Source organism: Salmo salar, chromosome 12, assembly GCF_965601325.2.
Source record: "Salmo salar chromosome 12, fSalSal1, whole genome shotgun sequence".
In the NCBI taxonomy this organism is placed as follows: Eukaryota; Metazoa; Chordata; class Actinopteri; order Salmoniformes; family Salmonidae; genus Salmo; species Salmo salar.
In genome coordinates, this window is record NC_138302.1 from 47,272,900 (window position 1) to 47,394,795 (window position 121,896).

The 121,896-nt window shown below is 42.1% G+C and overlaps 1 protein-coding gene across 2 annotated transcripts; it reads left to right on the forward strand.

The window, feature by feature from the left end:
- Window positions 1–45,294: 45,294 nt before the first annotated feature.
- Window positions 45,295–119,635, forward strand: LOC106565282 (protein phosphatase EYA2). Of its 2 annotated transcripts, XM_014132221.3 has the most exons (16): window positions 45,295–45,692; window positions 94,051–94,119; window positions 96,912–96,952; window positions 98,137–98,261; window positions 98,565–98,678; window positions 104,643–104,719; window positions 105,031–105,211; window positions 105,348–105,487; window positions 105,930–106,013; window positions 110,701–110,790; window positions 112,676–112,734; window positions 113,701–113,861; window positions 114,139–114,253; window positions 114,615–114,736; window positions 115,105–115,205; window positions 115,616–119,635. In XM_014132221.3, the coding sequence occupies exons 4-16, from the start codon at window positions 98,159–98,161 to the stop codon at window positions 115,694–115,696; spliced, it is 1,428 nt and encodes a 475-aa protein (XP_013987696.1). In that variant the 5' UTR covers window positions 45,295–45,692; window positions 94,051–94,119; window positions 96,912–96,952; window positions 98,137–98,158; the 3' UTR covers window positions 115,697–119,635. The 2 variants fall into 2 exon arrangements, with proteins under 2 accessions (XP_013987696.1, XP_013987697.1); XM_014132222.3 differs by lacking the exons at window positions 45,295–45,692; window positions 94,051–94,119; window positions 96,912–96,952; window positions 98,137–98,261; window positions 98,565–98,678 and adding an exon at window positions 98,710–99,108.
- Window positions 119,636–121,896: the final 2,261 nt, after the last annotated feature.

The following is a 121,896-nucleotide window of genomic DNA, read 5'->3' on the forward strand; positions in this document are numbered from 1 at the left end:
TGATGTGTGCCGACACGATGTTACTGAGATATACATTCATGAAATGACTAAAGTCTGTCTGTATAGGTGCTTCAATACTCTTAATCTATAGGACACGGTTTAGCCCCATGATAATATACCTTGTCATTTTTATAATGTGGTTTACTCTGTTGATTTGCTCTGGTCACCTCTCATTTGCAATTAATGAGTTGCAAAGTATGAGGTAGAAATACTCAGGATCTGTGTTTTCTCTCCCTTAGGGGATGAAGAGACATAAGTTTATGTTGACTGATTCTTATAGTAGGCAATGCTTAACAGCAATACTCCTCCATGTATTCAAAATGGCACAATATTCCCTATATGCCCTAATGACCCAGGTCAAATTTCAGATGCACCCCTATAGTAACAGTCTCGACTCAACTCATTTCATTTCAGCTTATTTCTTCCATTCACCAAGTCATTTGCGATAAACCACTTCAGAAAGGCCTCAGATCCTTCCAAGGCAAGCCTGTGGTGACAGACAGTGGCCCAGGGAACCACTTTTACTGCACCTGCCCACACTTATTATGCAAAGTCCCAATTTTACATGATCTTTTCCACAGTCACATATCAAGACTCTACCACTCAGCCCAGCTAGCCAGTTTATGCTGAAACCGAAAGGGGAAAATCTCCATATATCAGTCTAAGTTGTGTGTGTGTGTGTGTGAACGCATTATAATGGAGCAATCCCCCAAGTCGCTGGCTGCTCAGCTATGGTCAAATCTCGTTAGCATGCGAAGAAAGCTTGAGAGGTTCTGACAGCTGGTTGGCCAGCCTAGGGTTTGCCGACGGGACATAACTGTGGCCGTCCCAGTGTACTCTGTGGGCACGTGGCAGAAATCACACACAGAGGTTGGTGGCCATTTTGGAGCCGACATGTCCCAGTTCCCAACCGCCGCCTCACTGTACACCTTTGTAATAGCACACTGCTACATGCTGGGGGAATGCAAATTAGCCACACTTTCCATTTTTTTAGCTTAGCCTCAGAAATACATGAGAGAAATGGCAAAATGGTGATTCCACAGACTGCTACGGACGATGAGCTCAGTGCTAACTTTGAATCAGACGCAGAAAGCCAAATATACATGTACGTGGATATTGTGATTATTCTGTGAGTTTCAATGTACACACTGGGAGCCTGGCGACCAGGTCTTCCGAGTCACATCCACTTGGCCTTGTTTATTTCTTTACGTGCACCACGGCCAGATGAAACCCACCACCGCTTTTTCCTTTCTGATGCTCTTACCAGTTCCACACAGCTCTCCACACAACTCTCCAATGAACTGCTGCAGCCCCCCTTTGAGTAGTAGAAGTCCCCGCTGGGACCTTTGGGTATGGGGCTGTGGAGGAACACGTGTTTTTTATAAGGGTCTGCGCGTCTGGCCTTGCATAAATGTTTTGCTATACCAAGGAGCCTAATCAGCTGTAAATTCTGTTTTAAAAAGGAAAGGGGAGGCAGGGAAGGAGTTAATCTCCCATTCTGACCTGCATGGCCCGTTGGTTGCACAATAACTCTCACCGAAGGGAAGACAAAAAGAAAAGAGAGAAGAAAATCTTGGGGCTTTGACAAATGATCTAATAAACCGGGAAGGAGATTACAGCCTTGGTGCCTGTGGGGAGAGGAAGTGGAGCAGTAAAATGTTTAAAGGCTGTCAATAAATTTGCAGTGTTGAGTTGAGAGGGGAGTCCAGGGGCTGCAGCACCACTCAGCTCCACCCCTAGTCCAGCTCAGTGGCAGACTCCTTTACACTGGCTAGAGAGACTTGTACAGTACCATACCCATGATGCACTGTTCTCACTCACACATGATAGTAGTGACTGATGCTGTGTGTATAGAGTAGGAGCAACCAAAGGGATGCCTACTATTCCAGTTACATTAAGGCTAGTGAAGAGTGACTAGGACTGTGTTTTGCTTACAGCTTATGTAAAGTGAAGGGACTGTTGGGCACATGCACATATCATATATGGTAAAGAGACTGGTATCTGGTGGAAACAAAGTAGGATACCCACTAGTATTGTACACAGGATAGACACGGTAGCAATAAAATGGAGTGAGTACTACTGCACATGTCTTGCAGCAGGTAAATGTTTGAAATGTTAATAATGTTGCTGAAATTATTATTAATAGTTTAATATTTTGATTAGTTGAATGTTCATTGAGTATGGCTTCTATAGAGTTCTGCCCATCAAACCTTGTTTCTACATAATATTCATTACGGAGGATCATTTACGATATTTCCCTCTGGCCCAGAGTCATTTATACCACAAAAAGACAACCTGGCTAACTTTCCCACACCTTTCACACAGGCTTGTGAGTCACCTGTATGTCTATTAGCAAACATGCCCTGGGGGCGATGCTTTCCTCTTGGTGACCCAGGAGAAATGATTGATAGGATGATGAGATAATGACGGACAGCCATAGGACCCACCTGCGGGTTCTTGTTCTGACACCCAGAGAGTGATTGTCTAATTACTGAGATAAGGGAAAGTGTAATGAAAAAAGGTCACACAGGAAGTAGTCTAACTACACAGAAATACTATTTTATACTTTGCCCCTAAGGACTACCATACTTTTATGAGAAGTATCAGCAAGGAAGAGGCAAATCCCAAATCTTTCCAAAATAAGCCTAATGCGTTTCTATGGACTTATTTTGGACCTCAGCTTGTCGCCTGCCTTCCCGCCTTAGGGACAACCATTACCATTGTTTGGGCAGAAACATGAGCATCTCGTCATTATATACAGATCTCTGGTAGTACGGTCGCTTAAGCTAAGGTTGCACCCAAACGTATTATTATTTTCCTGTTGACATTTTTTACATCAAAATTCATTTTCATGCTGATACAGTCATCTCTTTTGCTATCACAAAACCCTATTTCTGTTTCAAAGAGGTTGTGATGGTGTTTTTGCCTTTCTTGATGGTGATATACATCACTTAAGTTTTTACTTTGACAAGCCTATCATACTCTGTCAGCAAGTCATGTTGTAGTGGATGTAATGCTGCAAATCTGGGTGGGAAGCAAAACCGAATTACTGCACAGGACATTAACTCAATTGCATTGTGCTTGCTGATATAAGAAATCAAGTAAATTGGATTTCCAGGACCTCCCACTTCTCTGGCTACAACATGAGGATATAAGTGAGTTAATTCTCTGCTACTCCCACTCCCACTAGGGCACATTCACAGTACATTAGATCTGTACAGATCTAGCATGCATCACAAATGGCACCCTATTCCCTACATAGTACACTAAAGTAATGCACTATACCAGGAATAGGCTGCGATTTGGGACAAACTCCCTAATCTGGAAAATAAAAGTGTTTGTCAGATAATTGGTTAAAGCATAGGCATGTGTAGTCTTAACATTCTGTATACTCCCCTTGTTCTAAAGGGTCAAAAATGGCCCGCCTTCTCTAAACCCCTAAAATAAAGCAGCTTAATTGAATTTTAAACCCCAAATCTATTTTGCATGAAGAAACAACCTGTCATTCATCACAAACTTTGTGAATATCTGGGTTTTCCCTCTTCACAATGCAGAAAGACTGCATTTAATCAGTGGACACCACTCGTTTTTATTACAACACACCTGTCATAATTGTTTTCTTTACTAAAGTAGAGGTTTATTATTATTATTATTATTATTATTATTGCTAAAGGTACTGCATAGGTGTAAACAACATATTTTTTCTGCAAGAGATAGCACTTGTATAGCCTAAGAAAGTAGCAGAAATGTGCAAAAAGTAGTTTTGAATGCATTTTATTGAAGGGGAACAATAACAGTCTTGAACTTTTTGGCAACATATTGATATATTCTTATATACTGTACAATGAGGAATTGAACTACAAAATACTAGTCTCTCCCATTTTTTTAACCATTTCCCCCACCCACAAGCTGTATAAACAACAACAATAAATAAGAATAAAATAAGATAATAGATACTAAACAAAAACGTGAAGAACATAAATCTATCAACTCTAATAAGCACATGTAGGACAGTATGCAAGTGTGTGCATGAACATTGCAGATGTATTTCTCACAAGTGCAGCACATAGTATTTGTTTTACAGTCCTTATTTGGGGGGTATAATTGGTATCTCCTCCTCTTGCCTGCCCCAGCTGCAGCCTCAGGTGGATCAGGATGAGATTCAGCCCTCTGAACAGCTTTCACAAGCGCTGCGGAGGCTGCTGTGCAGGCAAGGCGCGGGGAGGCGACTCCGGGATGCTGGCCTTCTAGGCAGAGTTCGCAAAGAAAAAGCTCTATCTCAGACTGGCCAATAAATAGAAAAGATTAAGATGGGCAAAAGAACACAGACACTGGACAGAGGAACTCTGCCTGGAAGGCCCGCATCCCGGAGTCGCCTCTTCACTGTTGACATTGAGACTGGTCTTTTGCAGGTACTATTTAATGAAGCTGCCAGTTTAGGATTTGTGAGGAGTCTGTTTCTCAAACTAGACACTCTAATGTACTTGTCCTCTTGCTCAGTTGTGCACCGGGGCCTCCCACTCCTCTTTCTATTCTGGTTAGAGCCAGTTTGCCCTGTTCTGTGAAGGGAGTACGTTGTACGAGATCTTCAGTTTCTTGGCAATTTCTCACATGGAATAGCTTTCATTTCTCAGAACAAAAATACACTGAGAAGTTTCAGAAGAAAGTTTTTAGTTTTTGGCCATTTTGAGTCAACCCCACAAATGCTGATGCTCCAGATACTCAACTAGTCTAAAGAAGGACAGTTTTATTGCTTCTTTAATCAGAACAAAAGTTTTCAGCTGTGCTAAAATAATTGCAAAAAGTTTTTGTAATGATCAGTTAGCCTTTTAAAATGATCCACTTAGATTAGCTAACACAACATACCATTGGAACACAGGAGTGATGGTTGCTGATAATGGGCCTCTGTACGCCTATGTAGATATTCCATAAAAAAATCTGCCGTTTCCAGCTACAGTAGTCATTTACAACATTAACAATGTCTACACTGCATTTCTGATCAATTTGATGTTATTTTAAATGGGCAAAATGTTTTACTTTTCTTTCAAAAACAAGGACATTTCTAAGTGACCCCAAACTTTTGAACGGTAGCGTATATAGAGTGCTTTAGAAAAGTATTCACACCCCTTTACTTTTTCCACATTTTTACGTTAAATCCTCATCAATCTACACACAATACCCCATAATGACAAAGTGAAAACAGGTTGCTAGACATAGTTGCAAATGAAAAAATTATAATTAAAACAAATCCCTTATTTACATAAGAATTCAGAACTTTTTCTATGGAACTCGAAATTGAGCTCAGCTGCATCCTTTTTCCACTGATCATCCTTGAGATGTTTCTACAACTTGATTGGAGTCCACCTGTGGTAAATTCAACTGATTTTACATGATTTGGAAAGGCACACACCTGTCTATATAAGGTCCCACAGTTGACAGCGCATGTCAGAGCAACATTCAAGCCATGAATGTAGAGCTCCGAGACAGGATTGTGTCGAGGCACAGATTTAGGAAAGGGTAACAACAAATTTCTGCAGCATTGAAGGTCCTCAAGAACACAGTGGCCTCCATCATTCTTAAATGGAATAAGTTTGGAACCACCAAGACTCTTCCTAGAGCTGGCCGCCCGGCCAAACAGGAGAGAAGGGACTTGGTCACAGAGAAGACCAAGAACCTGATGGTCACTCAGACAGAGCTCCAGAGTTCCTCTGTGAAGATGGGAGAACATTCCAGAAGGACAACCATCCCTGCAGTACTCCATCAATTAGGCCTTTATGGTAGAGTGGCCAGACGGAAGCCACTCCTCAGTAAAAGGCACATGACAGACCACTTGGAGTTTGCCAAAAGGCACCTAAAGACTCTCAGACCATAAGAAACAGGATTCTCTGGTATGATGAAACCAATATTGAACTCTTTGGCCTGAATGCCAAGCGTCACGTCTGGAGGAAACCTGGCACCATCCCTACGGTGAAGCATGGTGGTGGCAGTATCATGTTTTTGGGGATGTTTTTCAGTGGCAGGGACAGGGAGACTTGTCAGGGTTGAGGGAAATAGCAATGAGCAAAGTACAGAGAGATCCTTGATGAAAACCTGCTCCAGAGTGCTCAGGACCTCAGACTGGGGCGTAGGTTCACCTTCCAACCTTCCAACGACCCTAAGCACACAGCCAAGACAACGCAGGAGTGGCTTCGGGACAAGTCTCTGAATGTCCTTGAGTGGCCCAGCCAGATCCCGGACTTGAACCCGATCGAATATCTCTGGAGAGACCTGAAAATAGGTGCACAGCGACGCTCCCCATCGAACCTGACAGAGTTTGAGAGTATCTGCAGAAAATTATGCGATAAACTTTCCAAATACAGCTTGAAGCATCCTACCCAAGAAGACTCAATGCTATAATTGCTGCCAAAGGTGCTTCAACAAAGTACTTAGTAAAGAGTCAGAAAACGTATGTAAATGTAATATTTTAGTTTTTTACTTTTAATACATTTGCAAAAAATGTAAAACTGTTTTTGCTTTGTCATTATGGGGTATTGTGTGTAGATTGATGAGGGGGGAAAACAATTTAATAAATTTTAGAATAAGGCTGTAATGTAACAAAATGAGGAAAAAGTCAAGGGGTCTGAATACTTCCCAAATGCACTATATATATATATATATATATATATATATATATATATATATATATATATATATATATATATATATATATATATATATATATATATATATATATATATATATATATAAATTAATTACAGTTGAAGTCGAAAGTTTACATACACCTTAGCCAAATACATTTAAACTCAGTTTTTCACAATTCCTGACATGTAATCCTAGTAAAAAATTCCCTGTCTTAGGTCAGTTAGGATCCCAACTTTAAGAATGTGAAATGTCAGAATAATAGAATGAAGCATTTCAGCTTTTATTTCTTTCATCAAATTCCCAGTGGGTCAGAAGTATACATACACTCAATTAGTATTTGGTAGCATTGCCTTTAAATTGTTTAACTTGGGTCAAACATTTTGGGTAGCCTTCCACAAGCTTCCACAATAAGTTGGGTGAATTTTGGCCCATTCCTCCGGGCAGAGCTGGTGTTACTGAGTAAGGTTTGTAGGCCTCCTTGCTCGCACACGCTTTTTAAGTTCTGACCACAAATGTTCTATGGGATTGAGGTCAGGGCTTTGTGATGGCCACTCCAATACCTTGCCTTTGTTGTCCTTAAGCCATTTTGCCACAACTTTGGAAGTATGCTTGGGGTCATTGTCCATTTGGAAGACCCATTTGCGACCAAGCTTTAACTTCCTGACTGATGTCTTGAGATGTTGCTTCAATATATCCACATCATTTTCCTACATCATGATGCCATGTATTTTGTGAAGTGCACCAGTCCCTTCTGCAGCAAAGCAACCCCACAACATGATGCTGCCATCCCCATGCTTCACAGTTGGGATGGTGTTCTTCAGCTTGCAAGCCTCCTCCTTTTTCCTCCAAACAAAATGATGGTCATTATGGCCAAACAGTTATATATTTTTTTTCATCAGACCAGAGGACATTTCTCCAAAAAGTACGATCTTTGTCCCCATGTGCAGTTGCAAACCATAGTCTGGCTTTTTTATGGCGGTTTTGGAGCAGTGGATTCTTCCTTGCTGAGCTGCTTTTCAGGTTATGTCAATATAGGACTCGTTTTACAGTGGATATAGATACTTTTGTACCTGTTTCCTCCAGTATCTTCACAAGGTCCTTTGCTGTTGTTCTGGGATTGATTCGCACTTTTCGCACCAAAGTACGTTAATCTCTCTAGGAGACAGAACGGGTCTCCTTCCTGAGCGGTATGACGGCTGCATGGTCCCATGGTGTTTATACTTGCGTACTATTGTTTGTACAGATGAACGTGGTACCTTCAGGCGTTTGGAAATTGCTACCAAGGATGAACCAGTTGTGGAAGAGTGTGCAAAGCTGTCATCAAGGCAAATGGTCGCTATTTGAAGAATCTCAAATATATAATATATTTTGATTTGTTTAACACTTTTTTGGTTACTACATGATTCCATATGTGTTATTTCATAGTCTGATGGCTGTGAAGTCCAATCCGCTAGAGGCAGACCTGGCTGCAGTTGTCACATTTGTAGGCGCAACCAGATTTTGTAGATGTTGTGGTGGTGTCCTAATGTACTATCGGTGTTGAGCCAGGGTTGTTTTGTTTATCAGCAGCCCGCTGCAAAGTGCCTGCTATCAGTGAAGACGGTCCTGGGCGGCATCTTCCCAGATGTCAGTGTTGATGGCGAAGGACTTGAGGTCTTGCTTGCAGACATCTTTGCAGCACAGCTGTGGGCGGCAAGTTGGTCTCTTTCCAGAGTACAGTTTTGCGTATAGAATGTCCTAACGGGATTCGCCCGTTAGGCCCAGCCAGCGAAGACGTTGCTGCCTCAGGAGAAAGTAAACACTGGGTAGCTGTGCTCTCTCCAGGACTGCTGTATTTGTAATCTTGTCCTTCCAGGTGATTCCCAGTATTCGCCTCAGGCAGCGCTGGTGGAAGCTGTTTAGCCTCTGCTCTTGGTTTGAGTATGGTGTCCAGGCTTCGCTGCCATACAGGAGCGTGCTAGTGACACTGGCCTGTTTGGTGCCCTGTCCCATTATTTTTATTTTCTTCAGGCTGAAGTCCTGACATGCTTGCGTGAACCAGTCCATAAGGGTTTGTAGGTGCTCCTGGGTGTCTGCTGCGTCATCTGCAAACAGGAAGTCGTGTATGAGGAGTGGTCGCACCTTTGCAAGGTTAAATAGTTTTCCATCTGATCATGCGTGAAGGTATACTCCCTCAGTGGATGTCCCAAAGGCTTGCCGTAGGAGGAGTAAAAATAATATCCCGAACAAGGTGGGCACGAGCACACATTCTCCACTGAAGGATCCGCACCTTTTTTCACCTTATGATATCCAGTGGAACAACCACTTACAATAGTACATCTATATCTTTTTTGGGGGGGGGGGGGGGTTAGAAGGATTACTTTATCCTATCCCAGGTATTCCTTAAAGAGGTGGGGTTTCAGGTGTCTACGGAAGGTGGTGATTGACTCCGCTGTCCTGGCGTCGTGAGGGAGCTTGTTCAACCATTGGGGTGCCAGAGCAGCGAACAGTTTTGACTGGGCTGAGCGGGAACTGTGCTTCCGCAGAGGTAGGGGGGCCAGCAGGCCAGAGGTGGATGAATGCAGTGCCCTTGTTTGGGTGTAGGGCCTGATCAGAGCCTGAAGTTACGGAGGTGCCGTTCCCCTCACAGCTCCGTAGACAAGCACCATGGTCTTGTAGCAGATCCGAGCTTCAACTGGAAGCCAGTGGAGTGTGCGGAGGAGCGGGGTGACGTGAGAGAACTTGGGAAGGTTGAACACCAGACGGGCTGCGGCGTTCTGGATGAGTTGTAGGGGTTTAATGGCACAGGCAGGGAGCCCCACCAGCAGCGAATTGCAGTAATCTAGACGGGAGATGACAAGTGCCTGGATTAGGACCTGCGCCGCTTCCTGTGTAAGGCAGGGTCGTACTCTGCGAATGTTGTATAGCATGAACCTACAGGATCGGGTCACCGCCTTGATGTTAGTGGAGAACGACAGGGTGTTGTCCAGGGTCACGCCGAGGCTCTTAGCACTCTGGGAGGAGGACACAATGGAGTTGTCCACCGTGATGGCGAGATCATGGAAAGGGCAGTCCTTCCCCAGGAGGAAGAGCAGCTCCGTCTTGCCGAGGTTCAGCTTGAGGTGGTGATCCGTCATCCACACTGATATGTCTGCCAGACATGCAGAGATGCGATTCGCCACCTGGTTATCAGAAGGGGGAAAGGAGAAGATTAATTGTGTGCCGTCTGCGTAGCAATAATAGGAGAGACCATGTGAGGATATGACAGAGCCAAGGGATTTGGTGTATAGCGAGAATAGGAGAGGGCCTAGAACTGAGCCCTGGGGGACACCAGTGGTGAGAGCACATGGTGCGGAGACGGATTCTCGCCACGCCACCTGGTAGGAGCGACCTGTCAGGTAGGACGCAATCCAAGAGTGAGCCGCGCCGGAGATACCCAACTCGGAGAGGGTGGAGAGGAGGATCTGATGGTTCACAGTATCAAAGGCAGCAGATTGGTCTAGAAGGATGAGAGCAGAGGAGAGAGAGTTAGCTTTAGCAGTGCGGAATGCCTTCGTGACACAGAGAAGAGCAGTCTCAGTTGAATGACCAGCCTTGAAACCTGACTGATTTGGATCAAGAAGGTCATTCTGAGAGAGATAGCAGGAGAGCTGGCCAAGAGTTTTGGAGAGAAAAGAAAGAAGGGATACTGGTCTGTAGTTGTTGACATCGGAGGGATCGAGTGTAGGTTTTTTGAGAAGAGGTGCAACTCTCGCTCTCTTGAAGACAGAAGGGACATAGCCAGCGGTCAGGGATGAGTTGATGAGCGAGGTGAGGTAAGGGAGAAGGTCTCCGGAAATGGTCTGGAGAAGAGAGGAGGGAATAGGGTCAAGCGGGCAGGTTGTTGGGCGGCTGGCCGTCACAAGACGCAAGATTTCATCTGGAGAGAGAGGGGAGAAAGAGGTCAAAGCATAGGGTAGGGCAATGTGAGCAGGACCAGCGGTGTCGTTTGACTTAACAAACGAGGATCGGATGTTGTCAACCTTCTTTTCAAAATAGTTGACGAAGTCATCCGCAGAGAGGGAGGAGGGGGGAGGGGGAGGAGGATTCAGGAGGGAGGAGAAGGTGGCAAAGAGCTTCCTAGGGTTAGAGGCAGATGCTTGGAAGTTAGAGTGGTAGAAAGTGGCTTCAGCAGCAGAAACAGAGGAGGAAAATGTAAAGAGGAGGGAGTGAAAAGATGCCAGGTCCGCAGGGAGGCTAGTTTTCCTCCATTTCCGCTTGGCTGCCCGGAGCCCTGTTCTGTGAGCTCGCAATGAGTCGTCAAGCCACGGAGCAGGAGGGGAGGACCGAGCCGGTCGGGAGGATAGGGGACATAGAGAGTCAAAGGATGCAGAAAGGGAGGAGAGGAGGGTTGAGGAGGCAGAATCAGGAGATTGGTTGGAGAAGGATTGAGCAGAGGGAAGAGATGATAGGATGGAAGAGGAGAGAGTAGCAGGAGAGAGAGAGCGAAGGTTGTGACAGCGCAATACCATCTGAGTAGGGGCAGAGTGAGTAGTGTTGGAGGAGAGCGAGAGGGAAAAGGATACAAGGTAGTGATCGGCGACTTGGAGGGGAGTTGCAGTGAGATTAGTCGAAGAACAGCATCTAGTGAAGATGAGGTCAAGCGTATTGCCTGCCTTGTGAGTACGGTGAGAGGGTGAGGGGGACGGTGAGAGGGTGAGGTCAAAAGAGGAGAGGAGTGGAAAGAAGGAGGCAGAGAGAAATGAGTCAAAGGTAGATGTAGGGAGGTTAAAGTCACCCAGAACTGTGAGGGGTGAGCCATCCTCAGGGAAGGAACTTATCAAGGCGTCAAGCTCATTGATGAACTCTCCAAGGGAACCTGGAGGGCGATAAATGGTAAGGATGTTAAGCTTGAATGGGCTAGTGATTGTGACAGCATGGAATTCAAAGGAGGAGATAGACAGATGGGTCAGGGGAGAAAGAGAGAATGTCCACTTGGGAGAGATGAGGATTCCAGTGCCACCACCCCGCTGACCAGATGCTCTCGGGGTGTGCGAGAACACGTGGTCAGACGAGGAGAGAGCAGTAGGAGTAGCAGTGTTTTCTGTGGTAATCCATGTTTCCGTCAGCGCCAAGAAGTCGATGGACTGGAGGGTAGCATAGGCTGAGATGAACTTTGCCTTGTTGGCCGCAGACCATCAGTTCCAGAGGCTGCCGGAGACCTGTAACTCCTTGTGGGTCGTGCGCGCTGGGACCACCAGGTTAGAGTGGCAGCGGCCACGCGATGTGAAGCGTTTGTATGGCCTGTGCAGAGAGGAGAGAACAGGGATAGACCGACACATAGTTGATAGGCTACAGGAGAGGCTATGCTAATGCAAGGGAGATTGGCATGAAAATTAACTAAACAACTGGGGAAGCGAGAGAGCAGGGCCTCCCTCTAACAATTCACTGAAATGCTAAAATATAACTTTTCTAGCTACCACTAGAAATTAAAATTGATGTAAACTACTGTGGTTCAATGTTTCAGGAATAGGCTCAAACTTAGTTTATTCCGCTAGATAACTTGGTACAGTATTCTTCCGTGAAAACCCACCTAGTGCACCGTGTCCTATGATGCCGTAGCTAACTAGCTAACTAGCATGCGAGCATCCTATAACACACGGTAAAATCAAATCAAATTTATTTATATAGCCCTTCTTACATCAGCTGATATCTCAAAGTGCTGTACAGAATCCCAGCCTAAAACCCCAAACAGCAAGCAATGCAGGTGTAGAAGCACGGTGGCTAGGAAAAACTCCCTAGAAAGGCCAAAACCTAGGAAGAAACCTAGAGAGGAACCAGGCTATGAGGGGTGGCCAGTCCTCTTCTGGCTGTGCCGGGTGGAGATTATAACAGCACATGGCCTAGATGTTCAAATGTTCATAAATGACCAGCATTGTCAAATAATAATAATCATAGTAGTTGTCGAGGGTGCAACAAGTCAGTAACACAAGAGTAAGTGTCAGTTGGCTTTTTCATAGCCGATCTTTGAGAGTATCTCTACCGCTCCTGCTGTCTCTAGAGAGTTGAAAACAGCTGGTCTGGGACAGGTACCACGTCCGGTGAATAGGTCAGGGTTCCAGCAGGTCTGGGACAACAGGTCTGGGACAGGTAGCACGTCCGGTGAACAGGTCAGGGTTCCATAGCTGCAGGCAGAACAGTTGGAACTGGAGCAGCAGCACGGCCAGGTGACCTGGGGACAGCACGGAGTCATCAAGCCAGGTAGTCCTGAGGCATGGTCCTAGGGCTCAGGTCCTCCAAGAGAGAAAGAAAGAAAGAGAAAGAGAGAATTAGAGAGAGCATATTTAAATTCACACAGGACACCGGAAAAGACAAGAGAAATACTCCAGATGTGACAGACTGACCCTAGCCCCCCGACACATAAACTACTGCAGCATAAATACTGGAGGCTGAGACAGGAGGGGTCAGGAGACACTGTGGCCCTATCCGATGAAACCCCCGGACAGGGCCAAACAGGTAGGATATAACCCCACCCACTTTGCCAAAACACAGCCTCCACACCACTGGAGGGATATCTCCAACCACCAACATACCATCCCGGAACAAGGCCGAGTATAGCCCACAAAGATCTCCGCCACGGCACAGCCCAAGGGGGGGGGGGGGGCACCAACCCAGACAGGAAGACCACGTCAGTGACTCAACCCACTCAAGTGACGCACCCCTCCCAGGGACGGCATGGAAGAACACCAGTAAGCCAGTGACTCAGCCCCCGTAATAGGGGTAGAGGTAGAGAATCCCAGTGGAGAGAGGGGAACCGGCCAGGCACAGACAGCAAGGGCGGTTCGTTGCTCCAGCCTTTCCGTTCACCTTCACACCCCTGGGCCAGACTACACTTAATCATAGGACCTACTGAAGAGATGTGTCTTCAGTAAAGACTTAAAGGTTGAGACTGAGTCTGCATCTCTCACATGGGTAGGCAGACTATTCCATAAAAATTGAGCTCTATAGGAGAAAGCCCTGCCTCCAGCTGTTTGCTTAGAAATTCTAGGAACAATTAGGAGGCCCGCGTCTTGTGACCGTAGCGTACGTGTAGGTATGTACGGCAGGACCAAATCGGAAAGATAGGTAGGAGCAAGCCCATGTAATGCTTTGTAGGTTAGCAGTAAAACCTTGAAATCAGCCCTTGCCTTAACAGGAGGCCAGTGTAGGGAGGCTAGCACTGGAGTAATATGATCAATTTTTTTGGTTCTAGTCAGGATTCTAGCAGCCGTATTTAGCACTAACTGAAGTTTATTTAGTGCTTTATCCGGGTAGCCAGAAAGTAGAGCATTGCAGTAGTCCAACCTAGAAGTAACAAAGGCATGGATTAATTTTTGTGCGTCATTTTTGGACAGAAAGTTTCTGATTTTTGCAATGTTACGTAGATGGAAAAAAGCTGTCCTTGAAACAGTCTTGATATGTTCTTCAAAAGAGAGATCAGGGTTAGCACCAATACTTGGTAACAACAAGCTACCAATGGATCATTCGTGTCCGTGTCCGTGTCTAGTTCATAACGCAGAAGTATTTAAACGTTGGCTAGCTAACACAAAGTCAGTCCTGCTAGCTACACAAGTGGACTACACTTCTCGAATGTTCAGAAAGTTAAGCTTACGTTGCAAAAATCTTATTGACTAAATATGATACAGCTAGCTGGTGGGGTTAGCTAGCTAGCAGTGGGCGCGTTGTTGACTATGTTAGAGAATGTAGCTGGCTAGCTAACCTCGATAGTTACTCTGTACTACGCCTTTATCTTGATACAAAGACAACTATGTAGCTAGCTAACATTACGCTAGTCAAATCGTTCCGTTGTAATGTATATAGTTTCTACAGTACTGCTAATTGGTAAAGTTGGCTAGCTAGCTGTGGTGTTATGGTGTTGACGCCATTTCGAAAACGTCGCGAACAAATGAATACAGCTGGCTAGCTAACCTTGTTAGTTCCTCAGAGCTACACCTTTATCCTTGATAGAAAGACAGCAGAGACAACTATGTAGCTAGCTAACAATACACTAATGAAATCGTTCCAATGTAATGTAATGAAATGTAATATTACCCGCAGAGCTAGGTGCCGCACGACTACTCACTCCACATCCTTCTCAGCCCATGCCTAAAGGTGGTCCTAGATGGCGTTCTGATCTTCTTCAACAATTTCCACCACATCAGGTGGAGTTTCAGTGATCTGAAAGTATGTTATACAAAAATAGCAATAGTCAAACAACAACACTAAGTCAATCACACATTTTAAAGACTACAGTATATGCAATAATTGTAGGTACAATTGCATTGTTTACCTCAGTCAACAGCTGCGGGTCCCGTCCGTACAGTAGGCGTTAGGGCGAGTACTTAGTGAAGGCCTGGAAGCTGCTGTTGTGTGCAAAGAGTATTACCTTCAAATAAAATGTTATTGGTCACATACACATGGTTAGCAGATGTTAATGCGAGTGTAGCGAAATGCTTGTGCTTCTAGTTCCGACCATGCAGTAATATCTAACAAGTAATCTAACAATTTCACAACAACTACCTTTTACACACAAGTGTCCTCCCACCGTTCCTGGTACCCATCAAGGGACTTGCCCATGGCAGCCTTGAGGGTCTGGTTGGTCCGTCCATCCAAACCTGGAGGAAGGGGTAGGAAGGGTATATCTATTAACAATTTAAGATATAGAAATATGTCTGATTATGTACCATGGAAAAACAAAAACAAATAGTAAAAAAATAACTTTAAAAAAACATTGGTGACAGAATATAACCTAGAACATCCATACCTTGATCCAGAGTTCACAACCTCTGTCACTCAAGATGACCTCAAGAGAACCGCGGGTGTTGAAGATGTCCATCATCGCATTGGAGGTGGCCTCGCCAGTCTTGTCCTTGATGGGTATCATACAAAACAAAAATACATTTTTGGTTCCAAGCATCCTTTTTAATGGGTTACAAAATGGAATTTAGAGTTAAGCACGTACTCTTCCTTTACCGACCTTAATGGTATTGCCCCCACCCACTTGGGTAAAGTAATTAGTCACCGTCAGACACCAGCTGTTGACATTCCTGGATTTTGTGAAGGGTCCGATGAGGTCCACTCATAACATTTAAAGTGTTAGAGAGAAAATTACTAAATTCTTACCCGTATCTGTCATACAGTATGCAGAATTTCATATTTGTAAGGATACTGACACACATACACACACACTCTATAATATTGAACTCTGCTGTGGTCAAATAAAGTAATCAATAAAAAACTACTTATCATGCAAAAAAATAATTTCAGATATAATACAATGTGATTGATAAAGAAAAGGTTATTTCACTTGTGTTTTCAGACACCGGTAGTTTGTGGGTGCTTTATATGTGCTACAGTCAATTATGATTGCATGTCTACTTATTAACTATATAATTATTAATATACGCCTACTGTATGATAGCTAGAAAATTAATTAGCTAACTAACATTAGCCTGTCTAGCTGGAACTTCTGAAGAAGGAAACATTTGTATTTCTACAATTTCCAAAAGCTAACCAAACAAAAACATCATTACTTTTATGAGACGTGTTTGTGCTTTAGTAGCACAATTTCAAACTTATTTAAATTCGTTTTTACTTACACTTGTATGTTGACTTCATATTGACGTTGAGGTTTTAAGTTTTGGCGGACTTTTCTTAGCGGATGTACAATCATCGTGAATTGAATTATGGGGTGTTTAAGGCCCCGGAGTGAACATAATTGTACACTCGCAAACGCCATTAAAAACGAGGGCTGAGGGGCTTACGTTGCAAACTTCCCTTGCTTGGCTAATCATTTGGACCGACAACAAATATGGCTGTGGGGATTCCCCCAAGGGCATACGGCGAGGGTAAGTGGACGAGGGTGTCTTTTATGAGATTGAAACACAGCCAGTGTTTCATTGACCACCTGGTGGTAACTGCGGTTGAAGATGCGGTGTCTGGCCAGAATGTTGGGTCTTACAGAATGAAAGAAAACAGGATAACAAGCTCAACTCTATTAGGAGCACTTATAGTTTATTTTAAAGCCTATTTCAGCAGATATGTACCCAGTGTTTACGGAGAAATTATATGGTAACTAACAACATTTACTTATTATTGAAAATGATTTAAGATGATTGGTAACTACCTGGCACTTGCCCTGGAATGGTGCTTGTTTGAATGACTCAAAGAATTTACAATTTAATTATTAAATATGCACTATGCAGAAATCGCACCACCATTTCCTGGTTGCTAAAATTCTAATAGTTCGCCTAATTTCAGTTTATGTGACAAAACAAGCAATTACAGTGTAGAGAGTCATTGTATCAAAATCAAATCAAATTGTATTAGTCACATGCGCCGAATACAACAGGTGTAGACCTTACAGTGGAATGCTTAGTTACAAGCCCCTAACCAACAATGCAGAAATAAAATGAACAAGTAATTAAAGAGCAGCAGTAAAATAATAATAGCCAGACTATATACAGGGTACCATCTAAACCTCTGTGAAATATATATTTCAGCTGTTTGACGCTGGCGTACAAAACCAAAATTAAAATATGCAAAAATAAAACTTAAGAGGGGGGAAGTATTGAAGCACTGCACATAGAACATATCTACTGCTTCTTAGACTTCCTTCCAATGACAATGACAGATCTATAACACACATTTATATGTGAATTTGGTCGCGTCACCCAAAAAGTTGCCCAACATATTGCAGATTTAAATCAATATTCTGAAATAATAATTTTGCAATGTAATACAGGCAAGAAGTTGGTTGACTGTTAAATAAAGCATACCCAAGTTATGCAAGCTCTAGACTTTCACCTTTGTACCAATTTCCCACTGGGCACAGACTTCAATTCGATGTCTATTCCACATTGGTTCAATGTAATTTCATTGAAATGATATGGAAACAACGTTGATTCAACCAGTGTATGTCCAGTGGTTTGTGCGTATCTGGAAAGGTATGGACTGACAAAAATTACAGTGAAAATGATGATACCGTTGATGATGATGATGATAATACCACTGCCTTCAATAATGGCAATGATGATGATGCTAGTCGCTATCATCATAGTGCAATATTCACCTCCTCACCCAATCCCAATGCATTCAATTCAGCTACCATACTCTCTTGGGGCCTAGACTCCTGTTGGAGCTGCTGCTACCAAATACACATCACTACTAATTATCATCAGAGCCTCTGAGCGCTGAGAGAGCAGCCCTGCTCTAAATCTAGAGTTTCAGCTCCGCAGCCACGCTTCCCAAAAGTCCAGCAGCTTTCCCTCCAAACTCCCCCTCTCTCATCTCCTGGAACCTCCTGGAATGTTTGCCATTTCCCTCTAACGAGATGGAAATTGTGAGAAAATTGGAAAACATATGAAAAACATGTCAGGATAATAAAAAGAGGTGCGTGTATGATTAGCAAACTTTCTTGATGGCCTATTTACTCTGGTGGCTGTTGGGTGTTTGCCAATGAGGGGTAGGCCTCAAGTAGGCCTCAAGCTCTATTCTCTGCTATGATTTGTACTGTGCTGAGATTTGCTTGGCAACTCCTGACGCTGATGGTTTGTAAATGTGACCGACCGCCTTGATTCAGTCTTATGTAGCAAAATTTGAAATGGTGTTTTTTACGTTGGATAAAAGCAGAGACACAGAGCTACAAAATGGTATATCATACACTGCATTATTTGTATTTATGTTTTACCCCTTTTTCGCCACAATTTCATGGAATCCAATTGGTAGTTACAGTCTTGTCTCATCGCTGCAACTCCCGTACGGACTCGGGAGAGGCAAAGGTCGAGAGCTGTGCGTCCTCCGAAACACAATCCAACCAAGCCGCACTGCTTCTTGACACAATGCCCACTTAACCCGGAAGCCAGCCGCACCAATGTGTCAGAGGAAACAACGTGACCTGGCAACCGTGTCAGCGTGCACTGCGCCCGGCCCGCCACAGGAGTCGCTAGTGCACGATGGGACAAGGACATCCCTGTCGGCCAAACCATCCCTTCCGACGCTGGGCCAATTGTGCGTCGCCCCATGGGTCTCCCGGTCGCGGCCGGCTGCGAGAGAGCCTGGACTCAAACCCAGAATCTCTAGTAGCACAGCTAGCACTGCAATGCAGTGCCTAAGACCATTGTGCCACTCGGGAGATCATACACTGCATTTGAGGAACAATGGCTAAGTAATTCTGCTTTGAAAGTTGATAAACTTGTAACCTCACTTTTGAGATAATGGCTTTTGAATGTTTTGGTACGTACTGGAGAGCTCTTTGTCTACACCCATTCAGTATCGTTCACACCCTCTTAAGCTTTAGCTCCACCAATCTCTTTAAGGGTTGATTCAAGCGTGCTGTCCTAACAACAGCAGTCAAGCACCCAAGCTAACTGGCTAACAGTTGTCAAAGTGACATTCTATTAAAATGGACACTTGCATAGTGGAGTATTTTGTTAAGACATGTAGCTAGCTAGCTAAGCAATGAACAATAATCCGAACTCATGACATTACTACCCTGCATGAATCTGCAAGTAGCTAACCAACGTCTATTAACAGTTGTTGCAGTGACATTCTATTGAAATGGACACTTGCATAGTGACGTTTTTTGTTAAGACATGTAGCTAGCTAGCTAGCTAAGCAATGAACAATAATCCCAACTCATGACATTACTACGCTGCATGAATCTGCAGGTAGCTAACCAACCAGGTTCAATGTTAGCTAGCTAACACTAGGCTATAACTAGCCAAGCAAATGGCTCAGAGATACGAATAATAAGATCATATGTTAGCTAGCGTGCCAGCCAGCTAACGTTAGCTAGCTAGTTAAAAGTACACTTTAACTTGAAATGAAAAGACTTTATGTCAAAATTAGAAAAGTTTAATATCTGAAAATGTAGCTAGCTAGACTATCTTACCCGTATACATCATGGTTGGATGCTTCTCCCTGTCACGGATGCCATGGTTGCCCTTAGTTTGAAGATGTAACCCAGAGACAGGTGTTTTCTCCATCTCCTTAGCTATCATACTCTAATTCCACTGATTTCAAAACTCTGTCCTCCAGAAAGTGGAGAGCAACACTTACCAGTTCTACTAAGCAAAACATTTTTTTAAGCCGCCTTGGACAGGATTACCTACACATACTAACCAGCTCAAAAAGACAGAAGTGTGCTATATGGCAGACCAATCCGAACTCATCTCTCGGCATGTCCAGGCCACTCATTATCTCAGCCAATCATGGCTAGCGGGAAGGTTGCGTACTTTTTCTGTGGCTAAACCAACTAGGTTCGTAATTTAACAATTTTATTCATATTTACAGATGGCATACAAGTTTGTTCTTAAGGCACATGAAAGTTCACATGTTCCAGAAGGCATTTCTGCAACAAAAAAACGCATTTTGATAAAAAAAAAAAGATTACATTCAAATGGCTCTCGTGTGAAGTAGCGACCCACGACATACACCTAGTTTCCTGAAAAGGGTCACAAATGAGGCTGTCCTGTCGTGACATGAACACCATGCAAAATGGCTGAAGAGAGTCACTTCTCCTTCAGCACTGTACCTAAATGTCTCATATGTTTGTTCCATTCCTATTTTTTTGTTTTGTAGTTTCAGAGAGAAGAAGAGACTGGGTACCGAAACGTTGGTTTAACAATAAATAACCGGGAAGATTATAGAATGTGCAAAAGTTTAGTCTGCACCTTGTCAACTTTTCAGGAAGATCATTATAAATTTGTACAGCTATAGCACAGCTTCAAATGCTCTCATCTAATCAGATTGCATGGCTGGAACTATCTTACATGGCTGGAACTATTTTATATTATTGCTTATTGGATGTTTGGATCAGAACTGGGTCACAAACCGGCAGACAACTGATAAACTGTCGCTCACCTTTAATGAGCTTGCAGCCCCAGACCAAACGTAAACAGGTTGGATTCTGAAAGGAGAAATTACCATTTGCATGTATTGTTTCCTGACCCTTGAACCCTGTGCCTCCTGTACTCATTGTGTATGCGCCCCATGTTCATCAATTAACAACCCACTTGCTATTCAAAAACAAACAACGGCAACTTCCCCAGGAATCCCAGTCAAAACAAGCACAGCCTAGCGTGTCCACAGCACCCCTCCAAATCAAATCCAGATGTCCTCCTCTTAACCATTTAACCTCTCTTTCCTAAACCACTCCCCCTTTCCATTCCTCCTCTCTTTTTCCCCCCTTTTTCCTGTCTGAGATTCCACATGTCAAGTGGACTGGACTGGTCCTCGGCGGTCGTGATTTGGCCGCCCGCGCTCTCTCTCTCTCGCCGAGAATTGGCTTCCTGTCGAGGAAGCACGAACCTCCGACCGACCTCCCTGAACAGTCACAATCATTCGAGGTGAAAAATTAGGCCTACATGGGCGAGTCACTCAAGAAAAACAGAAATACAACGTTTGACTAAATAAGCACCTCCAAATGTGATAGTCCTCTTTGAGTTTGTGCCACGGACCATCCGTCTTGGTGTGGACTGAGTTGTGTTTCTATGTTCACTATAGCCCCATCTAAGACCAGTGCAACTCTGTGGCTGTCAGACCATTCCATTTGTTGCCAGAGCCAGGGGGAAAGCTAATTTACTTTTCCACCTCAGTGCTGAGAAAAAACACTGGGTCTAGAGTAACTAAACAATGTGGGCATACCTTGTGTGCTAACGGTCCTATAGGGAGAGCAAGTCCTCACCTAGATATCTAGGAAGGGGTCTTTAATCTCAAGGCAAATAGCTCCCAGTGTTGTCTTAAGAGCTCAGGCACAACTCAGGCTTGCCGAATGGGTCCTGTGAGAGTAGCAACAAAAAAGCATGAGTCAGTGCATTTGAAGTCTAGCTCTTGATGGGCAGTCATTTACGGCTTCTTTCCCCATTTTTCCTCATTCAACCATAATTGAGTCTGTCTCTGCGTTGCCAACTACAATGGTATAGCCAGAATGTCTCTTTCTTTTTCAACTGTTGACGGAAATTCAACGGTTGAGTTGAACTCTGAAGCGCTTTACTATCCTACGCATGGAACTGATAAAGTGTTGTAGAGAACAGCCACTTTTCATTTCATCTCATTTCATCAACTGCCTGTCTATCTATATCTCTAACTATGTATCTAACTTTAGAAAGTTGATATACAACTACAACATTAACCATTCCACATGAGGTATTTCACAAAGTTCACTTTCCAGACTCTTTGGTGTATTCACTGTAACACTTCTCCATGATGTCAATATGATGTCTATCATTCTGTTTACCAACCAGCACTCCCAACCTACCCAATGCACCCCCATGCACCCTCAGTGGGGCTCAACAGCCCACCACTGAGGCAAAGGACTGAAGGTTGTGGTGATGGTGGTGGTAGTGGTGGTGGCGGGGGGAGACTTGAAGGGGACACTTGTGGGAAGGAAAATATATCATTGCGAGAGATCAGCTTGTGTAAACATTCAGGTTAATGAAGCTCAGTGCACCTAATCCTCCCCTCGTCCTCCATAATCCCCCCGGAGGACCCAGCCCTGCCAATCAGACTGCCTCATGGGGAGGCCCGGTGGACGGGAGCGGCGGGTATGGGGGTTGGGAGGTTGAAGGGGGAGATGGGTGGGATCAAGGGAGATTTTCAGCATGGGCTTGTACAACAAACCATATGAAGGGAGAAGGGGTGGTGGTGGAAGCCCTTGGTCTGGAGTCTCAGGACAGACTTGGAGGTAATGAACAACACATGATTGTGAGGATGTTTGGGGTTTTCTGGGCGAAAGCTCAGTAAACACTGCCATCACAGAGCACACACGGAATATCAAATGTGAGACGCATAGGTGGAAGTTATGTTGAATAGGGGCGGGAGGCCTGTTACACTAAATTACAGACATAGTAACAACAACGTTAAATATTATATTAGTACAGTAAATATAACTTAAGTTAAGTATTATCTGGTCTTAGGTTTTACCTTCGTATTTATTTTCACAAATTTTAATATTACCTCAATTCATCAACTGATCCTGCGAGTTGTCAATACAAAATGTTTTCACACTGTGAATAGTTTTACTCTTTTCAACAGCATGAATTTAGCTGTTCTATATGATAGAGAAAAAATAAGCTAGACAGATTTGAATATATTACAGTAAGTGCCCCATCAACTTTAAAATACAGCAGTATAGGTTGTGCAGTATTTCCTAGTGCAGAAATGACCACCGCCCTTGCCAGTTACCCTGCAGATGAACAGGAGTATGCCTCCTCTTCCCCCTGAAGTGTTTACAAATCAGTCGTCTACTTAAACTTTAAAGGATCCTTGAAAGTATACTGTAGCTCAGCTATGGGCTAAATGTAAACCCAGTGAGATTGTAGCATTTACTTCCTCCTCAACCGACTCCTTTTGCAACAACAACAACAACAGTCCCCTTCAGGGCAACCTGAGGTGACCATTCTCGAATGTTGCCATATCAATTCCGTCTCAATGGCGGAGTGGTCTTTCTTTGTAGCGGCTCACAGAACATATACAGTACTCCCTTGCCATTATGTTATACCCAGGAAATACATGGCTACTACAGTAAAGCCTTTTATAGTTTTGTAACCTTTGTAAGGTATTCGCACAACTAGAAATGAGGGTTAAGGTTGTAATTCAACAAAGAGAACAGGTAAGTAGGTACACACAGTTCTACCAGACTATGCCATCATTTCTAGCTGGGGAAATAAGGGTCATTTTCTAGGCCATCGAAGGCATGACTAATTTTACCGGGTTTGGTTTACTGGACATATCTGTCCTCTTCTCTGTTCTCACACTTCTCCCTTTTCTGTCGACTTCACGGTTTTCCCCCTTTCTCCTCTCTCTCCCTCACTTCTTTGCGCATGAAAGGTTGAGCTGGTGTTTTATTATAGCGTCGTTATTGTGATGATGGTGATTTATGTTCTAAAAGTCTCCCCTCTGTTTTTTATTCCTGTTCCCTGGGATACTATAAATCACAGGGAAATAGTGAGCTTGGCTTCATGCCACTCATGCCACAGACATACCTCGGGGGAATTACAGAGGCCAAAAGCACAAGGTGCTATTTCAGTGTCTATTCATGCCCATGTTGATAGACTTTGTGACAATGGCCGATGGGCTGATGTTACTTGTTCTTTTTCCTTTCCCTATGATCATGTACCATTTCTCTACAAATTATGAAATCTTCAACTATTTATTGCCTCCTTATTTCTTGGCAGAGAGATATTGGCCCCAGTGATTCGGCGTTGAAATTTTGGGGGGAATAAAATAAGCCCTCTTAACACCACAGAGACCCATATGACTGGGGTTGTCTGAGCGCTTCTGTCAGATGTCTGTTTACTGGAGCCAGATGGCAGAGAGAGCAAGAGAGAGAGAGGTGCATCTTAGTGTGAGTGCTAGAGAGAGGGAGGGAGAGAGCGAGGGTTATCCCTGGCATCCTGGATGTCTTGACACTAGGGTTAAGGAACCCCTCCTTTTTCTCCGCACACACGTGTACAGATGCTGAAGCATTCAGGATCGTTCGGGGCTCAGCGGTTGCTGCTGATGCCATGCCAATGTCAACATGGCAGAGCCTACCTCCACGTGTGGCACCATAGAGGGACGGGGCGGTGAGGGTATGATATCCCAGGCTCCCCCTCTGTGGTGGACGCTGTGGAGAGGGGTGCAGCAGTGACAGGGGAGTCTGGGATGCTGGAGGCCCTTCACTCACTGAATTATCTCACCAGGGGCCTTTTATTATGAGCTCTGCCAGTTATTATTTTTATTAAAGGCCTGTATTTTCATCCCAAATGCCAACGTTCATTGCACACAGCTGTTTCTCCTCAGACCCAATGTTTTCTTAACTTAAGAGGTGCTTTGCAAAATGCCGTTCCGATATTTTTCTTTGGCATCCCCCCTCCTCGCTGTCTATCTTCACTTTCTTTTGTTTGATTCTTTTTCTTCTTGCGATTACGCCAAGTCTAACAATCATGTCTCACTGCTGGAGAGACTGGGGAGTACTAGTTCTTAATACAAAAGCAAGATAATCATTACATTCATATCAAAGAGCCAACATCTAGTCTCAGTCCAAAGTTACGGAGATAAGTGAAGTGAGTATATATATACAGTACCAGTCAAAAGTTTGGACACACCTACTCATTCAAGGGTTTTTCTTTATTTTTGCTATTTTCTACATTGTAGAATAATAGTGAAGACATCAAAACTATGAAATTACACATATGGAATCATGTAGTGACCAAAAAAGTGTTTAACAAATCCAAATATATTTTAGATTCTTCAAACTAGCCACCCAGCTTTGCAAACTCTTGGCATTCTCTCGAACAACTTCACCTGGAATGCTTTTCCAACAGTCTTGAAGGAGTTCCCACATATGCTGAGCACTTGTTGGCTGCTTTTCCTTCACTCCGCGGTCCAACTCATCCCAAACCATCTCAATTGTGTTGAGGTCGGGGGATTGTGGAGGCCAGGTCATCTGATGCAGCACTCCATTTTTCCTTCTTGGTCAAATAGCCCTTACACAGCCTGAAAGTGTGTTGGGTCATTGTCCTGTTGAAAAACAAATAATAGTCCCTCTAAGCAAAAACCAGATTGGATGGCGTATCGCTGCAAAATGTTGTGGTAGCCATGCTGGTTAAGTGTGCCTTGAATTCTAAATAAATTACTGACAGTACCACCAGCAAAGCACCCCCACACCATCACACCTCCTTCTCCATGCTTCACGGTGGGAACCACACATGCGGAGATCATCCGTTCACCTACTCCACGTCTCACAAAGACACAGCGTTTGGAACCAAAAATCTCACATTTGGACTCATCAGACCAATGAACAGATTTCCACTGGTCTAATGTCCATTGCTGGTGTTTCTTGGCCCAAGCAAGTCTCTTCTTCTTATTGGTGTCCTTTAGTAGTGGTTTCTTTGCAGCAATTCAACAATAAAGACCTGATTCACATAGTCTCCTCTGAACAGTTGATGTTGAGATGTGTCTCTTGAACTCTGTGAAGCATTTATTTGGGCTGCAATTTCTCAGGCTAGTAACTCTAATGAATTTATCCTCAGCAGCAGAGGTAACTCTGGGTCTTCCTTTACTGTGGCGGTCCTCATGAGAGATGGTTTTGCGACTGCACATAAAGAAACTGTCAAAGTTCTTGAAATGTTCCGTATTGGCTGACCTTCGTGTCTTAAAGTAATGATGGACTGTCATTTCTCTTTGCTTATTTGAGCTGTTCTTGCCATAATATGGACTTGGTCTTTTACCAAATAGGGCTATATTCTGTATGCCACCACTACCTTGTCACAACACAACTTATTGTCTCAAACGCATTAAGAAGAAAAGAAATTCCACAAATTAACTTTTATCAAGGCACACCTGTTAATTGAAATTCATTCCAGGTGACTACCTCATGAAGCTGGTTGAGAGAATGCCAAGAGTGTGCAAAGCTGTCATCAAGGCAAAGGGTGGCTACTTTGAAGAATCTCAAATATAAAATATATTTTGATTTGTTTAACACTTTTTTGGTTACTACATTATTCTACAATGTAGAAAATAGTCAAAATAAAGAAAAACCTGTAGTCGGTGTGTCCAAATTTTTGACTGGTACTGTATATATATATTAATCTTCTTTCTGCTTATTTTATCAATGATCAGTTTGGCAGGAATATTATGTACACAAGTAAACATTAAGTTAAACAAAAACAATGTCCATGCAGAAAGTCAGAGACTTAAAGCAAGTGGTCAAGTGGTGATTCAATAAGTACATTTAGAGAAAATCTATGTTTTCTCAGAGGGCACACATTGTCTCCTCTCTCTCCTCTTCTCTCGAAGGTAAAGTCCGTCTCTCCTTTCAACATTGTCTAGTATCCACCACCAGCTCTCTTAGGCAGGACACCAAGTGTGGAATGGAGCTAATGACCCTAGGTCCAATCAATAAGGCTGCTCAGGTTTCCCAGCCTCAAATGGGGGCCAGAGCAGCAGCCTGTGTTTAAGGAGACTTGAGGTGAGTGCTGTGATCTGGGTCGAAGGAAGTGATGATAGTGGACGGAGGAGTGGGGGGAGGAGAGGGGGGGAGGAGAGGGGGGGAGGGCCCCTCTGGATTCACTTCAAATGGAACGCTCTGGGGGGAAAAACTCTGACATCGATATGTGAACTCTTCTCCAAATTCGAAACCATAGCCTCCGCTCGTAGCTCAATCTTTGGGGCTAGAAGGAATCGAAAACATGACTCACACATTGAGACATTCAAAACTCTCTGACATCTCTATAACACAGCGAGTACAGGCGCAACATTATGTTGCTATTATTCGGGTTTCAAATGAGAACCATATAGACTACATTCATATCTCAAAGTTTGGTGCAAGAAGGAGTCAAAAACGATGATTCACACATTGAGACAGTCAGACACCATCGGTGCAGTCGGCAAGGCTTTATGACTCCCTGAAGTCCCATTAGCACAATCCGGGAGTCTGAATAGGCTTTAGACTCTCTCTGTCTGCTTTGTCATCGAGCCCAGCCGCGTAATATCTACGCTAGTATTCCTCGAGCTCCAAATGTTCCTATATGTCAAATTCACTTTGTGGTTATATACATGGAAGCGATTCCACACAGGCAGCGCTCGGAATTGAATAGAGTATTCATTGTGTGGTGACGACTGGGATTGGAAGAGGGGGAGAGGAGGAATAACAGAATGGATCAGAGAGATGAAAAGGAAAGATAAGCATGAGAGAAATGAGGACAACGCAACTCAATGGCAGTTCAAGCTAATGACCCTCTATTGGGAACTTACACTAGAAACGACAAAAAAAAAATATGACCAATATTTTTACAATCCACAAAATGTGATGCAGCTGTGTGAAACTAACACAGCTAAATCGGCTAGTTAGTTCATCAAGGAGAGCAATGACAGACATTTAAGGCAGACGTCGTGTGAAGACAACATGGGAGGTGTCTCAAATGGCACACTAATAGGCCTATGAGCCCTGGTCAAAAGTAACGCAATATACAGGGAATAGGGTGCCATTTGGGACACAGCCATGATAAGACTAGAAAGGGAGTGGGACGGTCGTAATGGACACGGTCCCCTATGTTCGCTATGTAAATCATTCCGTCAATGAATCCCGGCCCCTGGCGATTAGCCTAGCATCGATAGGCCTACAGTAACCATCCCCTATGGTTCATCAATAAAGGGATTAGCCTAATAGAAAGGCATGGCCCTTAAAACCCTTTTTACTTGTCAGATAATTTAATTAGCTAATAGAGGAATCTGTTACTGATCGGAGCTGAATTATTGATAGGCTACTGGAACCCATGGGGGCTTTGGGGGTCTTCAATAATGGATAGAGTCCATCTGCTTAAGGGAGGAGGATCCACCATACTATAGGTTCAACCGCCATTGACTCGTATTCTCAAATAGTGGGGTATCCGACCGTCCGTTCACCCACCCATCCATCCATCCATCCATCCATTCATGAACTCATCCATCCATCCAGTTAGCTACATCTACCTCAACAAGGTGAGCATATCAGAAATAGCTTAATTAGAAGTTAGGTCACACTGGGTTGTACTGTATTCTCAGTAAAGTGACTTTTCAAGAACTCGGTCTAGTCTACAGCAGGAGTAATCACTGGTAATGCAGTAAGTCCCACAATCTTGTTTTAATTAGGTGTGGTTTTGCAGTGTTCCAGCGTCTGCGGGTCGCTCACAGACATGGTCGTAAACACGTTCACCGTGTAACAGCCCACAAGACAGGGATGGAACCAATAAGGCCTGCGACTGCTGTGAGGCTCTGGCGTGTGCGCCAAAGAACACAAAAGAAGGTCAGTGCAAAACAAATGAGTGAGAGAGACGACACAGAGGATGCTGGATGGAGACTTGGGTTTTCATGAAAGGGAGTCAGAGGAAAACGTTGACCATGGTGGGAACACTTTAGTTGAACCCTCTGTTGTAGATTGGGCTGTTATAAATATGACAATGAAGTTGCTATAGACATTTTGGTTGAGTTTGTGGCAATGGAGCAACAGTGAGATTTTCATGTGGGCTCTACTCTGACAACATGATAAACCTATCCTAAACCAAAGCATGAGTTATGACCATTCAAGACCATTTGTCAGAAATTACAGTAATATACAATAATGACTGCCTATGACATCCGTCATGTCACGCCTGTGTCAGAGCACAGACAGCTACATGATGTGTTATGTAAGTCCTCCCTGTGGCTCAGTTGGTAGAGCATGGTGTTTGCAATGCCAGCATGGTGTGTGCAACGCCAGGGTTGTGGGTTCGATTCCCACGGGGGGGCCAGTACAAAAAAAGAAATGCATGAAATGAAATGTATGCATTCACTACTGTAAGTCGCTCTGGATAAGAGTGTCTGCTAAATGACAAAAATGTAAATGTAAGGTCTGCACTCATTGACTAGTGAGAGAAAACACTTTCAGTAGAGTCACTGTAAACAACCTTGAATGTTTGAAATGGTCCTAAATCCACTGTTCTTCTATACCAGGGATATTGAATTATTATCCTACGAGGTCTGGAGCCTGCTGGTTTTACGTTCTACCTGATACTAAATTGCACCCACCTGGTGTCCCAGATCTAAATCAGTCTGTGATTACAGGGGAACAATGAAAAAAAGCAGTGGAACCAGTCCAGAGTTTAGCTTGAGGGTTTTATACGTTACTTGACTCGTCCTGAAAAGGAAGGAGATTTCTCATAGTTCAGAGTGACAAGACAATGAGGAACAAGATGAGGCAGTGAAAATGTAGAGCCTGGAGCCACTTGGCAAACAGGAGATGAGGAAATGAACATATCGCAAAAAATGTTTTCTCACCTTTGACGCTCACTAAACTCTCCAGCCACCTCAGGCATAGAAGAGCTAATACAAAGGTCACCTGGAGACTCCCTCTGTGACCCCGCCCATCCCTTAAGACAAAAAAACAGGAAAACAACTTGCTGGGGTTCCGCTCCAGATTGGCCCAGTGGCATGGGACTCTGAGAAGTCAAACAGGTGTCTTTCTTTTTGTTACCTGGCTCTTTTTTTTTCTTTACCTAACTTCCACGTTCAATTGGCTCCTTTACTCTTGGACTCAGGCTCTCTCTCTCTCCACAACTCCTACTGTTACCCCTCCAACTCCCTCTGTCTCTCTCTCTCTCTTCCTCCGTCCCTCTTTTTCTCTCTCTCTCTCTTTATCTCTCTCTCTCTCTCTCATTGATTTGCAACGAACCATCTTAACTTGTGAGCATCAGGGGTGGTAGGGGGGTAAAAGTCATAAGGATAGGCCTCCCTCCCTCAATTCTGTTCAAAAACGATCAATGGCACTGCAGTCAAAGCAGATTGGTAAACCGATGACACCGAAATCTCCTCCCCACCTCCGTCCGATATCCAATCCATAAAAACATATGTACTTCATGCTGCGTATTGACCAAAAATCACTTAAAGCATTTTCCCATCATCTCCAATAACTTCTCAATATCAATAACACATTAACAACTGCAACTCGTCAAAAGAGGTATCATATTGCCAAATACATTTTTTCATCTTCAAAGACATATTTATGGGACATTCATGTCTGTTAATGTTACAGCTCATCTTTTGTTTTGAAACATTTAGCTCCAATGTTAATGTTTTTTATATATAAATATAATACTTATTTTTGATATTGTGAAAACAAAAGGTATGGTATATTTTTACTCGACTAATGAAATTGATCGAATGATACCCTGCCATTTGACCACACTGGCCCAAATGTGTTGTCCTGAAGAAGTAATAGGGTCAGTTAATCAACGTGTTTGAGGGGATCAGTTTGAGCAAGGCGAGGGAAATAATCTCTACTCTTGATCACATAATGAGTAGTGATTTAGGATGCAGGATGATTTATATATCAGTGATTCTGTGCAGTCCGACTACAGTCGGTCAGTCAATCAGTCAGTCTCATTAAGAATTACCTCATTCAGGGTTTGCCCTTCATCTGGCCTTACATTAAAAGGGTTGTTTAATGTCCTCAATAAAATAAAGTATATTTTAATATTTGAAGTCAGACATAACAATACAATTCAACATTACAGTATGTCCACAATTAAGTGTAGCCTTAAAACAAGTTTTTAATTGTATGTTTCAAATGAATGTGGATGCAGTGGAACGACCTCAAAGCCACAAGCAATTGGAAGAGAGCCCTCAAATGTTATCCATTGTGTGTTTTTGGAGCATTGTTGGATACTAAGAGGAGAACAATGTTGTTTCCATCATACACCAAACGTTGGGCGGCAAACATAGTCACATATCGCAACCGAGCCAAGACAGTCAGGAAACGTGTCAACATTTCAGCACAGCATTATTAAAAAAAAGGTGAATTTTGGTGTACCTCAAGGTTGCATACCTTTGTACAGTATGACCTGCTGGAACAGCAAAGGGAGGTTCTGAGTGACTGATCCATGGCCTCTCCTCCGCTCTCTCTCTTTCTGTGATGCAAATCTGTTTCAGATTGTGAGTCTGCGGGGCTTCTGAAACTCAGGAAGCCGAGCAGAAGTACCCAACATTGTTCTCGTTCATAAAAACAAGGCTCCCTCTCTCTCTCTCTCTCTCTCTCCCTTTTTTTGGGCGTTTTAAGATTTAAAGTGTAATCAAAGCAGGCCCCAGGAGTAGTATAGACAGGCCAGATAGCCGGAGGCTGGTGGAGAGAGCATTTGAGATGTGTCTCCAGTGAAGAGTGCGTTCTGACAGGAAAGCCTAGAGCAGGTGAAACCAGAAAGAGGGGAGAGGTGCTGGAAATAAGCTCTTTTTGCTCTGTCTCTCTCTCGCTCACACACACTCTTTCTGTCTCTCCATTTCTCTGTCTCCCTTCCATTTTGTTGTTCTCCTCTCTATTTCCCATTGTTTCGAGGACTGATAAAGGAATAACACTAAGAGACATGCACACACAGAATGCCAATAGCCCTCTGCTAGCTCTAGACACAAGAACTCTGCAGCACAACAGACAGAAATCACAATACAGAATAGTTCCAACTAATAAGATAACAGCTTTTCAGATATAGTATTCATTATGATAACAATGCAACCTATATATAGTATGGCTGTCTGGTGTTTTGGTCATGCACTGTTAAAACAATACATAAAAAAACAGTATCTTGTTGTTTGATAGTCAAAAAGAAAGTACATCTACAACCTCTAATTGTTGATCCAATATTTTTAATTAAGTTGGTTGGCTGTAACCCCAGAAGGGGAATTCCTTGTTTTTGATTGCATTGTTACAGTACGTTGCTACAACACTGCATTGGAGGGAGCTTGTTATTCATGTGGGCAAAAAATCATATGATTAAACTTGGCAATAAGTATGGTAAGTTTATTATGATCATGCTCATATTGTTGCCGTTGATTTTAATGCACGGAAACTGAAATACGTTGCACCTCAATTTTATCAGCATGTCACCTGTGCAACTAGAGGCTACAAAACTCTAGATCACCTTTACTCTATACACAGAAACGCATTCAAGGCCCTCCCTCGCCCTCCCTTTGGCAAATCAGACCATACCTCTATCCTCCTGCTTCCTGCTTGCAAGTAAGAACTCAAACAGGAAGTACAAGTGGCGAGCCCAATAGGGAAGTGGTCCGATGAAGCGGATGATAAACTACAGGACTGTTTCGCTACCACAGACTGGAATATATTCCGGGATTTATCCGAAAACGTTGAGGAGTTTACCACATCAGTTACCGGCTTCATTAATAATTGCATTGACGTCGTCGTCCCCACAATGACCGTACGTTCATACCTAGCCAGAAGCCATGCATTATAGGCAACATCCGCACTGAGCTAAAGGCTAGAGCTGCTGCTTTCAAGGAGTGGGACACTAATCCTGACGCTTATAAGAAATCACACTATGACCTCTGATGAGCCAACAAACAGGCAAAGCGTCAATACAGGACTAAGATTGAATCCTACTACACCGGCTCTGACGCTCAACGGATGTGGCAGAGCTTGAAAACTTTAACGGATTACAAAGGGAAACCCAGCCGCAAGCCTACCAGATGAGTTAAATGCCTTCTATGCTCGCTTCAAGGCAAGCAATACTAATCTATGCACGACCTTTAAAAGAGGTTTACATTTGCAAGGCCATGGGGTCAGATGGAATACCAAGACGCGTACTCAGAGCATGCGCTGACCAGCTATCAAGTGTCTTCACTGACCTTTTCAACCTATCCCTGACTTGGTCTATAATACCAACTTGTTTCAAGCAGACCACCATAGTCCCCGTTCCCAAGAATGCCAAGGTAACCTGCTTTAATGACTATCACCCTGTAGAACTGACATCAAGTCATGAAATGGTCATGGCTCACATCAACACCATCATCCCAGAAACCCTGGACCCACTCCAATTTGCATACTCCAACAGATCTACAGATGACGCAATCTCTATTGTTTTCCATACTACCCTCACCCACCTAGACAAAAGGAATACCTATGTAAGAATGCTGTTTATTGACTACCGCTCAGATTTCTACACCATATTTCCCTCCAAGCTCATCACCAAGCTCAGGATCCTGGGACTGAACACCTCCCTTTGCAACTGGATCCTGGGCTTCCTGAATGGCCGCCCCCAGGCAGTGAGGGTAGGCAACAACACATTCGCCATGCTGACCATCAACACGGGGGCCCCTCCGGGGTGTGTGCTTAATCCTCTCCTATACTCCCTTTTCACCCGAGTATGACTGCAAAACATCATCAAGTTTGCTGACGACACGACAGTGATAGGACTGATCACCGAGAAGGATGAAGCAGCCTATATGGAGGAGGTTAGTGTGGTACCGGGACAACATCCTCTCCCTAAACGTCAGCAAGACAAAAGAGCTGGTCGTGGATTATAGGAAACGGAGGGGCCAGTACGATGGGGCTGTGGTGGTCCAGAGCTTCAAGTTCCTCAGTGTCCACATCACTAAGGAATTAACATGGTCCACATACACACCCACACAGTTGTGAAGAGGGCACGACAGTGCCTCTTCCCCCTCAGGAGGCTGAAAAGATTTGACATTGGATCCTCAAAAAGTTATTCTGCTGCACCAATGAGAGCATCATGACTGGCTGCTTCACTGCTTGGTACGGCAACTACAAGGCATCTGACCGCAAGGCGCTACAGAGGGTGATGAGTAATGCCCAGTACATCACTGTGGTGGAGCTCCCTACCATCTAGGACCTCTATACCAGGTGGTGTTAGAGGAAGGCCTAAAAATTTGTCAAAGCCTCCAGCCACCCAAGCCATAGACTGTTCTCTCTGCTACCACACGGCAAGCGGTACCAGTGTACCAAGTGTGGAACCAACAGGAACCTGAGCAGCTTCTACCCCCAAGCCAAAAAACAGCTGAACAACATTTTGTTGTGTTACAGCCTGAATATAACATTTATTAAATTCAGATGTTTGTCACTGGACTATACACAATACTGCATAATGTCAATGTGATATGTTTTACAAATTAATAAAAAATGAAAAGCTGAAATGTCTTGAGTCAATAAGTATTCAACCCCTTGATATGGCAAGCCGAAATAAGTTCTGGAGTAAAAATATTAATTACACTTATGAATTTAACTTTGACGGTGTATCAATACACCCAGTCACTACAAAGATACCAGCATCCTTCCTAACTCAGATGGCGGATTGGAAGGAAACCGCTCAAGGATTTCACCATACTGTACGGCCAGTGGTGACTTAAAACAGCTACATGGCTGTGATAGGAGAAAACTGAGGATGGATCAAAAACTGTCTCACCCTGATCTGTTTACCCTATCTTTGTGATTATCTCCACTCCCCTCCATGTGTCGCCAATCTTCCCCATTATCCCCTGTGTATTTATACCTGTGTTCTCTGTTGGTCTGTCACCAGTTTGTCTTGTTTGTTTGAGTCAACCAGCATTTTGTCTCACCTCCTGCTTTTTCTAGTCTCTCTTTTCTTGCCCTCCCGGTTTTGACCCTTGCCTGTCCTGACTCTGAGCCTGCTTGCCTGGCCACTCTGCCTGTCCCTGACTCTGAGCCTGCCTGCCGACCTGTACCACTGCCCCCCTCTGGATTACCGACCTCTGCCTTACCCAGACCCTGAGCCTGCCTGCCTGCCGTCTGGTACCGTTGCCCGACCTCTGGTTTTCTGACCCCTGCCTGTCTTGACCTGTCTTTTGCCTGCCCCTGTTGGAACATTAAACTATTGCTTATTCGACATGGTCTGCATCTGGGTCTTCCCTTCATATCTGATAAAAAAACATTGTAGTTTCTCCACAATACTAACCTAATTGACAGAGTGAAAAGAAGGAAGCCTGTATAAAATAAAATAAATATTCCCAAAAAAATGCACCCTGTTTGCAACAAGGCACTAAAGTAATACAGAAAAAAATGTGGTAAAGCAATTCACTTTTTGTCTTGAGTACAAAATATTTTTGTGGGAAATCCAATATAACACATTACTGAGTACCACTCTCCATATTTTCAAGCATAATGGTTGCTGCATCATGTTATGGGTATGCTTGTAATCATTAAGGACTGGGGAGTTTTTCAGCATAAAAATAAATAGAATGGAACTATGCATAGGCAAAATCCTAGAGGAAAACCTGGTTCAGTCTGTTTTCCAACAGACACTGGGAGAATAATTCACCTTTCAGCAGGACAACACATAAACACGAGGACAAATGTACACTGGAGTTGCTTACAAGAAGACAGTGAATGTGGAATAAGTCAAGGGGTATGAAATACTTTCTGAAGGCACTGTATATGTACATAGCTAAGTCAATTACCTCGTACCCCTGCACATTGACTCGGTACTGGTACGCCCTGTATATATTCATGTTATTTTTACTTGTTATTGTTATTCGTTATTCACCGTGTATTTATTCCTCGTGTCACTATTTCAATTTTTGTTGTTGTTTATTTTTTATTTTTTTTACTCTGCACCGTTCGTCTACACCTGTTGTTTACAAAGCGTGTGACAAATAACATTTTATTTGATTTTATGGTCTTGGAAGATCCTTAGTCACGCAATGGAACTGCCCCAGGCCATTCAAGTTGATTTAAGCCTAATTACAATGCGCTACATATTTGCAGAAAATTAATGTGTGTGAGATGTGTTTTTCACTATATTTAAAGAGCCAGGAGGGCAAAACAGATGTTTTCCTAATTTTACAGGAAAGCAACTATAAATGTCATGCCACAAGGGTGTAAGCTCATGGAACTATCACAATAAACTATTATCTCTAACACATTTTTTTTAATATTGCCCCAAATGTTGACCTCATCTCAGTTCACCCATGTCATTGGCCAGGAGATAAATACGGAAACAAACTGTAGTTGTTATGATGGCAACTGCTTTGCTCATATAACCTATGCTGTTGTATTATTTCCCGGACAATACATTCTCCCACTAGCAACTACATCATATTTTCCCATAGCTACTCAACAACAGCAGTACAAGCAGCCTGACTAGGGTGGAAACCATAAACATAAGTCAAAAGCTACCTCACAAAGCCCTATTATCCCACCAACACTGCTGCCTTTGCCTGGAGCAGGATTATTCTCACTGTTTCAGCAAACCATTATCTCAGGTGGCTTATTCAAAGAGACGTCGTCACCCAAGTATGTCTGAGCCATGTCACCGTCAGTACACACACTGCGTATTGTCAATGTAAACAGAGCCCGTGTTGTGTGTGAAACTATTTCACACTGTCTTTCTGGCCTATAGAGAGTTCTTCAGAAAGGTTATACGTTGACACGCCTTGTCCCTTTAAGAATAAAAAATCCCCACTCATTCTAAAACATGCATGGGCCCTGCAGCCTGATGCATTTTTGACTGCCGTGGGAACCTGAAAATCTATGTGCAAACGTATCTTTCTCACCTCTGCGCCGACGTGGGAAATAAAAGTTGCAATTCTTGCAGGAGGTCATAAGATAGGGTGACTGGCTGGATGTGGCTAGGCTTTATAAGCATTCATGCGGGGGTTATAAATCTCTTGAGGCAAGAACAAGTGTCAATCATGGCCATCGGCCAGAGAAGCCCCTAGATTGCTACAGACCTCACACTTTGCCATAAAGTACTAACAGGGTTTTATCACTTCCAGGGTACTCATAACCTCTTACATTGTTGTTTACATAGCTTATAGTGGAAAGTACCATCTAATTGTTATTGTTCATAATAATTTAAACATATTAGTATATACTGTAAGTGTTTTTGGAAGATTCTATTGTGAATAAAATATTGGGGAGTAGTATCAAGTTGTTATTGTTGATATAACATACAGCATCAAATTGTTTGTTGTTTGCTGATTTATATGTGATATGACAGATATGTAAACAATTTTAACACAAGTTGACACAACTGGTGTAATGTGTGTTCGCATTCGAAAGCAAGCACATTTATTAATTGAGTACCTGCCTCAAGGACATTCAATTCTACATTTCCGCAGAGACCTTCCTGTACATTTATGATGATGTATCATGGTTCATGTATTTGGTGAGATGTGCGTCTTGTCTTTGGAGCACCCATTTTTACAGGGTTGAACAAAGAAACAATGGCTGGCAAGGAAGGTGTACTTAGCTCAGAGGAACATTAGGGTGAACAAATATTATTATATATATTTTTTGTGATTACTGATCAATTCATTTATACATTTATAATTAGTACGTTTTGTTATCTGTGTAACTAACCTTTTTTATTTTTGATGGTGTAGTTTTCATATAAGCCCTTGTTCTTCCAGCCACACCTGCACACCTTTTTGTATTCGTTTTTTTTCTGTATTGTTGTTTATCACTTGTTTTCTTTGGTGCAAATACGTTTTACTTAACCTAAACTTAATCTTAACAAATTAAGTGTAGAATTAGATTGGATAATTTATAGATAATAGGTCAAATAAATGTAATAATATAATGTTGTTGATATTTTCTAAAAGCCCCAAAATCTAAAAGTCTAACCTACATAATTCTAACAATAATACTGAAAATATGACATTGCATAATTCACTATAGTTATATTTTCAGAATATATGAGATGAAAAGCCACAGAACCAGTGACAACAGTTTTTAATGTATCACATACAATACGGTCCATTGTTTTATATAATTTAACATTTATTCTCACTTATTTTATTACTGCACATGTAAAGTAAATGGTGGTACGTACATCAGAAACCTGTTGGGTCTAGGTAAGTGGCAAGGGTGGCCTCACTCACAGGTTAAGAATTCCTCCCGAGAAACTCGCTCTATTGGAGGTTTACAACCTGAAACATCTGTTGTAATTTTTGTCAAATTGAACTTTTATTACCTGGTCATTAAAGCCGTGGCAATGACAAAACCAGATGGACTCCGCTGCTCTTACAACTGCTGTGTTTTTATGGTGTTGGTGAAAATTGAACCAAAGGGAGCCCTCTGCATTATAAAATTAAGGAAATCATTCTCACATTCCGCAGACAAGGGGATCGGTATGGAGATTCGCAGCGTGGGGGGCGATCGGGGTGGTGGGGCCACTCGGTACCGGGGTAAGAGGTGGGGGTCGGCTGGGTAACACGCATTCAGAACCACCCTGAGAGAAAGTGCTTCCGTTCACTGGGGGGGGGAGGGAGGGGGAGGGAGGGAGGGAGGGAGGGAGGGAGGGAGGGAGGGGGGAGGGAGGGAGGGAGGGAGGGAGGGAGGGAGGGTCGATCCAATGTTGGGGAAGGAGGGGGAGGAGGAGGGATGGCCTGGGAGTCACTTGTGTGTTTATTAGGTAACATGGAGGCAAAAAGTTAGAGGGAAGGATGGATGTAGGAGGAGAGAGATTTGGCCTAAAGAGAGAGGGGAGAGCAAGTTTGGGGGGTTGGAGGGTGATGGGGGAGTGGTAGGGGGGGACACAGATGCGGTAGTTATTACAGGACAGCTTCCACTGTGTAAACACCCTGTGAGGTGTACTATTACATCCGTCTTTCCCTGTTTACGTTCTCAGCATAGGCCTTATAAAAGCGTTTCAAGGCTCAATTGAGTATTTTATACAAATTTTACTTGATGTAGCAAAGTATTTTGATACTTAAAAGGAGAATAGGTTTTCTGAGGGAGCAAGACCATCATCAGTGCCATTAAGCCTTGTGACAGTGCGACCATTGCAGTGAGCCAACCAATCTTTTTAGAGGAAGACGAGACAATGGTTGCTTTTATTTCTCCTCCGCACATTCCTATGGAAGAATGGAACTTGCCCACCCGCCTTGCAAATGAATCAGAAGCAGACAAACTCCATGTCTGGGTCACATTACATCCCAGAGTCATAGGTAATGTTACGGAACTTTTCCATATTTCTCCCCCCACCACTTCCCTCTGCTGTTTTGTTTTGAGTTCCACAATAAGTGAGAGAGTATCAATATAGGAAATGTACACATTTGTCAAAGGGCTATTGAAATTCATCACCAACGCATGGTGAAATGGGAAAATGTACACACGGTTATACTCCTACTCCGTGTGCCAAAAATAGCAGTAATTGGGGATAATTTAACCCTATATTCCTTGTTTTCAGTCTCTTAATAGGAGTTAGCATGCATGAGAAACTCTTGCCTGCGTTCCCTCCTGCTGGTTGACTTTATCATTCTTGAGGTGTCAAAAGAGTGTCAGAGAGATTTCTCTATTGGAAACGCACCAGGAGACCTGTTTCCTCTTTTGCTAGGCCTGCGGTTCGCAGGTTCACAGCGACAGACTTGCTCATATTACAGGATGTACATCCAGACTGGGAAGGACACGACTCCGAGACGACTCCCAGACAACCGCCTGCCCTTATTCTAATGTAGTTTACGTTATGTGGCTTAGGTTTTGTGTCTGTGATATAAAATATATGCTTATGCTTATGTGATATTATATGCACAATGTAGCCTAATATTGATGCAATTGGTTGGAAAATGTTCTGTTGGTATATTCCTTACGCAGATTTGCTGATACTGTATGTGCCTGGGCATGCTTCTGCGCTTATTGTAGCAAATGTTAGGCTACACAAAGGCCACTTGATGTTAATGCACACAAAGCATACTGAAACTGCGGTGGGATATATTCATTTATGTGACATAATGTCAATTATTTATTTAGAGTCTAAGACTTGGGGGGGTGCTAAGCTAACATATGGAATTGTTTTAAGATGGTCATACTATGGATCATTTAGCTATTTAATTTTGAATTTTAGGACCCCTTTAGGGGTCAATCCCCCCCCAAAAAAAGTATTTGATAAAATAGAGATTTTGGCCCATAGATTTTACAGCCCATAGAAATGCATTGAATAGCACATTCATAAATGGCAAAAAGTACAGTCAAAAAATAAATCATGAGAAACATAGTTTTGAAGTGTCTGTCCTAAATCTGGGAGATATAAAAAAAAATTAAAAAGGAAATATCTATACACTACCTGTCAAAAGTTTTAGAACATCAACTCATGCAAGGGTTTTTCTTTATTTTGACTATTTTCTACATTGTAGAATAATAGTGAAGACATCAAAACCATAAAATTATACATAACCAAAAAGTGTTAAACAAATCAAAATGTATTTTATATTTGAGACTCTTTAAAGTAGCCACCCTTTGCCTTGATCACAACTTTGCACACTCTTGGCATTCTCTCAACCAGCTTCACCTGGAATGCTTTTCCAACAGTCTTGAAGGAGTTCCCACATATGCTGAGCACTTGTTGGCTGCTTTTCCTTCACTCTGCAGTCCGACTCATCCCAAACCATCTCAATTTGGTTGAGGTCGGATGATTGTGGAGGCCAGGTTATCTGATGCAGCACTCCATCACTCTCCTTCTTGGTAAAATAGCCCTTACACCGCCTGGAGGTGTGTTGGGTCATTGCCTGTTGAAAAACAAATGATAGTCCCACTAAGCCCAAACCAGATGGTGTATATATTTTGATTTGTTTAACACTGTTTTGGTTACTACATGATTCCAAATGTGTTATTTCACAGTTTTGATGTCTTCACTATTATTATACAATGTAGAAAATAGTCAAAATAAAGAAAAACCTTTGAATGAGTAGGTGTTCTAAAACTTTTGACCGGTAGTGTATATCCATTTTTTTTACACACATTTAACCCCTTTTTGGGGGTAGGCACAAAACTTCCTTCATACGTCCATTTGTTTTGTTTAATCCGATACTGGTTACCTTCAGATGAGTCCCGTGATACTTGTGGGGGTCATAGAGCAAAAAGGAGAACACCATCGTTTTGTAGGTCAAACCCTTTGTAGGTCAAACCGTTCGGACGCTACAGACATTTTTGTGATTTGACTAACACTGCTGTAGCTCTGCCACCTTTCACCGCAGATGTGGAAGTGCGACACTGGTGGATGTGGTGGATTGAGACGCATCCAATGCAAAAAAAACCTGATATCTCTAGCTTAAACTGACTGATTTTGATGGGGATTTTTTGTTATATAACCAGTGTGTCAATCGACTCTTATAGCCTTATATATATGCAATTGGTTGGGAAATGTTTAGTTGAAATACTTTCCATACAGGGCCTCTACCGGGTAGCAAACCCAGGCATGGAAACCCCAGAAAGAATTAGTGCCCCCCCAGTTTTGTTTCTCAATTAACATAACAAATGGTATATGATTAACCATGCCAATGTAGTGCTGCCAGGCATGCCAGTAGCGCAGACTGGGGGAGGCTAAATGCCAGGTGTATGCTCATGATATGAGGAGGTGTGAGGGTAATGTAATATTTAGTAGTTAAAATCCCAAAATGCATTCTGATTGGGCACCTAGCCATGCAATGTAAATATATATTTATTTTTTTATCTACCAGCTGGTGCTGTAACGGTGACAAATATGCATATATTTGGATGGTTTTCTTTCATTGATACCTATATTTTTTTAATTAAAGTTACACTGTATTTAAAGGGATGGCCTAAGATAAATGTACTGAAACCCCTATTGAATGAAAATTCCACAAGAAAAATATGTTGGCCAGCAAGTGGGAGGGTTTTCAGTGGTTTAATTATATGTATTCAGCACACATAAGGGAACCACGCCTGCAAAGCCCATTAAGCACCTAAATAAGGGAAGTCTGAATACCAGCTACTGAGAAGTGCGTAGGAAAGGTGTGCATAGGAAAGGGCCCTTATGTAACAGTATAGCGTCCGTCCCTCTCCTCGCCCCAACCTGGGCTTGAACCAGGGACCCTCTGCACACCAACAACTGACACCCACGAAGCATCGTTACCCATCGCGCCACAAAAGCCGCAGCCCTTGCAGCGCAAGGTGAACAACTACTTAAGGTCGCAGAGCGAGTGACGTCACCGATTGAAACGCTATTAGCGCGCAGCACCGCTAACTAGCTAGCCATTTCAGATCGGTTACACTTACAGAGCATTATTAAACAGCATATGTCACACTTTAAAAGAAGTATATCTTGAAAAGGTCTAACTCACCCTTCATAAACCCTTCATAAGGCCTTCAAAAGGCAACAATTAATTTGGCAATTAACATACATAGGATGATATGATGGATAGTGCTTTGTTTACAAGGTGATACATGTTTATAAGGCAATAAGTTATTAAAGTGCTTCTGGTTGTTATTATAAATATACAGAAAAAACATATAAATGCAAAACGTAAAGTGTTGGTCCCATGTTTCATGAGCTGAAATAAAAGATCCCAGAAATTTTCTAGATGCACAAAAAGTGTACTTCTCACAAATTGTGCGCACAAATTTGTTTACATCCCTGTTAGTGAGCATTTCTCCTTTTCCAAGATAATCCATCCACCTGACAGGTGTGGCATATCAAGAAGCTGATTAGACAGCATGACCATTACACACGTGCACCTTGTGGGTGCACCTACGACCTCCCAGGTCCACCCATAGCTGCGCCCCTGCCCATTTAGGTGAAATTCATTGATTAGGGCCTAATTAACTGATTTCCTTTTATATGAATTGTAACTCAGTAAAATAGTTGAAATTGTTGCATGCTGCGTTTATATTTTTGTTCATTGGGCATGTATAGTATAAGCCAAGTATTATGGAAATACACTATTTTGCCTAGAGCGTATAAGCAGGTTATATCAAATGAAATTAAATGAAATAGTTTTTGTCACGTGTGGACTAACAGTGAAATGGTTACTTACAGCCCGTCCCAACAATGCAGAAAGAAAGAAAATACAGAAATAATAGAAAAGCAAAGCATGTAATAATAAAAGTAATAATAGATACACAATGAGTAACAATAACTTGGCTATATACAATGGCTACCAGTACTGAGTTGATGTGCAGGAGTACAAAGTAATTGAGGTAGATACAGTTGAAGTCAGAAGTTTACATACACCTTAGCCAAATACATTTAAACCCTGTTTTTCACAATTCCTGACATTTAATCCATGTACAAATTCCCTGTCTTAGGTCAGTTAGGATCACCACTTTATTTTAAGAATGTGAAATGTCAGAATAATAGTAGAGAGAATGATTTATTTCAGCTTTTATTTCTTTCATCACATTCCCAGTGGGTTAGAAGTTTACATACACTCAATTAGTATTTGGTAGCATTGCCTTTAAATTGTTTAACTTGGGTCAAACGTTTCAGGTAGCCTTCCACAAGCTTCCCACAATAAGTTTGGTGAATTTTGGCCCATTCCTCCTGACAGAGCTGGTGTAACTGAGTCAGGTTTGTATGCCTCCTTGCTTGCACATACTTTTTCAGTTCTGCCCAAAAAAATTCTATAGGGTTGAGGTCAGGGCTTTGTGATGGACACTCCAATACCTTGACTTTGTTGTCCTTAAGCCATTTTGCCACAACTTTGGAAGTATGCTTGGGGTCATTGTCCATTTGGAAGACCCATTTGCAACCAAGCTTTAACTTCCTGACTGATGTTTTGAGATGTTGCTTCAATATATCTACATTATTTTCCTGCCTCATGATGCCATGTATTTTGTGAAGTGCACCAGTCCCTCCTGCAGCAAAGCACCCCCACAACAAGATGCTGCCACCACGTGTTTCAGGGTTGGGATGTTGTGCTTCGTCTTGCAAGCCTCCCCATTTTCCCTCCAAACATAACGATAGTCATTATGGCCAAACAGTTCTATTTTTGTTTCATCAGACCAGAGAACATTTCTCCAAAAAGTATGATATTTGTCTCCAAGTGCAGTTGCAAACTGTAGTCTGGCTTTTTTATGGTGGCTTTGGAGCAGTGGCTTCTTCCTTGCTGAGCCGCCTTTCAGGTTATGTCGATATAGGACGTGTTTCACTGTGGATATAGATACTTTTGTACCTGTTTCCTCCACCATCTTCACAAGGTCCTTTGCTGTTGTTCTGGGATTGATTTGCACTTTTCACACCAATGTTCATCTCTAGGAGACAGAACGCGTCTCCTTCCTGAGCGGTATGACGGCTGCATGGTCCCATGGTGTTTATACTTGCGTACTATTGTTTGTACAGATGAACGTGGTACCTTCAGGCGTTTGGAAATTGCTCCCAAGGATGAACCAGACTTGGGGAAGTCTACCATTTTTTTCTGAGGTCTTGGCTGATTTATTTAGATTTTCCCATGATGTCAAGCAAAGAGGCACTGCGTTTGAAGATAGGCCTTGAAATACATCCATAGGTACACCTCCAATTGACTCAAATGATGTCAATTAGCCTATCAGAAGCTTCTAAAGCCATGACATTATTTTCTAGAATTTTCCAAGCCATTTAAAGGCACGGTCAACTTAGTGTATTTACTTCTAACCCACTGGAATTGTGATACAGTGAATTATAAGTGAAATAATCTGTCTGTAAACAATTGTTGGAAAAATGTATTTTGTCATGCACATAGTAGATGTCCTAACCGACTTGTCAAAACTATAGTTTGTTAACAAGAAATCTGTGGAGTGGTTGAAAAACAAGTTTTAATGACTATAACCTAAGTGTATGTAAACTTCCAACTTCAAATGTATGTACATATAACTAGGTATAAAGTGACAGATATTAAACAGTAACAACAGCATATGTGAAAATTTGACCAAAAGGGGTCAATGCAGCTATTTCGTTAGTCTTATGGCATGGGGGTAGAAGCTGTTCAGGATCCTTTTGGTTCCAGACTTGGTTCATCATTACCGATTGATTTAGGGTAGCGGGGAGAACAGTCTATGACCTGGGTGGCTGGATTCTTTGCAGAGAGAACAGTCTATGACTTGGGTGGCTGGATTCTTTGACCATTTTTTAAAGCCTGCTTCATATATAAAATCGTTACTTTATATAAGCAGGTTAAAAGTGTTACTTTAAAAGTAGAAGCCTAGAAGATCTCAAAATGTACACACATTAACGACCTATAGAAACCAGCCAATAGCCTAGGGTCATTAGAATTGAATGATCCATCCACACATCTGAAGTAGCCTACTGTCAACACCATCACAGACTTTCAGAGAAAAGCCCTTAGCTAGTGAGCTCTTCTTCTCTTTTTGTGTAAACAACAGTTGTCTTTGTGTAAACAACAGTCGAGAGAGGCACTCTTGACCAAACAAAGATGTAAATGTGAGATAAAGAGATAAAGGAAGAGCTCAACTCTGCTTGAGCTATTTTGTTAACTGAAGAATAAAGAGAGTCAATTGAAAGCAACTCCTGCGTAATGGAACACGCACGGTCGCGCGCGGGGATCACACTCACACTCACACTCACACACACACACACACACACACACAAATGCACTGTACAGCACTCGGCTCGTGGGGTATTGAGAACACCCTCAGGAGGAGGAACCAAGATTTTTCTATTTGCATAACATCACTTCCCTACCAGCGTCAAAGCAAACACGCTCCAGAAGGTGTATATGACACTATACGAGAAACGGCGCAATGTTTTGGATGAAAACGTACATTTAGATTTGGATGATAGCTGCCATTTCGGGTTATTCGACCATACACGAACGATTCAAGAAGTCCAAACGAACTGCGCATACAATTCTAAAATCTACAGTCATCACTTTGAAGAAGATATATGCATAGACAGTGAGAAAAGACGTGCTGTGACTTCAGCTTGACCATTGAGCGTTCCAGTTTCATCTGTGGAAGACGTTTTGCTCTAGAGTGTTGAACACACTACGTGATATGGAGAGACAACACTGTTGAAAAAAATACCGGCATTTTATTTTTCCTGACCTAGACACAAATCATGGTAAGTGGATTAATAGCATATGATTGAATGTATCATGTCATGCTGCTTTTCAAAAGTCTTATTGCCTGTTCAGAAAAGGTGTTATAGCATGTGTTCATTATGTGTGGAATTAAACGATTTTTATGAGCGCTTGAATTATCTGTAGGCCTATAGGTCAGGCTACAATGCTACAGAACAAGTTTCAATTTAACTTAAAGTAGGCCTGTATTGTTTTTGTTGTTGTCATAGTACACTATAATAAACTATACAAACAATACTTTAGCGAGGCAATGCCATATCAGCATTAGTATATTACATAATGTAACGATAATATGGGTTTGCGCTTGTGCCTATTGTATTTTTAAATCAACTCCAATCAGCAATTTTTAGCATTTTTATTTACTCTAGTTAAATTGGAATGGAATTACAGCAAATTACTATGCATTTAATGAAGTAGCCCATCAGACAATTTCAAAAACATTTCAATCCTATTTCCAATGAGTAGCCTATGTACAGTAATCTATATTTTCCTAATTTAAAACTGAAATATATTGCACTGCAGGTAAAGGCCTAACGTTACTTGACAGCCAAATATTATAATATAAAACAATAGCTATGATCTATGAGTTATGATCAATATACTTCTATGCATATTGCATACAATACCCATTGCGCCATTGTACATTATATTATAGGCTACAGTTAAGTTTCCAGGGAATCCAACTTTTACATGCACCCATAATATATTACCTAACGTTGCCTTTTTACTCTATGGCAGCAATTACAGTTTAAGGCAACATAACTTGGTTTGAGTTGTCCAGTTACTGCCTTGTAAGTTTAGAAAAATATACATTTCACAGTTAATTTCACAGTTATTCTAAATCACGTATATTTTTTTTGTGTGTGTGTGTGTGTGTGTGTGTGTGTGTGTGTGTGTGTGTGTGTTTGAGTAAAGTGTCTGTCTGTGTACTACGGGGAATGTTGGGGGAGTTTACCATTCTGTCCTACTTTTCCTTAAAGTTCTTTGTTTTCCTTAGTGGCAGTTGAATCCTTTCAACACTTGTTCTTGGCCTAAGTACTGAAGATTACACCTAAATCACGGAGGCCCTTTCCTCGCCAGGAACCTAATTAAGTCATTTAAGGGAACCACGCTAAGCATTTTTCAAAGACGGGTATTCATATTTCTCAAGGACCCCTTCATAGCTCCAATCTAAAATCGCCTCCTGTGTTTTGGTAGCCATTCCAAATACCTTTAAACACTCGTAGATCATGAGAGCTTCAGTCAGAAGTAGCCATGTCTGGATCTCTCCTTCTTGCTCTCAGCACAAAAAATAACAAAACCATTATTCGGTGTCTGAGAAATGCAGACAATGGTTCCATTGACATCTTGATCCACACTTAATAGTGCATGTGGCAAATGTTCAGTCATTGCTTGCATATGGATATTACATTTACTTGACTTGTTGAGGTGATCAAATATGCCTATCTTTCCATCAGAAAAATAAGAACGCTATTACATACCCTTATTTTATTTAAAATGAATATAATCTAGTGCTTCACACTAGTAGGCCTAACTTAATCAGTTAACTGAAGATACAATTATTCAGCTGCTTTGGCTGAAATTGTACTCAATTATGCCCTAATTCATATATATGCATGTGGTGTAGACCCAGGAAGAGTATTAGTTTTGTTTCTAACCGATTACAAAGTTTTGAGCAAATCCATCAGAATTTTACATTTTTCATGTAACTGAATGGGCAGAAAGACTGCAACCCACCATTTTGTATTTCAGCAAACAACCAAGTATTAAATCTAGTAAAATATGCCTCATATCAACTATTTTCCCCAATTTTATAAAAAATCTTTGACTTATCACCTCTCGTCCAAGTCAATTAGTTATCTGAAATATACTTGCGGAGAAAATATCAGCTCAAGCAGTATATTTTTTGTATCAATGCTGAATATAATATATACAACTGAATATAAATGATCAGGAACTTGCTCCATATCTGAATTTCTACACACACAAACAACATCTGGGAAAATTAAAAAAAGTGGACCACATACCGAAGGCAGTGTGTACTGGGGTGTGTTTGATTTAACACTCTGTTTCGTATCTTAATGATATTAGGCCCCATTTTTGGAATGGCCTTCTGCTTCGCGGGACCCTCTCCCTTCATGGTTCCTATTACTTGAGTCTAATAAATAGTGAATAAGCAGGAGCCCAAAGTCCTGGATCGAGGAGAATTTCCCATCCTGTACCGCGAGGCACCCCCTCTTAAGAAAACACAAATTAATTCAAAACTCCTCTGTAGCCAAAAGTTTGTGGAATTATACATATTTTCATAGGAAGCTCTGCTCTTCCTGACTTTATCTCCACTAATTTCATTATTTCACAGCTAGCACATTTGTCTCTCACTGGGAGTCAGGGGGCTTGAATTCTGGGACTCAGCCTGTATGGTCAACCAATCCTCTGTTCAATAGAGCCACTCGGGATAAATGCAATTGATCCACTCGGGATAAATGCAATGGCTTGGGACTGTCCTAAGTGTGTGCACTAAAGCAGCACATGCAGATATCCTGAATAAGTCAAAAGATGGTGTTTTCAAAAGGACTAGTGAACTTCACTTTATTTGCTAAATCAATCTGTCGACCAGAATATAGTATTCTCTTCTATTCACTGTTCATCAAATGCAAAGCATTTCACACTGTTTCAATAGGGTTCTCAATAATCAAATGATTTAAATTATAGCAGCATCTCACTGTTTTGGTTGTTAACCCTCAACCCAGATGTCTTAATATTTATTTAGTAGTTCATACTGTATTTATATTCTGTTCACTGGGGACAGCTAATGGCCATAAAAGCAGCAAGCTAAATGTAACATGCAGCTGTTTTGGTCACATTCACTTATCAATTTATTTCCTCTAAAAACACATTTTAAATCACGAGGCAGGTTTAATGCAACTCCGTCAAAGCATTGAACTGAACTGTGTGTAAACTTTCCATCAACAATACGCCTCTGGATTTAAGCCTTCGTTCCATAGGCTGCAACCAAAGAACTCTGACCACAACGTCCGTCTGTGGAACTATGACTTTAGATTCCACAATGAATAATTAGAACGAGAACAGCGTTTGAAATAAAACATTGAAGGAAATTGTTTCTTGGGTTTTAAATATATCTATTCCTATTCTAATTGTAAAATCAGATGATTGTTCTCCTTTAAAACCTTAGTAACACTTTACTTAAAGCTTGCAATTATATTGCCTGATGATGCAGAAATAATGCATTATAAGACTTATCATAAGCATACGACCCCCTTATAATGTCTCATAATAATCTCATAGTTATCAAAACCTCATACCTCCGTGTCTCACTGTCTCTTTGCAGTGACCATTTACCCAATAACCCCTACAATTACCATTTAATTTAGGCTTTAGAGAGAGAGGTGAATGCAATACAGGTTTACTGTAATCCTTGATTACCACGAGTAAATGGATCTATTGTGTTGGATGAATATGGGGAGTGTGAGGAGGGAACACTGAGTGAATGTGGTGAAATGAGGAAGGGAGATATGAAGGAGAGGGTGGGTCTCATTGGCTCTGCTTGAGCAGTTTGTGGAGAAGCTTCCATATTACCCCCCCCCCCCCCCCCCCCACACACACACACATATGCATGCAGAAACACACACACACACACACACAACATGCACACACACCACGCACATTTACATTTAAGTCATCCAGAGCACCTTACAAATTGGTGCATTCACCTTATGATATCCAGTGGAACAACCTCTTTACAATAGTGCATCTAAATCTTTTAGGGGGGGGGGGGGGGGGGTTAGAAGGATTACTTGATCCTATCCTAGGTATTCACATAAGGAACACACACACAATTCCTATAAATTCTACAGAACACCTTGGGAGGCAGACCAGGAGAGAGGACACACACACAAACACACCATGCTATTGTGTTCAACCTGTTCACACCTGTTGCATTACTCTTTCACAATTTCCACTAGAGCCTAACTCCAGATTTGAGGATATTCACATATTCTGCTCTGTATCGGGAATTATGACCTAGCTAAAATACATAAATCATTATTCGTTTTTATACAGTAGCTGTATCATTGACACCTGTGTTATTACATTCAGTTGCACTGGGCTGTTTACCATGGGAAAAAAACACATTCAGATCTTAAGTTTAAACTGATGAGTTTCCCCTACAGAGAGTAATTTAGCTGTTACTCCTAATGTGGTGGAATGGCAAGTTCTGTCACGTCAAGTAAACTACAGGTAAATCATTCAGCCAGGCACTAGCTAATGTTGCCACGTCTTTGGGTAATGGCTGTATGCTTCGCTCCAGTGTGTGTGTGTGTGTGTGTGTGTGTGTTTGTGTGTGTGCTGGTGAGCTCTGGGCAGCTGCTGGCAACTAGGGCGGGCGTTGTCATTGACTGTGTAGACAGAGGGGAAAGGGTGGAGGGCAGCGCTTTTTGTCCAAATGACTAATAAAGAGGCCTGCTCAGTCTGTGTGTGTGTTCCTAGGTGCCTGCCTGCCTGCCTGCTTTTTGCATGCATGTATGCCTGACTGTGTGTGTGTGCCTACCCACCCTCCCATCAGTAAACCAGATGTTTTACCTGAGAGCAGACCACCATCTGACTGGGGTCACCCACCGCTCTGGCCCACACCTCGTTTTTAAGGGGGCGTCCGGTAGGTCTGCCAGCTGTCCCTCTCCCTGACCCTTGTTCCGGGGCACTGATTCTGGGCAAGAGATGGTGGGGGTGGGTGGGGGGGTGGTAGAGGTGGAAGGGGCTGTATTAGGGGTAGATAGATAGCAAGAGAGTGGGGGGGATAAGGACAGACAGAGAGAGAGAGGGAATGAGACATAGATAAAAGAGGGAGAGAGATCCATGGTAGCTTGATTGAATGAAAGGCGGCTCGGTTACGCTGGGTAGGGGGGTGCAGACCCCCGTGCAGCTGGCATAAAAGCAGGCTTGTTGGTTGGAGTCCGCCAAGTGGAAAGGAAAAGGCCACCAAGTCTCTCAGCTAGTGTTACACACGCACGAACGTGCACACGCACACAGACACACATACACACATACACAAATGGCAACAGGTACGAGAGGGAGGGACCTTTTATGAGCTCAAAGCCACTTAATTGCCATTTTCTCTTTTCTTTTGAATGTTAAATAGAATTTTATTGGTTAATTTGTTGTTTTGATGGACAATGGAGCATAGTAGCAGCTTGTTTGAGTTGAGTACGTTTCTCACATTTATCCCTGGGTTCATTATTTCATTTTTTTTTAGATTATTTCAGTATTATTGGCCATTTCATATTATTTGTTATGCTTTTATTTAGATGTTTCTTTCAGTTAGGAATCTTTGTCTTTCCTGCAACTATCAGCATAGGCCTAGTCAGTTTGATAGTACATTACTGAGGCAAATTCAAGCTCGGAAATTAACTTAAAACTCCCTCACCTCACACATAGCCTGACTTGGCTTGGCTTGCTCCACTCAGCTGTATCCGTGGACATGTGGAGCAGGTTTTCCAAAACAGGAGATGATTTTGAGCCATAAAGGTGGCCTATATGTATTTATTTGCTTGTCCTGATCATATGGTTCAATCAATGAACACATGAATCAATAAACACATCCCATTAATATTGTTGTCATTAACACTTTCATCTTTCTGAATGTCCTACCCCACACGAACAGTGATGGTTGTCTCATAGCAGACTTGCTAATTACACTAGCAAAGATTATCTGACCATCTGACAGAATCAACTTTTTAAAAAGATTGTTCACCTCTTAAAAGAGAATTTCAATGACTTGTTGACTTAACTGGCAAAAAAAAAAGGTTAAATAAATAAATGTGCAGCATTCATGATGATTCAAGTTATTTTGAATTGAATTCCAGGAGCAGGGATTAGGACTGGGGAAACTAGGGTACACATCTAGGTACAGATCTAGGATAATATTAACCATTAGTGGGGAAGCACAAACATTACCCAAGACCAGTGTATAGGGGCTACTTCCTCCTACTGAACACACACAAACACACACACTAGAACAGAGCCCCCCGCCATGGGGGGGGACACTGGTCTTGGGTAATGTTTGTGCTTCCCCACTAATGGTTAATATTATCCTAGATCTGTACCTAGATGTGTACCCTAGTTTCCCCAGTCCTAATCCCTGCTCCTGGAATTCAATTCAAAATAACTTGAATCATCGTGAATGCTGCACATTTATTTATTTAACCTTTTTTTTTTGCCAGTTAAGTCAACAAGTCATTGAAATTCTCTTTTAAGAGGTGAACAATCTTTTTAAAAAGTTGATTCTGTCAAAAGTCAGATAATCTTTGCTAGTGTAATTAGCAAGTCTGCTATGAGACAACCATGAGACAACCATCACTGAACACACACAAACACACACACTAGAACAGAGCCCCCCCCCCCATGGCGGGGGGCATCCCCGCCATGGGGGGGGGGGGGGGGGGGGGCTCTGTTCTAGTGTGTGTGTTTGTGTGTGTTCAGTGTTCTAGTGTTAATGAAATCCCTGGGCTCTGAGGTCATCCCTGTGTAAGAGTCTTCTCTCTCAGGAGCCCATTACTGGACTCTAATCGCCCCTCACATCTGCTCACAGTCTCAGACACACAGACACACACATGCGCCGGCATGCACACACACACACACACACACACACACACAAGTGTGGCAGGCAGCCTTATTTACGAGCCATGCGGTTCAAAGGCTGCAGACGGGGTGAAGCCGCAGGCTCTGTGTGCTCTGAATGGGGACAGGCCCAGTGAGCGCGTGTGTGTGTGTGTGTGTGTGTGTGTGTCAGTTCCTAGGGTATAATATATAGAATTACATTTGAGTGTCCATGTGGAAAGTTTCCTGTGTGAATAATAATGGTAATTTTCTGTTCTATTCTATTGTGTTCTATTATATTCTATTGTGTTCTATTCTATCGTGTTCTACTGTACTCTGCTTATTCTACTCTAGTCTGTATGTGGTTTGGCTATGCAGAGCCTGAGAGGATTGTTTGGGAATGACAGTTTTGTGTTGTGTTTATATGACTCCCTTAGCAATGGCATACCCACTACAGTACACTTTGTAAACTCTCCGTGATTATGTTGTCTCAGCTGAACATTACCTTATTGCTTGTACGCACCTCTCTAGTTAAAATAAGTATTGATGCCCAATTACTCCCTAATGTACTGTAGACTACCTAGATGATGCACACCTGACTTATTACAGTACATATTTTCAGATAGGCTTATCTCTATGTACTATTCTTTACTGTTCTTAGTGTTTTTTCTATCTAATTGCTCTGTAGTTCTGTGCCAAAGGGTAGACACAAGGTCATAGAGGTTATTACTGGCAGATGGCACTAACGTCCAGAACGGAGTCTGTTTAGCCATGGCAGGACGACAATACTGAAGTCTTGTTCAGGGACCTTTGTTGAAGAGAGAGCGGGGGTCTGTCTGTGTGAGACAGTGTATTCAGTACCCCCAGGCAGTCAGTGGGGCCGAATTTAGGGTTCCAGGTGGAGGTCCATATGGTGTCATTAAGAGGTATTCAGTCACCTTCTCCACCTTGTAATGCATGTCACATGGAGCCATTATGCTGCAGGGAGAGGTCAGCTCATTTAGAGGTCATTGCCATTGTGCGACTTGCCTGCCATCCATCACACTGGCACACACGTACAGACACACGTGCACACACACACTAATCCACCCATGCATTCATGCATGGATGGATGCATGAAAGGACACGCACACACACATTTTTTCAGGCTAGACTAGATGCATATTTTAGTATAGTACCTTAGGATATACTGTACATACACATTTTTAAAACAAAAGTAACCACACTTTCATTTATTCAGGCAATGAATCATTCTGAAGGACAATTTAGAAATATCATCCATTGTCATTCCAAACGTCAGAGAGATAGATATATGTATGATGCAACACGTCATTCAATGCACCAGAATCCGATATCCGTGAAAAAAAGCCAGCTCTTGCAAAAATGAAGTCGGAAGGTGAACCAAGGCCGACCGAGGCCAATGGGGCCGTGGCCCTGTTGAGGTTTGTTTTATCTTCGGTTTCAATTGGAACCGTCCAGATCTCCTCGTGTTCCCATGCCCTTTTGCTCCGCTGCTCGGCTCCTCTGGACTCTACCAGGAAGCACCCTGCACATCACAGGGATGAGAGGGGAAGTCAGGGGGCTTGGACGGGGCTGTCACCGTTTACTTTCCCATGTTCAATTCCCCACTAGCATGGTCGGTCTGCTATGAAGTGCGTACTGCTTAGTATTATATCCTCTTTGTACAACCGTGAGTCAACAAGTGTGTTTTCCTTGTACTGTGTGGTGGGATTACTTTTTAGGCTTACGAATCAGCTGACTGGAAGAGGTCAGATTTGGGCATGATGATTCACTGCTAAGGCTTCTAGTCATTGTTTCTGGTTATTATTTTATCCCTAATGTTTATCTGGTGTTTACTGAGAAATTATATAATAGAATGGTAATGACTCAGTATGACATAATAATGACTTTAAGACATAATAATGACTTTAGGATTCAATTCAAACAAGCACTTTAGGACATAATAATGACTTTAGGATTCAATTCAAACAAGCACCGTTATGAATCATTTTATGCAAGTAGTTTGGCTCAAATAATGTATACTTTTTTGAAGTAAGCACCAAAAAGTACTCATAGTTACCAAATACTTTCTCTGAAAATACCGGGAAGATACCAGGTGAAATGGAGTTGTAAACTAAAGTGTCACCTTTCTTACAGTATATGCTTCAATGTGTCTATCCAGCCTCGCGGCTTCCCTGTCCAGTGACATCAGTCTACTATATATATATACATACAGTGCCTTAACAAAGTATTTATACCCCTTGACTTTACTTATTCCACATTTGTGAACCGTTTCAGGAAACTAGGCGTATGTCGTGGGTTACTACTTCACAGGAGAGCCGTTTGAACGTAAACCTTTTTTTATCAAAATGCGTTTTTTAGCAGAAATGCCTTCTCGAACATGTGAACTTTCATGTGCCTTAATTACAAACTTGTATGCCATTTGTAAATACGAATAAAATTGTTAAATTACGAGTGAAGTTGGTTTAGACACTGAAAAAGTAAGCAACCTTCCCGCTAGCCATGATTGGCTGAGATAATGAGTGGGCTGGACATGCCGAGAGATGAGTTTGGATTGGTCTGCCTATTTGAGCTGGTCAGTATGTCTACGTAATCCTGTCTAACGCGGCTTTAAAAAAAATGTATTGCGTAGGAAAAATGCATAAGCGTTGCTCTCCACTTTCTGGAGGACCGAGTTTTGAAATCAGTGGAATTCGAGTATGATAGCTAAGGAGATGGAAAAAACACCTGTCTCTGGATTACATCTTCAAACTAAGGGCAACCATGGCATCCGACAGGAGACGCGTCCATCCATGATGTATACGGGTAAGATAGTCTAGCTAGCTACATTTTCAGATATTACACATTTCAAATTTTGACAGAAAGTGGCTTAATTTCCAGTTAAAGTGTACTGTTAGTGAGCTAACGTTGGCTGGCTGGCTCGCTAGCTAACGTTACCTATATGATGTTATTATTCTTATCTCAGAGACATTGCTTGGCTAGTTATAGCGTAGTGTTAGCTAGCTAACATTGAATCTGGTTGGTTAGCTACCTGCAGATTCATGCAGGGTAGTAATGTCATGAGTTGGGATTATGGTTAATTGTTTAGCTAGCTAGCTAGCTACATGTCTTAACAAAAGACTCCACTATTCAAGTATCCATTTCAATAGAATGTCACTGCAACAACTGTTGATAGACGTACTAGCTGGTAAATTCGCCCTGGCTATCTACTCCGATTTCAGACCACGGGTAAGATAGTCTAGCCTGTTGTGGACAGCGGAACACCTAGCCAACAGCCAATGGAATCGCATGGCGCGAAATACAAAAACAACTAAAATACCACAATTCAATTTTCTCAAACAATCAACTATTTTACACCATTTTAAAGATAAGACTCTCGTTAATCTAACCACATTGTCCGATTTCAAAAAGGCTTTACAGCAAAAGCAAAACATTACATTATGTTAGGAGAGTACATAGACCAAAATAACAACGCCATTTTCCAAGCAAGCATATATGTCAATAAAACCCAAAACACAGCTAAATGAAGCACTAACCTTTGATGATCTTCATCAGATGACACTCCTAGGACATTATGATATACAATACATGTATGTTTTGTTCAATCAAGTTCATATTTATATCCAAAAACAGATTTTTACATTGGCGTGTGATGTTCAGAAAATGTATTCGCGGCGAGCTATTGTGACACCCGCCAAGTTCGGGGCAAACTAAACTCAGAATTAGTATTAGAAATATTGTATTACCTTTGCTGATCTTCGTCACAATCCACTCCCAGGACTGCTACTTTCACAAGAAATGTTGTTTTTGTTCCAAATAATCAATATTTATGTCCAAATACCTCCGTTTTGTTTGTGCGTTCAGGTCGCTGTAATGTACAATTTACCTTATTTTTGCACCCAAAATACGTAATACTTCCAGGTCAACTGTAATATGAATACCATTGTAAAGCACAGTTTTTCCCCTTTCCAGCAAAATCACTGACGAGACCTTCATGCTGCCCGTCTCTGTATGATTGAAGAAGGCAATCAGCTCCGTCGGGTCTTTTTGAAAATGTTGGGTGGAGAAGCGAAACCTGCTGCGTGATAGAGAAAGGGGCAGATAAGCTGTGTGGGGAAATGTCTTTTTTCACCCGATCTGTCCAACTTATCACATCTAAAATGAAAATAAACACTATAAAGAGTTCATATAATGTGTCATTACATACCTATTTGAAGGTTTGTGTAGAATTTGAATCAGGTTTTTAGGGCGGCGCTAAAGTTATCTTCAGAAGTAAACAGCAGCTGTCGCGGCTTTTGAGAGTCATGATGGCTTGCAGTGATGACACAAAAAATGAATGCATTCAGTTGTACAGTTGACTAGGTATCCCCCTTACCCTGTCCCTGTCTTGTTTTTAATCTGCGCGAGAAGCGCTACACCTCGTGGAGAGAGGCTCTACCACACAGAATGAGTTGCATTATGCATGGTGTACGTTACGTCACTTCACAATTTAACGTACAGCGTCGGAGGGGTCAGTTTTTTCAACTTTTCTCAAAAACTATCGGGCCATTACCATGTCAATCAACGCTTGAATAGAAACGTAGTTCAAGCTCCAGATTTTTGATGCCAACACAGTCGCTACAGTCCCATTAGTTTTCATTGCAGTCTCGTTTGAATGCTGTGGATGTGCAAATTTGTACAGAATGGAGTTAGTCAACAGTACGTCTTAACAAAAGACTCCACTATGCAAGTAACCATTTCGGGTGCGTTCGTAAATTCAGTTTTGCCATCTACTCCGATGAGCACTCATCTGAGTGTGCCAGAGTGCAGAATAACTGATGAATTACGAACACTCAACATCCGTTGAATATGGCCGGTGTCAGTAAACGTTGGCAAAAAAACGTAATTAAATTGTTGCCAGCAGCACAGTTACAGTCTCCAATGCTCTGGATAACATGAAAACAGCTCTGAAAGGGCAAGTAAAATGGTCAGAGTGGGGTGTTCTCTCATTTGTGTCAGGAAGTAGCAAGCAAGCTAGCCAATGTTAGCTTGGGTGCTTGACTACCGTTGGGAGGTGAGAACGATCGAATCAACCCTACTCATCGGCCAGAGCGTCCAGTGTGTGCTCTGAATTTACGAACAGACAAAAGTGTGCAAAGCTGTCATCAAGGCAAAGGGTGGCTGCTTTGAAGAATCTAAAATCTAAATATATTTTGATTTGTTTAACACTTTTTTGATTCCATATGTGTTATTTCATAGTTTTGATGTCTTCACTATTATTCTACAATGTGGAAAATAGTAAAAATAAAGAAAAACCTTTGAATGAGTAGGTGTGTCCAAACTTTTGACTGGTACTGTATATAAACACTACCGTTCAAACGTTTGGGGTGACTTAGAAATGTCATTGTTTTCAATGAAAACATACATGAAATGAGTTGCAAAATGAGTAGGAAATATAGTGAAGACGTTGACAAGGTTATAAAGAATGATTTTTAATTGAAACAATAATTGTGTCCTTCAAACTTTGCTTTCGTCAAAGAATCCTTCATTTGCAGCAATTACAGCCTTGCAGACCTTTGGCATTCTAGTTGTCAATTTGTTGAGGTAATCTGAAGAGATTTCACCTCATGCTTCCTGAAGCACCTCCCACAAGTTGGATTGGCTTGATGGGCACTTCTTACGTACCATACGGTCAAGCTGCTCCCACAACAGCTCAATAGGGTTGAGATCCGGTGACTGTGCTGGCCACTCTTTTATAAACAGAATACCAGCTGACTGCTTCTTCCCTAAATAGTTCTTGCATAGTTTGCAGCTGTGATTTGGGTCATTGTCCTGTTGTATGAGAAAATTGGCTCCAATTAAGCGCCGTCCACAGGGTATGGCATGGCGTTGCAAAATGGAGTCATAGCCTTCCTTCTTCAAGATCCCTTTTACCCTGTACAAATCTCCAACTTTAGCACCACCAAAGCACCCCCAGACCATCACATCGCCTCCACCATGCTTGACAGATGGCGTCAAGCACTCCTCCAGCATCTTTTCATTTTTTTCTGCATCTCATGAATGTTCTTCTTTGTGATCTGAACACCTCAAACTTAGATGAGTCTGTCCATAACACTTTTTTCCAATCTTCCTCTGTCCAGTATCTGTTCTTTTGCCCATCTTAATCTTTTATTTTTATTGGCCAGTCTGAGATATGGCTTTTTCTTTGCAACTCTGCCTAGAAGGCCAGCATCCTGGAGTCGCCTCTTCACGGTTGATGTTGAGATTGGTGTTTTGCGGGTACTATTTAATGAAGCTGCCAGTTGAGGACTTGTGAGGCGTCTGTTACTCAAACTTAACACTAATGTACTTGTCCTCTTGCTCAGTTTTGCACCAGGGCCTCCCACTCCTCTTTCTATTCTGGTTAGAGCCAGTTTGCGCTGTTCTGTGAAGGGAGTAGTACATAGCATTGTACGATATCTTCAGTTTCTTGGCAATTTCTCACATAGAATAGCCTTCATTTCTCAGAACAAGAATAGACTGACGAGTTTCAGAAGAAAGTTATTTGTTTCTGGCCATTTTGAGCCAGTAATTGAACCCAAAACACTGATGCTCCAACTGTTAAGATGACGTCCGAGAGGATAGCAGATGTTTTACGTGCCCCCATTTGATTGTGTTTTTTTGTTCGTTTATTTGCGTTGTTTGTAACTTATTGTTTAAGTTATTTACCTACCGTCTCTTATGACCAAAAATAACGTCTAGACATCAGGACTGCGATTACTCACCACGGACTAGCAGAATCCTCTTTTTCCTTTCACGACTCTGATGAGCCCGATGTGAAGGATACACTACTTCCTCTGGAACAGGCCCCGATCCCTGTGATCTGTTTGAAGAGGAGGCGGGGAAAGAGGGGGTGAAGGTCGGGCTGCATCCTGAGAATTTGTAGGCGATCAAATAAATCCCCACTTCCCTCCATTCTGCTTGCAAACGTGCAATCTTTGGACAATAAAATTGATGAGTTCCGCGGCAGATATAACAACCAATGGGATATTAAAAACTGTACATCTTATGCTTCACGGAGTCGTGGCTGAACGACGACAACATCAACATACAGCTGGCTGGTTATACGATGTACCGGCAGGATAGAACATCGGTGTCTGGTAAGACAAGGGGCGGCGATCTATGTATTTTTGTAAACAACAGCTGGTGCACAATATCTAAGGAAGTCTCGAGCTATTACTCACCTGAGGTAGAGTATCTCATGATAAGCTTTAGACCACACTACCTACCGAGAGAGTTTTCAGCTGTATTCTTTGTAGCTGTTTACATACCACCACAGTCAGAGGCTGGCACTAAGACAGCACTGAATGAGCAATATTCTGCAATAAGCAAAAAAGAAAACGCTCACCAGAGGTGGTGCTCCTAGTAGCCGGGGACTTTAATGCAGGGAAACTTAAATCCGTTTTACCAAATTTCTATCAGCATGTTAAATGTGCAACCAGAGGAAAAATAACTCTGGACCACCTATACCCCACACACAGAGACGCATACAAAGCTCTCCCTTGCCCTCCATTTGGCAAATCTGACCATAATTCTATCCTCCTGATTCCTGCCTACAAGCTAAAATTAAAGCAGGAAGCACCAGTGACTAGATCAATAAAAAAGTGGTCAGAGGAAGCAGATGCTAAGCTACAGGACTGTTTTGTTAGCACAGACTGGAATATGTTCCAGGATTCCTCGGATGGTATTGAGGAGTACACCACATCAGTCATTTGCTTCATCAATAGGTGCATTGATGACGTCGTCCCCACAGTGACCGTACGTACATACCCCAACCAGAAGCACAGGCAGCATCCGCACTGAGCTAAAGGCTAGAGCTGCCACGTTCAAGGAGTGGGACTCTAACACAGAAGCTTATAAGAAATTCCGCTATGCCCTCCGACGAACCATCAAACAGGCAAAGCATCAAGATCAAATCGTACTACACCGGCTCTGATGCTGGTCGGATGTGGCAGGGCTTGCAAACCATTACAGACTGCAAAAGGAAGCACAGCCGAGAGCTGCCCAGTGACATAAGCCTATCAGATGAGCTAAACTACTTCTATGCTCGCTTTGAGGCAAATAACACTAAAACATGCATGAGAGCACCAGCTGTTCCGGAAGACTGTGTGATCACGCTCTCCGCAGCCGATGTGAGTAAGACCTTTAACCTCTTGGGGCTAGGTGGGACGCTAGCGTGCCACCCGTGGTGCACTCCATCAACAGCAGGTGCATTTCAAGAGCGGCAAATTTGAATCCAAATAAATGTCAAAATTCAAATTTTTCAAAAATACAACTATTTTACACCATTTGAAAGATAAACATCTCCTTAATCTAACCACGTTTTACGATTTCAAAAAGGTTTTACGGCGAAAGCATAAATTTAGAGTATGTTAGGACAGTACATTTACAAGAGTTGTGTGTAATGTTTTGTCAAGTCAAAGACAGGGTCACCAAAACCATAAAACCAGCTAAAATGATGCACTAACCTTTTACAATCTCCATCAGATGACACTCCTAGGACATTATGTTAGACAATGCATGCATTTTTAGTTCTATCAAGTTCATATTTATATCCAAAAACAGCGTTTTACTATGGCATTGATGTTGAGGAAATCGTTTCCCTCCAATAACCGGCAGTCAAGTCAGCGTAACAAATTAAATAATTAAAATTAGAAAACATTGGTAAAATATTATATTGTCATTTAAAGAATTATAGATTTACATCTCTTGAACGCAATCAACTTGCCAGATTTAAAAATAACCTTACTGGGAAATCACAAAAATACGCATTGCGATACAGACTAGACGTCATGTTGGGGAGATCTAAAATCGAAAATACTATGTAAATAATCCATTACCTTTGATTCTCTTCATCAGATGTCACTTCCAGGTATCACAGGTCCATAACGAATGTAGTTTTGTTCAAAAAAGCTCATCATTTATGTCCAAAAATCTCCGTCTCGTTAGCACGATGTAAGCCAGCCGGACTTCTCGTCATGAACGAGGGGAAAAAATATATTTCCGTTCGTTCAAACATGTCAAACGTTGTATAGCATAAATCATTAGGGCCTTTTTTAACCAGAACATGAATAATATTCAAGGTGGACGAATGCATACTCTTTTATAACGTATTGGAACGAGGGTACCCAACATGAACTCGCGCGCCAGGTGTCTAAATGGACATCATCGTTCCATGGCTCTTGTTCGGTCAGATCTCCCTCCAGAAGACTCAAAACACTTTGTAAAGGCTGGTGACATCTAGTGGAAGCAATAGGAAGTGCCAAAATATTCCTAAACCCCTGTGTTTTTCAATGGGATAGGTTTAAAGTCAATACAACACATCAGGTATCCACTTCCTGTCAGAAAATGTCTCAGGGTTTTGCCTGCCAAATGAGTTCTGTTATACTCACAGACACCATTCAAACAGTTTTGGAAACTTTAGAGTGTTTTCTATCCATATATAATAAGTATATGCATATTCTAGTTACTGGGTAGGATTAGTAACCAGATTAAATCGGGTACATTTTTTTTATCCAGACGTGCAAATGCTGCCCCCTAGACCCAACAGGTTAAGCAGGTCAACATTCACAAGGCCGCAGGGCCAGATGGATTACCAGGACGTGTACTGCGAGCATGCGCTGACCAACTGGCAAGTGTCTTCACTGACATTTTCAACCTCTCCCTGTCTGAGTCTGTAATACCAACATGTTTTAAGCAGACCACCATAGTCCCTGTGCCCAAGAATACTAAGGTAACCTGCCTAAATGACTACCGACCCGTAGCAATCACGTCTGTAGCCATGAAGTGCTTTGAAATGCTGGTCATGGCTCACATCAACACCATTATCCCAGAAACCCTAAACCCACTCCAATTTGCATACCTGCCCAACAGATCCACAGATGATGCAACCTCCATTGCACTCCACACTGCCCTTTCCCACCTGGACAAAAGGAACACCTATGTGAGAATGCTATAAATTGACTACAGCTCAGCGTTCAACACCATAGTGCCCTCAAAGCTCATCAATAAGCTAAGGTCCCTGGGACTAAACACCTCCCTCTGCAACTGGATCCTGGACTTCCTGACGGGCCGCCCCCAGGTGGTAAGGGTAGGTAACAACACATCCGCCACGCTGATCCTCAACACAGGGGCCCCTCAGGGGTGCATGCTCAGTTCCCTCCTGTACTCCCTGTTCACTCATGACTGCGCGACCTGGCACGACTCCAACACCATCATTTAATTTGCCGAAGACACAACTGTGGTAGGCCTGATCACCGACAACAACGATACAGCCTATAGGGAGGAGGTCAGAGACCTGGCCGTGTGGTGCCAGGGCAACAACCTCTCCCTCAACGTGATCAAGACAAAGGAGATGATTGTGGACTACAGGAAAAAGAGGACCGAGCACGCCCCCATTCTCATCGATGGGGCTGCAGTGGAGCAGGTTGAGAGCTTCAAGTTCCTTGGTGTCCACATCACCCACAAACTAACATGGTCCAAGCACACCAAGACAGTCGTGAAGAGGGCACGACAAAACCTCGCTGGCACGACTGAAAAGATTTGGTATGGGTCTACAGCTGCAGGAGTGATGGGTGTTGATAATGGGCCTCTGTACGCCTACGTAGATATTCCATAAAAAAATCTGCCGTTTCCAGCTACAATAGTCATTTACAACATTAACAATATCTACACTTTATTTCTGATCAATTTGATGTTATTTAAAATTGACAAAAAATGTGCTTTTCTTTCAAAAACAAGGACATTTCTAAGTGACCCCAAACCTTTGAACGGTAGTGTGTGTACATATATACATATATACAATTTAATATACAAAACATATATACATTTAATCAATTTTAGAATAAGGCTGTAACAAAACAACATTTGGAAAAAGTCAAGGGGTCTGAATTCTTTCTGAAGGCGCTGTGTGTGTGTGTATATATATATATATATATATATATGTATATTAAATGTTAAAATGTTTCTCATCAATCTACACACAATACCCCATAATGACAAAGCAAAAACAGTTATTTGTTAAAGATTTTTCTGATTTATTAAAAATAAAAAACTGAAACATCACATTTACATAACTATTCAGACCCTTTACAGACCTTTTGTGTGCTTAGGATTGTTGTCCTGTTGGAAGGTGAACCTTCGCCCCAGTCTGAGGTTGTGAGCGCTCTGGAGCAGGTTTTCATTAAGGATCTCTCTGTACATTGCTCTGTTAATCTTTGCCTTTGTCTCCCTGTCCCTGCCGCTGAAAAACATCCCCACAGCATGATGGTTTCCTCCAGACGTGACGCTTGGCATTCACGCCAAAGAGTTCAATCTTGGTTTCATCAGACCAGAGATTCTTGTTTCTCATGGTCTAAGAGTCTTTATGTGCCTTTTGGCAAATTCCAAGCGGGCTGTCATGTGCCTAACTGAGGAGTGGCTTCCGTCTGGTCACTCTACCATAAAGTCCTGATTGGTGGAGTGCTGCAGAGATGGTTGTTCTTCTGGAATGTTCTCACACATATTTCTGTTTTCTATTATATATATATATAATATATACTGCTCAAAAAAATAAAGGGAACACTTAAACAACACAATGTAACTCCAAGTCAATCACACTTCTGTGAAATCAAACTGTCCACTTAGGAAGCAACACTGATTGACAATAAATTTCACATGCTGTTGTGCAAATGGAATAGACAACAGGTGGAAATTATAGGCAATTAGCAAGACACCCCCAATAAAGGAGTGGTTCTGCAGGTGTTAACCACAGACCACTTCTCAGTTCCTATGCTTCCTGGCTGATGTTTTGGTCACTTTTGAATGCTGGCGTTGCTTTCACTCTAGTGGTAGCATGAGACGGAGTCTACAACCCACACAAGTGGCTCAGGTAGTACAGCTCATCCAGGATGGCACATCAATGCGAGCTGTGGCAAGAAGGTTTGCTGTGTCTGTCAGCGTAGTGTCCAGAGCATGGAGGCGCTACCAGGAGACAGGCCAGTACATCAGGAGACGTGGAGGAGGCCGTAGGAGGGCAACAACACAGCAACAGGACCGCTACCTCCGCCTTTGTGCAAGGAGGAGCACTGCCAGAGCCCTGCAAAATGACCTCCAGCAGGCCACAAATGTGCATGTGTCTGCTCAAACGGTCAGAAACAGACTCCATGAGGGTGGTATGAGGGCCCGACGTCCACAGGTGGGGGTTGTGCTTACAGCCCAACACCGTGCAGGACGTTTGGCATTTGCCAGAGAACACCAAGATTGGCAAATTCGCCACTGGCGCCCTGTGCTCTTCACAGATGAAAGCAGGTTCACACTGAGCACATGTGACAGACGTGACAGTCTGGAGACGCCGTGGAGAACGTTCTGCTGCCTGCAACATCCTCCAGCATGACCGGTTTGGCGGTGGGTGAGTCATGGTGTGGGGTGGCATTTCTTTGGGGGGCCGCACAGCCCTCCATGTGCTCGCCAGAGGTAGCCTGACTGCCATTAGGTACCGAGATGAGATCCTCAGACCCCTTGTGAGACCATATGCTGGTGCGGTTGGCCCTGGGTTCCTCCTAATGCAAGACAATGCTAGACCTCATGTGGCTGGAGTGTGTCAGCAGTTCCTGCAAGAGGAAGGCATTGATGCTATGGACTGGCCCGCCCGTTCCCCAGACCTGAAACCAATTGAGCACATCTGGGACATCATGTCTCGCTCCATCCACCAACGCCACGTTGCACCACAGACTGTCTAGGAGTTGGCGGATGCTGTAGTCCAGGTCTGGGAGGAGATCCCTCAGGAGACCATCCGCCACCTCATCAGGAGCATGCCCAGGCATTGTAGGGAGGTCATACAGGCACGTGGAGGCCACACACACTACTGAGCCTCATTTTGACTTGTTTTAAGGACATTACATCAAAGTTGGATCAGCCTGTAGTGTGGTTTTCCACTTTAATTTTGAGTGTGACTCCAAATCCAGACCTCCATGGGTTGATAAATTGGATTTCCATTGATTATTTTTGTGTGATTTTGTTGTCAGCACATTCAACTATGTAAAGATAAAAGTATTTAATAAGATTATTTCATTCATTCAGATCTAGGATGTGTTATTTTAGTGTTCCCTTTATTTTTTTGAGCAGTGTATAATACCTACATATAAATACAGATACATATATACAAATATATACAGTATATGTGACCGACCGCCTTGATTCAGTCTTATGTAGAAAGACTTGAAATTGTGTTTGGATAAAAGCAGAGCCAAAGTGGTATATCATACACTGCATTTACGGAACAATGGGAAAGTAATTCTGCTATGAAAGTTGATACACTTGTAACCTCACTTTTGAGAAAATGGCCTTTGAAGGTTTTGGTTCACACCCTCTTAAGCTTTAGTCCGACCCATCTCTTTAAGGGTTGATCCGAGCGTTCTGTACTAACAACAGCAGTGAAGCACCCAAGCTAACTGGCTAACTTGCTAGCTACTTCCAGACACAAATGAGAGAACAGCTCACTGAACATTACTCTCCCTAGCAGAGCTGGTTAGCGTTGGTGACTGCAACTGTGCTTTCAGATTGTCTGAGAGCGTTTCACTCTCGGAGCGTTCAGAGCGCAGACTGGACACTCTGGCCGATGTGTAGGGTTGATCCGAGTATTCTGCACCTCTCAACGGCAGTCAAACACCCAAGCTAACTGGATAACATTGGCTAGTTCGCTAGCTACTTCCTGACACAAATGAGAGAACACCCCACTCTGACCATTTTACTTTGGTAAGGCTGTTTTTATGTTATCCAGAGCGTTGGTGACTGTAAATGTGCTGCTGGCAACAATTTAATTACGATTCTTTGCCACCGTTTACTGACCCCGGTCATATTCAACGGATGTTGAGCATTCGTAATTCATCAGTTATTCTGCGCTCTGGCACACTCAGATGAGAGTGCTCATCGGAGTAGATGGCCAAACTGAATTTACGAACGCACCCGAAATGGTTACTTGCATAGTGGAGTCTTTTGTTAACCTCTTACATCTAGACGTTCCGCTAGCGGAACACCTGCTCCAATATCCAATGATAGGCATGGCGCGAATTACAAATTCCTCAAAAATACAAAAACTTCAATTTTTCAAACATATGACTATTTCACAGCATTTTAAAGACAAGACTCTCCTTTATCTAACCACACTGTCCGATTTCAAAAAGGCTTTACAGCGAAAGCAAAACATTAGATTATGTCAGCAGAGTACCAAGCCAGAAATAATTAGACACCCATTTTTCAAGCTAGCATATAATGTCACAAAAAACAAAACCACAGCTAAATGCAGCACTAACCTTTGATGATCTTCATCAGATGACAACCCTAGGACATTATGTTATACAATGCATGCATGTTTTGTTCAATCAAGTTCATATTTATATCAAAAACCAGCTTTTTACATTAGCATGTGACGTTCAGAACTAGCATACCCCCCGCAAACATCCGGTGAATTTACTAAATTACTCACGATAAACGTTCACAAAAAACATAACAATTATTTTAAGAATTATAGATACAGAACTCCTCTATGCACTCGATATGTCCGATTTTAAAATAGCTTTTCGGTGAAAGCACATTTTGCAATATTCTCAGTAGATAGCCCAGCCATCACGGCTAGCCATTTAGACACCGACCAAGTTTAGCCCTGATCAAACTCCGATTTACTATTACAAAAGTTTCATTACCTTTGTTGTCTTCGTCAGAATGCACTCCCAGGACTGCTACTTCAATAACAAATGTTGGTTTGGTCCAAAATAATCCATCGTTATATCCGAATAGCGGCGTTTTGTTCGTGCGTTCCAGACACTATCCGAAATGGTAAAGAAGGGTCGCGCGCATGGCGCAATTCGTGACAAAAAAAATTCTAAATATTCCATTACTGTACTTCGAAGCATGTCAACCGCTGTTTAAAATCAATTTTTATGCCATTTTTCTCGTAGAAAAGCGATAATATTCCGACCGGGAATCTCCATTCGGCAAACAGAGGAAAAAATCACAAAGACGGGGGCGGCCAGGTCACGCGCCTAAGCCCAGAGTCCCTTGATCGGCCACTTGAGAAAGGCGATAATGTGTTTCAGCCTGGGGCTGGGATGACGACATTCAGGTTTTTCCCGGGCTCTGAGCGCCTATGGACGACGTAGGAAGTGTCACGTTAGAGCAGAGATCCTTAGTAAAAGATAGAGATGGCAAAGAAGTTCCAGAAATGGTCAGACAGGCCACTTCCTGTAAAGGAATCTCTCAGGTTTTGACCTGCCATTTGAGTTCTGTTATACTCACAGACACCATTCAAACCGTTTTAGAAACTTTAGGGTGTTTTCTATCCATATATAATAAGTATATGCATATTCTAGTTACTGGGTAACTAGCCTATCTTACCCGTATTTTTAATTGTTCATTTTGAACCTTTAGTTTACTAGGCAAGTCAGTTAAGAACAAATTTTTATTTACAATGACAGCCTACCCCGGACGACACTGGGCCAATTGTGCACCGGCCTATGGGACTCCCAATCACATCCGGATGTGATATAGTCTGGATTCAAACCAGGGACTATAGTGAAGCCTCTTGCTCTGAGATGCAGTGCCTTAGACCGCTGTGCCACTTGGGAACCCGTATACATCATGGTTGGATGCCTCTCCCTGTCACAGATGCCATGGTTGCCCTTGGTTTGAAGATGTAATCCAGAGACAGGTGCTTTCACTCATTATCTCAGCCAATCATGGCGAGCGGGAACGTTGCTCACTGTTTTGTGGCTAAACCATCTAGGCTCGTAATTTAACAATTTTATTAGTATTTACAGATGGCATACAAGTTTGTTATTAAGGCACATGAAAGTTCACATGGTCCAGAAGGCATTTCTGCCAAAAAAAACGCATTTTGATTTGAAAAAAGAGTAGTGAACCGTGACATATGCCTAGTTTCCTGAAACGGGTCACATATATATATATATATTTTCCACTAACCCTACCAACCTTCCCCTAATTAGAGTAAAGTAATGAACAACAACAATTAGGCTTCTGCTTCCAGCTTTTACATACTATATAGATTTTATGGACACAATCTACAGTATTTTGCAATAGTTATATTTTGTTTGTTTTTAGTCCTGTCCTTCCTCTACCCTAAACCTTTCTCATCTATTTCTGATTTCCATCCAGTTTGATTTGTATTTGCCATATACTTTTAACTGTGCAGTTTCACAAAAGTTCTGAACGTACAGTATATACATTTTACAGACACAGTATATTTTACATGAGTTGTCATGTTGTTATTAGTCCCACCTTTCAGCTCCATTCAACCCCTCCCATCTCTCATTTAACACCATCCATATTGGATTTCTATTTGCCATATATGTTTCAACTGTGAGATGTTTCACAAAAGTTCTGAACCTTTCTATTCTTATATTTTCTACAGATTGTAAATTAAAAATACTTTTTTTGCTAAAAGTATTATTAAATTATTGATAAATTGACTTTGACTTTTCAAATCACCCAGTAGTGCTATCTGCAGAGTTAGCTCCAGGTAAATGTTGCAATGCTCCATTCTCAGTAAACCCTAGACACTGTTGTGCGTGAAAGGCCCAGGAGGGCGGCTGTTTCTGACATACTGGATCCGGAACACCTGGCACCGACGATCATACCACGCTCAAAGTCGCTTAGGTCACCCATTTTGTCCATTCTGACGTTCACTTGTACAGTAACTGAATGCCTCGATGCCTGTCTGCCTGTTTTATATAGCAAGCCACAGAGCAATCGGTTTTCGAGATAGGGGTGGTGTACCTAATAATCGGTTAAAATTGTTTATAAACAGTGCATTCGGAAAGTATTCAGACCCCTTGACTTTTTCCACATTTTGTTACATTACAGCCTTATTAAAGAAATGTACAAAAAAAATTCTTCATCAATCTAAACACAAAACCCAACAATGACAATGTGAAATCATTTTTGTATTTTTTTTGCAAATATATATTAAAAAAAACAGAAATATCTTATTTACATAAGTATTGAGACCATTTGCTATGAGACTCGAAATTGAGTTCAGGTGCACCCTGTTTCCATTGATCATCCTTGAGATGTTTCTACAACTTGATTGGAGTCCACCTGTGGTAAATTCAATTGATTGGTCATGATTTGGAAAGGCACATACCTGTGTATATATAAGGTCCCACAGTTAACAGCGCATGTCAGAGCAAAAACCATACTATGAGGTCGAAGAAATTGTCCGTACAGCTCAGAGACAGGATTGTGTCGAGGCACAGATCTGGAGAAGGGTACCAAAAAATGTCTGCAGCATTGAAGGTCCCCAAGAACACAGTGGCCTCCATTATTCTTAAATGGAAGAAGTTTGGAACCACCAAGACTCCTCCTAGGGCTGGCCGCCTGGCCAAACTCAGCAATCGGGGGAAAAGGGCCTTGGTCAAGGAGGTGACCAAGAACCTGATGATCACTCTGACAGAGCTCTAGAGTTCATCTGTAGAGATGGGAGAAACTCCCAGACGGACAACCATCTCTGCAGCACTCCACCAATCAGGTCTTTATGGTAGAGTGACCAGACGGAAGACACTCCTAAGCCTGTTAGGGATAGGGGGCAGTATTTTCACGGCCGGATAAAAAACGTACCCGATTTAATCTGGTTATTACTCCTGCCCAGAAACTAGAATATGCATATAATTAGTAGATTTGGATAGAAAACACACTAAAGTTTCTAAAACTACCAGGGATTACCGGGGTAAGGTTATTCCCACCCCAGTTAAATTTGAGCATAGCTCGTGAGCCAACCTCTGACACTGCTCGCACCGTTTCCAGTCCCCACCGGTAACAGAGAAGAGCTCGTAACAGAACAAGCATTCTGCATCCCCTTCTTTTAGGGTTTTTGTTGTGGTTTTGGAACCTGGAACAACCTTTTTCAGTGGCCTCACAGCTTTCTTCAGTATCACAGGTTTTTTTCTCCCTTTGCTTTCTTCCTCTCTCTTATTTGTTTGCATTGTTCTCCAGAAACCTCTTGTGGGGTGAGGCTGTTAGGACTGTAGCCGACTCAGCCTTTCTTTTCCTAGGCCTCAAGTCCTGTATCCTTGGCCTGCGGGACAACTCCAAGATGACCTCTGCCGCAGTCTGTTGTTGTGGAACTGGTACTTTAAACAAACAAACTAACAAATAAACAACAAGAACTCATGCATATTGGTTTAATAAACAAGTATTTCTAATCACTCTATATGCTACAATATATTTCCTTAAATGAATGCTGATGTTTTTTCTTACCAACATTCGGAGCAAGGTCACTGGAGACCTGTGGGTGCTGGGCAGGCTGTGGGATGGAGGTTGTGGCGGAGGTTGATGTTGTTGGCAGAGGTTGTGGCGGAGGTTGTGGCAGGGGTAGAGGTCATGGTGGGGGTGAAGCCAACAGCTTGAGCCAGATTGGTTGCTTGTGGGATACGGATGGATACTTCTGGGTGCCGCTTGATAAAACTGTAAAACCAGGCTTTGCCTGCCAACCGCCTTTCTTTATTGAATGTGTTGTGGATTCCAAACAACACATTCATAGGTATGTTTTCGGACATCCCAAGATGTAAGTCCGAAAAGGGCTCGTCCATTTTTGGGATATGACACACCAGATCACATTTGAAAGAGACATTGGAGACTGGTAACCCACCCAAATGGCTGTGGCCTGGGGTTTTGGGTTGCTTGTCTCAGTTTTGGGTGGCACATTTAAAGCATGGGCAGCTGCCTTAATGTCCTGCCCATTTCATTGTCAAATAGATTGACTTTTCTGCCATCTTCAAATATGAACATTCTATCATTAATAGGTTGGGGAAGGACAGAGGAGTTGATCCTGATTCGATAACCCTCACAGCTATACTCCAATCACAACAATAATCCAAATATTGGAACTCTATCACTAAGCAACTGTTTTTGTTTGTCCAGACAAAACTAGTCTGTCAAAGGTTGCTAGCTCTGATCTAAATGCTCAAACTAAATACATACTGCAATTCCAATTTGTGCGCCCCTTGTGTGCACTTCTGGTAATACTGTATACCCCAATATGGTACAGAAATGGTGTGACGGGATGAAAGTCTGGATATCACCCAACCCTAGCTCCAAATGGCTCTAAGTAAACCTCCAGTTGTCCTCCAATTTCCCTCCCACATGAACCTCCCCCTCCCACCATACACATGAATCCTAGGGCCCTTAAGAGGTTGGGAACCATCCCTTGAAAAGAGCACAAAGTGGCATTTACAGAACAAAACCAGGTTAGCAGCCATAAGTGTCTTGCTTCGGTTGTAGTATATATATAATTATAAAAACATGTATCAGCAGACATTAATTCCTTACCACAATTGTCATATAATATGCATAGGACCAGCAGTAGGAAATCCACATTTAAATCAAATCAAATGTATTTATATAGCCCTTCGTACATCAGCTGATATCTCAAAGTGCTGTACAGAAACCCAGCCTAAAACCCCAAACAGCAAGCAATGCATGTGAAAGAAGCACGGTGGCTAGGAAAAACTCCCTAGGAAAAAACTCCCTAGAAAGGCCAAAAACATAGGAAGACACCTAGAGAGGAACCAGGCTATGAGGGGTGGCCAGTCCTCTTCTGGCTGTGCCGGGTGGATATTATAACAGAACATGGTCAAGATGTTAAAATGTTCATAAATGACCAGCATGGTCAAATAATAATAATCATAGTAGTTGTCGAGGGTGCAACAAGCACGTCCGGTGAACAGGTCAGGGTTCCATAGCCGCAGGCAGAACAGTTGAAACTGGAGCAGCAGCACGGCCAGGTGGACTGGGGACAGCAAGGAGTCATCATGCCAGGTAGTCCTGAGGCATGGTCCTAGGGCTCAGGTCCTCCGAGAGAAAGAAAGAGAGAAAGAGAGAATTAGAGAGCATATTTAAATTCACACAGGACACCGGATAAGACAAGAGAAATACTCCAGATGTAACAGACTGACCCTAGCCCCCCGACACATAAACTACTGCAGCATAAATACTGGAGGCTGAGACAGGAGGAATCAGAAGACACTGTGGCCCCATCCGATGATACCCCCGGACAGGGCCAAACAGGCAGGATATAACCCCGCCCACTTTGCCAAAGTACAGCCCCCACACCACTAGAGGGATGTCTCCAATCACCAACTTACCGTCCTAAGACAAGGCCGAGTATAGCCCACGGCACAACCCAAGGGGGGGGCGCCAACCCAGACAGGAAGACCACGTCAGTGACTCAACCCACTCAAGTGACGCACCCCTCCCATGGATGGCATGGAAGAACACCAGTAAGCCAGTGACTCAGCCCCTGTAATAGGGTTAGAGCCAGAGAATCCCAGTGGAGAGAGGGGAACCGGCAAGGCAGAGACAGCAAGGGCGGTTCGTTGCTCCAGCCTTTCCGTTCACCTTCACACTCCTGGGCCAGACTATACTTAATCATAGGACCTACTGAAGAGATAAGTCTTCAGTAAAGACTTAACCTCTTACATCTAGATGTTCCGCTAGCGGAACACCTGCTCCAATATCCAATGATGGGCGTGGCGCGAAATACAAATTCCTCTAAAATCCGAAAACTTCAATTTTTCAAACATATGACTATTTTACAGCATTTTAAAGACAAGACTCTCGTTAATCTAACCACACTGTCCGATTTCAAAAAGGCTTTACAGCGAAAGCAAAACATTAGATTATGTCAGCAGAGTACCCAGCCAGAAATAATCAGACTACCCATTTTTCAAGCTAGCATATAATGTCACAAAAAACAAAACCACAGCTAAATGCAGCACTAACCTTTGATGATCTTCATCAGATGACAACCCTAGGACATTATGTTATACAATGCATGCATGTTTTGTTCAATCAAGTTCATATTTATATAAAAAAACAGCTTTTTTACATTAGCATGTGACGTTCAGAACTAGCATACCTCCGGTGAATTTACTAAATTACTCACGATAAACGTTCACAAAAAACATAACAATTATTTTAAGAATTATAGATACAGAACTCCTCTATGCACTCGATATGTCCGATTTTAAAATAGCTTTTCGGTGAAAGCACATTTTACAATATTCTCAGTAGATAGCCCGGCATCACAGGGCTAGCTATTTAGACACCCACCAAGTTTAGCACTCACCAATATATTTACTATTAGAAAAGTTTGATTACCTTTCCTGTTCTTCATCAGAATGCACTCCCAGGACTTCTACTTCAATAACAAATGTTGGTTTGGTCCAAAATAATCCATCGTTATATCCAAATAGCGGCGTTTTGTTCGTGCGTTCTAGACACTATCCGAATGGTAAATAAGGGTCGCGCACATGGCGCATTTCGTGACAAAAGATTTCGAAATATTTCATTACCGTACTTCGAAGCATGTCAACCGCTGTTTAAAATCAATTTTTATGCCATTTTTCTCGTAAAAAAGCGATAATATTCCGACCGGGAATCTGTGTTTCGGCAAATAAAGGGAAAAACAGAAAGACGGGGACGGCCAGTGCACGAGCCTAAGCCCTTTGTCCTCTGATAGACCACTTAGCAAAAGCGCTCGTGTGTTTCAGCCAGGGCTTTGAATTACGTCATTCAGCTTTTTGCCGCCTTCTGAGAGACCATGTGAGCCGTAGGAAGTGTCACGTTAGAGCAGAGATCCTTTGTAATGGAGAGAGATGGCAAAGAAGTTCAAGAAATGGTCAGACAGGGTACTTCCTGTACAGAATCTTCTCACGTTTTGGCCTGCCAAATGAGTTCTGTTATACTCACAGACACCATACAAACAGTTTTAGAAACTTTGGAGTGTTTTCTATCCAAAGCTAATAATTATATGCATATTCTAGTTTCTGGGCAGGACTAATAATCAGATTAAATCGGGTACGTTTTTTATCCAGCCGTGAAAATACTGCCCCCTAGCCATAACAGGTTAAAGGTTGAGACTGAGTCTGCGTGTCTCACATGGGTAGGCAGACCATTCCATAAAAATGGAGCTCTATAGGAGAAAGCCCTACCTCTAGCCGTTTGCTTAGAAATTCTAGGGACAATTAGGAGGCCTGCGTCTTGTGACCGTAGCGTACGTGTAGGTATGTACGGCAGGACCAAATCGGAAAGATAGGTAGGAGCAAGCCCATGTAATGCTTTGTAGGTTTGCAGTAAAACCTTGAAATCAGCCCTTGCCTTAACAGGAAGCCAGTGTTGGGAGGCTAGCACTGGAGTAATATGATCAAATTTTTTGGTTCTAGTCAGGATTCTAGCAGCCGTATTTAGCACTAACTGAAGTTTGTTTAGTGCTTTATCCGGGTAGCCGGAAAGTAGAGCATTGCAGTAGTCCAGCCTAGAAGTAACAAAAGCATGGATTAATTTTTCTGCATCATTTTTGGACGAAAGTTTCTGATTTTTGCAATGTTACGTAGATGGAAAAAAGCTGTCCTTGAAACAGTCTTGATATGTTCTTCAAAAGAGAGATCAGGGTCCAGAGTAACGCCGAGGTCCTTCACAGTTTTATTTGAGACGACTGTACAACCATCCAGATTAATTGTCAGATTCAACAGAAGATCTCTTTGTTTCTTGGGACCTAGAACAAGCATCTCTGTTTTGTCCGAGTTTAAAAGTAGAAAGTTTGCAGCCATCCACTTCTTTATGTCTGAAACACAGGCTTCTAGCGAGGGCAATTTTGGGGCTTCACCATGTTTCATTGAAATGTACAGCTGTGTGTCGTCCGCATAGCAGTGAAATTTAACATTATGTTTTCGAATGACATCCCCAAGAGGTAAAATATATAGTGAAAACAATAGTGGTCCTAAAACGGAACCTTGATGAACACCGAAATTTACAATTGATTTGTCAGAGGACAAACCATTCACAGAGACAAACTGATATCTTTCCGACAGATAAGATCTAAACCAGGCACACATATATTATTTATTTTATATTACAGCTTGTGATTCTATTCTATATGGTCCAATACCCTACCCTAGCAACAACAACTGTGGGATGCATACACGTACCCACCCACACATATACACCCCACCCACACATATACATCTACACCTCTTCCCTTGTACCATACACCAACCTGCATGCGCACGTGCACACACACACACACACACACACACACACACACACCACACACACACACACACACACACACACACACACACACACACACACACACACACACACACACACACACACACACACACACACACACGTCAGTTGTTCCCCTAGCCCAGCTAGATTTTATTTGTGAATGTTTTTACCATTGTGGCTGTTTTGAGAAGTGTACCAACATTTTGCAGGGATGGGAAGATTTTTCTAGTCCCCCCCCCCCCCCACACCCTTCTCCCCAACACACACTGGTCCCCCATAGATATGCTTCTTCCCCAGCACCTCTGTGCACCTCTGTGCAGTCAGACCATTATTATTATTATGCTGTGCCACCAGGCCCACAGTATTCTGCCACCTCTCTGATTGTCCGAGTGCGACCCTCCCCCAATGGGTTGCTGCAGCCAGTGTTGCCAGCACTGCCACGACCTGGGTGGGGGTACTCCACCAGAATTCCCACCGGCTAGGTACGAGGTCATCAAGGTTCTCTTAGCAGCTTTAAGAATTTCCTTGTATATTATGCTCACCCATACGGGGGCTTTGGCTTAGATTGGACCAACCCTGCCATGCAAGCTCAGAGTCGTGAGGGGGGGGGTGCTGCTTTAGTGGGTCTCTGACTGGATTCATCTTTCTTGGCTATGTAGGCTACTTGCAGTAAGCCTATCAAACAGGTAAATACGTCTCATTAGTGGGTGGGTCGCTCAGGAGGGTGTCGAGGGCATGGCTCGAAATTAAGGGCGTCCTGTCGTGGGCCAGGGGACGATAAAAAATATGTCTGGGACAATTCAAAACAGACGTTGGTCCAGAAAAATATTTATATAAAATGCATACAACAGTGGTTCCCTACTAAAATGTTTAAACACAAAGACGAGGCTGATGAATCAAATTGTAACATTTAGCTTAAAATTTGATAAACTATGAATAATTCACATTACAAGCGCAGCAATGTGTGGACTCGTCTCGGCAATAAATGTGAATGTTCCAAAATGCTATTACGGGAGAACGCAATTCTCAAACGCGAGCGGTTTTTATAATGTGACGGAGATGGATATACAGCCTAATGGTAGAAACTTAGAAAAAATAAATATCTGAAGACACAACAATAGGATTGTACCTTACTGCCTTTGGTCAGTAGAAGAAGCAATGCTGGTTTCAATTACATATGAGGAGATATTTTTCAAATTTTTGCTGTAGGCTATTAAAAGCAAGGTAAGATGTAAAACGTCCGGGTTTCAAACAATGATATGGCTGGCATCGCATATGTAATTATTTAGGTATGGAAATATATAATATTAGAATATGATTCCAATGTTGGGTGAATAGGTTTATTAGAATGCACATTTTACTCTCTGACAGCATGTCTGCGTCCATGCATAGACAGATCTAAAGAAATATGTATTTCATATATTTCAGAAGAACAGAATAGCATACTCTCAGTAGTTCTTATGTTAGTCCCTGATCTGGCTATGCCATATGGCTGTGGGCTACATCTAGTTCCTTTAGCAGACAAGAATTGCTTAGAATTCTGTGGCAATATTTTATATTATTTAATAGTATGAAGAATATAATTTAACATATCGGAATAAATTTGAAAGGATATTTTCTCCAAATTATTTCTGAGGGAGTGCGCACATGCGGCTAATCTGTGTTGAGCTGTTAACAAAAAAACAGGTCCTCCTATATGCTTAATAACTTTTGTTGTGATACAAACTATGGGCTATATGTTTTCATTTTTAGTACATTCTAAGGCTGCATGATGCATCTCTAATGATGATTTGAAGTCGCATGAAAGGCATGTGCTCTGCTTAGTTTTTTGCACAGTCTGCACACCCTTCATCAGTCTCCCATTCACAATTTGACAAGCACTTGGCAATGGCTTGAATTTCCCGGCAGCATCCCCCTTGTGTGGCTGTAATGCCCCCTTAAAAACGACATGTCTTTTGTGGCCAGTGGCTGTTGTACCCTTGGACTGAATATAATAATTGATTCCCCTCGTCGGGCTGTGTGCGCCGAAGCACCACTCACTCACATCGCTCTCTCAGATATCTACATTCTTGAAAACCTGCTCAGGACCTCAAACTGGGGCAAAGGTTCACCTTCGAACAGGACAATGACCCTAAGCACACAGCCAAGACAACGCAGAAGTGGTTTTGGGACAAGTCTCTGAATGTCTTGAGTGGCCCAGCCAGATCACGGACTTGAACCCGATCTAACATCTCTTGAGAGACCTGAATATAGCTGTGCAGCGACTCTCCCCATCCAACCTGACAGACCTTGAGAGAATCTGCAGAGAAAAATGGGAGAAACTCCCCAAATAATGTTGTTCTGAGCTTGTACCCAAGAAGACTCAAGACTGTAATCGCTGCCAAAGGTGCTTCAACAGAGTACTGAGTAAAGGGTCTGAATATTTATGTAAATGTGATATTTCAGTTAGATTTTTTTTATACATTTGCAAACATTTCTAAAAATCTTTTTTTGCTTTGTCATTATGGGGTATTGTTTGTAGATTGATGAGGGGAAAAAAAATATTTAATCAAACTTAGAATACGGCTGTAACGTAACGACATGTGGAAAAGTTCAAGGGGTCTGAATATTTTCTGAAGGCACTGAGTATACAAAACATTATGAACATTATGCTCTTTTCATGACAGACTGACCAGGTGAATCCAGGTGAAAGCTATTATCCCTTATTGATGTCACTTGTTAAATCCACTTCAATCAGTGTAGATGAAAGGGAGGAGACAGGTTAAAGAATACTTTTTATGCCTTGAAACAATTGTGACATGGATTGTGTATGTGTGCCATTCAGAGGGTGAATGGGCAGAAATAAAGATTTAAGTACCTTTCAACGGGGTATGGTAGTCGGTGGCCGGTTTGTGTGTATCAAGAACTGCAATGCGGCTGGGTTTTTCGCGCTCAACAGTTTCCTGTGTTTATCAAGAATGGTCCACCATCCAAAGGACATCCAGCCAACTTGACACAACTTTGGGAAGCATGGGCCAGCATCCCTGTGGAATGTTTTCGACACCTTGTAGAGTTCATGCCCGATGAATTGAGGCTGCCCTGAGGGCAAAAGGGGGGGGGGGCAACTCAATATTAGGAAGGTGTCCTTAATGTTTTATACACTCAGTGTGTATATATATACACAGTGCCTTCAGAAAGTATTCAGACCCCTTCACTTTTTCAACATTTGTTACAGTACAGCCATATTCTAAAATAGATTAAATAAATACAAATCCTCAGCAATCTACACACAATGCCCCATAATGACAAAGCGAAAACAGGTTTTTAGAAAACAAAAAATGTATTATATTTTTTATGTAACTATGGGTTCAATTCAATTGATTGGACATTATTTGGAAAGGTACACACTTGTCTATACAAGGGGCCACAGTTGACAGTGCATGTCAGAGCAAAAGCCAAGCCATGAGGTCGAAGGAATTGTCAGTAGAGCTCCGAGACAAGATTGTTTCGAGGCACAGATCTGGGGAAGGGTACCAAAACAATTCTGCAGCATTGAAGGTCGCCAAGAACACAGTGGCCTCCATAATTCTTAAATGGAAGAAGTTTGGAACCACCAAGACTCTTCCTAGAGCTTGCCGCCCGGCCAATCTGAGCAATCGGGGGAGAAGGTCAGGGAGGTGACCAAGAACCCGATGATCACTCTGACAGAGCTCCATAGTTCCTCTGTGGCAATGGGAGAACCTTTCAGAAGGACAACCATCTCAGCAGCACTCCACCAATCAGGACTTTATGGTAGAGGGGCCAGACAGAAGACACTCCTCAGTAAAAGGCACATGACAGCCCGCTTGGTGTTTGCCAAAATGAACCTAAAGACTGTCAGACCATGATAAACAAGATTCTCTGGTCTGATGAAACCAAAATTGAACTCTTTGGCCTTAATGCCAAGCGTCACGTCTGGAGGAAACCTGGCTCCTTCCCGATGGTGAAGCATGGTGGTGGCAGAGTCATGCCGTGGGGATGTTTTTCAGCGGCCAGGACTGAGAGACTAGTCAGGATGGAGGCATCAAGAGATCATTCATGAAAACCTGCTCCAGAGCTCTCAGGACTTCAGATTGGCACATTTTACATTTTAGTCATTTAGCAGACGCTCTTATCCAGAGCGACTTACAGTAGTGAATGCATACATTTCATACATTTTTTTTTTTTTCTCTGTGCTGGCCCCCCGTGGGAAATGAACCCACAACCCTGGCGTTCCAAACACCATGCTCTACCAACTGAGCTACAGGGAAGGCCGAAGGTCCACCTTCCAACAGGGCAACTACCCTAAGCACACAGCCAAGACAATGCAAGAGTGGCTTCGGGACAAGTCTCTGTATGTCCTTGAGTGTCCCTGCCAGAGCCTGGACTTAAATCTGATCGAACATGGCTGGAGAGACCTGAAAATAGCTGTGCTTCAACGCTCCCCATCCAACCTGACAGAGCTTGAGAGGATCTGCATAGAAGAATGTGAGAAACTTCCCGAATACAGTTATGCGAATCTTGTAGGATGATTGTGCCAAGCTTGTAGTGTCAAACCCAAAAAGAATTGAGGCGGTAATCGCAGCTAAAGGTTCTTCAACATAGTACTGAGTAAATGGTCTGAATATTTATGTAAATGTATTATTAGAGTTTTTTATTTTATTTTTTATAAATTAGCAAACATTTCTAAAAAACTGTTTTTGCTTTGTCATTATGGGATATTGTGTGTAGATTGATGAGTGAAAAAAGTAATTTAATATGTTTTAGATTAAGGCTTTAAGTTAACAAAATGTGGAAAAAGTCAAGGGGGTCTATATACTTTCCGAAGGCACTGTGTATACAGTACCAGTCAAAAGTTTGGACACACCTACTCATTCAAGGGTATTTCTTTATTTTTACTATTTTCTACATTGTAGAATAATATTGAAGACATCAAAACTATGAAATAACACATATGGAATCATGTAGTAACCAAAAAAGTGTTAAACAAATCGAAATATATTTTATATTTAAGATTCTTCAAAGTAGCCACCCTTTGCCTTGATGAAAGCTTTGCACACTCTTGGCATTCTCTGAACCAGCTTCACCTGGAATGCTTTTCCAACAGTCTTGAAGGAGTTCCCACATATGCTGAGCACTTGTTGGATGCTTTTCCTTCACGCTGCGGTCCAATTCATCCCAAACCATCTCAATTGGGTTGAGGTCGGGTGATTGTGGAGGCCAGGTCATCTGATGCAGCACTCCATCACTCTCCTTCTTGGTCAAATAGCCCTTACACAGCCTGGAGGTGTGTTGGGTCATTGTTCCGTTGAAAAACAAATGATTGTTCCACTAAGCGCAAACCAGATGGGATGGCATATCGCTGCAGAACGCTGTTGTAGCCATGCTGGTTAAGGGTGACGTGAATTCTAAATAAATCATTGACAGTGTCACCAGCAAAACACCACCCCACCATCACACCTACCACTCCAGGCTTCACGGTGGGAACCACACATGCAGAGATAATCCATTCACCTACTCTGCATCTCACAAAGACACGGCATTTGGAACCAAAAATCTCAAATTTGGACTATTCAGACCAAACACAGATTTCCATCGGTCTAATGTCCATTGCTCATGTCTTTTGGCCCAAGCAAGTCTCTTCTTCTTATTGGTGTCCTTTAGTAGTGGTTTCTTTGCAGCAATTCGACCATGAAGGCCTGATTCACACAGTCTCCTCTGAACAGTTGATGTTGAGATGTGTCTGTTACTTGAACTCTGTGAAGCATTTCTGAGGCTGGTAACTCTAATGAACTTATCCTCTGCAGCAGAAGTAACTCTGCCAGTTTCATCATTGCTCTTGATGGTTTTTGCGACTGCACTTGAAGAAACTTTCAAAGTTGTTGAAATTTTCTGTATTGACTGACCTTCATGTCTTCAAGTAATGATGTACTGTCATTTCTCTTTGCTTATTTGAGCTGTTCCTGCCATAATATGGACTTGGTCTTTTACCAAATAGGGCTATCTTCTGTATACCACCCCTACCTTGTCACAACACAACTTATTGGCTCAAATGCATTAAGAAGGAAAGAAATTCCACCATTTTTACTTTTAACAAGGCACGCCTGTTCATTAAAATGCATTCCAGGTGACAACCTCATGAAGCTAGTTGAGAGAATGCCAAGAGTGTGCAAATCTGTCATCAAGGCAAACGATAGCTACTTTGAATAATCTTAAATATGAAATACGTTATATGTTATTTCATAGTTTTGATGTCTTCAGTTTTATTTTACAAATGTAAAAAATAAAGAAAAACCCTTGAATGAGTAGGTGTGTCCAAACTTTCGACTCGTACTGTATATATATACAGTTGAAGTCGGACTTTTACATACACCTTAGCCAAATACATTTAAACTCAGTTTTTCACAATTCCTGACATTTAATCATATTAAAAATCCCTGTCTTAGGTCAGTTAGGATCACCACTTAATTTTAAGAATGTGAAATGTCAGAATAATAGTAGAGAATGATTTATTTCAGCTTTTATTTATTTCAGCACATTCCCAGTGGGTCAGAAGTTTACATACACTCAATTAGTATTTGGTAGCATTGCCTTTAAATTGTTTAACTTGGGTCAAACATTTTGGGTAGCCTTCCACAAGCTTCCACAATAAGTTGAGTACATTTTGGCCCATTCTTCCTGACAGAGCCGATGTAACTGAGTCAGGTTAGTAGGCATCCTTGCTCGCACACGCCTTTTCAGTTCTTTCCACAAATTTTCTATAGGATTGAGGTCAGGGCTTTGTGATGGCCACTCCAATACCTTGACTTTGTTGTCCTTAAGCTATTTTGCCACAACTTTGGAAGAATGCTTGGGGTCATTGTCCATTTGGAAGACCCATTTGCGACCAAGCTTTAAATCCTGACTGATGTCTTGAGATGTTGCTTCAACATATCTACATAATTTTCCTACATCATGATGCCATCTATTTTGTGAAGTGCACCAGACCCTACTGCAGCAAACCACCCCCACAACATGATGCTGCCACCCCCGTGTTTCACGGTTGGGATGGTATTCTTCGGCTTGCAAGCATCCCTCTTTTTCCTCCAAGCATAACGATGGTCATTATGGCCAAACAGTTCTATTTTTGTTTCATCAGACCAGAGGACATTTCTCCAAAAAGTACAATCTTTGTACCCATGTGCAGTTGCATACCGTAGTCTGGCTTTTTTTATGGCGGTTTTGGAGCAGTGGCTTCTTCCTTGCTGAGCGGCCTTTCAGGTTATGTCGATATAGGACTTGTTTTACTGTGGATGTAGATACTTTTGTACCTGTTTCCTCCAGCATCTTCACAAGGTCCTTTGCTGTTGTTCTGGGATTGATTTGCACTTTTCACACCACAGTACGTTCATCTCTAGGAGACAGAACGCGTCTCCTTCCTGAGTGGTATGACGGCTGCGTGGTCCCATGGTGTTTATACTTGCGTACTATTGTTTGTACAGATGAACGTGGTACCTTCAGGCATTTGAAAATTGCTCCCAAGGATACTTTTCTGGAATTTTCCAAGCTGTTTAAAGGCACAGTCAACTTAGTGTAACTTCTGACCCACTGGAATTGTAATACAGTGAATTTTAAGTGAAATAATCTGTCTGTAAACAATTGTTGGGAAAAAGACTTGTGTCATGCACAAAGTAGATGTCCAAACTGACTTGCCAAAACTATAGTTTGTTAACAAGACATTTGTGGAGTGGTTGAAAAACGAGTTTTAATGACTCCAACCTAAGTGTATGTAAACTTCTGACTTCAACTGTATGCAAAAACAAATTATTTTAAAACATTCCCAGACTTGAACAGTATAGCATATTTTTTGTTTATATCTTCATCAGATGTTGTATTATATAATAAAATTTTCTCATTTTTTAAGACAATCCCATACATGGATAGTGAAGGGTGTTTCATTGTTGATTCCTTTTATGGGAACTTTCTATTATTTAAAACAGTAGTTTTGGTGTCCAGGAACATTTGGTAATATACAGTTTATCGACTACGAGAGCTACTATTGACCATACATCACCTCGGCTCCCTGACACATTTACGGTCTGACCGTGTTTATGTTTTCCTTTCGGTCATTAACACAGGCACCACCAAGTGGTTTTTTAGAGTCCTTTGCCCTCTCCACAGTAGGAATACTATGATTTACTATGAAAACAGCCTGTACTGCAATGACTCACGACACCATGTTTGGAGAAGCTGGGAGGTCGGCTGCGTCAGCTGGAGTTGCCAAAACATATGATTCATCATTATGTGCAATGTATTTTTTTGGCTAATGTGCTAATGTGAAAAGCTTTAGCCTCTGTAGATATAAAGTAGACCCTACACAGACTTTTTTTTGTCAAGTCTGCTGTTCAATATTGTGCGTCACAACCTATGTAACTCCAATCCTTTTTCAAATGTTCTAGTTATAAGAATTTTAGCTCTTTCTTTCTACTTGATGAGATGTCTTAATTTAGCTTTTTCCCATTCTCTCTCTCACGCACCGTGCCCTCTCTCTATCTCTCTTTCCCCCCTCCTCTTTCTCTCATCCCCTGGGGCCCTATCTCGTTCTGCTGTGCAGTTGCTAATATCCCTCTTGCCCCTATCTGTCTTGCCTCTCCTCTGTCTCTGTCAGTCTTATGTCGGTGATGAGGCCACAGTAAGCAGTAGTGTTCTGCATGGCCAGATTGAGGTGCCCTAAAGGCACTTATAAACTGGTTGGTTCGAGCCCTGAATGCTGATTGACTGATAGGCATGGTATATCAGACCGTATACTACAGGTATGACAAAACATGTATTTTTACTGTTCTAATTACATTGGTAACCAGTTAATAATAGCAATAAGGCACCTCACAGGTTTGGGCTGAGGGCTGTGTCATGTCCGCGTTGTGTCGTGCATAAGAACAGCCCTTAGCTGTGGTATATTGGCTGTATACCACACCTCCTTGGGCCTTATTGCTTAAATAGACCACTGTCAACATCAGGGGAGTGGAAAGAGCTGTTGCTTTTTGTCCTCAACCATGACGAACTCCCTTACTAGCTCTTACTTTCAACCTTTCTCTCACGCTCAACCTTTACTCTCTCTTACTCATATATATATATATATATATATATATATATATATATATATATATCTCACTCCCTCTTACTCTTCATTTTTGTCTTTCTTACTGTCAACCTTTCTCTCTCTCACCATCAGTTATTCTCAGTTAATATCTTAACTTAATGGCCACAAACAAGTTGACATACAATTACATACGTGGATACAGTGGAATTTCAATGTAGACACATATCCATGTTGGTACAGTGCTATATGGTACGTGCTATGTACCAACACGGATATGTGTCTACATTGAAATTCCACTGTATCCACGTATGTAATTGCTATGTAAATAAACAGTTTTCAAGCCACTTATTGAAAAGTGGGTCTGAAAGTTATGGGAAAAAGTGACAATTGTTATATTATATTTACAGTTACATAATATGTCAAATCAAGGCAGGAAAACTCACGACTGAAAACACATTGGAGGTACTCTGTCGGGAGGTAAGTAAGGTCATTCAATCTTCTTGAGCTGCAAGATGAGAGCATGTTCAAGTTGTTACGCAGTGAGGTTCTGGCTGCAGTCCAAACACTTAAAAGACACACCCTATCCCCTCAGCCCTCAAATTAAGTGGACACTTGCGATGATGTATCGTGACATCTGAGGAGTATACACTTGCAGGACAAGGGGCGAGGGAGGAAGGAATGATTTTTAAATGGACCGGAAATTCAGCACTTACTCATCCCCACCGGTGGGTGCTTTATATGCGCTATAGTCAATTATGATTGCATGTCTACTTATATTAACTATATAATAATTAATATACGCCTACTGTATAATAGCTAGCAAATTAATTAGTTAACTAACGTTAGCCTGCCTAGCTGGAACTTCTGAAGAAGAAAAATGTTTAATTCATACAAATTTCCAAAAGATAACCAAACAAAAACATCTTTACTGTTTACAAGACGTGTTTGTGCCGTCATGTGCATTAGTAGTACAATTTCTAACTTATTTGCATTCGTTTTTTCTTACACTTGTATGTTGACTTCTCCATTGAGGTTGTTTTAATGTTTTGGCAGACTTTTCTTAGCGGGAAAACAATCGTCGCGAATTGAATTATGGGTAGTTTCAGGCCACGGATTGAACATAATTGTCACGAATCCCACCGAAGGTGGCTCCCCTGCCTGCTCGGGCGGCGCTCGGCGGTCGTCGTCACCGGCCTACTAGCCGCCGCTGATCCCTTTTTCCTTTTCGTTTGGTATGTCTTATTGTTTGCACCTGTTCCTCATTTGGGTCTTTTGATTTTGGTTATTTAAGCCTGGTTAGCCCGCCCAGGTTTGTGCGGGATTATTTCGCGTTAGGTTGTGTTTTGTATTTGGATGTGCTGGCGATCTACTATTGTTATATTTTATGCATGCTGTGCACCTGTTCTGGGCACTTTGCATTTTTTCACGCCGGTTGTGTTGGCGTCGATCGTGTTGTGTTTTATTTAATAAACACACAGTTCCTTACCTCTGCTCTCTGCGCCTGACTCCTACCACCACTCCTAGCAACTACTGACAATAATTGTACACTCGAAAACTCGACTAAAAACGGGGGCTGATGGGTTTACGTTGCAAACTTCCCTTGCTTGGCTATTCATTTGGACGACCCTTCAAGATGGTGACGGGGATTCCCCCAAGGGCATAAGGCGAGTGTAAGTGAACCGCAGCATCTATTTCTTTCAGACAGTAATTACATGAATCAAAACCCTTCCTCACTATGTTTGTTTATTTATTTTTTCTTACCAAGGAAACCTGGACACAGGTTTTGATTGAAAACAGTGCTTAGAAACACATAGGGTCCGATTCAGAAAGCTATTCCTTTTTTAATCGTTTTGATTTAAGCACTTGTAGGGTTACAGATTTTATGGGAATATTCAGAGGTTGAAACTTTCCGTGGGAATTAATGGGAATATACAGTGAGGGAAAAAAGTATTTGATCCCCTGCTGATTTTGTACGTTTGCCCACTGACAAAGAAATGATCAGTGAGTGAACAGTGAGAGACAGAATAACAACAACAAAATCCAGAAAAACGCATGTCAAAAATGTTATAAAATGATTTGCATTTTAATGAGGGAAATAAGTATTTGACCCCTCTGCAAAACATGACTTAGTACTTGGTGGCAAAACCCTTGTTGGCAATCACAGAGGTCAGATGTTTCTTGTAGTTGGCCACCAGGTTTGCACACATCTCAGGAGGGATTTTGTCCCACTCCTCTTTGCAGATCTTCTCCAAGTCATTAAGGTTTCGAGGCTGACGTATGGCAACTCGAACCTTCAGCTCCCTCCACAGATTTTCCATGGGATTAAGGTCTGGAGACTGGCTAGGCCACTCCAGGACCTTAATGTGCTTCTTCTTGAGCCACTCCTTTGTTGCCTTGGCCGTGTGTTTTGGGTCATTGTCATGCTGGAATACCCATCCACGACCCATTTTCAATGCCCTGGCTGAGGGAAGGAGGTTCTCACCCAAGATTTGACGGTACATGGCCCCGTCCATCGTCCCTTTGATGCGGTGAAGTTGTCCTGTCCCCTTAGCAGAAAAACACCCCCAAAGCATAATGTTTCCACCTCCATGTTTGACGGTGGGGATGGTGTTCTTGGGGTCATAGGCAGCATTCCTCCTCCAAACACGGCGAGTTGAGTTGATGCCAAAGAGCTCCATTTTGGTTTCATCTGACCACAACACTTTCACCCAGTTGTCCTCTGAATCATTCAGATGTTCATTGGCAAACTTCAGACGGGCATGTATATGTGCTTTCTTGAGCAGAGGGACCTTGCGGGCGCTGCAGGATTTCAGTCCTTCACGGCGTAGTGTGTTACCAATTGTTTTCTTGGTGACTATGGTCCCAGCTGCCTTGAGATCATTGACAAGATCCTCCTGTGTAGTTCTGGGCTGATTCCTCACCGTTCTCATGATCATTGCAACTCCACGAGGTGAGATCTTGCATGGAGCCCCAGGCCGAGGGAGATTGACAGTTATTTTGTGTTTCTTCCATTTGCGAATAATCGCACCAACTGTTGTCACCTTCTCACCAAGCTGCTTGGCGATGGTCTTGTAGCCCGTTCCAGCCTTGTGTAGGTCTACAATCTTGTCCCTGACATCCTTGGAGAGCTCTTTGGTCTTGGCCATGGTGGAGAGTTTGGAATCGGATTGATTGATTGCTTCTGTGGACAGGTGTCTTTTATACAGGTAACAAACTGAGATTAGGAGCACTCCCTTTAAGAGTGTGCTCCTAATCTCAGCTCGTTACCTGTATAAAAGACACCTGGGAGCCAGAAATCTTTCTGATTGAGAGGGTGTCAAATACTTAATTCCCTCATTAAAATGCAAATCAATTTATAACATTTTCGACATACGTTTTTCTGGAATATTTTGTTGTTATTCTGCCTCTCACTGTTCAAATAAACCTACCATTAAAATTATAGACTGATAATTTCTTTGTCAGTGGGCAAACGTACAAAATCAGCAGGGGATCAAATACTTTTTTCCTCACTGTATGGGAATTAATGAGAATATATGGGAATTAACGGAAATATATGCAAATTAATATTAATACCATTTAAATGTAGATGTTTTTTGCATTGGATATATTTACCATATCATATGGTAAACCTTTTTTAGACATAATTGCAAATTATTAAATGCTTCAAATAGAAAAAAAACAAAACAATTTAGTTACGAATTTAACTTTAATTAAATGAGTTGACTCTTCACATGGGATAATTTCACTGAACAACAAAATAAATGGAATATTGAATGATCCCCAATGATCCATCGCATCTCCCAAAAACGTTTTCAACATAAAATGATAGTCTAGAAACTAAAGCTTTGGTTGTCTTCCTCTCAGGCTTCCATGTCTTCTCCCTGGACCTCCTCAATGTCCACCTCTTGAACATCAGACTCTGAGGCCTCATCTTCACTGTCACTTTCCAACCATGTTGAGGATGGCTCGTTGTCAGGCTCAAAAGGCCTCAAATTTGCCAAACAAGGACCAGTTGCACTCTGAGGCGGCTGATGTTGGTGGAATTTGGAGGATGACTGTGGCAACTGGGGAAAGAGCCTCAGATCCACAAAGTCCCTTCCACCAGGTGGCTGATGAGATATGTTGGCACGACTGCCATATAGCATCTCCATCCCAAAGCCCTTGCTTGGAAGTGTACTTCGCCAGACTGCCGAGAACCTTGCCCTCATCCAGGCCAAGGTGGCGAGACACGGTAGTGATGACACCATAGGCCTTGTTGATCTCTGCACCAGACAGGATGCTCTAGCCAGCATACTTGGGGTCCAATATGTACGCTGCGGCGTGTATTGGCTTCAGGAAGAAGTCTTCATGCTTTTTGATGTAATTCAGAACTGCAGTTTCCTCTGCTTGGAGCAACAGTGAAGTGGGCAGGGCAGTACGGATTTCTTCTCTAACATCTGTAAGCAGAGTCCGAACATCAGACAGGATGGCATTGTCTCCCTCAATCCGTGCAATGGCTACTGCTATAGGTTTCAGGAGTTTCAGGCTGCTTACCACTCTCTCCCAAAATACATCATCCAGGAGGATCCTCTTGATGGGGCTTTCCATATTGGCAGACTGTGATATGGCCATTTCTTTGAGAGACTCCTTCCACTCCAGGAGACTGTCAAACATGATGACAACACCACCCAAACGGGTGTTGCTGGGAAGCTTCAATTCTTCTCATTTTGCTTGGTGAGGTAGTTTGCTGCTGTTACTTGATGACCCTTCACATACCTAACCATTTCCTTGGCTCTCTTGTAGAGTGTATCCATTGTTTTCAGTGCCATGATATCCTTGAGGAGCAGATTCAATGCATGAGCAGCACAGCCAATGGGTGTGATGTGAGGGTAGGACTTCTCCACTTTAGACCAAGCAGCCTTCATGTTCGCAGCATTGTCTGTCACCAGTGCAAATACCTTCTGTGGTCCAAGGTCATTGATGACTGCCTTCAGCTCATCTGCAATGTAGAGACCGGTGTGTCTGTCCCTTGTGTCTGTGCTCTTGTAGAATACTGGTTGAGGGGTAGAGATTATGTAGTTAATTATTCATTGCCCACAAACATTCGACCACCCATCAGAGATCATTGCAATACAGTCTGCTTTCTCTATGATTTGCTTGACCTTCACTTGAACTTTGTTGAAATCTGCATCCAGCAAATGAGTAGATAAAGCATGTCTGGTTGGAGGGGTGTTTGCTGGGCAAAGAACATTCAGAGATGTCTTCCAATACACATTGCCTGTGAGCATCAGAGGTGAACCAGTTGCATACACAGCTTGAGCAAGACATTCATCAGAATTTCTCTGACTACGTGCCTCCATTGAGTCAAAAAAACTTCTGATTCCAGGAGGACCATGAGCTGTTGCTATCAATAAGGTGTCTGATTCATAATTTTCACCTCGAATAGAAGTAGAGGGCCTTTTGTCAGATGTTGCTTGTTGTTAGCGTTGAGGGATCTTGATGCACTTGGCCAGATGATTCTGCATCTTTGTTGCATTCTTTACATGTGATTTGGCACAGTATTTGCACATGTACACAGCTTTTCCTTCTACATTAGCTACAGTGAAATGTCTCCACACATCGGATAGTGCCGTGGCATTTTCCTGTAACGATTAGAAAAAAATCTGTAAAAACAAAAACCAAATACAATTCCATGTACAGATAAATAGTTAAGCAGTTAGATAAACAACTCCTTTGTAAGATACATTTTTTTTTTATGAAACATGTATGGAAAAAGGTGAATTAACACTCCTCAGTTAGCAGGCTCAAACAAGCTAAAACCTACATGGTAGCAAAAACTAACTAGCAGAAATTAACAAGTTAGAAATGATTTAAACACACTTTGCTGTAGGCTACTATTTACTAGTTAACAAAAAATCATGTATGTCAAAATATATTCACCCAACCCAGTATTGTAATCAAAACTTGCCAGAAAGCATGTAGTCCTTGGCTCAGACAGTGTAGTAGTGTGGGCTCAATAGCGTCTCATTAGTGTGCAAGATCTTGAGAATCAGCTGTACATGTGATGGAAGAGTGCACTTCACTTGTGATGGAAGAATGTACTGTGCATGCAGAGGGTTGCAATTCCATTGAATTGGGGATAGTTTAACCAAAATATGCCACAAGACCTAGAATTGCCTTATGTGTATCCCACAAAAAAAGTTGTAATTTTTTGATGAATTTAAGCAAAACTCCCCAAATTCCCAGGGCTTAACTTCCCATGGAAGATTTCCGAAAAATTCCAGAAATGTACCGTAAAGTTGCCAATGCTTTGCAACCCTATGCGCTTGTCAGTAGTTGGTATTCAGACTTACCTTATGCAGGCCCGTGATGTGCTCTGCAGGTATGGGTCCCTTGCGCACACTGAATACATTTAATTCAACCGCTGAAACCTGATGGCCAGCAACTGGGAGGGTTTTCTCGTGGAGTTTCATTTGCTAGGGTTTTCAGTAAATGTTTCTAAAGCCATCCCTTTAAATACGGTGTACCTTTAACACTGTATATAGTATCAAAATAATGGGTTGAGAATATTAGGGCTCAATGAAAGAAATCCATATATGCATATTCGTCTCCGTTTCAGCAGCAATTGGTAGACTTAAAAATGCTCTGATCTTGGAGATTATTTAGGTTTATTTAGGTTTCGAAATAATAATAAAAAACTGGTTTGGAGAGTCTTTATGCACAAAATATATTGATGAAACAAAAATACAGTGATTTGACTCATCCTGAATGTTACCATATTCAATTGTTCAATCCATGAAATATTGGAACGTGAGAAAAGTGTACCATAGGGGATGAACAATAGTCCTATAAATCTACCCTAATAATCCTCACTAATCATGGAACTATAATGACAACGGTCCAGTCGTCTTGAACCATGCACTAGGCTCCAGGTTTAAACGGCTAAATGTGATCTGCATTCCATAATGATTCAAAGAGGCTGCATACATGTACTGTATGTCTCAAATTATTGATAGAGGAAAGAAAGGTAAACGGAATCGAATGATGCAAAATGTACAGGCTAGAAATGGAAGAAAATTAACACTAAAATGACAGTTACGAATGTATGTGAGTATTACTGACGGTGGCTACCAATAATGGATAATATTTAACATGATACAAAATTGTAAAAGAAGAAGAAAAAGGGCCAAAATACATGTTGATATGATTTTCAGTTTGCTTCCATATGACTGGTTTCACATTTGTCTCCAGCGATCATAAGGAAAAGTCATCTACAAATATTTATATTTACAATCGGCTTCTCCAAACGGATTACTCATTTGCCTAGCTCTTATTAGTTTTTAAATTACAGTGCATGGAGAATGGTGTTATTTCTATCAGAAAAAAAGATTTGTGTTTTTCCACTTGGAACCGACAGGTGCTCGACCTTATTCATGGTTTCCTCGCGTGTAAAGGTTGTGGAATTATGAGGGAATTAAGTCAAGGTCAGAATATGTGTATCTGAAGACACACCTTTGTCACACCTCCATTTATGTGATCTCCACCCCAAATGTATAGCTGGCTGGTCCATGCTTAAGTTCAAGGTCAGAATACCCGTAGAGAGAAAAGTGCATAAAAGGGAATGAAGTTCTATTTACATGCACGCAACTCTGGTCTGAATCCCCCCATAGAGCACATAGTCTGCGCATAGTTTGGAGAAGGTTATGTCCCCGTTAGGGCTTTGCAAGAGAGAGAGACAGACAGAAGGACAGAGAAAGAGGGAGTAGGGAGGTAACAGTATGGACAGGATGACTCCAGGAATAGCTTATTGGCTTTAACTCCGTCCCTCCCTCCCTCTCTCACTCTCACACACACACACACTCTCCCATCCTTATCTATTGTAGTCCATTTTAATGCTTGTTTATTGTTATTTGTTCATTAAATATTGTAACGACCCGGTATTGTGTTCTGTGTTTGTGGGTGTGTTATGGTTCTCATGGCTACTAGCAGGGGTTAAATATGTCAGGACAGAGGGAAAGGTTGGGGGGGTATGATGGGTAATCCCGCGGGATTTGGAAATGATAAATGGGGATTACTGTCTCATCTTCTCTCTCTTTTCTGTTCGGGGCCTTGATCTGTTCCTATGGGAGTAAACATTAATTAGACTTGGTATAGTTGTGTACATTCGGCATTTAGCGGCGTGGGCTGTGGCCTGAACAATAGCCCAGTTTAGGAATAAACCTGTGTTCTGACCTGCACACCTAGAGTCCGTCTCTTTTTCCTTTATGACCCAGCCGGGTCATTACAATATATTAGGATAGCTATATATTAAGGTAAAGGTGTCATTATGTTAAACTGAATTGGGATACATTACCAGGCAAAAGTTTGGGCACACCGACTCATTCCAGGGTTTTTCTTTATTTCCTACATTGTTGAATAATAGTGAAGACATCAAAACTATGGAATAACACATATGAAATCATGAAGTAACCAAAAAAAGTGTTAAACAAATCTAAATATATTTTAGATTCTTCACCCTTTACCCCTGATGACAGCTTTGCACACTCTTGGCATTCTCTGAACCAGGTTCATGATGTAGTCTCCTGGAATACATTACAAATAACAGGTGTGCCTTGTTAAAAGTTAATTTGTGGAATTTCTTTCCTTCTTAATGCGTTGAGCCAATTAGTTATGTTGTGACAAGGTAGGGGTGGTATACAGAAGATAGGCCTATTTGGTAAAATACCAAGTCCATATTATGGCAAGAACACCTCAAATAAGCAATGAGAAAGACATGAAGGTCAGTTAATCCAGAAAATTTCAAGAACTTTGAAAGTTTTTTCAAGTGCAGTTGCAGAAACCATCATGCGCTATGATGAAACTGGCTCTCATGAGGACCGCCACAGGAAAGGAACTTTTGGCTCTTACTGTATATTGGTAATTTGTGTATATTGGCATTTCACACTTCTGTACAACATAAATGTTACAGTATGCCTGAGTTTAGGTGTGCTTCTAGGTCATTCTAAGTAAGTGCTTTACATACAACTCTGCTCTGTCCGATTATGCCGTTAACTTGACCTAGTTTACCTCTCCGCAGTCATTGTGATGTGACACCTCTCTACAGGTGCCAAGGTGTTGAGACAGAGAGAGAAGCAAAGAAGTGGGGAATTCTTCTGTGCTTTCCCAGGAAACTATGTCATCCATCAAGCTCTTACTAACAAATAGCCATTTTGACTGACGAGGAAGAAAAAAACGGGTGTAATTTGACTTGTCTGTCAGTGGCATCCCTTATGGTGATTCTTATACTGTATAAACCTCATCAGCTCTCTCCGACTTGTAGCATGCCTGCCTGTCAGCCTGCCAGCCTGTCTGCCTGTCTGTTGGGCTGTCAGTCTCTTTTCTCTGTCAAAACCTCCATTCTTTCCTAAACCTAAATCACTCTGTGAACTTTCCGAGTACGATAATTATCCCCCTGCTCTTTTGGCCCAAATTTGAGTTCTGTTCCAACTTTTAAGTAAGTCAGTGCCCAAGGCATGTTGCTTTGTGTCAGTCACCCGCATACTTCTAATGCTTATTCACTATTGTTTCCACAGGAAAGTTGACGTCGAGGACCTTGAGTGACACCCTTGCCAGGGAAGAAAACCCTCTCTTTACAGAGTCAAGTAAGTAGTGCAGACATTTGCAAAATATACAGTGCCTTCAGAAAGTATTCATACCCCTTGACTTATTCCACATTTTGTTGTGTTACAGCCAGAGTTCAACATGGATAAAATAAAAAAATCTCACCCATCTACACACTATACCCCATAATGACATGTTTTTAAAGAATTTGCACATTTATTGAAGATGAAATACAGAAATATCTCAAAATCACAATCAACTTGACAGAGTTTTAGGAATTTTTAGAAGAATAATGTGCAAATATTGTACAATCCAGGTGTGCAAAGCTCTTAAAGATTTACCTAGAAAGACTCAAAGCAGTAACTGCTGGCAAAGGTGATTCTGTTCACTCAGGGGTGTGACTTGTTAAGCACTATTTAATTTACTCTTGAACTTATTTAGGCTTGCCATAACAAAGGGGTTGAATACTTATTGACTCAAGACATTTCAACTTTTCTTTTTTATTAATTAGTAAAAAAATTCTAAAAACATAATTCCATGTTGACATTATGGGGTATTGTGTGTAGGCCAGTGACACAAAACCTGAATGTAATATTTTTTTTATTAAGGCTGTAACACACTGTATTTTCCTTTAAAGAAACAGCAGGTATTTTACGTAACTTAAACAGTGGAATCAAATCAAATTGTATTTGTCACATGCGTCAAATACAACAGGTGTAGACCTTACAATGAAATGCTTACTTACATGCCCTTAACCAACAATGCAGTTTTAAGAAACAACCTAAAAAAAAGTAAGATATTAAAGAGCAGCAGTAAATAACAATAGCGTGGCTATATGCAGGGGGTACCGGTACAGAGTCAATTACAGTGAATATGCATAGATAATAACAGAGAGTAGCAAATAGTCTGGGTAGCCATTTGATTAGCTGTTCAGGAGTCTTATGGCTTGGGGGTAGAAGCTGTTTAGAAGCCTCTTGGACCTAGACTTGGCGCTCTGGTACCGCTTTCCATGCAGGAGCAGAGAGAACAGTCTATGGTGGCTGGAGTCTTTGACAATGTTTATGGCCTTCCTCTGACACCACCTGGTATAGAGGTCCTGGATGGTCGGAAGCTTGGCCCCGGTGATGGTAGTGCGTACGGCCCAGTACCTCCGTAGTGCCTTGCGGTCGGAGGCTGAGCAGTTGCCATACCAGGTGGTGATGCAACCCGTCAGGATGCTCTCGATGGTGCAGCTCTAAAACCTTTTGAGGATCTGGGGACCCATGCCAAATCTTTTCGGTCTCCCGAGGGGGAATATATTTTACCGTGCCCTCTTCACGACTGTCTTGGTGTGCTTGGACCATGTTAGTTTGTTGGTGATGTGGATGCCAAGGAACTTGAAACTCTCAGCCTGCTCCACTACAGCCCTGTCAATGAGAATGTGGTGTGCTCGGTCCTCGTTTTTCCTGTAGTCCACAATCATCTCCTTTGTCTTGATCACGTTGTCGGAGAGGTTGTTGTCCTTGCACCACACGGTCAGGTCTCTGACCTCCTCCCTATAGGCTGTCTCATCGTTGTTGGTGATCAAGCCTACCACTGTTGTGTCATCAGCAAACTTAATGATGGTGTTGGAGTCGTGCCTGGCCGTGCAGTCATGAGTGAATAGGGAGTACAGGAAGGGACTGAGCATGCACCTCTGAGGGGCCCCCGTGTTGAGGATCAGTGTGGTGGATGTGTTGTTACCTACCCTTACCACCTAGAAGTCCAGGATCCAGTTGCAGAGGGAGGTGTTTAGTCCCAGGGTCCTTAGCTTAGTAATGAGCTTTGAGGGCACTATGGTGTTGAATGCTGAGCTGTAGTCAATGAATAGCATTCTCACATAGGTGTTCCCTTTGTCCCGGTGGGAAAGGGCAGTGTGGAGTGCATCCGTGGATCTGTTGGTGCAGTATGCAAATTGGAGTGGGTCTAGGGTTTCTGGGATAATGGTGTTGATGTGAACTATGACCAGCCTTTCAAAGCACTTCATGGCTACAGACATGAGTGCTACGGGTCGGTAGTCATTTAGGCAGGTTAGCTTAGTGTTCTTGGGCACAGGGACTATGGTGGTCTGCTTGAAACATGTTGGTATTACAGACTCAGACAGGGAGAGGTTGAAAATGTCAGTGAAGACACTTGCCAGTTGGTCAGTGCATGCTCGGACTACACGTACTGGTAATCCATCTGGCCCTGCGGCCTTGTGAATGTTGACCTGTTTAAAGGTCTTACTCACATCGGCTGCGGAGAGCGTGATCACACAGTCGTCCAGAACTGATGCTCTCATGCATGTTTCAATGTTACTTGCTTCGAAGCGAGCATATTTAGCTCGTCTGGTAGGCTCATGTCACTAGGCAGCTCTCGGCTGTGCTTCCCTTTGAAGTCTGTAATAGTTGGCATGCCCTGCCACAACTGACGAGCGTCGGAGCCGGTGTAGTACGATTCGATCTTAGTCCTGTATTGACGCTTTGCCTTTTTGATCGTTCATCGGAGGGCATAGCGGGATTTCTTATAAGCTTCTGGGTTGAGTCCCACTCCTTGAAAGCGGCAGCTCTACCCTTTAGCTCAGTGCGAATGTTGCCTGTAATCCATGGCTTCTGGTTGGGGTATGTATGTACAGTCACTGTGGGATCAGACTGGTTTTATCAAATGTCATACTATGGCATTATGGTTAAGTGTTGAAATTGGAATCGTATAAAGCCTTTTATCACTGTGAAATCATATCTCAAGTTATTTATTGCCCATTTAATTTCTCAGTGAATATGATTTTTTATTGGTATTTATACATGTTTCTCTGTTTGTTTCATTTGTTTTCCTCTAGGGACACTAAGACTCCATATCAGACTCTTCCTTCATCTGCAAGTGAGTGTTGTTGAGATTTTAGTCATCATTGTCTTACGTTAGATAGCACGTTGATTTCGCCTGCACTGATCTGTCTTGTATCTTGCAAAGGATAATAGGATAGCTCAAAAGTAGTTATGGTACAATGTGCTGTCTACCATTTGAAAATATACCAAGGTGACATCATCTGCTGAACCCCATTTCTGCGTCAAAACTGTCTGAAATAATATAAGCTAAAACAATTAATATGCCAAAAATGTTAATGCTTTTGTGGTGAGGAAGTCTTAGTCGCTCCATTTTACATATAGCTAAGGACTATAGTGCTTCAATGAGCAGTATTTCTGAAGTTTGACTATGGCACGAAAGCTAGCATAATATGTTTAACATTAACATTAGCTTGCTAACTTTAGCTGAGCCAGTCACTAAAATCATCTTTGACTGCAACGATACTACTAACCAACCAGCTACCTACTACACACACAATGCTGCACACACAATGTTGAATCTTCCATCAAAAGCTAGCTAGCAAGTTACTGTAGCTAGTAGTGCTAATGCTTACAATATTATGAGTTTTCATGAAGCAGCTGTTCTTCTGCCATGAGGCCATTGCAGTAACCTCCCGAGTCAGCTGCTGACTGTGCTCAGCTGACCTAACGATACGATCGTGGAGAAACATGCTGATAGCTGATAACAGCTACATGTCTACAACTTCAGGGTAATTTAAACAGGCTAAGCAAGCTTTTTATGTAAGTGAAGGAAGAGCTAGCTAACTGTGTCAGTAAAGTAGCTAACTACAACAGTTAGCTACACAGCTGATCAAGTCACTGCACTGGTGACCAGAATTTGTGCCGCAGATCGCCACCTGCTTTTTTTTATATTCATATGCAAACTATTAAATCACTGCCACAGCGTTTGTAATAATTTAGCTTGCTAGTTATTTTGTCTATTTCATGGAGAGTCATACGAGAGTGCAGTGATATTGTGAAATTTGGAACTATGTTTTACTTTTTTGAATTGTCAATATGAGTTCCAGGTCCTACAAGACAGATCAGTTGAGGGACGAGCGTCCTGGAGGAGTGACACCATCTGATGTGTGACAATTCTTAGTCATAGCTTAGCGTAGCATAGGCTAAGCAGCCAACATGACAATACATATAGTCCCCATGTTGCTTAGCAACTTACCAGTCTTTAATTCCTCCTCCTAGATTAGCTGACCTAAGAGCTGTCATGGCGGCGTACGGACAGACCCAGTACAGCCCTGCCCTCCAGCCTGCGGGACCCTACACACCGTATACATACCACACCCAGGGCTACAGCATGCCCTCATACAGTAAGTACCGTCATGTCATTCAATATGGGGGTGAAGAGGTGGGGATATGACTGTTTAAAAGTTGTCTTGAAAGTATGGCATCTAAGGTACCGTGAATAGGAACCACAACTCCACATCCATTAACACCAGGGTCTCAAACTACAGGCCCACAGGCCAAATGTGGCTCGCGAACTGATTTAATGCTGCCCGCATTTTACAACACACCCAGTTTTACAGCATGCCCCTCTGTAAAATACAGTGTAACCAGTTTCAGTAACTGTATCCAGTGTAGACATTTATCTCCTTTTGTCCTTTCCTCTGCAGACATTAAGACAGAAGATGGCCTCAGCCACTCTCCAGGACAGAACAGTCTGCTGAGCTACTCCAACTTCAGCAACACTCCCCCCAGCCAGGGCCTCTACAGCTACTCCCCACACGGTCAGTCTCTCTCTCTCACACACACACACACACACACACACACACACACTAGGGTTTAAAATCGGTAACCGGATTACCAAGTTTTACTGGGCTATCCTGCCCAAACCCATTCTTGTTTCCCGAGAAATAATGTTGAGAAACTAGTAAATTATAATACATTATTTCTATGAACAGCCTGGGAAATGGAACTGTTAAATTATATGCAATGTCTAAATCTGACTTCTCTGCTTTGCTATCTGCATAATTAACGCTCAGTGTGAGTGCTGTTGTAGCCTACCGTTTTTACTTGCACAAGGTCGCTGCGTCCTACAGGTTCTCCTACCATGCCATTGCAAACAGATGTAGACCTACAGGAAACAACAGATCAGCGCTAAAAAAAGGATGGCCATAGCCTACCCTCCCCAAGAATCCCTTGAACGTATCACAACTGGTGAGAGGATATGCCGAGAAAGAGAGGAGCAAATTAGCTGATGGAAAAAATACAAAATATGCATGTGTGACATATAAACTTTCTGGCTTCATTCATAGGTTACATTAGACCAGTCATCACAACGCTAGCAGCCTACCATATTTACTCAACATAAAGTCCCCGATAGAAAACATCCTTTAGGCTACTTGCATGGCTTCTATAAATGTTTATGCTTACTATATGCCCACATTAAAAATACTATAGTATGCTATAAATACTATAGTATAGTGTTTTTGCAGACTTTACTGTAGTATTCACTGTAGTGTTTTTGCAGACTTTACTGTAGTACTATACTATAGTGTTTTTGTTTTATTATATTTGACATCGAAGTGGAGGCTTTCTCCTTCAGGAAACCTGCTGGAGAAATACTGAAACAGCAAATTTTCCATAACCTTTAGGTAGGTAGGACTGAGGTTGAATTGCGATATAGGGAGGGGAATGAGCAGTGTACAGTGCATTCAGAAAGTATTCAGACCCCTTGACTTTTTCCACATTGTTACATTACAGCCTTATTCTAAAATGTATTAAATTGTTGTTTTTCCCTCATCAATCTACACACAATACCCCATAATGACAAAGCAAAAAAAGTTTTTTAGAAGTTTTTAAATTAATTAAAAAAACTAAAAACTGAAGTATAACATTTACATAAGTATTCAGACCCTTTACTCAGTACTTTTTTGAAGCAGTGATTACAGCCTCGAATATTCTTGGGTATAACGCTACAAGCTTGGCACACCTGTATTTGGGGAGTTTCTCCCATTCTTCTCTGCAGATCCTCTCAAGCTCTGCTAGGTTGTATGGGGAGCGTCGCTGCACAGCTATTTTCAGGTCTCTCCAGACACTGAGTGTATAAAACATTAGGAGCACCTGCTCTTTCCATGACAGACTGACCAGGTGAAAGCTACAGTATGATCCCTTATTGATGTCACTTGTTACTGTAAATCCACTTCAATCAGTGTAGATGAAGGGGAGGAGACAGGTTAAAGAAGGATTTTTAAGCCTTGAGACAATTGAGACATAGATTATGTATGTGTGCCATTCAGAGGGTGAATGGGCAAGACAAAAGATTTCAGTACCTTTGAACGGGGTTTGTAGTAGGTGCCAGGCGCCCCGGTTTGAGTGTGTCAAGATCTGCAACGCTGCTGGGTTTCTCACAGGTTCCCATGTGTATCAAGAATGGTCCACCGCCCAAAGGACATCCAGCCAACATGACACAACTATGGGAAGCGTTGGAGTCAACATGGGTCAGCATCCCTGTGGAATGCTTTTAACACATTGTTAACACATCCATGCCCCGACGAATTTAAACTCTTCCGAGGGCAAAAGCGGGTGCAACTCAATATAAGGAAGATGTTTTGTACAGTCAGTGAATGCTTTCAAATAGCACTGCTGGTTTTCACGGTAATACCAGGATGTCTGGTAATTTCTCAAACTTTTCTCAGCAGGAAGAATATGTTGATTATCTGGAAAATATTAAACCCCAACACACAAACACACACACACAAAAACAATTGCCCAGCACGTGGTGGGAACTGGTGATGCTTGGAGCCAAAGTGCGCTGCTCAGACCACTGCGCTACGGCAGTTCAGAATACTCCAGCAAGCCGTGAGAATACTTGATGATACTTGATGTTAGGAGGTCGGTAGTTTTGCAGAGCCTTCCCCAAACCATAGCCCTTACCTTAACCACTCTGAAATAATGTCAAAACTGTTAACCTTTGAACTGTTTCTGTTTTAACCCTCTAACCAAGCAGAATGAATGGGTAAAAAATAGACGTGCATACTTCGAGTTTCAAATGGAAACAATGAGATCTTGATGAATACAGACAGACACACAGACGATTGCATGCACACATACCTGCACACAAACACCCAAATACACACACATACAAGGTCAGTACTCCACCTCTCTTTGTGCCTTTCGCTCTAATCTCTTCTCTACTTTACAAATGGCTAGCCATCCTACCCTCTTTCATTCCTCCTTACTGCCTCCCTCCCTCTATTTCTCTCTCTCTCTCTCACATACACACTCACTTTACCTCTCTCTTTTGCTGAGATCTATCCTTTTTTATATGGCCAGTCCTTTCTCCTACAGTGCCTTACAAAGTATTCACCCCTCTAGGCGTTTTTCCTATTTTGTTGCATTACAACCTGTAATTTAAATAGATTTTTATTTGGATTTCATGTAATGGACACACACAAAATAGTCCAAATTGGTGAAGTGAAATGAAAACAATAACTTGTTTAAAAAAAAGTACAAAATTAAAAACAGAAAAGTGGTGCGTGCATATGTATTCACCCCCTTTGCTATGAAGCCCCTAAATACGATCTGGTGCAACCAATTACCTTCAGAAGTCACATAATTAGTTAAATACAGTCCACCTGTGTGCAATCTAAGTGTCACATGATCTGTCACATGATCTTAGTATATATACACCTGTTCTGAAAGGCCCCAGAGTCTGCAACACCACCAAGCAAGTGGCACTATGAGGACTAAGGAGCTCTCCAAACAGGTCAGGGACAAAGTTGTGGAGAAGTACAGATCAGGGTTGGGTTATAAAAAAATATCAAAAACTTTGAACATCCCACGAAGCACCATTAAATCCATTATTAAAAAGATTGAAAGAATATGGCAACACAACAAACCTGCCAAGAGAGGGCCGCCCACCAAAACTCACGGACCAGGCAAGGAGAGAGGGCATTAATCAGAGGCAACAAAGAGACCAAAGATAAACCTGAAGGAGCTGCAAAGCTCCACAGCGGAGATTGGTGTATGTGTCCATAGGACTACTTTAAGCCATACACTCCACAGAGCTGGGCTTTACAGAAGAGTGGCCAGAAATAAATAAGCAAACATGTTTGGTGTTCGATGAGACTAAAATTGTGCTTTTTGGCCTTCAAGGAAAACGCTATGTCTGGCGCAAACCCAAAACCTCTCAACACTCCGAGAACAACATCCCCACAGTGAAGCATGGTGGTGGCAGCATCATGCTGTGGGGTTATTTTTCATCAGCAGGGACTGGTAAACTGGTCAGAATTGAAGGAATGATGGATGGTGCTAAATACAGGGAGATTCTTGAGGGAAACCTGTTTCAGTCATCCAGAGATTTGCGACTGGGACGGAGGTTCACCTTCATTCAGGACAATGACCCTAAGCATACTGCTAATGCAACACTCGAGTGGTTTAAGGGGAAACATTTAAATGTCTTGGAATGGCCTCGTCAAAGCCCAGACCTAAATCCAATTGAGAATCTGTGGTATGACTTAAAGATTGCTGTACACCAGCGGAACCCATTCAACTTGAAGGAGCTGGAGCAGTTTTGCCTTGAAGAATGGGCAAAAATCCCAGTGGCTAGATGTGCCAAGCTTATAGAGACATACTCCAAGAGACTTGCAGCTGTAATTGCTGTAAAAGGTGGCTCTGCAAAGTATTGACTTTGGGGGAGTGAATAGTTATGCACGCTCAAGTTTTCTGTTTTTTGTCTTATTTGTTTGTTTCACAATAAAACTATTTTGCATCTTCAAAGTGGTAGGCATGTTGTGTAAATAAAATGATACAAACCCCCCCAAAAACAATTTTAATTCCAGGTTGTAAGGCAACAAAATAGGAAAAATGCCAAGGGTGGTGAATACTTTCGCAAGCCACTATACCTCCCTCCCTCTCGCTTTCTTTCTCTCTCTGATCTTACCATCATGATCTGGCCCTCTGACTAGGAGCCCAGTGAGTGGGGTCCTGTCATTTCCAGGTGGGTGTCCATAGCAGTGCCCGTCTGTCCTCCTCCACGCCTGTTCTCCATTAGCTGCGGTCTGGGTGCCTGGCGTCAGCAATCTCTCTCTCTCTCTCCTCTCTGGAGGTCAGGCCCCTTCCTCCCCACACACCCACACCACGGCCCAAACCAGCACGCTCTTGTGTGTGTTTGTGTGTGTGTGTCTGCATGTGTGCGTCCGTGTGTTCCGTGTGTGTGTCTGTGCTCCACACATTCTCCAGTTCTTCAGCACCCAAAGCATGCTTGGCTCAGTAGGACTTGATGGCTTTCAAAGCAGCGTGAAATTGACCTTGCTCTGTTAGAGGTTAGAGGTTAAGGTGCATGTTGTGGTGCTGGGAGGGGAGGCTAATGAAGGAACTGCATGGACTTACTGACAGGGGAATGCAGGGCCACTGTTAACAGAGACGCACTGGAGCAATGGAAAACTGAAATGAGCATTTCTTATTGGACAAGTTCAGTTATCTTCTGTTTGATCCTAATGAATACGACCCAAAAGAGGAGACACACGATAAAAACTTGAGAGACGAGAATATGGCCCTATAGCAAAGCAGGTTTATAGAATCCACAATGATCTTCAACGAGAGTTTTGTATATTTGTTATATTTATATTTGTCTTGCTCTGTATTTTGTAGCAGATTCATTTATCTAAGCTTGGACGAAATGTCAGTCTGTTCCAGCTTCAGCCAGCTACCGTTGTTGTCAGAAAGTAAGACTGAAACACTGGTATTCTAACAATGGAATACATGGGATGACTCTGCTTTCTTTCATGTGTTTCAGTACAGGTAAACAAAACCTAGAGTGGCTTGAAACAAACTCCCATGGCAACTCCATGTACAAGACCACCAGACCTTTCCTCCCACATACACACACACACACACACACAACTACACTACAAAGGACAGACCAAATCAAAACCAGAAACTCCACTGTTTATTTGGAGACTTCTGGTTTCTTTGTGTTGTTGCTTTGAAGACTATGTTTTGTTGTCCTGGGAGACTCCCGGGTGGTTCTGGGTAGTCATTCATCTAAGGTTAGGTTTTGGGGTGGTAAGGATGGAGGGAAAGAGGGATGTTGAGGGGTAACAAACGAGTGTGGCTGGGGAAAAGAGCCCTGAGGAAGGCATTCCTTCAGCAGAGTTGATAACACTGATGGAGTAGCTAGCTAGCACACCAGGCTTCCCCCCCCCCCCCCCCAACTGCATTGTTCTCGTTGGGACTCATAAATCAAGCGCCATACTCCCTGGAGGGGTTGAGGCAAGTCAATGTTTTGAGGCCATGATGTGAAGCTACTTCTGTGATTCATGTTGAGTTGATTACATTACAGTAGGTGTTGTTTCCTGCTTATTCCCTTCTTATTCTGGAAATCTTCCAACCAGGATTTTTTGGAAAACCTGTGAATTTTACCAGAAGGTTACCATAATTTTGCAACTCTAGGGCTAATGCTGTCTCACGATCCACTTAGTACACATAGTTACAAATGCATAGTTATGCCCATTAATGAGGGGTAATTGACTGATATACTTGTACGATAGGTGTGCAATTTCTGTTGAGTTACGTTTAACTGCCTTGCATTCTTAAATTTGCCTGTTTTATTTCCATTTGTTCAATTTATTGGTATTACAATACCAATAAAAATATATTTTCAATGGCGCTTTCAATGCAAGTCCAACTTCTGTAAATGCCAGTCAATGTGAGTCTGTTTTTAACGTTGGTTTAATGTTGTTTTCCAGGTAGCAGTATTTCTTCTGGGATTTTCCAGGGAGCCAACCCCATCACAGGCTCAACTCCATTCAACCCCACACAACAGGTCAGTACAGGATGTAATACGCACACCATTATGGACGACGATCTTTTATAGAAATAAAAACAGCTCTCGTAGTACAAAAAGTTTCCAAATGGCTGGGGTGGCCTTAAGTGGGTTTGGAATACTGCAACTTACAATTGAATGTGCCACTCATTTGGCTTCAGTGATAGACTCTTTCATGACATGGTAGATATATATTTTTTTATAAATCTGTGAAGGGTGAAGCCCAATATGTGATCATTTGTAATATTCTGTGTATTTTTCTTTCATACATCTTATGAAGTGTTTAATATTCATCCTATTCCCTCTGTCAGGACTTCTCAGCGTACTCTAGCTACAGCCAAAGCCAGTACTCGCCATACTACAACACACACTACAACAGCCCGTACCTCGCAAGCAGCAACATCAGCCCTAGTGCCATCACCACGCCCATACCCTATCAGCATCCAGAACACCCTGCCGTGGTGCCCAATCACAGCCCCGAGTCCCACCCAGGTACAGATGGTTGGCCCGCCTCTTCTCTTTATTTGAGAATGATTTATTATCCTTTTAACATTCTATTTATCTTTCTGTCGTGTTCTTTGGTGTTTTAGACATTTTCATTGACGGGATGTGTGTGTGTGTGTTCCAGGAGAGTACCATCCGCCCCCTAGCCCCCCCACCCCAGGGAAAGAGCCAGAGGGGGTGCCAGCCAGACGGAGCTCAGACGGGAAACTGAGGGGCAGGAAAAGAGTCAGTGACCCACAGCCCCCCCTGGACTCAGATATAGAGGTAATGTTACAGTCCATGGAAGTCACAAACACACACACACACACATCCCGTCAATGGTAGCCATTGACACACTGAGCTACAATATGACCACAGACGCTATAGACACATAGGCACACAACAGACCACAGACATACTGTTATTAAAATGTAAGAACATAGGTTACTGACAGTTAGACAGCTGGTTTAAAGTGAAGTTGCACTTTCATAACTGTAAAGAAATCATCAGTAGTGTCATTTATAGACCTCACTCAGTAAATGTCATGAAAGAGTGCACAACATTTACAAATAATGGTAGAACAGTTCTTGGTGGTCTTTTATGATTTTCCAAGTCATTTTTCTACTGATTGATCAGTTTGCATGTGTAGCTGCAATGTCATTTTCTCTTCAACGTAGAGATTGTTATTTTTCTATTTGGCTAAATATGTCTTTGTCTTATTTTCCAGCGTGTGTTTGTGTGGGACCTTGATGAGACCATCATAATTTTCCACTCTTTGCTCACAGGGAGCTTCTCCACACGATTTGGCAAGGTATAAAAAATTGACTTATATGACTTAAAACACTCTCTCCATATCACTTTTCAAATGAAATAACCCTGAAAGTATTTGACGGCTTATTTAAACTAATCCTTGATAGAGTTGCAAAGCTACTGGTAATTTATCAAAGTTAGCGGAATCATCAGTAATTTTGGTGATTAACAGGTAATCTATGGTCATTTGGTCATTTATACTTGAATAAAATGTATTTATACTTAGCATAACATTTTTATATCTGTTTCCATATTGTCTTCTATTGGGAAGATCATATGGTTTAAGAGGAAATAGCCTAAAAAGCATCTAATCCACATTGGCATTATTTTCTAACTCTTCCAAATATTAGCTTTTTTCACAGCTGCCACAAGTTTGGTGCCAAAACATTTACAACAAAGACATATTGACATAGAATAATAGTGTGTAATTTTCTTTCATGCTGAAACCGTAATATTAAACTCTAATGCTATTCACTAAGTTGATTGGTTATATTTAGGATAATGATTTACATCTTTGTCATTCTATTTTTTATTGAAAAATATTATTTTGTCATTTGTATATACAGTATGTTTATATTTTGGACCAATTGGGGATCGAACCCCAGGCTGTAGTGATGCCACAACACTACGATGCAGTGCCTTAGACCTCTGCGCCACTCAGGTGGCCTATTTGTATATATTTTACATTTGATACGGCCACAGAGAGGGCCAGAGATAATTACAGACACCTGTGATAATCTGAAGTACCCAAAAATGCCACTAGATGTAATCTGATAAAATAAAAATAAAAACGTGAAAGTTACCAAAATTCTGGTAGTTTACTAGTAAACTTAAAATGTTTCCAGTAATATTCTCTCCCTTTGCAACCCTAATCCTTGATGATATAAACTATGCAATATCAGTTAGGGGTGAATCCTAACTTCCAGTGGAATTGTGTGCGTTGATGTCAATGGGACTAAATTAATATTCTACTGGAAGTTAGGATTCACACCTTAAAGCCTAACTTTTTAAGAAGTGTTTTTGTCCTTTGCTCTCTCCTTGACTTTTCACACGCTTGGTGTTTTCCTTCTGTGCCCTCTTGTCTCTTTATATAATCCAGGGGACTTGTTTGGCCAACCCATGTCCCACTGTTTGATTGACAGATGATTAACCTTTACATAATAGACAGGCAGCTGATGAGGGCAACAATAGTCATGTTTCTTTTTTTTGGCCACAACAGTGTTTTGAATTCTCACGGTCCCTCTGCGGTTTGACGCGATGTAAACGTGGAGTTGGAGAGAGAGAGAGAGCCAGATGGGGAGAGAGTAACAAGTATTAGGCCTAAGCGCTCCGCCATTTTGGCACTCCGTTGTTTCTTTTTCAACATATTGTCGGGGAGAAAGGAGAGGATGGAAGTGTTGGCATTTGACTGATGTGCCAAATTCCTGATTCCATCCACCCAGCTTCCCCGCTGAAATGGCAAACTTCAATCCGACATGCTCTGACATCAAAACTTAGACATGCCAGAGAAAAAAAAAGGTTTTGGGTAGGGGGGGTAGAATTCTCAAATCCCCCAAAAAGATTCCGACCAAAGGCCTAGTGGGATTATTTACGAGCCAGGAATTGGTTTTCAATTAGGTAGGAGTGAGTTTGATGTCTTCTCACAATAATGCTCACTGTCAGGCAATGACCAATGTTTATGTTAGCTTAGGTTTCCCTATATTAAAGAAACAGGATCCCAACTTTTCTTAAAAAAAAAAAATTATGCTGCGTCTAGACCAGACAGACTATATTGTAACTCCTTCCTTATAACAGTCATTGCATCATGACCAAACTCATTGAGGTAAACAAGTGTTTGGCCTGTGTTGAGGCAAGCAAGGGAAGCCTGGACCCAGGAAGGGTTAGAAAACAAATGGTAGTGATGAAACTTTTTTCACTGCCTTTGAAAAACCAAGGTAAACTCTTGAGCACATGAGGATTTTATTCCCTACATTATTGGTCCAATGGCATTTTATTTATCATACGTAGGCTACAGTGCCCGCGCCATCGCTCTCTTGCTCTCTCTCTCTTAGAGTGTGAATTTCCTCTATGCGTAAACGATTTGAATACAAAAGTCCACCACTGAACGCATCAGTGAAATTGTCTGGATTTTGGATGTTTTTTGCTTTATGATATTTTCTTGTTCTCTGTGAATTCCTGACCTGTGATTAGCAAGAAGAGTAAGCTGGACCTCTTTAATTGTTATTGCTACCTCCCTCCGCATTGAAGAAGACTTAGCAGAGAGTGTGATTACGGATAATTATCTCTATTTAAACTAAACACTCCCTCCCTCTCCTCCACCTCCCCTCGTTCTCATCATCCCAACACTCTCTTTCTGCCCACGTTCCTCCCTCGCCCCCTCATTCACCAAATCCACATTGCTGTGGATCAATTGGAGGTGGGAGGAAGGCTGTCATTTTTCTAAATCTAACACTCCCCTTTGACTGACGCCTCACTCCTCCAATTTTGTCACACTGCCAAGTTGTAGAACCGCCAGTACAGTACAGCACACAGCCACCTGCCCTGCTGGTGCCCAGCCACTCCCCACAACAACAATGTACTGGACTGTTTTCTGACAAACTGTGATTTGTAATTCTCCCATCATTAGAAAAGCGTATCTTCTTCATTCCTGAATTCTTCAATAACTGTGTGCGCACGTGCGCACACGTGTGTGTGTGCGAAAAGAAAGAGGTAGAGAGAAAGAGACAGAAAGAGCAGGGTGCAGTTTGGTAGAAAGAATGATTGACAGAAAGGTAATCAGACTTCCTGCTCAGGTGATGGAACCTGTCCTGTCAATCTGAAGGACTGCCAGTGTCTTTAGAAGGCTGTTTGGACAGGGAGAAAATAATGACTGTTAGGGGAGTTGGAGTTTGGAATGGCACCTGGCGCGCACGCAACCCAAAACAAGCGCATCTACAAGTATTTCTTCTGATTACAGTCTATATACCATAGCGGTATACAGTTGAAGTCGGAAGTTTACATACATTTAGGTTGGAGTCATTAAAACTCGTTTTTCAACCGCTCCACAAATTTCTTGTTAAAAACTATAGTTTTGGCAAATTGGTTAGGACATCTACTTTGTGCATGTCACAAGTAATTTTTCCAACAATTGTTTACAGATTATTTCACTGTTTCACAATTCCAGTGGATCAGAAGTTTACATACACTAAGTTGACTGTGCCAATAAACAGCTTGAAAATTCCAGAAAATGATGTCATGGCTTTAGAAGCATCTGATAGGCTAATTGACATAATTTGAGTCAATTGGAGGTGTACCTGTGGATGTATTACAAGGCCTACCTTCTAACTCAGTGCCTCTTTGCTTGACATCATGGGAAAATCAAAAGAAATCAGCCAAAACAATTGTAGACCTCCACAAGTCTGGTTCAGGTCATTTCCAAACGCCTGAAGGTACCACGTTCATCTGTACAAACAATAGTACGCAAGTATAAACACCATGGGACCACGCAGCCGTCATACCGCTCAGGAAGGAGATGCGTTCTGTCTCCTAGAGATGAACGGACTTTGGTGCGAAAAGTGCGAATCAATCCCAGAACAGCAGCAAAGGTCCTTGTGAAGATGCTGGAGGAAACGGGTACAAACATATCTATATCCACAGTGAAACGAGTCCTATATCGACATAACCTGAAAGGCTGCTCAACAAGGAAGAAAGTGACTGCTCCAAAACTGCCATTAAAAAAAATCCAGACTATAGTTTGCAACTGCACATGGGGACAAAGATGGAACTTTTTGGAGAAATGTCCTCTGGTCTAGCAAGCAAGCTTCACTTGGGAGAATACTAAATCCATTTCAACTAACCATTCTTGGATCCCTGAGAGATATCCCTGATGCTAGCTGGCTAAATAAATTAGGGGCTTTTGCTATTAGCAAAGTTATTAGATCATAGGCTATTTACTCACCTCACTTCAATCATGTCCATGTAAGCTTGCTACTGTAACTACCAAGGCACTTTCACTCTGTGTCAGAGACGTGATGGGGTCCAGTCCGCCCAATTAGCATGTGTTGTGAGTGTCACTATTTTCACAAAGATGCTGTAGGGAGTAAGACATGCACTACTGGCTCACAGACTGGGCAGAACCGAGTGAATTGATTACCCATCCTGTGGGCTAAGGAAAAAATATAATTATGCCAAGGCAGCCCGGTACCCGTCCAGAGCCCAGTAGTAGGGAAACCCTGTGTTAGATAATCAGACTAAACACTTTGTCATAATTACATACCAAACCTCTTATGACATCTCAGTCAGGTCTATTCAACTGAACTTCAATTCTATCTGTGTGGATATGGAGTCAAGTTCATTTGCTATTTGAAGCTTGGTTGTGTCCTGCTGATTCGACGGTGTATCGTGCAGAAAATCATACATCCTTTACCACTGTGCCAAACGTCCTACCTGTTTTATACCCAATAACATCAAGAGAGACAACCTTTTCTTTCCTGAGATGAACAATGACCTATGGAAGTAATGTTATGAGAGTAAGTCCGCTTAAACACATGTAAAAAAAACTGGTTCATGAAGGGGCGAAACATAACTTCCACTTCAGTCAAATTTTCACCTAGTTATGCATTGGTGTCAATGGGAGTAGATGAAAACTAAGTACATCCTTGTATAAACAGCTGTATTGACCTTTGTAATGTATTTGTGTCTCCTGTCAGGACTCATCCAAGGCAGTGTCGCTGGGGCTGTGGATGGAGGAGATGATCTTCAACTTGGCCGACTCACGGCTATTTTTCAACGACCTGGAGGTGAGACTCACTCACCTAATGGATTAGATAATATATTATCCATTCCTTTGCTCATTATCCATCCTCCGTTATCCATACTGTTGCTCATCCATCATCTAACATTCACACTTGTGTTTATAATCTATCATCCATATTTGTTCTTATTATCCATCATTGATCATCCATACTGTTGTTATTATGAATCATACATACATCATCCATCTTCTTTATTATGCATCATCCATAACATTGCTTATATCCATCATCCTCAATTGATCTATCAGTAGGGCCAGGAGTTTTCCCAGGATTTATGTGACAACCCTCATGACAATATTACATCACTTTTAAAAAAAGATTCCCTTTCATATTGTTAGGGTTACTCTGTCATATTCTCAAAAGATTTGAGTTGAAAGCCTAACTGTTTAAGTGGGCTAGGGTTAAACTTTAGTATTTTTAACATCATGAACAACAGGTAGGTTTTTCTCTGTGCATTCCACGGCCTTGTTCTAACAAAGACCAGGCTTAAATTTGGTTTGTGGTGAGAAGGAACACTGAGTTGTTAATTATAGGTGTGTGTCTGTCTCTTAAAGGGAGATTAGTTGTGGGGAGGAGGAACAGCTGAGGGGAAGAAGGCAGAAAAAGCAGTTTTCAAACCCGCTTTTTAAGTTCCTTCTATTTGTCAGCCTCTGTTGTTAGTTCCCCATACAAACAGTATACTAGCGGCGGCCATCTTTGTTAGTCATATGCTGTAGTTGATTTGAAGGAATTTTCCTTCAGGTTTGTCAGCAGCTAATAGAGCGTCAATAGATGCCACAGGCTGAGTAACCTGTACGCGATGAAGAGATACGAGCTAGGAAAAGCTCTATGATAACCAGGTTATAGAGAAACATGCTTTTAGAAGAAATGGAGGATAATTTAACTAGCTCCAACAATGTGGTGGTCTTGTGCTATGAGAATAGCCTAAAATCTGCCATATGTCACTGTTCATTTTGCACGTCAGATATGTACTTGTCCTTGCATGCCAATTCATGTCATTAAATCACTTTAGTTGGAGAGGTGTTGAAATGACTGCTGCGGGGCCTAGAGCTGCCTAAAAAAAAACTAGCTTAGCCTATTAGGTTCTATGGGTCGTGTTATCGATTCCCTCGTGTCTGTGGGAGCTGGGTCGCAACATTGGGAGAGTGTCAGGGGGAATGAGGGGGAATGAGGGATGCTGATATGTAAGAGTGTGATGAGTTAGTGTCTTCCTGTGTCTCAATCCGGTGTAGCTGTGTGAGAGAAGAGATTGAAGTCAGTAGTTACTGAAGTAGGTTTCAGGGGATAAAAGAAGGGAAGAAATGAGAAAAGCAGATCAGAAGTGGAGATTCAAAGGGATTTGGTGGAGAGGAGGTGGGAGGATAGTGCATGTATTGTATAGTACCATCATGGGAAATTCGTTTTTAGGATTTGTTTGAGGAAGCAACTTTTTGCACAGTAGTTCAATACCCTGCCTTATATCTACTATAGAACTAGCTTCCAATATATCAAAAGTCCAGAAATCCTAATAATTGAATAATAATACATTAATACTGTTCAGTGGATCTTGTTTTTAGTGGGCATATATCTGAAGGTTCTTTGGCAGTTGGCAAAAGGTGTTGATGTGGTGTAAATCTTAGTGGGTTTATTAGTGGAGTGTGGTGGTGTCAGGTAGAGCTGGTACGCTCCCATATTCCAAGTACATTTTTTTTCTTCTGGCGCCTGGATGTCCCAGCAGCCTATTTCCGCCTCCCTGTTGTCTTTTGTTTAACATTTTTTATTTTGTTCTATCGCTCCCCTAGGCTCCCTTAAGAAGAAACCTGCCCGTGCACAGCTCTGAAACGGATCTCCCTATCTAATATATCCGATTTCTTTCCCTCTCCTTTCCCAGGAATGTGACCAAGTTCATATTGATGACGTGGCGTCAGACGACAATGGGCAGGACTTGAGGTACTGTACAGCTTTTCCTCTTGAACTCAACTCGGCCCCACACTTAAACCAACACTGAGTGGGTTTAGTAAAGGAGGGGGTGTATTGAAAATATGTCCTGCTCTCTTTCTTGAAAACGTCTCCCACTGGGCGCACACTGGTTGAATAAACGTTGTTTCCTCGTCATTTCAGTGAAATTACGTTGAACCAACGTGGAATAGACGTTGACTTGACATCTGTGCCCTGTTGTCTCTCTCTCGCTCTCTCTGTCCCTTTCTGTTTGTGTTTTTCTGTGTGTGTGCATGCGTGCGTGTATATGTGCCTCTCGCTCTCTCTCCATGGCAAGATAATAACAGTATCATCATTCTTCAACGTCTCATCAGAATAGTACTGTCATTCTGTCTGTCTTATTCCAGACATTTTACTACATAAATTGATGAAGAATTTTAGGATAGATTTCAAAGAAATAGTTGAAAAAGTGCAAGATGTTGCTCAAATGCCTATGTGCATTCCTTACCATTTAAGTGCTTTTAGGCATGTTACTCTTTTCCACACAAAAATATTTATGAACCTCATTACATTGGATTTGCAAACTGCATGTTCTCCCACTTAAATATAACGCACTTATAATATTGATGTATTCTATATTCAATTTGTTTGATTTATTGTGTCAATTATACTGTTAGCTATTGGTCTTAAATCCAAAGGCCTCTCTCTCATGGTTGGCATCTTTCTTTTTATTATTGGTCTCACCCTTGCTCTTTAACTATAGGATTTTTTGTTGTTGCATAATGCATTAATCCATTATTTCGTTACCTTACTTCAGTTATTATATTATACTAGGCCTACTCCATGTAACTACAGGTTCTGGTCTTAGGCACTGGTCAAATCCCACCAAACATCAACTAAATGTATACATTGATTAGACATTAGCCATTGGCATGCTTCTCTCTCATGCTTAGCTCTCTCCTGGTTGTTGTCTTGCAGCATGTATAACTTTGGCACAGACGGGTTCCAGAGCCCTGCGGGTGCCGGTACTCTGTGCCTGGGCTCAGGTGTCCATGGTGGGGTGGACTGGATGAGGAAACTAGCCTTCCGCTACCGGCGAGTAAAGGAGATCTACAACACCTACAAGAACAACGTGGGAGGTGGGTTCTGACAGGAGCTAGAAGGGGGCTGTGTGTGTGTGTGTGTGTGTGTGTGTGTGTGTGTGGTGTGTGTGTGTGTGTGTGTGTGTGTAAAATATTCTCTAGCGGATAACTGATATACAAATCGCAATGTAAATTTATTTTGTTCATTCTGTATAATCATGATCGTAATAAATAATGAACATTGCATCTTCATATACTGCTCAGCTATCAATTTGTGTTTTGTTTTTGCATACCAATCTATGATGAATAATGTGTTAGTGTGTGATTGTGTCAGGTTTGGTGGGCAGTCCCAAGCGGGAGGAATGGCTGCAGCTGCGGAGGGAGATGGAGGTCCTGACAGATCTGTGGCTGACCCAGGCTGTCAAGGCCCTGGCCCTCATTAACTCCAGGTCAGGACACACCCCTTCTCAACTGCCTAGCTACTCTATGGTGGAACTATTTAGAAAATAATAAACAATGTAAAGTGATATTAGCGTATGTAATCCATAAAAATGAAATGGACAGTACTCCAAATGTATTGGTTAATAAATAAGTATTGAAATTGAACCTGGAGCTCTATAGAGCTACAGTATATTCACAACCAGGAAATATTGACAAGACTAAGATTGGGAGCTGAAATACCCGTTGGCTGGTATTTTTTTCCTTGTTGTCACTTTTTTTTTTGTCCCATTCAAACTGACAATGCAATTATTGTACTTGTTTGAACATGACACACATATTGACATTGTGTTGACATCTCTCTGTTTGCAGACCAAACTGTGTGAATGTGCTGGTGACCACCACCCAGCTGATCCCAGCCCTGTCCAAGGTCCTGCTCTACGGTCTGGGCTCAGCGTTCCCCATAGAGAACATCTACAGTGCCACCAAGACAGGTGAGGCAGCACTCGATATGGCGTAGAACACTTGTTAGGGTTAAAAAGCGCAACTCATCGTCTCAAGGAAGGAATATTATATTTACAGTTGGGCTGATTGTGCACAGATAGTAGTACCCGACAGAAAATGTTTCCCAACCACGGTGCGAAAACAATCTAGTACTAGCAGACTGGTTTTCTGCGATCCTTGTTTATGTTTGTGAAATTTTTATTAAAAGTGTTATTTAAACACTTCTTTGTTAACGCTTAACACTTTTAACGCTTAATTTGTAAACAATTTGAACACTTACATATGTTTAACACTTATTTGTTAAATGTTACTTTTAACACTTAACATTTTTAAAAGCTACACAACACTCATTTTCCAGGGAAAGAGAGCTGCTTTGAGCGTGTGGCCCAGAGGTTCGGCCGGCGAGCGGTGTACGTGGTCATAGGGGACGGAGTGGAGGAAGAGTCTGTAGCCAAGAAGGTGCGACTCACATGTAACCAGGAAAAGGGGTGGGGGTACACAAGATATTACCCCCTGCCTTATTTTTCATACTCGAATATGCACCCACACATATTATTTGATGCGTTTGCTTGTTATTATTTGAAAAAAAATAAAAATAATGTTTATATCCTGCAGGATGAAATTGTGTTCGGTATTAGTTTGACTGAACCCTCTCCAACACTGTCTAAGATTGTATTAGCTCGCCAAGCTTAGGCAACTTGACTGTGGTTAACCAAACAATAATAGCCAGCTAGATACATTAGTCAGTGTTCAGCTAGTTACATTAGCTACCTAGTTTAGCCAGTGTTCAGCATTTTAAACATTTCCTTTTGTACCTTGCAGTAGCTAGTTTAGTCAATGTTCTGAACATGTCTGTTTGTGTCTTGCAGAAGAACATGCCTTTCTGGAGAGTGTCGTGTCGGCCTGACCTGGAGGCTCTAAGTCATGCACTGGAGCTGGACTACCTCTAGTGGGCGCTATAACAATACCATCATGCCTTTAGCCAGTTCCTGCCTGGTGATGCCGCTTCCTGTCCAACGGGCCAATTGGGTTGAGGGCGGCGACGATTCACCACCATACAAAAGCAAAGAATGACAGACCAATCTTTATCAGCAGGGAATCGCAGTTGTTACTGGAAATATTACATGTGCTTTCACCCGTTCACACAGGGACTTTTACATGTGAAAGGTATCCCACTTTGGAACTTTAGAGCGTTGCACTGAAAATAATGACCAAGGTCAGGGATGGGCAACTGGTGGCCTCAGCATCAGCAGTTTTTCTCTTGTTATGTCAATTAGCCCAAATCAGCTAAAATGTTTTAGATTGGTAAATTCGTCTAGCGGTCAGCTATCTAAACCTGCAATCATGGTTGAATTACCGGCCGGGAGCCACCATTGATTTTGTTACACCATTGATTTTGTTAGTCTTACTCAGATATCATATTAAATACTCCAAACATTTCTCTCCAGCCTATGGCAAAATGTGTAGAATTACAAAAATGTTGCTGTAAAACAGCAAATGTTCTTCTTCGCCCATGGCAAAATGAGTACAATTGCAGGAAATGCGTTACAAAATTGCTAAACTTTCTTTCCGCCCTATGGCAAAATGTGTAGAATTATAGCAAACTTTCGTTAAAGCTCCACATTTTCTCTACGCCCCATGGCAAAATGTGTAGAATTGCACGAAATTAACTATAAAACAATGTCTCTCCGCTGTCAAGAGGAGGGCTGCTAAAATGCTTTGCACTCAATGGTTGGTGTGACCCGCAAGCAACTACCATCCCTCATAATGAGTTCAGTTTTTTGTGGCCCCCAGACCCATCAAAGTTGCCCATCCCTGACCTAGGGAATCTACAGTTGAAGTCGGAAGTTTACATACACCTTAGCCAAATACATTTAACTCAGTTTTTCACAATTCCTGACAATTAATCCTCGTAAAAAGTCACCGTCTTAGGTCAGTTAGGATCACCACTTTATTTTAAGAATGTGAAATATCAGAATAATAGTAGAGAATGATTGATTTATTTCAGCTTTTATTTCTTTCATCACATTCCCAGTGGGTCAGAAGTTTACATACACTCAATTAGTATTTGGTAGCATTGCCTTTAAATTGTTTAACTTGGGTCAAACGTTTTAGGTAGCCTTCCACAAGCTTCCCACAATAAGTTGGGTGAATTTTGGCCCATTCCTCCTGACAGAGCTGGTGTAACTGAGTCAGGTTTGTAGGCCTCCTTGCTCGCACACGCTTTTTCAGTTCCGCCCACAAATTTTCTATAGGATTGATGTCAGGGCTTTGTGATGGCCACTCCAATACCTTGACTTTGTTGTCCTTAAGCTATTTTGCCACAACTTTGGAAGTATGCTTGGGGCCATTGTCCATTTGGAAGACCCATTTGCGATCAAGCTTTAACTTCCTGACTGATGTCTTGAGATGTTACTTCAATATATCCACATAATTTTCCTACCTCAAGATGCCATCTATTTTGTGAAGTGCACCAGTCCCTCCTGCAGCAAAGCACCCCCACAACATGATGCTGCCACCCCTGTGTTTGATGGTTGGGATGGTGTTCTTCGGCTTGCAAGTCTCCCCCTTTTTCCTCCAAACATAACGATGGTCATTATGGCCAAACAGTTATTTTTGTTTCATCAGACCAGGACATTTCTCCAAAAAGTATGATCTTTGTCCCCATGTGCAGTTGCAAACGGTAGTCTGTCTTTTTTATGGCGGTTTTGGAGCAGTGGCTTCCTTGCTGAGCGGCCTTTCAGGTTATGTCGCTATAGGACTCGTTTTACTGTGGATATAGATACTTTTGTCCCTGTTTCCTCTAGCATCTTCACAAGGTCCTTTGCTGTTGTTCTAGGATTGATTTGCACTTTTCGCACAAAAGGACGTTCATCTCTAGGAGACAGAACACATCTCCTTCCTGAGCGGTATGACGGCTGCGTGGTTCCAAGATGTTTATACTTGCGTACTATAGTTTGTACAGATGAACGTGGTACCTCCAGGCGTTTGGAAATTGCTCCCAAGGATAAACCAGACTTATGGAGGTCTGCAATTTTTTTTTCTGGGGTCTTTCTTTTGATTTTCCCATGATGTCAAGCAAAGAGGCACTGAGTTTGAAGGTAGGCCTTGAAATACATCCACAGGTACACCTCCAATTGACTCAAATTATGTATATTAGCCTAGCAGAAGCTTCTAAAGTCATGACATCATTTTCTGTAATTTTTCAAGCTGTTTAAAGGCACAGTCAACTTAGTGTATGTAAACTTCTGACCCACTGGAATTGTGAAACAATGAATAAGTGAAATATTCTGTCTGTAAACAATTGTTAAAAAAAGTACTTGTGTCATGCACAAAGTAGATGTCCTAACTGACTTGCCAAAACTATAGTTTGTTAACAAGGATTTGTGGAGTGGTTGAAAAATGAGTTTTAATGACTCCAACCTAAGTGTATGTAAACTTCCGACTTCAACTGTAAGTGCATTTAGTCCTTACGTGGGGGATGATTAGTTTCATTTAGTTTATTTGTTTGTTGTGTGCTCACTTTTCTTATTAGGAATGGGATAGAGGAAATTGTTAAGATAAGAGACCTTCCAGTAGACACTACCAGCAAGTTATTAGAGATAACCTTGACTTGATCTTTTCACATGGCTTTTTTGATACATTGTACATTTCTATTATAACTATGGCCCCAATAGGAGTTCTGTCTCATTCAGCAGGTTATTGATTCATTCATAGTCTAAATATTTATATTTTTTTTACCTATAATTTGTGACCTACGGTATTTATTGATCAGTTCAGTTATACCTGATCAAATGATATTGGGGCGGCAGGTAGCCTAGTGGTTAGAGCGTTGGACTTGTAACCGAAAGGTTGCAAGATTGAATCCCAGAACTGACAAGGTAAAAATCTGTCGTTCTGCCCCTGAACAAGGCAGTTAACCCCCTGTTCCTAGGCTGTCATTGAAAATAAGAATTTGTTCTTAACTGACTTGCCTAGTTAAATAAAGGTTGAATGAATATTGTAGATGAAAATACAAATCAGTCAAGTGTCCAATCACAAAATGAGCTGAGACCTAAAAGAAATGGGAGAGGATTTTCGCAAAACCTACCAGCGACAATTTTCTGATTTTTACCATAACTTTTGATTCATAGTCCACTAACCCATGATATGTCATAAATCATTTAATTTAATATTCTATTGATTTGCAACAAACACACTTACGCAGTCAAATCTAAACTGGACAAAATACTTCAACCCTACCGGAGGTGCCATACCTCTTCTGGATGATGACTGTTATCTAATATACCAAAGATTAATACTCAAATAGCTTATCCATTCCATGCCATTATTGAAAAAAAATTGTAAAAGCAGAAAGACAGACAAAGACAAACAAAGCAACCTGACAAAGCACAAGGAAATCATATACTTAACTTAAGAAAAATCAATTCCTTGTGAAACGTCTTTTTAGCATATACGTTTGTCATGGAGAGGACTTAGGGCTCTATTCAATCCGCATCGCGGAAATTCAGCTTTAAAACGCGACTGAAATGTAAAGGCAATGTTCCTGCTTTAGCGGGGATTACATTCAAAATGTGTCAGCTCAATCGTAAATTACCTTTACATTTCTATCCCAGAATATGTAACACTTCAGGTTTACAGATTGAATAGAGCACTTAGTCTGGCGATTGAATCTTATTCTGTTTCATGAATTGATGGGTGTACAATTGTTATCTTTCTCAATGAATGTTTATATAGCCTGTATGTAATGAAAATGGTATGATTGTCTTTGGACATGCATGTGCCTATTACACTGCCTGTCAGCTTAGCTATGATTTGTATATAAGGTTTTATTGCTGATTTGTTTTGACGGACAATTATAATAGATTAATAAAGATAAATTAATTACATTCTGAGAAAAGTGTATCTTATTTAAGATCGAATTGCTCACTGATTTTCAGCTAATAGGTCATTTGACGTCTACAGAACAGCCACAATTTGTCGGGGCATGGGCTCTACGTGTCGAAAGCATTCCACAGGGATGCTGGCCCATGTTGACTCCAATGCTTCCCACAGTTGTGTTCTTGAGACACTCAAAGTAATTCTGCTTTTGAAAGTTGATCAACTTGTTAACTCACTTTTGAGAAAACCGTCTTTCAATGTTTTGGGTCAACTATTGGAGAGCCCTTCTTTGTCTACACCCATTCAGCATTGTTCGCACCCTTTTAAGCCTTAGCCCCACCCATCTCTTTAAGGGTTGATCTAACTTGCCAGCTACTTCCAGACATATGAGAACAACTCACTGAACATTACTCGCCCTATTGCTCTCTTTTGTTTCATGTTCAGAGCGCACACTGGATGCTCTGGCCAATAAGTAGGGTTGTTCCGAAAGCTCTGACCTCACAACTACAGTCAAGCACCCAAGCTAACATTGGCTAGCTACTTCCAGACACACAATGAGAGAACACCCCACTCTGACCGTTTTACCCGCCCTAGCAGAGCTGGTTAGGCTTTTTTCATGTTATCCAGAGCGTTGGTGACTGTAACTGTGCTGCTGGCAACAATTGAATTATGCTTTGTTGCTGACGTTTACTGACACCGGACATATTCAACTGGTGCACACTAAGACGAGAATCTTTTGCTAAGAAATGTAGCTAGATAGCTAGTTAGGTAAACAATCAATTCCAACGCATGACGTAACATTAGTTAGCGGGCCAGCTAGCTAACAGTACACTAACTTGAAATGAAAATACTTTGTCAAAATTAGAGTGGAGTCTTTTGTTAAGACATGTAGCTAGCTAGCTAAACAATGGCCCATAATCACAACTCATGACATTACTACCCTGCATGAATCTGCAGGTAGCTAACCAACCAGGCTATAACTAGTCAAGCAAATGTGTCTGAGATACAAAGAATAAGATCATACACATAACGTTAGCTAGTGACCCAGCCAGCTAACAGTACACTTGAAATACTTTCTGTCAAAATTAGAAGCGTGTAATATCTGAAAATATTACCAGTATACATCGTGGTTGGACACATCTCCTGTCTGATGCCATGCATGGTTGCCTTAGTTTGACAAAGTAATCCAGACGGGTGTTTTCTCCATCTCCTTAGCTATCATACTCGAATTCCAATGATTTCAAAACTCGGTCCTCCAGAAAGTGGAGAGCATACACAATGTTAGCTAGCGAGCCAACCAGCCAGCTAACGTTAGCTAACAGTACACTTTAAGTTGACATTAGGTTCAGGCAGTTTTACTAAGCATTTTTGTTTTTTAAAGCCGCGTTCGACACGATTACCTAAACATACTGACCAGCTCCAATAGACAGACACGTGCTATATGGTAGACCAATCCAAACTCATCTCTCGGCATGTCCAACCCACTCATTATCTCAGCCAATCATGGCTAGTGGGAAGATTGCTTCCTTTTCTGTGGCTAAACCAACTAGGCTCGTAATTTAACAATTTTATTCGCATTTATAGATGGCATGAAAGTTCACATGTTCGAGAAGGCATTTCTGCCAAAAAACGCATTTTGCTAAAAAAAAATGTTTACGTTCAAACAGCTCTCCTGTGAAGTCGTGACTTGAGACATACACCTAGTTTCCTGAATCGGGTCACATATTTCCATGAAATCTGTACACCACCAGGGTACAAAGATTGTCTTAGGGTCATTTTTGACCCGGCAGTTCTAAAATAATTTACAAAACACAAAGACACACACACAAATACAATGAGAAATTGAGATTGTGTGCTACTGATTGAACTCAGCCAGCAGCTCCTGAAGAGGAAGATCACCATGGTTGGCACAGTTAGAAAGAACAAGCCTGAGCTTGGAGCAGCTGGGAAAGTCACTTGTAACCCCACATATTCAAAGAAGGGATCGCCTCCCCCGCACAGCAGCCTCTGCAGCGCTTGTGAAAACTGTTCAGGGGGCTGAATCTTGTCCTGATCCACCTGAGACTGCAGCTGGGGCAGGCAAGAAGAGATGCCAATTCTGTCCCCCAAAGAAGGACTGTAAAACAAATACTATGTGCTGCACATGTGAGAAATACATCTGCAAAGTCCATGCACACACGTGGATACTGTCCTACATGTGCTTATTAGAGTTGATGGATTTATGTTCTTCAAGTTTTGTATCTATTATCTTATTTTTATTTGTTGTTTA

What these genes read in the sequence shown, in the direction of transcription:
- LOC106565282 (XM_014132221.3), top strand. Translation starts at nt 98,159, where the DNA reads ATGGCGGCGTACGGACAGACCCAGTACAGCCCTGCCCTCCAGCCTGCG. An exon ending in CTACAGCATGCCCTCATACA is followed by an intron (nt 98,262 to 98,564) that starts GTAAGTACCGTC and finishes TTTCCTCTGCAG; the next exon opens with ACATTAAGACAGAAGATGGC. An exon ending in CAGCCCCGAGTCCCACCCAG is followed by an intron (nt 105,212 to 105,347) that starts GTACAGATGGTT and finishes TGTGTGTTCCAG; the next exon opens with GAGAGTACCATCCGCCCCCT.